The 144179-nt window shown below is 40.1% G+C and overlaps 4 protein-coding genes across 9 annotated transcripts; 1 reads left to right on the top strand and 3 right to left on the bottom strand.

The window, feature by feature from the left end:
• The first annotated feature begins 18677 nt into the window (after positions 1–18677).
• CLDN14 (claudin 14) lies at positions 18678–19388 on the top strand. The gene has a single exon (XM_035545939.1). The coding sequence runs from the start codon at positions 18678–18680 to the stop codon at positions 19386–19388; it is 711 nt and encodes a 236-aa protein (XP_035401832.1).
• A 23996-nt stretch (positions 19389–43384) lies between these two features.
• CHAF1B (chromatin assembly factor 1 subunit B) lies at positions 43385–59311 on the bottom strand. Its single transcript, XM_035545945.2, has 13 exons — positions 59024–59311; positions 57546–57678; positions 56711–56828; positions 55103–55206; positions 52757–52853; positions 51358–51442; positions 50251–50344; positions 49558–49627; positions 49382–49473; positions 47567–47729; positions 46017–46421; positions 44907–44998; positions 43385–44412 (listed from the first exon to the last, which is right to left on the bottom strand). Exons 1-13 carry the CDS (start codon positions 59147–59149, stop codon positions 44291–44293), a joined length of 1701 nt encoding a protein of 566 aa, XP_035401838.1. The 5' UTR covers positions 59150–59311; the 3' UTR covers positions 43385–44290.
• A 386-nt stretch (positions 59312–59697) lies between these two features.
• MORC3 (MORC family CW-type zinc finger 3) lies at positions 59698–89657 on the bottom strand. Of its 3 annotated transcripts, none has more exons than XM_050708131.1 (18): positions 89510–89606; positions 85353–85427; positions 85113–85185; positions 81308–81440; positions 79971–80183; positions 79545–79694; positions 77545–77692; positions 76344–76475; positions 75085–75204; positions 74583–74680; positions 70045–70149; positions 69807–69929; positions 69620–69694; positions 68812–68854; positions 67188–67375; positions 65797–66622; positions 65223–65386; positions 59707–62061 (listed from the first exon to the last, which is right to left on the bottom strand). In XM_050708131.1, exons 4-18 carry the CDS (start codon positions 81337–81339, stop codon positions 61908–61910), a joined length of 2571 nt encoding a protein of 856 aa, XP_050564088.1. In that variant the 5' UTR covers positions 81340–81440; positions 85113–85185; positions 85353–85427; positions 89510–89606; the 3' UTR covers positions 59707–61907. The 3 variants fall into 3 exon arrangements, with proteins under 3 accessions (XP_050564077.1, XP_050564088.1, XP_050564080.1); XM_050708123.1 differs by lacking the exon at positions 85353–85427 and having other exon boundaries at positions 59710–60981; positions 61986–62061; positions 89510–89657; XM_050708120.1 differs by lacking the exon at positions 85353–85427 and having other exon boundaries at positions 59698–62061; positions 89510–89657.
• A 2693-nt stretch (positions 89658–92350) lies between these two features.
• On the bottom strand, positions 92351–138258 carry DOP1B (DOP1 leucine zipper like protein B). Of its 4 annotated transcripts, none has more exons than XM_050708115.1 (37): positions 138182–138258; positions 135838–136012; positions 129527–129708; positions 129271–129441; positions 127102–127291; positions 126181–126279; positions 125320–125443; positions 124724–124824; positions 124151–124265; positions 121596–121716; positions 121043–121162; positions 120308–120413; positions 119630–119821; positions 118094–118784; positions 116371–116642; positions 115426–115578; positions 114301–114401; positions 113460–113650; positions 110157–111771; positions 109432–109543; positions 108639–108824; positions 107768–107893; positions 106203–106337; positions 105560–105615; positions 104637–104741; positions 104484–104550; positions 102996–103137; positions 102514–102596; positions 102179–102288; positions 100279–100425; positions 99801–99862; positions 98718–98846; positions 98108–98244; positions 97701–97756; positions 97063–97212; positions 96455–96584; positions 92351–95769 (listed from the first exon to the last, which is right to left on the bottom strand). In XM_050708115.1, exons 2-37 carry the CDS (start codon positions 135973–135975, stop codon positions 95509–95511), a joined length of 6876 nt encoding a protein of 2291 aa, XP_050564072.1. In that variant the 5' UTR covers positions 135976–136012; positions 138182–138258; the 3' UTR covers positions 92351–95508. The 4 variants fall into 4 exon arrangements, with proteins under 4 accessions (XP_050564072.1, XP_050564074.1, XP_035401556.1 ...); XM_050708117.1 differs by having other exon boundaries at positions 116371–116639; positions 138182–138253; XM_035545663.2 differs by lacking the exon at positions 138182–138258 and adding an exon at positions 136111–136241.
• Positions 138259–144179: the final 5921 nt, after the last annotated feature.

Below are 144179 nucleotides of genomic sequence, written 5' to 3'. Positions count from 1 at the left end.
CAAATCTAAGGGGCACAATTTCCTGGCTGGTTTCAGAAGAAATTAGGTGTTCTTGTTGTTATTTTGGTTTCCTGAAACAGAAAGAACAATGGGAACCTTAGGACCACATCCATCTTAGCCACGGGAGGGCTAGTCCTTCCAGCAGAGATGAGACCACAACTCCAACAACCCTCTTGGTCTCTCCCAGTCAAGTGTTTTCTCCAAGTCATTGCCCAGAAGAGATTTCCTTATATCTGGTTTTCAACTTTCTTCAGACTACAAACACCTAGAAAAAGTCTTGCTAGGATGTGGAAGAGAAGGGGGACTAAGGCTGCTGGGACATTGGTGGCCCATAACTCATGGTGGTACGGTTCTCCCAGCTCATGGTTTGACACGGCCAACAAAACAGGAGGAGAGCACTGGGGCTCTGCAGAATTTCACAGCTAAAGGTCCTTGTGAGACAAGATCAAGAGGCACAGGAAATCCTTTGAGTCCCTTTATTGCAAGACCTCTGGGATGGTTTATATGGTCAGCAGCTCAGGTCAGATTGCCCCATAGTGGAAAGGACATCTGTTCCTCTGGGTTGTGTCACTCCTGTCGGCCAGCTTCCTTCTGGTACCAATGTAGACTTCCCACTTGTGGCTAAGGTCCTACCAGCTCTGATATAGGCTGCATGTCACGATTCCTTGGTAATGCATCACATTTAAGCAGCTTTTCACATTGCTGATTGCAAATTGCTGTTGGCAGTTTTTCTCCAAAATGAGCCTTATATGGTTTTTGACACTTATGGGAACAGTCATGACTCAGACAGCTAAGAGCTGCTGCAAGGCAGTACTAATGGATTTGAAATCTGGCCTGTTTCTAGCACCCTTCCCATTGCACACAGGGTTCAGAGTACTTTGTAAGGCCTTTTGCTCAGACCATACTAAATATGGAATATCTCATCATCAACACGCTGATGATCAACAGCTGAGCGCTTGTGCTGGCAGAGGAAGATTCAAACCACATCCTTTGCTGGGTTCAGAAGACCTGCTGCGTTGAAAATACAGATGATGTAGAGTAAATGCAAATGAGTGTTGTGCGTATTAGAAGAGAATGAAATTTGAAGGTGTTAGTTAAGTATTATTGACTTGGTTATTTTTGATTCTGAGCTCTTGGTGGAAAGACATACATTAAAGATGTCACAAGAGTAGTTTTGTTTTCCTTTTATATATATATATATCTGTAAAATTTGCTTATGCTGTATGCACCCTTATTGACTTTGCAGTCATTCCAGTCATCCTGTAAGAGCAATGCATGCTGTCTTGGCCACATTTTTCTGTTACTGCAATTCTTTTTCGGTAGGCTTTCCACATAGTGAAAGATGCAGCTATGAGTTCTCAAAATGCACTGGGCAGCCTCTCTCACAGTACAAAGACTTGCTGTCACCTAACTTTGCTGATGTTTGAGACCACATCACAGGAACCTGTCCCGCAGATTTATCGGTAGGGTGCGTCTAAGGAGATCTGGGATTAAATACATGTTCCCAGAAGGGATCTAAGCTCAGTCTGGAGAAATTGTCTCAGAAGGAAATGGGAAATGTGGGAATCTGCTACACACACTGTTTCTAAACCATTGTGTGGCCAAACATTTCTGTACCTCAGTTTATCCTTTTACTTAGAAAGGGTCATACTACGTACCTTCTGCAAATCTCTTTGAGATCAAGAACTGGCTGTAGGCATGTAGCAAGTAAATATTATTGTGTTGTCTGAGGTGAACACAAAAGGATCCCCCTACAGAAAATATGCATCAATTCCTGTTGGCCTGGAGGAGCAGATCCATACCCTGTAGCTCACTCACCCTGTGTGCCCAGCCTGACTTACACAGGCTCTACCTTTTTATCATGGGGCAGAGAGCCCCCCCCGACGTCAGGTATCATACATTTAGTATGCTGCTTTCCACACGGCAGCTATTGAAACCTATTTCTACTCATCTGACAATATCATTTTAAAATGAAGAAGATTAAAGATTTTATATTCCAAAACAAACAACGGTAAAAGCTTTTGCTGACCTATTGCCACTTGCCTGAGGACTTGGAAGCAAGCTACAAATTGCATGTCACTCAGCGAGCGATTATAAATTCAATGTGCTACTCCTTTCCAAATCAAGGTGTTGATACAAGTTCCATGCTCTGACAGAGCCCGCTTGCTGCACCTGAGAAGGAAAAGGCCCAACAAGGTATGACCAGCATGGTGGGGGACCACTCTCACTTGCAGGCTTGTGGGACCATGGAGCTTCCTGGAGTTTTGCAATTGTTCCTATCTGTGCAGAGAGGGAAAGAGAATGGTCTCTTCTTGAGGACCAGGAACCCACGAAGTGCCAAGTGCCCTGTGGTCCCATCAAGCTCAGCAGGTGGTCAACAGCTTAGGAGTGATGGTGCCTGTTAGGCAGTGAGCCTGAGCCTTGCTTCCAGTTTAGCTGGAAAAAAAAATGGCACCATATTGTTGACCTATTGTGATTTACAGTGGCAGAGAGTATAACACTTTTTCCGTTGGACTCTCTTTGGGTTTGTGACAGATATCTGTGTCCTGAAGACATCCAGGGGCAAGAAGTTTGTTTTACCCTCTCACAGATGTGCCTCTCTCTACAGCTCCTCTCTGAGAATGAGCTCCATGGTAATGAAAACCCACTCAAGTAAAGTCCTCCTTGGGTTTTGCTTTTAGCATATTTTTGGTGTTTTTTTTTTGTTTGTTTGTTTGTTTTCCTAAAGTGATTTCTGCATCTGGTACTCCCAGGGCCAAAATGGATTGTTCTATGAATGAAATAGAGCAATATAGTAGCAGAGCTCTGAAATACAGATTATTTTTGTGGTGTGTCCAGAAGCAAGCCTTACAACCATAATTAATGTCAGATCATTTTTTTCATTTTATTGATTTAATTTTTTCCCAGTATCACTGATTGTCAATAAGGACTTTTTTTTTTTTTCCTCCAGACTCTTGGGTGTAAGAGAAAATAACTTGCAGTTTAGCAGAACAGTAATAATTCAATGGTGATATATACAGATGTGCCCAGTGAGGTTTCGGTGGAAGTACCACAATTCCAGAAGTCTGAATTTGTCATTTACCTTTTGTTTCAGAAGCTGCAGTATCCAGTCTAAGAATACATAGTTTTTACAAACAGTATGTAATAGAAATAGCATACGTCTTTTTTAAAACAATGTTTGGTAATAAACCCAGACCTCCAGTATTTTAAAGATGTATGTAAAGTCCTGGTGCCAGCTACTCAAAAATCACTTAGAGACCAGCAACACAGGATCAGATTCTGCTGCTGTTCTACAGCATGAGTTGTATTTTGCTTTGACTCAAGTCTTTTGAGGCTAATTTGCAATCAGATAAAACTCAGTATGAGAAAGAGCAGCAGAGCTGGACCCCGAGTCACCTGGTACTTAGCAAAAATTGAAAAATACCAGAGGCACCTGAAATTTTCACTGAAGACTGGTGGTCACCAGCAAATATTTATTATTACAGTGGTAACAGCAAGTCTTGGCTTCACTGGCCTTTTACTACTTTGAGTAAACAGTTACTTGCCAGATTATTATTATCTTGGCACTTGATGCAAAAAACTGTAGTTTCCATGTTTCTTAAAGCTGAGTATACATTTATTGAATGAAAGCATTTATTAAACATACGGGGACAGATTCTCAACAGGCATTAAATAACTTGCCTCCACTTGCCAAGAAGCCTTGCTTGTTTTTTTTATTATGCTGAGAACTGCAGGTTGCATGGGTGGAAAATGGTAGAAAATGGAAATAGGTGGAAATGTGGCTTTACTATGAAGAATCAGGCCATTTTATATCTTCTGGTATCATGTAGATCTGAACTGTGTGGATTTGGATTGCCCTCACAGTTGCATTTATGTTACAAAATCATGACTGGCATGGAGAAGTTAAATAGGGAATAACTGTTCTAATATAGGAAGAAAGGGACATTCAACAAAACAAGGATATAGCAGGTTTAAAACTTTAAAATTAAAAAATAAAAAATAATAAAAGAATATTCTTTATCCTCTGCCACGGGACACTTAATATTAAACCTCTGCACACATTGAAAAAGTAATTGGATGAAACAGTGAAAGAAAAAGTCATTAAGGTGAAACACTAAGATAATATTTCAGGGTCAAGAGATCTGTGATCATCAGCTTGTTGGAGACAGGGAGAGTATTCTGGAAAATAAATGTTACATGCTTTTCCTGTTTTTACTCTCCTTCCTAAACCTCAGCTATTTGCACTTTGGGGATAGTCTACAGGATTGGATGAATCTTTGATCTAACTTGATGCAATTTTTTCTATATTGATATGTAAAATACATTTTGTGAGTCAAAGAATGAGAAAAACTTGCACAAACAGGCTTCTGTATATTGAGATACACACTTAAGCTGTAACCTGGATTTAAACCATAGCCAAATTCTCCCAAATTAGAATGGTTCAGACATAGTATGACCATAGATTTGGTGTGATCTTGTCACTGGACATGTTGATGGCACACAGAATTACTAGGTGAAGGGATACCTTGATTTCAAAATCCAGGTTGATTAAAATTAAGTAGTGTTTTTACAGTTTTCTAAGTTTGCTAAAACTTTATCCATCTCACAGATATCTCTTTTGATCTTTGGGAGAATGAGGCAAATCCTGTAGTCCTCCTCGGTTTTCCTTACCATGGCTGAACTTCCACTGAAGCAAGCCAGACTTTCACCCACATCACTAGGGCTTTCTCCAGCGATGATAAAGACCAGCAGATAGACTATCCTCCTGGCTGAATATAGGGTATTGTAAAGGGGAAAAACTAAGATGGTGCAATGACTCTGTGACAGGTGTTCAGAAGCATGAGTTATGTGCACTGCTGGAGTCTGGCATACATTTCTCTGCTCAGGTAGACATCACCAAACAAAAAAAAAGGCTGCAAATAAATGTTGCTTAACAGTAAGTTGAATTAAAATCATCTGTTAACCCAATTTTTGTCTTTCACTTGTTACTCTCTGAGTTGATCACCAGCTGAGTGATCACCCGGTTTATCACCCTTGCAGTCATATCCTCTGAAAGCTTATTGTTGTGAACAGTGACAAGGAGATAATTTCCCAGCATCCAGAACTAAAATCTTGGTCCAGGACTCATTCAAGTGAATGGTAACTTCAATGGGTGCTGAATACAGTACTCAGAGTTTTCTACCTCCATCCATTTGTCCCATTTGTACAGTGGAAAACAAACAAAACCCAACAAAAACAGGTAGGTAAGTCAGAAAACATCTAGGGACAACTTGTGATGTTAGTCACAGAGAAGCTACCCAGATGTCACCGAGAGGCCTGCAGGCTTTAATTTCCTCTTCTTTTGCAGTAAGTGTTTTGCAAAATGATTCATCAGCCATACAGCACAACACGCTGCACTGCTTTATCTATCATTGTTCAGATGAACTATTGCTACTGGCCAAATCCAGGGGATGATTATTCCACAGCATGCATTAAGCCTCAGGAAAAGGAAGACAGTTTGGTGCATGTGGAAACGGGCTCATATCCGTATCCTCAAAAAGGCTTTAAAGCAGTTCTAGAGAGCAAGAGTTCTCATAGAGAATCTGATACATAACATAAAGAGAGTTTGACCCCGTCACCGTACCTTGAGTCCCGGGACCAAGCAGCTGTTGTGATCTTCACAGGATGCATGATATTCCAGTGATATGTGATAGAACGGAGGACAAATAAAACAGAAAGGGTATGGATTAGATAGTTTAGATCCAAAAAGCATTAAACAGCCCTTGGTAACTCCTGGGAACTATTTATTGATTCCTTCTATGCACTGCACATTCCCATTAAGTGATGTCATTTCCTTATTTTTCCTAATCACATTGCTTGGTTTAGCAGCCTTTTGCTCTCTGAAACCTGGGGGTACATAGATAAGTTCATTTTCTCATGTGGCTGTACTTTTTATTACACGTGAAAAGTTGATACAGTAAAAGTAACTCCTTGGAGCCAGCAGGTCTGGAGCTTTCATCATCATGAACCACCGCATCAAGGAAGCACCGGTGGGTTAATTGCTGTGTTAGGCTCTGGCAGACTATCGTGTGGCTTTTCCCATCTCTGTAGCGGGCACTGACAAAGACCTTGGAAGATGTGGCTGCCTCTGAAAAGCATATTGGAAATATGCGACATGGGAAATGGTAGTAAGAGACCAGAAATAATAATAGTAAGGCAATATTAGTGCCATTGCTGTAATGGTCAAATCCTTCAGTCGTTATGCAAGGATTCGGTTTGCCATTATAATAGCAGTAGTAATAGCAGGGCAACCACATTGTAATAGCCCCAGGCATGTGGCTAGCCAGCCCCAGGGCACCTGGAGCACCATGGCAGGTTTCCCTTCCTCCCTTGGGACCAGATTCCTGAAGTAAGGCCAGCTGTGAGGGAGAGCAGGGACAGGACAATCCTGGACACCGCCATTCCCCTTGCAGATTTTGCAGTTGGCTAAGGGCAGGGCTCACTCAGCCTGGCTGCTTGGCAGCACTTACCTCTAAGCCAGGAAGAAAAATCCACGGCTACACTGGAACAAGAAAGAAATGAAAACAGAGATCCAGGACATTGGGTATGTTTCTATTGGCTCTGGCTGCTGGGTGCAGTGTATCAGTAGCTGCTAGTTCCCGAAAGGTCCCTCCTTTGCAGATATTTACAAAGGCATCTGCAGCGGGCAACCGGACGGCACCTAAATGAATGAAAAATAAACCCACAAAACCATATTTCCCATTCTTTGGAACATAGTAAAAGTGTCTCCTGTTCCTTTCAGCACCTAAATTCGATACATTCATCAGCTCATGAAAAGACACTGGCACATGATCCAGGGAGACACGCATTCAAAGGAAACAAACCTGCGCCACCCAGTACTTTCCAAATTAAATAAATACCCCCGTCATTGTGCCTAGTTTTGAAAACCCAGCTACTAGTAGCGTGAATCATTTTTTCCTGTGTGATGCTGAGCCCTTTGGAAGACCTTTGCTTCCACAAGGTTTAGTGCTCCTTGTAGCACAAATGATTTGCCCTTGCTTAAAAAGTAATTGGTTTTCCTTTGCAACTCTCGGTTGTATTCATTTGGTGACGTTCAACATTAAACACGTGCTCTAGGCAGAGAGTCATGCGCCATTTAGTGTTAGCAATAAAACAGTTCATTGAAGATGGGCGTAGGGTGTCCGTTCCTGTCCTGCTGCACAGGGAAGAGGATGACGTGCTCTTGGCAAAGCCTGAACCTCCCAGCACTGCGCCGTAGTACTGACCCTCGGAGCTGGGCTGACGGGCATCGCCCTCCCTTCGCTTACAGCGTTCATGTTCATCCCGTGAGGGGTGTGGAGAGCCAGCACCAGACTTAAGACAACATTTAATCCTGTTTAAGGGGTTTTAAATATTGCTTGTGTCTGCTACTCCCCCAGAAGAAGAGCTACTCCCCCAGAGAAGAGCTCCTGACATCTGCTCACCCCCAGAAAAAGAGCCAGCTTTGGGCCCAGAAACAAATCTGTAACATGAGTTGCAAAACAGTCTGGACACAAACCCAGAACGACCTGTGCTGTGTTTTACATGAGCACAGTTTCTCTTACTTATTACGCTGCTTTATGATTCCACATAGACAGAAAGAATTAATTTCCCATTCATGTCCAGGGACTACACACACTAGCAGCCATTAGACGTAATTCGTCACCTGTTCAAATCCCACATGCATTGATAGGAAAATTAAATTCAATTAAATTAAATTCAATTAAATTCAATTTCCTTTCAAGTTTAAATATCTCTATAGATATTCCCCAATACAGGAAAGCACTTAAGCTAGTGCTTCATCCTGAGCATGAGAGCGGTTCAAGCGATGTCAAGTGCTTTCCTGGACAGGGCTGTGATCAGTCGCAGACGTACACCTGCACCTGAGCGCGAACACCCAGCAAACGCTGAGAAGTTAAGGCACCAGGGTATTAGAAACACACTTGATTATTGTTGAGGTCCTGTGATTTTGCTCCTGTCTGCAAGATTTTCAGTTAAAAAAAAAACAACACACAAAACCAGGGAAATTAGCTATAGAAAGGCAACATTTCAAAAGCACATAGTTCTCTTAGTCTCACGGGGAAAATTTTACACAATCCTAGTTTCAAAATAATGTTAAGGTTGCAAAATTGAGCAATCATAAAAGTCAGGAAATTTAAAAAGTTAGTATGTGTCTTTCAATGTTAGCTCAGCAATAGCAAATATATGTAGTGGGAGAAGTTTATACTTGCAATTTCTGTGTTAAATATAAAGTTTAAAGTATTCTTGTTGACCATTAATAAGCAACATAAACTATATCGGGCATTTAATGTCTGTAAAAGGCATCTTAATTATAAGAATTTCCTGGCTTTGGAATTCAGAGGACTTGATTTTGAAATATAAATTGTCACTGCTGGGTTTCTGACTTATTTTGGCTCTTTTCGCACTTATGGGTGAAAGTCATCACTGGGGAAGAATGGGAATTTCACCTGTGTTATAACACAATTCTCACATCAGAATAGTTTTGTGATGTTTATGAAAGGCCGTGATTTATAAAGTTGGTGAGGACTGGCTTAATTTTGGGGGGTTTTGTGCGCGGTAAGAACTTCTGTGGTAAAGAGACCACAGTGCTTCCCCCTTGCTGGCAAGAGAACTAAACCTCCCAAAACAAATGTGCTCTACCTGAATTAATAATATGGAGCTGTTCCACAAAATGTTTAAAATACAGAATGATCTTTCCAGGCCAGATGTATGACTTTCTCAAATCTACGTGTCGTGGTTTAACTTACCGTGAAAACCTAAATACAGTGTGGTGGTACTGTTTAGATAAGACAGATGTAGAGTGCAGCGCAAGCTTGGTCTTGCAGAAACGCCGATCCTTATAAATGAGCTGTATTGCGCTGTGGGGTTTTCCTGGCTGACTCTTTCAAAACCCAGGCTAGATTAAATCATCACAGCTGGGGAGAAAATATCAAGAGTTAAACAACTACTTTATGAGAGTTGTAAGAGTGTGAAAGTTTTAAGAAGTTAAATAATTACAGCACTCTCTGAGAGCTACAGCAAAGACAAATGAGTTTGTGGCTGATGGTCTTATTTATTCTGGTCATGTAGTGAAAGACAAATGAAAGTGTCAAAGACATGGGGAGAATTTCACGCAGGGCCACAGATATAGCTATCAGAGCAAATAGAGGGCAACACACAGCAGTGAAGAGTCCCAGGTGTGCTCAGCTCAAAGGGAGGATGATGCCCTGAGCACAGTGCTCCCACCAATTTGCATGTTGCAGGTGGTGCCACGGTATGTGCATCCTGAGCACTCTGTTACTTGGCTGCCAGTTCGTTTGTTAATGGGGTTAAGTTGGCCTAGGAATAAAATATGGCTCCCATGTAGGTACAGAAGTCTGAGGATCTACAGCTTTGTGTAAAACCTCCATGACTGTGTTGCAAATCCAAAGTTAAGGCAAACACTGAAGGGCAAGGAAGATCTCTTTGTCAGGTCTGATTCCGATGTATCAGATCTTTAATAGGATGGGCTTGAGCAGCTGCTCTCCATTTACACCAACACAAATGAGCCCAAGCTCACTGAGGTATGCAGGGCATGCCAGCTCGCTGCTCCAGCTTTAGCAATGACATTTATCTTCTTGTGCAGTTCTTACAATGCCCACCACCATAACAGCCCCTAGGCACATTAACCAGGTTAGGACATATCTGGATTTTCTCAGATGGATCTTCAACACACCCAGATCAGTAGGGAAGAATGGGGAAGGTTGGCCATTGATCTGGGGCTGCCAAATATCTGTCCTGAAGACCACTCACAGCAGCATTGCCCGCCAGCCTGCTGGGATCTGCCAAGCGTGGGCAGTGGCACTGAGAGCATGTGTCCCCCCCTAGGCAGCCCAGGTGCCACCAGTGCCTCATACTGGCCATCCATGCGGGCCAGGCTCAGTTTGTGCAGCACAGCCAGGAATATAGAATATACTGCTCAGGGGCTCAGCCCACATTTCTGCCTGGGCAGAAATCTTTCTTCCTAGGCTCCATGGAACCAAAAAAAACCACATGGGAACCAAAAATTACAAAAAAAAAAAAATCAACAAAAAAAAGGTGAGTGGCCTCTGTGGATGGCTGGGATGAAGGCTTACTGGTGCAGAAAGGAGAGGCAAAGGATTGATCCACATACTTTTTTTGCACAGAGGCTAGCTGCTGCCAGTAGGCAGCTTAGCTCAGAGCAAGCAAATGGCACCCCTTTCCCCCTCCCCTCTTCGTTCTGTGGCTGCTGAGTGAAACACGGCAGCCCAGATCTTGTTTCAGGTTTTGCCAGGGTGCATATTTCCTCCCTTAGATCTTTTGACAAGAGGGCACTGGCCCCTCCACGCAGGCTCATGCCCAGGATGGAGCTCAGAGCCGCAAGCAGTCCCAAGAAGGAGAGGAAAGCTGCAAAGGTGCAGTCACCCAGCAGGCTATGCACTGCAGTGTAAACCCTGCAAATCTAATTTCAGTCTTCAACAAAGCAATGGTTCACATAGTAGGGGAAGTTTCTGGAAGCACCTGTATCAAAGGATAACACAGGCTGGGAACATGATCCCTTTCTGAGGTCAGTTTGAGCAGTGGCTGAAGGAAAACTCTGTCCTGCAGCAAAGACAACCTAAATTGCAATATATCACACGACCTTACAACAAAGATGAAGCTAAATCGGGATGAAAACTATTTTAAGCATTATTGAGCAATGTCAATAGCATGAGAGTGGGGGGACAAGAGGAAGAAGGAGAGAGCCTAGGTGGGACACGGGTAACAAAAAAGGTATGATACCTTTCAATAGGTATTTCCAGGGCATATGCATCACCGAGGTAATTTGTTTAGGCTGATTCAAGGAAATATGGCTGGGAGAAGGAGCATGAGAATTTAGCTTGGCACTCAGGATGTATTTCTGAATGGTGAAGTGTACCAGACTGCAGAGCAGCCCGCCACAGGAAATGTTAGAAACTCCAGGGCTTGAGTCATTTAAAATCTGACTGGGCAAAATCACCCAGGAGTAACCTGAAGGCAGTGTTCACGCAGGCTGCGCAGGCATTGCAGACGCTGGTCGTAAATTATAATAACTCGGATACAATAGGTAGCCAGCCAGCCGCACGCTTGCAGACTGGGGGACGCAGCTCAAAGCCTCCATCTCCCAAACACTGGGTTGGTGCCACCCCATCCCCACAGCTGAGTGGCACCGTGTGGATTTATGCTAGCGGACAACCTGGCCCAAAGGCTCTTGACATCCGGGCTGAAACAGCTCCAAGATATCTAAGTGCTCCAGGGCAATAAGTGCTCTGTTTTAGCTGTTAGACTTTTGTAATCTGCCTGGGCAGCGATTAATTTACCAGCTCACGCTTGCCGACAGGAATCCTCCAGGGCACGGAGCCCCCCGTAAGTTCTGCGTCATTCAGGCTGCAACCCTTTCTGCAGATGTGGTGGCCTTTTAATCTGAGGGCCTGATAAAAGCCCAGCCTACGCACAAAATTTCCCTGCTTCCAGCAGATCGTGTTCCAAAAAGGGATATGGTTGTTTCAAATGCCAGGCTACAAGGAGACTTTCTGATGTTGATTTGGCTACATTTATTCTGGAAGGAAAGGGTCCACAAAGACACTGGTAGGCAAACAATTGGAGTTTCAGTTCCCATGCCTCCTTGTTTTGCACATTTTTTTTTGCATACTGACACTGTGTATAAACACTGTGAATTATCTCACCCCCCAAAATGCTAACTGTTATCTTGCCTTCTCCTTGTATACTAGCTTTCCAATGAAATGCTCCATTGAGTTTAAAGCAGTGTCTTGGTGGTCTTATTGTAATACAACAGTGTTTCAAACAACAATTAATTTACCCTCAGTTGAAATTATTTCCACTTTGCATGTGGAGAAGAAAAGCCCAAACTATCAGAAATGCGACCCAATGTTTAGTGTTCAGCAAGTGGAGCCACATACCTGATTTTCGTAGTACTGAGTATTTCATAGCACATTACCTTGTCCCGTTTCCCACTGAATTTCTTAATAGTCAAGCTTGTTGTGTTTGGTACACCCGGAAAATGAAATCTGGCATTTGTGATTTGCCCAATACTCCCTCAGAATTTTGTGGAATAACATAGATAAACCCCCAAGACAGCAGCCTCGTTTGTCTCACTTCCCTGAATAAAATCCATTACTCTAGAACAAGAGAGGCTCTAAAGGAAAAAAAGGCTGCTTTATCATGTACATATACAGTACCTCATAATGTTTGTGTGTATGCAGATGGATCCAAATTAAGATTAACCAAACAAGTACTAATAACTCCAGAAGAGTTTCTTCCAAAGCCACAGTCAACATTTAAGAAAAGAGTCCATTATTTCCAGCATGTTAAGCTTACTCATCTAGCAGCGTCCCATAGGCAAACAAACATGTCCTAGATTCAGTAAACCAATTTTAGTGAAAGGATTGACTTTCTGAAAGAAAATGAAGGTTTATAGTGTATATTTGCTACAATGCTCATTTAAGACATTAATATTATAAATATAAGACAGAACTATGTAGCCAAGTTGTATGTAATGCATTTTATAAATGCACTATTCATCATCTCCTCCTCTATGTTACACTATATGGAGGAACCTCTACCATATTGTGGATGTTTATTATCTTTCAAAACTATTAACCTTGGCTACATTCAGTAAAAAATGAGATCATGTGAGCTGCAAGTGGTCCAAGCACAAGAGCTTTTGTTCATGCGCCAACCATATAATTGTATGCATATATACCTCTGTCTGAAGACATCAATCATTTTCATATAATCAAAGTTTAGCTTTCAGATAATTTTGTCCTTCAATTCTTGTTTCCATATCACAGTTTTTTTGGGTGGACCTTGAGACCCTGCTATAGGTATGACAAATGACTTCAAGTTTCCCAGTTCTTAGAGCTTAGATCTGGCTCCCCATACGGCAGATTTGAGCACTTCATGGTTTCTCAAACTAAGCATCCAAAAACTAAGCTGCTCAAAATCTCTGGACTCTTTGGAAAGCTTTGATCCAGATGAGCAGTTCTGGGGACTATCCTGGAGACTATTCTTTCATCCCTTAACCTTGTTGTCTGTTCATACCATAACAATAGCTTCATGTTGTGGTCTTTCTCCCTGAGGCCTGGGATAAGGCCCTGCATGGAGCACTTCAGCAAGGAGACCCATTCCTCTCAGTTGCCTCTATCTTCCCCAAAAAGCAGATGGCAGCCTGAATGGCAACTCATCCCAGCAAAGATCTAAACCACCCCCTGAGCTACCTACCTCACCACTGGCTATCCAGAGGACAGAGATGACAAGAGTCCCGAATATGTGGGGGTAAAATTATGTGGGATCAAATTGTGGACCTGATACTTTTCAGGTTGTGTGGTTTCTACTTTTTCCGGGTCTTTTGACATTTAAGCAAGTTCAAGGTGAAAATTAATCTTTTGGTTTGTGCCCCTGAACAAAACCAACCAAACAAACAAAACCCAAAATGTGAAATACTTCTGTAACAGAAAAAAAAATAATGGAGTCCACTCAAGAATATTTCAAAGCAAGAGCATTTTAAAGACAAGAGCATTTGGTGCAGAGATAATGTATGGCTGGTCTCAGGCAGAAACAAACCACAAAATGAATGGAGGTACCCCTGGCAGCACCCATGGCCAACACATAGACCCGAAAAAGCAGCAGGGGCAGATGGCACTGGTGTTGGTGTGAAGGAGCCCGGCTGTGCAGGAGGAAACAACGAGGCAGCACCAGGCTGGTTAAAACCCAGCAGCTCTGCACGGGGGAAGTCCTGCGGGCTTTGGGGTCTGAAGAGGGGTTCATGCTCCTCACGCACATCTGGCAGCGCCACAGCTGTGCTGCAGTGATCAACGTCAGACTTTGCTGCTAGGCCTTGCTTCTCAGAGAGGGGTTAGAGTGGGTGTTGGGTCAGGGCTGGTTACAATGTGCCTTTCAAACTTTTATTGATTTCCTAATCTCTTCTTAAGGAAAAAAAGGGGAAAAATGAAGAATTTTGCTGCAAGCCCTACAGGCCTTATTTCCCGGAGATCTACTCACCCACGCCCACATACAGGGAGGGATTTCTTCTTAGAGAGTGAAAAGTGCCAGCCAATTTTTTTCCCCTAAAACATTTCAGAAGGAGTTAGCAATTAAAGGGCCTGGCGATGGGGAGACAGCCAAACCCGAAGCATTGGAGCAGGTAACCTTGCCCACCCTCCCAGCTAAAGCACAGCTTGTTCATGCCTTAAGCTCTGATTCAGCTGGCACTTAAACATGTGCCCAACCTTAATAATTCAGGCTGTGTGAGATTAAAAAAGCAAGTAAAATGAGTGCATACTTCAGGGCCTGGCTGAACTGAAGTCCCCAACGGGGAGCACGTCAGGCCTGACTCTGCTGGTTGTCTACAAAGGACTCCACTGCATCTCAACACTTTGCACTTCCCCTGCACAGGCTGAGATTGCCAGATTTCCAGAGTTTTTGAGAGAAATGGTGAAGAATTTGAGGGGCTGAAGTGAAAGCACAGGTAAGTAAGGGTACACTGATAAATACCAAAATGACTGAATAAAAATCCATCAGCAGAACATTCTGCAGCCCCGGGGGGGAGAGTCAACACAGCCAAAGTCTGCATGCATGAGAAGAAGCAGTTCAAGGGTCTGGCTCGGAAAGAACAGAAACATAAAGGATAAGACTGATATGGGTAGGGAAATAGTAAAATGAGAAACAATGAAAGAGGCAGCAGTAAAACATGCATCTGTCATTTAATCCAGGATAAATACCCAGATTAGTGACATTGGTTTCTGCTGTTTATTTGGAGCTTACTTTGGAGACATGTCTCCCAAAGCTAATGCAGCTGTGATACAGCCCAGTGGAAAGTACAGCCCAGGATTTATCCCAGCTATAGCTGTTCTTGTACAACAGAGGCAACAGACAAAACAGCAGTTTATATGGAAAGGCAGTTGTCTTTCCAACCCGTGTGCTCTTAAAGAAGTTGGCATAAACTGGCAGAACAAGGAAATGAAAAGTTTCACAGTTCACCATTTTTCAAAGTATTTTACAAACACTCAGTGCTTAGATGGGCTACCCTAAACATGCATGCTACCCTGCTCTTGGTCCAATAATGGGCCTTGACATTAGGATCCATCACCCAGCAAAATAGCAGCACTCATCAAACCAGGTCTGCTGCAAGGGTTTAGTTCAGCTGTCTCAAAGCTTCATGCTGGCACAGGCCAAACTGCACCAAGAGGATGAAAAAAAAATGATTTATTTGAGATGATGGGATGGGATGGGACAAGAGACCGGGATGCTACCGGTGTTATTGCTGGAGGGGATGCAAATAGACACCACCGTGACTAAAAGGGGCTTCCTCCAAGAGAAAAAGCTTGCGCTTCATATCCTGGGAACCTGACTGGGAAAGGCAAAAGAAGAAACAAGCCACTTCAGTAAGGTACTTGGTTTGAGAAAGCCATTCCTGCCTTTTCTAGCAGTTGTGCATGGGGCAGTATCTCTACTGGCTCCCCTCAGATAAGCAGCCATTTTACCAACATGCGTAGGTTTTTACCCTATACAGATATTGTCTTTGCTTCCTCACAAAAGCTGGCTCTGGTTCTCTCATTTTTCAAGCACATTAACAAACCCAATCCATGCAGAAAAATGACATGCTTCTGTTCTTGCATTTAACTAGGCCAGCCCAGGAGAAATATTCAACCAGCCATTCACCTGATCCCTCTGTGGTGGTCATGTTCCTCACCTAACCGGTTAGGAACAAGGCTGTAAGGTGAGACATTTTAACAGGGCCATTGATGTTCTTAGAGATAAAGGCATTCAGTTTCTGCTGGCTTTGCCACTTTCAGGTAGGGAGCGGTGGAAGCTCCGCAGTGGTTTTATTCAACATTATTCAACAGTGGCATTATTCATTCAGTGGCATTATTCAACACCAGGGGCAGCTGGCTAAAGAAGGCACATGGAAAACCTGAACCAAGCAAGTGGGCTAATTAACACCAGTTTCTTAAATTAGAAGGCTCTTAATGGCTAATGTTTAAAAACAACACCCTAATACTATCTAAAAATAGCTGCTGCCAAGCCCCAGGGTATTCTGACCTCCATTAAATTGGAAGTCCATTTCACGTGACTGGCGGTGTAAATCACATTTACCTTTTATATCCTGTTCTCTCTGGGATTAGCTGCAAAGCCTAATGCCTGACCTTGAAAGCCTATTTGCAAACATGCAGGAGTAACCTTTAGCACTCTCCAGAGAGGTGCGCAATATATGGGTATAACCTGTGGACTAAGCAATCGGACAGAGAGCAACCTGGGCTTCCACTTACCTGCAGATGTGTGCATGGAAGAAAACCAAGGGAGTGGGGGACAGTCAGACCAGGCAGGGACATGAAAGTTGGTGCTGGGGTTAGGGTCTGGGACTGGGGTGGGGTGGGGGACACCCCAGCTTCATCTCCAGTTCAGTGACAGATTTCCCATGCGACCTGGGCATGTTCCCATCCTTGTGCCGTGCCCCAAAGCCAAGTCTAGCTCTCCCTGATCTAGAAGGAATATTGCCAGGATGATTTCTCTAACATGTGGCATGCTTAGATATAGCGATATGCCTCACAAGAAACAAAGCGTAATGTAAAAACAAAACAAAACAAACAAACAAAAAAAACCCAGCAGTTCAGTTTTCCTTTTGCTTAATATATGAAACCAAATAATCTGGAAAACAATCATAGTTTGAGAATTTCTAGAGCTCTCAGCCAAGCAAGTGGCAGGAACAGAAACCAAATGTTCAGTACTGATGGAGACAACCACTTGCTTACTTTTGCTGTGCTCCTCTGCTGTGCTTGGCCTTAATGTTTGTCCCGTGATATTGCAGTACTCTGTGATAGCTGTTACAAAGAGAGCAATATGAAACACAATCTTCCCTGGCAGAATGCAGACAGATCCTGCGACCAGCACCTACCTAAAACAAGGATTTCTGAGAGAAACCCTCTGATTTTTTCTCACTATTTGCCAATCGGGCAAATTATTTCAACAACCACAGAAAGCAGCTTGTTTTTGTTTAAGCATTAGTTACAGAGCACCTGAAGGGCCAAAAAATCCTAAAATGAGCCCTGCTCAAGCAAAGCTGGCCTTTGGTTTTGCTCTTCCCTTTTAGTCTGAGGGCCTGGTACTTCTTGGCAGACTCTCCATCCGACACCGCAATTTTCCCCACCCCACGTCTGCGCCTAGAAGACACGCTCCAAACAAAAGAAAAGGAGCGTGTCTAAGCACAAGGCTCTCAGTCTGTGTGGTTGCCCTGCCTAACCCATGCAATCCCCATGCTTTTCAATTTTTTTTTACTTTCCTTTGGCACAAGGTCTAAGGTGGATTCTGGGTTGTTCTGGGAAGAGACACTCCATATTTCTGTTATGCAGAGATCAGTGCATGCCACGGCATTGTCTGGAGACAAAAATCAGCACTGGTGCACACCTCAAGCAATCCTGCCTCATTAGTGAGATAAGGTGAATGTAAACCAGCTTTCGCTTTCCTCGACCTGTGTTATTTTGTTGTTCTAATGGTCTTCATTAGTTTCACCAGATGGTTTTCCTCCCTTTGCCTGCTAAGGCCCAATCCTGCAAACACTTACGCTTTCTGCCATAAACATGCGTTCAGCACATGCATAGATCTTTGCAGGATTGGAGCCTAAATTTGTTTCTGTTTCAGAATTCCAAGTTGGATTTTGATGCAACAGTTATTTTATATATTAAAATATCAGGTTTCTGCCCACACACATAATGCATGATGTATAACAGACCTTGCAAGGCAGCCATTGGAAAAGACCACTTAATCTGCGATTTATACAGAAGGAAGAGTTTCTGTTCCTTGTTTTCCAGCTAGAATTTATACACGACGAAACTGTGAAGGTGTTGCTCCTCAGAAGCTCCATGATGTACATCTGGCTTCACATGCTGTCATTTAGACCACAGCCTAAAATCATAAGCTGAGACTCCACAGAGGCTAATGAAAATTATTCCCCTTTGAGTTGCTTTATTAAAATGCAACCTCAAGAAATACTGGCAAGTCAGGAAAGTGACTTTAATCCAATACTTGTTATCCTCTTCCACAGGTTTTAAATCACTCTCGTTGCTCCCTAGTTTGAGCAAATACACCCTTATTGTTTTTGTAGTCCTGCTATGACCTTCTGGGAATGTTTTCATCGTGTAAAGCAAACTGCAGTTCCCTACTTTATAAATCTCATTCATTCCAAGTGTTAACACTAGCTAATTCTCTGCTTTAGAAAGAAATCATGTTTGTTTTTTTGAAGAGTCTGCTGGGAAGAATATTTGAATTTAAAATATTTTTTTCCATTTCATAAATTGTCTTGAATTTTCTTCCCAGTGGGCAACAGAAGACTGTTTATATAAGGAAGAGGGAAGCTTACTTTCCTATTACTTCCACAAAAATACGATTAACAGCGATAACTATGCTAATTATTGCACTAACTGGACTTGGAATGCACCTTACTGGCTGGAGAGGTAATGCATTTGGGTAATAATTAACTCCTTTTTTCCTCAATTACCTTTTATTAGGAGAGCAGAAGGTGTCAAAGTAAAACAGCTGCATATCTTCCAAGAAAAGCCCGTGTTTTCTGAAGGAATTCGAGTGGAGGTGCTTTATTAAGGGAACCAGTCAGGACAAACATTAGCATGGCAAGCACAGCTGTTCAGTTACTTGGCTTCTCTCTAAGCCTGCTCGGTCTAATTGGGACACTAATTGCTACTATTCTGCCACACTGGTGGCGAACGGCGCATGTAGGCACCAATATTATAACAGCTGTGGCGTATATGAAAGGGCTGTGGATGGAGTGTGTCTGGCACAGCACCGGCATCTACCAGTGCCAAGTCCACCGCTCCCAGCTCGCACTGCCTCGTGACCTCCAAGCAGCCCGTGCCATGATGGTGATTTCCTGCGTCCTTTCCGCGCTGGCATGCGTGATTGCTGTCGTCGGAATGAAGTGCACCCGCTGTGCCAAGGGGACTTCTGCCAAAGCCTCCATCGCAGTCTCCGGGGGGATCGTCTTCATCCTGGCCGGTCTCGTTTGCCTGGTACCTGTTTCCTGGACCACTAACGATGTAGTTACAGATTTCTACAACCCCCTGCTTCCTCACGGGATGAAGTACGAGATAGGTCAAGCCCTGTACCTTGGCTTTGTCTCTGCATCTTTGACGATCCTCGGAGGCGCTCTGCTGTGCACGTCGGGCCAGTGCAATGGGAACGAGGCACCCTACCAGCCGCAGCCCAGAGGCACGAGGAGGACTGCTCCCTCCTGTAGACCACCAACTGTCTACAAGGGAAACCATGCTTCTTCCCTGACATCTGCTTCCCATAGCGGCTACAGATTAAATGACTATGTGTGAGTTCCCTAAGATTTGCCTGCGGGACACAGCTGCTTTATAATTTCTGTGCATGGCATAAAACAAAGCTAGGATGATTTTTAATTTATAAGGGTTATGATACAAAGTTTACCATTGTTCATTTCTTCCTTCCCTTTCTTTCCATAGAAAGAAAGAATGTGAACACAAAACTGCTCCCTTCAGTGCATGGAGAATAAATACAAAGGAAACTGGGATATTCTGGGGACTGCACATACCTGCCTACTTTAAATTAGGGATTTGGGTATAGGCAGTCCAAGGGCAGTTTTACTGCAAGTAATGTTTTGGTTTGTAGTTTCTGCCCTGCGACAAGCACAAAGTAGAACTGGCCACGACTTGTTATTTGAACAGTGTCCCAACAGAAGATGCAGTTTTGCATAAAATAGAGAACTTCATGGCAAGACACGGTGATTTCCTGTTAAGTTTCTTATCTCCATAATGCATGAATGTTTCCTTATAACCAGGTAGTATTTTGACTTAATTTTTTGTTTGCTTTGTTTGTTTGTTTTTGTAGTGCCTAGAAATACAAATTTTAATAGTATTACAACACATGTGTTTGATAGCATTTCATAGCTGATATTTTAAAATGATACTGCAATGTTTTGACCAACAAAACAAAATGTTAGGACTTTTTTGAAACAGCATGATTCATCATAATGGAAACAAATCATTCTGTGGAATAGAAGTGGGTTTTAGAAATGTCAGCCATAAAAAAAATAAAAATCTATTTGATGTTAAACTTCTATTAAAAGTGGAGAAAAAATAATTATTAGAATTTGCCACAGAATGGACATTTACCTCTTTAGCAAATGTAGCATTTTGTATAATCCATGAATGTTACACAGCAGTAAAACAGTTTCTAGAATCCTATCCCCCAAATACCATGTGAGCATAATAATTTCTTAGACTCAATCCTGATGTTTTTTTTCCCTGGGGTCCTGACTGAAGGGGCATTAAGGTAAATAATCATATTTTCATATACTTCAGCAGAATTTTGGGAAATTTCATTCTGCCAGACTTTGGCACAAAAAGCGGTCTCTGTGCTGGAAGAGCTTACACACATGGATCGTAATCATTGCCTCTCAGGAGCAATATAATATGAAGGTACTTCTAAATTTCTGATAAAATGTAATCATTACTCAATGTATTCAAACAATTAAAAAAAAAGAAAAGCCCATGTCATTTTACATGAAGTTCCTTACAACATGTACTACAAGACCTTAGTATCAAACCAGCAAAAAAAAGGGAAGCCCTGGATTACTATTAACCCCAGAGAGCTGTATGTCCCTGTGGAGCAACATATGGACCAACACATTGACATTTAATAGGGTTAATAAAAAAGTACTTCCAACAACTGCGAGGGAACTACATGTGGTGTAATTCATTTGGCCAAAAGCCTGTTTGCAATTACGTTATCACCAGGTAGCACCTCCAGAGCTGGGAGTCTTTCAACACTTCCCCAGTTTCCACTCTGAACCTCCCTTTCTGTGGCTGATCACCTACTTTTTTTTTTTTTTAAAGATGATTTGAATTGTGACAGAGTATTTTTCAGCATTAATACAAGTTATCATCATCACCACTTCTAATAAAATAAAATGACATTTCCATGCAATTTCCTGAGAGCAACAATCACAGAAAGGATCTGGGGCCAGGCTCTGGCACTTGAGTGGTAAAAACCTATCATGTTTTATTAACTGTAGATATTACATATGATGTGAAAAAAAGATTGTACAGGAACTTCATTAACACTGCAAACATCTTAATAACAGACTCGGAGATGCAAGGAATGGACAGAAACTGCTTTAGACAATGGCCTCTTAGTCACGATGGAGCAAAACTGTTTGGAGATCATTACACATTTTCTCGGATGTCTTTCTAGGGGGAAAGGTAGCCTAATAAAGGTGGTCAGTTACACAGTTGTTTTTTTTCTGTGTTTACATTACAATAGATCTAGCCAAGTGATTATGATATCAACTTTGAACAAGGGTTTTGGACAGCCATGAATACTGGCACACAAGTCCGAGTCCAGGAAATGGGCTTGTGTGTCATTAGGTAGTATGTTTGCTATATACTGATAAATTATTTCACTTGCCAAGATGTTTGTGCAGTGGGAATATGTATGTGTAGTGCTATTCTTACTGCACAAATTCCCAGCCAAATAGGATACGTGACAGTAGTAAGAACAGTTTATAAAGTCCTGGCAAAAATACCTGGAAGTGCTCTGATGTCAGTGAAGAGAGTGAAATGGTTTATTTCACAGGATGCTGTGAACCAGTGGATCCCATCCCATGCTGGAATCAACATATGTTTCTGCTCTTTTTTATTTTTATTTTTAAGCTGCCATTTGGAGCGAAAAAAATATCCATTCTCACAGCGTTAAAGGTCTGGCAGCCAGCAGGCATGTCTCTGAGACATCAGCCAAGGAATTAATCCTCACCACCCTCCCCTTGCTGAGTAATCCCTGGTCATCATTGGCATCTAAGGGCAAAAGAGTGTCAAGGACAGGGGATGAGCTGCCTGGGCCACAGAGCTGTCACATGGGAATGTACTCTTTGGGCAGTTGTAAGGATGGGATTTGGCAGCAAGGGGCTGTTGTGGTCAGCGCTGCAGCATCAGGGAGAGAGCGGGGCTCTTTCAAAGACACCTCTAACCAGGACCCCCACGTGGGGATGGGATGAGGGCAAGACTGCTGCTTCCCACCTTGGTATCTTCCCTGCAGGCTGTTGTACTAGCTGTTCTCCAGTCACCCTGAATTTTGCCGTCTAAAATATAGAAGGCCTTGATATTATCTCACCAAATACGCCAAATCTGTAACTCTGATTCAGCACATCACATACCATTAAACATAAATCAAAGGAACTGAAGAGAGGAAAACTTTTACTTGCTGCTAGAAATTGGATAATAGTCCAAAGGAAAAAAATGTGCTAGTCTGTTTCTACTGAGCCTGAGGGATTACAACCATGAGCACCCTTGCTAAATAGCATCCCACCAGTATCCTAACTGCATCTGCAGGAAAGGGATCTGACCAGCCGGCTGCAAGAAGAGACTGGTCTAAGAACATGAAACTGAGGCGGTGGGTGGCCACAGAGGTAGACCAAGGCCTTCCTGAGGTGCAAGGCAGGGTGGAGAAAAAAAAAAAAAAAAAAAAGTAATTTACTTTTTGGTTCAAAGTATGGGAATACATTGATATTAAGCCCTGAAGAAACTGTTATGTCCAAGCCTGTCCTTCTGCACAGCGGGGGCCAAAAGACTGTGTTGTTGGAGGGATGCATGATCCAGTGCCTGAGACAGCTGTGCTGCTCATTGTCACAAAACCAGACAGAGCTGGGGGGCAGACAGAAGCTCTTTGGGTTGCAAATTGGTATGTTTGCTCCAGTTTTTCCACAATGCCTAGTGCAAGTATTGAGTAAGGTAAATGATACACTGTAGTAAGCACTAACTCATTTCCAGAAGAAACGTGTCTGAGTTAACTAATAAGATGAGGAAATGAACTACAATCAGTAACTAGAAGTTCTGCTTATCTAAGACAGAATTCATCAGACCATTTCCACAATTAGCTGTTAATTAAGGTCTTTCAAGTCAGTGCATTAAGATTGATGGAAATTCTGGGTCCACCTGTAAATACCTACTGCTGTTTTGCTGTTTACTTTGCTCTATATCCAACAAGATGGTTTGTGGACAAATACGTATGAAAGATAGGCAAGGGTAAAGTGTTTCAAGAGGCCCAGGAGCTGCTTAAAGAAGAGCTCAAAGCTCAATATATTCCCTTCCCTAGGTGATCTACTAAAATATATTATCTTTTCCTGCATGCCTTATTTAGGTATGCAGCATAAGAGATTTTTTTTCTTTTTTACTTGTTTTCTTAAGAAATTATTTATACAGCTTAGCCCATGTGTTCTACATTTCCTTATTCTCACTGCTACATGGGTACCTGGTCAGGCTGATTCCCAGGTTAATTCCTATCCTTTCCTGTTCTTCTGCCCTGACATCAGAAGATACGTCTGAACCTAGCGAGGCTTGATCCTGAAAAAAACATAAATCAGAAGATCTCCCTTGAAGTTACATTATCCCACTTTCCCTACTGCTCCCCCTTACCCAGGCAGGAGAGCTAGATTCGGTGTTCCCTTCGCTGAGAAACCTGCCAGTTTTGTAAGGCAGTTTTCCATCAACCCCAGCATCTGAAAATGCTCCACAAAGAAGACAGGAAGATATACTGACTTCCCTCATTTTTTCTTAGATGAAGGCCTCCTGGGGGAAAATGTTAATTTTATTCTCTGCTTTAAGCACGAGGAAGATCCATTCATTTTATTAGCTTGCATCTAAAATATCTTTGGTAAGCAAACTGCTCCAAAGTAGAGTGAATAAAAAGAGTGAATCAATGTGCAGATTTGATCTGTTAAGAGCATATGTATACACTTTATATGTGTGTGTGGATATATAAAATGGTGAAATTCTGGCTGCATTGACTTTACAGAGGTCAGAATTTCACCCATAAGCTTATTATTATTGTCAATACTTCCAAGTCTATTATAGAGCTTTTAACTAAAAGGCCTCCAGAGCAAAGAAAATCAAAGTCAAGGGAGCTTTGCCCCTGTAAGAAAGACAGCGAGGTGGGACTTGCCATGGCCATTTCACAAAGTGTTTTGTACCGAGCAGAGCAGTTGTATCCAGTGGCATGTATGAATGAATCTCCCTTCCACTTGAGTCAAGGACAATCAATTTTATTTTTAAAATGTCATAATCAGTGATATTGATCAACACTCCCTAATGGGGTTGCTCTCGAATCCATACTGGCTTGGGTTATTGCTACTTCCCTTGCAATTCATGCTCAATTAGGCTGCCTTGCTAATGCATGTCAGCTTCATTTAATCGCTCTCAGGCCTGCACTGTGAGAAAAGGGCAAGCTGACAGAGAAATCCTGCACTTTCACTTTGCAGTGAGCTGCCTATTTGTTTTATTTGTTCAAATTTTAAAGGGCTAAGCGCTTGTTACATGGAAAATACAGAAGAGCAAAAGTCAAGAAGTACTAATAAGCCTTGGAAAACAGAGCTAGAATTCAATTGCTTGTGCAAAGAATGTCTAATGTGTTCGGTATTTTGAAAGCAAGGTGGATTTTGTAGCTGGGGTGCTGATGAGTAGTGCTTGTCCATGGAAACTGAAAAAAAAAAAAAAAAAGGGTGGAAGCAAATGTCTTCTGCCAGCTACATCCTTGGAAGAACAATGTCTATTCACTGGTTGGCTGAGGGTAATGTGGCAGAAGCAACCTCTAAAGGAAGCTGGCAAACAGCTGGAGATCATAGACTTACAGTTGCTTCCATAATATATAATATTAACGTTAAAAAATGTTAATTAATTAGGAGAAAGTTGGGGAAGAGAGGGATGGCAGCACGCCAGCAGAAGGGAAGTAGCTATTAAACACCTAAGATCTCCAGCCTGTGCAAGAAGTGTTTGCATTTCCCCCAGCACACAGGTTGTGAGCTGAAACAAAGAAATCACCTGTGACCACCGAAGTGCCTAGCTGCAGACAGAGGCAGACTCTCGGGGCGTTTGCATCTAGACCTGAAACTAAATACCAGAGGAAGAAAAATGCAGGTATGAGAAAAGTAAAGGAAAAGAACCTCGAGGGGGGCCCTCTGGAGTGTGGTACCCCCTTTATAGCTGGGCTGTATGTCCCTGGTCGCCATCCCACCTCCTGGCTAAAGGTTAGGTTTGCTGAGGGAACAAAGAAGTCAGAGAAACACTTGGAGGCTACAGCACTGCTGCGAGTCCCGGATTTCCAGCCCCCAAACCTGATGCGTTTCTTGGGAATTGGACCCGTATCTGACCACGAGGGGCAGACTAAGGCCGCATTGTATTTTCTGCTTCTTTCTAATTTTGGTAGTGCAAGCGGTGGGTGTTGCTACTCAAATGTGTCCCTGATACTTGGGGGAGGAGAAACAATCCCACAAATTTTGGGTGCTTTGTCTCCTTTGAGATTACGGCTCTGCCATCAGTGACAGTGCAGTCTGCCTGGTGGGACCTGTGCCCCTGACCCCTGCAGGATGCAGCCAAGCAGATGCCGTCTTTCTGCAGGCAAGCAGCACACAGCTGGCTTTAGGGAAAACATCACCCTCAGCAGCGTGTCTGTAAACCCCACCTCATCTCTGTACCTCTGCAGAGCCATGCCTGGGGCCCTATCTAACAGAATTATAGCAGGAGTGTGTTAAAAAGACAATATGAAAATAAGCTCAGTCCAATACCGCAGAAAGGGTTACTTGCTCTTTCTGTTTTTTTCATTGATTTCTTCAGTTTTTCTTTTTCTAGCCATGACAGGCCTCCTTCTTGTTCCCCGTTTCCTCAGCTCCAGCCTCTCCAGGTTACTTGGCTTTAGAGTGTGCTTCTAGTTTTAGACTTGCTGAGGGTTGTTACACATGATGGCAATTATAGCAAAGAAAACTGAAACCAACAAAGACAGGCAGGGGGAAAGAAAGCTGTAGGCTTCAGCCTGAGATTTTAGTTTAAGAGGGCTGAAAAAATTCCGGTACCCTTACAAAGACATACAATTGTTAGTACATGAAATCTGTCAGATGGTAACAATGCTTACAGAGGCCACCTAGAAGTGCTCTATGATTCATTACTATTGTCTTTGAATGAAACGTTACTTGAACTCTACACTAGGTAATAGATTTATTTATTACAGCTAGCTCTTTCCCATATTTCTCTTTCTACAAGAAATTTTATGAGAACTAACTTGTGTAGCATTGGTAAGAAGGCAAGAACAGTACTATTTATTTATTTGTATATTTCAACTGTGATGTCCTTGCTCAGCCAGCCTGGGGATCTTGCACGCATTCAGGGCCTAATTCTGCAACATTTTGGCCAACAGAGTTTTGGCCACAGGCAAACAGAAAACACCAAAGCTATTAATTTTTGCTTTTTACACCCAGTTGTTCTGGGTGTTAACTGCCTAATGTATTAATCCGTTGTGTCCATCTGCTTTTTATTCTTGTTTTATCTGCCAATAACCAAGCATTTTTCATTTATATAAATAAATAAATAAAGCTGTATTATGCCTGTGGATTCTTCATAAAATGTCCTTAAATTAGTCACTTTTATATTTGTACTATGTACTCTTATATACCAGTTTATGAAATGAATATGTTACGAGTATGGATTACAAACTATTTTCGTGTTCCAGGTAACTAAAGACAGGCCCCTTTAGATGTTTAGATGTAGTCAATGCAAACCCAGATGCTGCACCAGCTTTTCTTCACCCATGCTTGTTTTGAGCATATTTGAGTTTTTAAAGTTATCTTATGCAGCTACTTCAATATAAGTGTAAAGACAAAATTCATAACTCAAGTAACATGGTCACTGATGGTGATGGGCCGTATGCTAGAAACACTATCACCAGTAACACACAATTTAAACTACCATCGGTTGTTACCATAATAAGTACACACGTGTACCTGGTGAGATCCTCCTGAAATTAGGAGTGGCACTGTAAATGCCGTCCGCTTGTAAAAGCACTTTGTTCTACGCTAAGCACCAGCACAGTGCAGGGCAGAAAAGAAAAAAACTCTTCCGGAGTGAAAGCCATCTTCACCATTGCACCTATAAGCTGCAGTGTGCTCCTGAAGGGTCTCAGTTCACTGCAGTGGGATGACTGCCACCAAAGCCATGGTAATCTCCTCGGTACTTGCCACAGTAATGGCAGGGAAAGACAGTCTGCCTGTTGTTTGGGTTTCCTGGGGTCTTGAAAGAAATCATTTTAAACGAAAAACAAAAGCTCCATATGTTTCTGGCAATGCATGTATGGAGCACTGCATTCCCCTTAAAGTAACTGTCTGTGATTTGATGCACTAGACTTCGTAATGCATATTCCTGTTTATTTGATTATTATTATTTAATTTTTTTAATGTGTGTTTATAAAAGCAGACTTTCTGGGCATCGGTAGGTTGGATTTAATCTTTTTGCTGTATTTTCTCACAAATCCTTCATGTATGAAAGGAGATAAAATGGGTCATTTTGTATCAAGGTTGTAAAATCTTCAAAATCTTCTACAGCAACCTTGTCCCTCCATATCACAGCCAGTGTAAATGTGATTTGGTACAAAATCACAGCTGTTATATTTTATTGGGTTTCTGTTGGAAGATTATGGACTTAAGTTTGTGTTTGTTTGTTTTTTTCTTCTCAGTTTTTGAATGGCTCTATCATTCTTAATTATTTGCACAAACAAAACAAGTATTTATTTATTTATTATATTGGAAGATCGAGAAATAATGTTAGGTGAGGCTTTCCTTATAAGAACATAGAAAGAGAACGTTTTCAGAAGAACAAACCAGCCAAAGAGAAATACTGTTTAAAATTAAAATGTTTCCTTCTATCAGGGAATGAATATCTGGACTAGTCTTTTCATAAGGCTACTGGAGGCAAGCAACCAAACAGATATAAAAGTAGAGTGTGGTCACTTAATGAAAGGTATAAAGGTATGTCACTTCCTTGGACAAAGGGAGTTGGGTTAGATAAACCAGAAGAGTCCTTTTATCCATTTTTTTATCTGACAATGAAAGTTTTCAGTACAAAACTTGAAACACTATCAAAAACCTTTTTAAATAAGGCAGAAAAGGTCTTAGTTTTTCTTAGGGAATGGATAGTGTCTGGACAACTAGACAGGAGCACTCAAAGCATCAATACAGTCATCAATATAGAATAGGTAATTTAACTTTAAAATTGTGTTCCAAAATAGCTTAAATAATAAAATCCACAGAAGCGGAGAGCCCCCCCCTCAATTAGTATACTAGTTATTGAGTGCTACCAATATATATCTGCAAATAAAGTGGGAAGAAAAAAAAAATCTCTAATATGTCAGTGAAAAGGGAGAGAAATAGAATGAATAGAATGCAATTAAATCTTTTTGAATTGCTCAAAACTGGGAAAATAAAATGAAAAACTGAAAGAACTAGTCAAACACATCATTCTAAACATCCTTTAGAAAGATATAACATCATACCAAAATACATGATTTTCAGTCCTCTAGTCTTAACATAAGCAGAGCAGCTCAGATAATTTCTTGTAACCTCTGCTGACTAGCTGACATCACATTTGCATCCAAGTACTCTAAGTAAGTTGAAATGCTTACTGAGCAGGGACGGGACTTGCCATAAACACAGCATACATTTGCACAGTAAGAAATTCAACAAAGAAAATTTCACAGAAGGAAGTTGGGAGTTATTTAGCAGGTTATTGGTCAAAGACTTTGCCACAGTTTTGCTGAGGATTTGGCTTCATCTAGTTAATAAAAGAGAAATGAGACCACACAAGAACAAAAGGTAAAAGAAATATTCAAACAGCCATTTACTTAGCCATGGCTGAACTCAACTATGAAGAACCTGAGTACAGAAAGACAGAAGAGACCAAAAAGTTGCTGGAACATAATCTCAAGTGCCTTTCCTTTTCTCAAACTTGCATGAGGTAAATTCCAAGTTCTTACACCAAATATGTGTTTGTGAAAGAAACATTACCAGTCTTTGCCTCACCGCAGCCAAGAGTACTTCACAAAAAAAGGTATGGGCCCTCCTTTGGGGTCTCGGCACATCGCTGAGATGCCGATCCTGTATCACATGGGAATATGCCTCACAACTACCAGTGTCTGGGCTCCAGCAATGACACCTCAGGTTTCTCCCATGGTTTAAACTCATCATCTCCCAGAATCCCAAAGAAATTAGGAGCCTTTTGGCTTTTAGTTTGGTACTTCATCTCAGAAGTGACACAGCAGACATAAAAACAAGCTGACACATTACATTAGAAATGGGGGGCTTTGCACATGATTTCTGAATGTCTTGTTGCTTCAAAGGTCAAAACAGGTTAATACTGGCCATTAGAAAAGCTCACACTTCATGAACACAAAAAGAAAACTACTAATTTTACCATCCAAACTTATAATCAAGTAATGCAAAGGAAATGCCAAAGACAGGTCATCAAGGACAAGCACAAGAAAACAGATTTTAAAAGTCAGTTTTGTAATTGGTTCCCTTCTGATTTCTCTAGCTCCTCTACATATACTTTCACTGATTTGGCATGCTGGAGAGGTATAACCACTCATTTAAAAGAGATCTGTGCTGTTGTAGAGCCTTTTAATATACTGGCTGAAAACCCATTTCACATATTGATTATTATTATTTTTGATCCATCCTTAGCAATCAGACATCAGTCACATGCGGGACTTACACACTCCATCCAAATATACCAATCTATGGAAAGTCACAGAAAAACTTCCTGCAAACTCGAAGAGAAGAAATATCTATCACCCCAGGAATCTCCAGAAATAAAAGATTTCTCATGGTGTAGTGGCAATTTAAAAAAAAAAAAATCATCTTGAACGGAAAAGTTATGCAAGCTGATCCAGGGTTAATACTTATATTTGTTACTTTATTTATGCTTAACACTCAGATATCAAACTGTGAAATTCAAAAATGTAAGGCCTAAATGAAATAGTGGTTGATTGACTTCCATAGTTGGTACTGCATTTTAAAACATTGCCAAATAACAGACAATTCTATGGAAAAATATACTATGAAGCTCCACTGTCATTCTCTATCTTGATTCTTCCATTCCCTAAATGATTTGTTGGTCTTCCCATGTAATGGTTCATTATTGTTATTGAGTCAGGAACTAGATAATAAACTCCTTAAAGGCAAAAACTTATGGATTTATTAGCTTTTGTGCATTAACATTTTATTCTTTGCCAGCAAAGCACTTATTCTACTTTCACATTATTCACTAAAGGTGTAACTTTCCTTTTCCTGTCATCAACAGCCAATGTACTTTTCACAGTGTCAGCTGGGTTAAAAGAAGTTTGAAAGAAGCAACGTTTCAGGTCAGACACTAAGGGTGCTCCTGCTCAGAAAACATTATTAAAGAATTATGGATTAATCAGCACTGCATTTTGACAGAATTTCCCACTTGTCCTTTCCACTTTGGAAAACAGCGCTACGCTTTCCTTCTAGCGGAGATTTGCTGCTGACTTCTCCAACTTCTTTTCCTTCACATTAGTAAACCATGCAGTTAACCACTGAGAGAGGAGAAGGAAAGTCATCATGGCCATTAAACTATTAATATGTGGTAGACATCTATGAAGGGCTGGCCTTGCCAGAGGGTTTGGTCCTGCTGGTGGGTGGCTAATGGAGATTGATGCAGTTAGTGTTTTAAACCATTTCTGCTGCGTGATTCAGTAGATGTAAAATTAATGCCATCTGCAAATTGGCAGTGACCACTCTGAAGATTTAATTCAGTGGCTGAAGAGTGAAGCAGAGCTATCATAGCTTTTCTTTAGGAACAAAACCCTTCAGATAAGCAGATGTGAAATTTCTAAAGGGTAAAAAGATTCTGTTTTCAAATATCCTCTCTTCTGATGGTTCAAGACATCAAAGAGGGCTGATCTAATAATCATAGTGTTTTAACCCCACAGATAGCTCTCTCTCTTTATTTAAAAGTTTGCAAAATACAGAACATATCCTAAACTTCTTGCTAATATGTCTTAAATTCACTGTCAGCACACCCTCACATCTAGATTTGTTTGTGGGCTTTGAAACAATTCTGGGCATCCACAGACCTAAACCTTTGCCAAACTCATTTAGCCCACATCTCTGACAGTTACAGCTGTTCTATTCTACTATTATAATGAATGGGTGAGGAATAAAAAATCTTGCTGATTGGGCCTGATAGAGCAGAAACAAAATAATGAGCTCCCGTGGTAAGAACTGAACAATGATCTCAGATTAGATAAGCCCCTAAGAAGCCCAGCTGAAGGGACTGTCACATCAGCAGCAAATAACTCCAGTGTCCTACCCAGCAAGAGGTTTAGCCTCCAAGCCCAGATGCCTATGGCATTATGTTAATGCCCAATACCTGCTACATCTGTGCACAAGGCTTGCACTGTCAGCGTTTAACTCATTACCCCCAGGAAATCCTACGAGATGTTTGGAATATAGAAAGTATTATCCTGTCCTGTGGTACCTACTGGGATATTTATGTGGCCTGCGTCACTGGCAGTCTCACAGGCACTGATGGATTTAGCTTCAGAGTATCCTGAGGAGGCATGCAAGGATTGCTGTCCCTGCTTTTTCATGATGAGTGCTGAGCAATAGGGAGAGTTAGACAAATGTTGGCAACTTCACTAGCGAGGTTTTAAAAAGTGACCAGCTTGCTGGTCCTCAGCAATCCTCAGACACCAGTGGCAGCAGAGCAACACAACACAGATTTCCAAGACTGAGTAACACACCCTGTGTCTGGGACAGAAGCAGCGGTCAAAGCTGTATCCCATCTTGATGCCATCTACACCTGGCCTGTCCTCCATATCCAAGGGAAAGGAATATTTCGGTGGAGGATGAGCTGAATTATCTACTACATTGGATTTAAACTTCAGGATATTCAATGGCAGCCGACTCCAACCTGCGTTTCATCTGCATGCATGTGGAAAAAGCCACCTACAGCTCCCTGTAGGTTAATCACAGAATCCCAGAGGACGTAGCCAATAGCTCCTTTCCTATTTCAATGCAGTCTGAATTGGGTATTAACTACCTGCTGTGTTTGGCAGATCTCTTATTCCTAAAATAAATAACTGTATGAAAAGTCATAAACTCTATATTGGACTTTTTCATTAAAAAAAAATATCAAAGTAATGTCAGGTTTTTAGCAGCCTCACTTATTGCAGTAAATCTGGCTTCTACAGCTGTTCATGTTGTACTGTGTGCTTCAGCCAAGTGTAGCTGCAGTCCAACATTTCCTTCTTAAGGTATCCCTTACCCAGAGCAAAGCCAAGTGAATTTTGGACAGGACTAGCGTGCTAGAAATTATGAATGTGCTCTTATTAGAGCAGGTTGCATGTTTTACATTAAATATTCATTCAAATAACAATCCAGCAAAATGTTTGTCAAGATGATAGTTACTTTGGCTAAAAGAACACATTTTTCCTCCAGTCTCCACCAAAACTGGCCCATATTTATCACATCAAAAATCTAAGGACATTACCAAAGATCTTGCTTAAACTCGGCTGAGCTCCTGCATTGGTGCCAGATCCTGGTCTCCTGTTTTATAGCTGTACCATTTCAGAAATTACTTGGTTCTCACTAGGGACAACCCTTTTACAGGTTCCACTGCAGCTCATAAATGGGAAAAAAAGGAAGAAGAAAAAAAAAAAAAAGTAGCATTTTCTGCTCCTGCCTGTTAATGTCCTGCTTGCGTTGAGCTGAAACCCACAGAATGCCTCATAAAGGGATTTGATTTCGGTGTCATGGTTTTCCATGAAGAACCAAGTTTACCTCCACTTCACACATCCCTGCTGCTTTCACCCCACTGCCACCACTGCTCCTTCATTGCGACTTTCTCTATCCCCCTTTGCTCAGTTACCAGCTCTTTGTGCTGCTATGTTCTCGTGGGCATTTTTCTTGTCATGGAAGAACCTTTCTTTGCCTGGCCACAGGTGTCTTCTCCTGCTTTTTTTCCCAATCCACCTCTGAAGCCTGTCATAAGCCTTCCCACATTATTCTCCTTTGTGCTGGGGCTTCCAAAGGCATGTTTGGTGGTTATTTGGTGGATGGTCTAACGTGGGCCCTGATCCTGCAGTGGGCTACACAGGGCCCTGGGCCAGGTCATTGATGGGGCATGCACCAAGCTTTGTGCATTGTTTAATGCAGAGAACAAGAATATGTCTGTGACATAGTTCATAAAGGTATTTGAACCATGGCTTATTAGAAATACTGGACTAAAGAAATTCTGAGCCCTCAGTTACCTAGAAAACAAGTTTCATACTTTCATACTTCCTTTCGTCTTTTTGTTATTTTCCACTTTTACAGCTAATGCATGTTTCCAAAGCCTCAGAGTCAACCACTTGTATGGTAAGGCACATTTAGGACTACGTGTTGTTACAGCTCAAGTGGTATCACCATTCTCTCTTTTCCCCCTCAAATCGGGGTTGTAAATATGGGCCAAATATACAACAGGTATCACAAACAAAGTCAAATCATGAAAGATTTCCTCTAAAAGACAGAGAACTTCAGTATTCTATTAGAATTACATACCTTATTCTAAATCAAAAGATCTAGCAAGGTGGTTAAACTAATAAAGTTAAAGATTAGCAATATTGCCATCATGTGGCTACTATAAGTAAATGCTCAGGCATGACCCTGAATTATATTAACTATCAGAAAGCAAACTGCATCCTCTGAATTCTGCTCTTAAAACTAAGAGGCAATATTTAAAGTTGCTTGTTACTATTATAAAATATGATTATCTCTTTGTTACAGTAGTGATTTATGTAGCAAGAAGGTGTGTAAAATAAAGTTATATTACCTCTTCCACTGTGACCCTTATTCTCATGGATTTGCAGCTCATATTTAAGAATTCACTCCAAAACTAATCTTGAGTTACCACCCAGAAGAGACATAATAGAAAATCACCTTTTACTGCAGAAAGAAATAGGGAAGGACAAATAGTCATTTTAGATGCCCTTCATATTCACAAGGACTTATAAGTAAAGTTTTATAGTTCAAACGTCTAAATTACTTAATCTTATGACTGTTAGGAACATTCATTATTTTCAGTAATTTTATTCTCTCTCTCTCTGCTTGTCTCTCCATCTCTCCATTTACTGCACTATCACAAGACACTCATCTATACTGACTAAAAAATGTACACGGAAGAGATTTCCATAACCTATATCAGAAGGGTTCAATTTTGCCTAGTTAGTTAGAAAAATAAAATTCTTTATATTACAACTACCAAAAATGAGGACACACTCTGTCACATGCTAAGATAGTTCAGCTTCTGGCAGGAATTAATATAAAAAACATGACTTAGATTTGCAATTAAAAAAAGAAAGAAAGAAAGAAAGAAAGAAAGAAAGAAAGCATGAATACACTTGACTATATTACAAAGTTATTGCAAACTTACAAGCCATTTTGAAAACTGCCTCTCTATTTCTGGGATTCTGATGAATGAAATAGAAACAAGAGCTTATTTACTACCAGCACTTACTCTAGCAACTATTACATAACAGGCATTTGCAAGGTGTACTCCAATTGTTTTGGAGTACAAACAATCTATGTACATACAATTTTCTCAGTATAGAGTGTTCACTGTTCTACAAGATACATTGCAATGACCAATAATTCATCTTTGTTACTGTACTGTCTGCTCTAACTTACACATACTTGCACATAGGCAAAATATTGCAGCAAGACTGTTCTGTGTTATTACTATCTATGCATGCAAGAAACTCTGATTTAGCTTGTTGCTGGTTCCAGACATTGCCTTTGTGCAGTAAATTATCATACAGCAGAGATGCAGCTTTTTCATAGCGTCAAAATAGGAGTTTAAAATGCTGGAGCACACAGCCAACATATCTCTTTTCTGCTTGCAGACTAAATCCATACCTTCTTTCCCACCCCACTATTTGTAAGTATATCCAGCTGGTGCAACCTCACTGGTGCCAGAAGAAGGCAAAACAAAAACATCCATGAGACTCCCGCAGCTTCCAGTATGTAGGAGGCAGCATTCATTTAGTCCAAAGTATGATTTTAAACCCGTTCAATTAAGCTAAGATTATGCAGATATCCATTTCCATTTCAATCTGGCCCATTTTCCTTAGCAAACAAAGTTTAAGAATACCTTATTTCAACTTATTTCAAATAAATACGCCAGCGTGGCTTATTTATTTGTTTTTGCCGCTTAAGTACACAGGAGAATTTTATACCTAGACAAAACCTGACATTATTTATAATCATCATTGTTGCGCCTACGAATCACATCATGGGAATGTCAGAGAAATAAGGCCCTTCAAAATTAAGTTTTTCTGGTTAATGTAACTCATAGCAAGAAAAATATTTTTAATGGAAAATATTAAAAAAGGACACCAATATATGCAAGAGCACACATATGTGCGTATATGTTCTTGAAGCATCGAATGAATCCAACAGCCCTGCAGACAGCCGATTTTAAATAATTGGAGGGTACAAAGAGACTCCAAATACCGAAGCTTCGGGGAGTTAGGACAAACACCCATCAGTCCATACAGAAAAGATACCAATGGCTCCTGTTAAAAGACAAAAACAGGTTCTTCTCCTTTCAAGAGCACCAGGATCAGGTTTTCACAGTCCCTGGACAAGCCCAGATTTATGAGCTGTTTCCAGACAGAAAGAAATTTGTGAACCTTTTTAATTATTCATGCTCTCAGAGGCAAACCCTCTCAGGTTGCAGGCCAAGAGGCCTCAGGGCCATGGCTTTTTTGGTGTTTTTCAGTTGAGGGAATAAGCAGCCGGATTCTCAGCAATATCGCTTGGATGAAAGTGGCTGACAGGCTCAAGAAAAACAGCACCATACGCTGCTTTGGCACACATGAAAGGGAACTGGCAGGGGAACAGCTTAGCTGCTCCCTGCTTGCAAATTCCAGCTATTCTGCTGGTGTTTGAGCACCTGCGGCCCAGGCAGCCCGGCACTCAGTCAGAAAGGCAGGCTGGGTCAGGCCGTGTTGGTGGAAGGGAGGAGGGCTGGGCGGATCGCCGCAAGGTTATTAGACCACAGCAGAGAAGCAAGGACTTGTTCCTTCTCTCATGCTTCCTTTGGAAGAAGGACAGAAGGAGCAGCGGCTAAGCAAAGGCCACTTGGAGCACGCCTGAGCTGCCAGGACAGGGGAACCTTGGCACCCACAGCCTGATTCTCTGCAGCAGGCCGCTCTGCCAGCTCCCTAAAGAAACGGCATTGAGAAAATGGCAGCGCCCCAAAACCCCACACATGAAGAAGAACAGACCTGCTGTACGGGGCTCTGGGCTCGTCAGAGAGAATGATAATTTGTACCAAATGTGGGGATTTTGCTTCGGAGCTTATTGGCAGCATAAGCGCTGCCAAAGAAGGGCTGACAGATCTCCAGATCTCCTGCTCCTATCTGGAATGAGGTGGGGAAGGGACAAAAATACCAGGTTAATGATGTACTGTCTTGCATCTCGAATGCTCTTTGACTGATAGACTTCCCTCAATGCCAAAATTCACAACAGCCTTCCCATTAAGACTGTCAGGACCTCTGACCGGTTGCTCTCTAATCCAGAGGTTCTGTTGAACCTCTGTGCAGCCAGCCTTTCATGCTGCTGCAGCTTGGGGCTGTCTGTCACCTCAGCCCAGGACACCGACTAATCAAAGGTCAATTGATTGGAAAGCCTGCAGTGTCAACTCCTGCTGGAAAAGCCTTCAGATTTGTCTGAGACACTGCTGATGAGTAGAGTAGGAGAGGCTGTGCTCTGTTTCACAGCTGGCACCACTGAGGAGACTTTTTGATTGAAGTCAGCCTGTGGTATTTTCCTCTTCAAAGAACCATTTCCTGCTGAAGCCTATTCGCAAAATTTCTTGTTCATCAGGTGGAAAGGAACCAAAAATAATCACTTTTTAGAAAAGTCAATATAAAGATATAAAGATGATGAGAAATGTCTTTAAGAAAAAAACTGCTTTCTGGAGCAGAGTTGTGTTTCTGCTCAGTTTGATAAGCAGCTAATTCCCTGAATGCTGTCACCTGCTGGCAGGAAACCACAAAACTGAGAGGTTAGTGGCAAGAAAAGAGCCTTCGTGTTCCAGAGGAAAGAAAGCAATAATACAACTGTCGCCCATCTTGGAAAACGAGGTGTTCCTGAGTAAGAAGGATCATTGCAGAGCTGAGAGTTCTGTACAGGAACTCCCAATGACACCAAACTCTCTCACTGCCACCTCCCACTGATAAGGCTTTCTGCACTCTCAGCTTCCCGTTTATTTCTCTTTTTCCAAATGCTATTTTCTTCTGCTTCGGTTCCCAACTCTCAAATATATCTCTGCATCCCAGCTCAAAAAACATAATCCACACCTGTGACTTTTCCTTTCCTAGCCACCTCCATTTCTACGCCCTCTTCTCATCAACAATTATGGCCCTTTCCAATTTCTTGCACAGCAAAGGGGTACCACTAGGTAGGAGCATTGTCTCATGTCTGCCTAACCATGATTTCTATTTTGGACTGGACAGAGGAAAAATAAAACTTCAATAGCACAGACAGCATGATGTCTAGCAGTCTAAAAATTAACCATTATTACACACCAGAATGTCTTTCCAGGAGCAAGACAGCTGTGAATCCACCCCCATCTAAAATGTTGCAAATCTATTTAAAAACACTAGAGCAATTAGCTATATGCCTATATGAAACAAGGCCTCACTAGTTCAGTGGCTCACAGAAGTATTTGGTTTTTAAGGTGGTAAGTTTGCATATGCTATTGTTGAGAAGTAAGCACTCCTCATGATTTTAACTGCTAGTAACTCAGTGATGGAAAAGACATCTCATTGACAGGGTAGCACTACCCTGACACATGGTGGAAGCAGCAAAAAGTATGTTTCCAGGCAGGAATACAAAATGGCAAATAAGTAAGGAGTTGTCATTTTGCTCTTGCAGTCAGAACATATTTCATGTGTGGGGATTGCTTGCATACTGCCCTTACACCCATGGTCACTCTCTCCTAGATGCCAGTGGCTTTGTGTGATGGCCCTCATCTTCTTCATTTCCTTTTATTAGGCTGGATGCTAATAAGATGGCAGTGCAATGTTTTAAAACGGATTAGAACAGATAAGCTGGTGCTGCTATACCACCATATATATATATATATATTAAAAAATAATCAGATATATATGATTGTTTTTTGACTAATGGGTGGGGCATGCAAATGCATAGTGCTATGTGTATCACAGCTTGGGATCTCTTGGCAAAATAATCCCAAACTGGCTGAAGCTGGAGTGTGTACTAACCAGATGGTTCATACACATTCCAGATCCTTTCCATTCCCTCTTCAAAGATCTTTTCAAAAGAAATGATGCTTAAGACTTTCTTGGAAAGTTCAGGGCTGCATGTGGCATTTCAGGTTTATTAATTCATATCTCCCAACAGAGAAAGGGTATCGTGGTACAGACTTACTTTCCTCAAACGATTAGAAAATACCATAAACAAAAAAAAAAAAAAAAAAAGTCTATCTTCCTAGAAGGAAGCTTGTCAAAACAATAAAACCAGTTTATTTGGTGATAATGTACATTTGTTATATAGAGTCAATTACAACTTGTTATTAAAAAGAAAACTTTTCTTTCTCTTCCCTGCTCCCAGTAGCGTTTTTCCTGACTCAGGAGGAGGAATCCTGTTAGAACAGTGACATCCAGTGGTCACTCCGAGATTTCTCTTTACACAGAAGTCTCATGCTTTGTGCTTATGCCACCTAGGCTTTTTGAACCATTCGCTGAACTTTGTACAACTGAGTACAAATTCACCAACAAATTGAACAAAGGCACATAGAGTAAATTATTATTTTTTTTTCTGACACAGGTAAATGATTACACATACAAACAGAAACACACTTAAAATAAAAAGGTATGCAGAATTGGGACATAAAGATGGCCTTTTAAGAGATCTATTATCAAGACATAAGTAAAGTACAGAGAATCATAGAATCACAGAATGGTTTGGTTTGGAAAGGACCTTAAGGACCATCCGGTTCCAACCCCCCTGCCATGGGCAGGGACACCTCCCACCAGACCAGGCTGCCCAAAGCCCCATCCAGCCTGGCCTTGAACACGTCCAGGGATGGCTCATCCACAGCTTCTCTGGGCAACCTGTGCCAGTGCCTCACCACCCTCACAGGGAAGAATTTCTTCCTTATATCTAATCTAAAGCTACCCTCTTTTAGTTTAAAACCATTACTCCTTATCCTATCACTGCACTCCCCAACAGTCCCTCCCCAGCTTTCCTTTAGGTACTGGAAGGCTGCTCTGAGGTCTCTCCAGAGCCTTCTTTCTCTTCTCCAGGCTGAACAACCCCAACTCCCTCAGCCTGTCTTCACAGGAGAGGTGCTCCAGCCCTTTGATCATCCTCATGGCCCTCCACTGGACTTATTCTAATAGGTCCACGTCCTTCTTGTGCTCGGGGCCCCAGAGCTGAGCACAGTGCTCCAGGTGGGGTCTCACGAGAGTGGAGAGGAGGGGGACAATCACCTCCCTCGGCCTGCTGGCCATGCTGCTTTTGATGCAGCCAAGATGTGCTTGGCTTTCTGGGCTGCCAGCACACATTGCCAGCTCATGTAGAGCTTCTCGCCAACCAACACCCCAGGGTCCTTCTCCTCAGGGCTGCTCTCAATCCATTCTCCACCCAGCCTGTGTTTGTGCTTGGGAGTGCCCCAGCCCAGGTGCAGGACCTTGCACTTGGCCTTGTTAAACCTCATGAGGCCCACCTCTCAGCCTGCCCAGGTCCCTCTGGATGGCATCCCTTCTCTCCAGCGTGTCAACTGCACCACTCAGACTGGTGTCATCGGCAAACTTGCTGCGGGTGCACTCGATCCCACTGTCCATGTCACCAATAAAGATGTTAAACAGTGCTGGTCCCAGCACTGACCCCTGAGGAACACCACTCATCCACTGGTCTCCACCTGGACACAGAGCCGTTGACCACAACTCTTTGAGTGCAACCATCCAGCCAATTCCTTACCCACTGAGCGGTCCGTCTGTCAAATCCGTGTCTCTCCAATTTAGAGATGAGGATCTCATGGGGGACAGCGTCAAATGCTTTGCACAAGTCCAAGTAGATGATGTCAGCTGCAAGTCCAGGCAGATGATGTTAGTTTTACATGCAGGAAAATCATCTGAGAAAGGGAAAGTTACACTTGCCTCCAACTTGAACTCTTTGATATATACAGTTCACATACATATTTACACCATCAGTCAATGCAGAAGACTTTATTTGTGTGATAGCTGTAGTGGATGTGTTCACTCCCCACCTTTCATTATGTTTTTCATTACGGGTACTTTCATTATGCATCTGTGTAAAATTCAAGTAATTCTGAGGATGAATTCTGAGAAATGTTTCATGATAATCACATATCTCAGTGAACTTCCACAGCTGGTAATTAGCTTATCAATCTTAATTGTTAAATCACTTGCTCATTTAACCTGAAATGGCTGTATTCACTGAATTACAGAATGGCTGAGGTTGGAAGGGACCTCTGGAGGTCATCAGGTACAACCGCTGCTCAAACAGGGTGTGGTAGTTTCACACTGAGCAGGTTGTCCAGGATCGTGTTCAGACTACTTCTGATGACCTCCACGGAGGGAGACTCCACAACCTCTCTGGGCAACCTGTGCCAGTGCTCTGTCACTCTCACAGCACAGAAGTGCTGCCTGATGTTCAGACAGAACCTCCTGTGCTCCAGTTTGTGCCCATTGCCTCTTGTCCTTGCACTCAGCACCACTGAGGTGAGCGTTGTCATGGGCCTGACACTATCAAGGGTCTTTGTCCTTATTGTTTCACTCTGAGCCACAGCCATCATCTGTGGGACTGGAAAAAGAAACTTAGGTTCAGTGATCCACATATCATCGTGGTCCAACAGGTACAGAAGACCATGCTACTTTCACCTCAGAAAACGTAAACTGAGATCAAAACCCTGTTTATTTGGTCTTTCAGGGAATTTGTCTGTGGGATATTGACATACACAGGTAAAAAAAAAATACTTTGACTAGATGCAGGGTCTGGACACCCAGTGAAGAGTTCTGCAGTTCCCAGGGTTCAAAAGCGATTTGGTGCCTCTTGCAGGAGAGACTTTTTATGTGTTTAGCTCCTTCTTACTGCTGCAAGATTGAAAGGAGATACTGACAGGTCATCTTTTCCTTTATCTTGATGCAACCTCATCAAGATAGTACAAGAATGGTAAATGCCCTTAGAGTAGATAAGATTCTCACAAAATACACTGAGCAAAATGTCACCTAGAAGACCTATGCCATGTTCACTGCTGGAATATGAATTCAGGGTCCATTTGAAGCATGAAAAAAAAAATAACACAAGTCAGATCTGAACAAAAGACCGTGTTTAAAAGAATTACAGCTACGCAATACATCAACTCGCCAGACAGTCAAGAAAGAACTGAAATAGCACAGGGTGTATTCTGTCTTGGAACAGTCTAACGCATGACTGAGAAAAGAACCATAACCTACTTCTTACTAACATGATGTTGTGGTTTAGACCCAGCAGGCAGCTCAGCACTACAGAGCCATTCGCTCATTCTCCCCAGGTGGGATGGGGGAGAGAATCAGAGAGGTAAAAGTACAAGAATTCATGGGTTGAGATAAAGACAGTTTACTGGGTAAAGCAAAAGCTGCACAAGAAAACAAAGCGAGATGGAATTCATTCGCTACTTCCCATTGGCAGACAGACATTCAGCCACCTCCATGAAAGCAGGGCCCATCACACGTAACAGTTTCTTGGGAAGACAAAGGCCATCACTCTGAATGCCCCCCCCCCCTCCTTCTTTCTCCCAGTTTTATTACTGAGCCTGACAGCTGTGGTACAGGACATTGCTTTGGTCAGTCTGGGCCAGCTGTCCTGGCTGTGTCCCCCCCCCAGCTCCCGGTGCACCCCCAGCCTCCTTGCTGGCAGGGCAGCACGAGAAGCAGGTAAGTCCTTGGCTCTGTGCAAGTGCTGCTCTGCAACGACTAAATCATTGGTGTGTTATCACCACAGGTTGAATAACTAGCTACATATAAATTTAACTAAGCAGCATGTAACTAACAGAGAATATAAAGAAAAGAGAAATAAGAAATCCTAGTGGCAAGAGACAGCTGGAACTAATGAAAAAAGTCCTATTGGGGAAGAAAAAATACAAAGTAGAGCATTATGAAAGAGATGATAATGTGGAAATAATCTCCTAAAAGGAAGCAGTGCAAGCCGCAATACATTTATCATTCCAATTATGTTTTAAAGCAGAGGGAAAATAAGCTAAGCAACCATATAAACCGATATGGATATCACCTGAATGGGTTTGGTATGAAATAAAGATGAATCCTCTGGTAATTAATTGCACCTGAAGACCACAAAGGCCAGGTATGCCATTAACACTAAAATAATATATCTAACCAACTAGCTTTCAACAGAAAGAATAGTTTATGATGAAATGCACTTTGTGTAAAAAAAAACAATTAGGATAATTTTACAATTAGTATTTCAAAGTGTAAGTTTGAATTCAATGAATCCTTTGCAGTGCAACAGAACGAACCACTGCAGTATTAAGTGGGTCACCGTCCCACAGAAAGATGAAATGCCAGCTTTCTTACAGCTCATGGTGAAGAAAACATCCGTTGCTGGTCATGCTATTTTGTGTTAGCTACAAATATCTGCTTTAGATATCAATTCAGATTTCTCTACAAATTTTTGTTCTATAAACTTTTGGGAAGACAAAAAACATTTCAGATGTACCTTTGCTTGGCAATAGTCTTCATATTCCTCATTATAAGAAAAAAACAGGTTTGGCCAAGTCTAATGAAGTTCCATCCTCATCTCACTAGTTTAAACCAAAGATACAGTTAGTTTCCTACAACTTTTTACTAATTAATTTCCACTGAAATATGATTTACACATATGATTACATACAATTTGTTTCAAGCTCTCTTTCTGGAACAGGTGTTTGTTAGTATTTCCTCCTTGTGACATTTTTGTGAATCACTTCTGAAACATTTCTATTTCTGCTTCTCTCATGTATTTGTCCAATTTCTTAGAAACTGTCAGAAAATAAGCACTAATTACACAGCTTAAAATCAACCAAATCCAGGGAAGAATGAAAGTCAAAGAGCTTTAGTATCAATTGCAGCTTTCCCTTCCCATGTATTTCAGAACTTCACATGATATGTGTGGGCTAAATCACAAGAGAAAATTCTATTCAAAAATTTCTACATGTTATCATAAACTAGAACAACCATTCACATTTTAAGTATTATCTTCTTAAAAATAAGTACCTGATATTAAACAAAAGTAATGAAGTAGATAAGCTCAGAATACTGTGGCTGAGCATTCATTCTACTTCTGGAGTCTTAGTCTGCACACCAGAGAAAAGTGAGTGTAGTGGTTTTCGAAGATTTGGGTCTCATTTTCAATTTGCAGGTCTCTGTTTAATAATAAAGCAAGTATTAAATAAATGAACTTTAAAAAGTTTATTATACACTGGATTTATATTATATTTTATTGGACAAATGAGTTAGATTTGGAAAAATGAAAAGGGGAAACCTTTTCATGCAATTTTAATGTATACACTCAAATCCTGCTGCCTCAGGAAAATCTCATGTCTGCCTTTTCGTAAACATACGCGCTGAATAACTGCGAACTTTCTTCCACTGTTTAATGCTTTTAACAGGTCTTCAGAGGGTTTCTTCCTTTTGCTTTCTTGTTTCTTGCAGTTCTAGGTTCTGATTTGTTTCAGTCATATTGCATGCTGCTGCATTCAGAGCATTTGAACATCTGCTTCCATTTCACATGTACTGTAGAGTGTTAATTATTTTGCACATTGCTACAATGTATAAGCCAAGCTGCCTGAATGAAAGTTTCAGGGTTTTTTTATGTCTTTTTTTTTTTTTCTTAAGACACATCCAATCATCATGAACTCATTTAATTCCTTAGAAATTCTACTCATTTGCCAGACAGGTTGCTGGAAGACATAATACTTTATAAATGTCAGCTTAAGGACTTCTTATGGAAACTCTTAGGTTACTGTACAGCTTTTCAATAACCAGATTTTCATGATTTCCTTTAGCTGCTGCATTTCTTAAATAATGTTGTCTTCAAGAAGTAGAACTACACTTAGAAGTCACTTCACAACTATTTCCTCTTCTGCAAAGCCCGAAACCTGTGTCATCTACTGCCAGTAGAAATTTTATTCCTGTAACCTGTGTCTTCTACTGCCAGTTTCCTTCTTCACAGCACTATGTCAAATGTGCATATGGTACTTTAATCAGGAATTGAGGATTTAACATTTGCAAAAAGAAATGTGCTCTCAGATATGGCTGCATCACCTTCAAACTGAAGGGTCTACTAAAAGATTAGCTGTTATTTGTTTGTTTTGCAGCTGATTTGATCTTCAGCAGATGTAGAAAGGGGCATTTCCTCTGTTCTAGGACGTTTAGATGCTGGGGGATTTTGAAGACTGTCATCAGATGGTAGTGGCCTCTCTGAAACAGGCAGATATGAAAGTCATTTAAGCTCAGTGAAGTCAGATTAAGGAAGTGAACTGGCTTGCTAAATTCACTAACAATTAAGCACTCATGAAAGAAAGTGGTTTGAGAGAGACCAGCATCTGAAACAATTACATGCTCAAAGTACAAGGGCAGAAAGTCTCCTTAAAACCTACCTGTGTCACCTGGAGGACATCATGTCTAAGCAAGTTTACTCTTTAGTGTTTCAACTGTCAGCTAATGTTCCCATTACTATTAAACTGTAGTGATATACAAGCAGCTACCTGAGACAACTGTAGTGAAAACACCACACTTCATACTGTCATAAGAACCTTTCAAACACACACAGACAATGAAGAAGCTTTAAAATCTACAACTAGTTTTAGGTTTGTGCATGATTTGAGTTTTATAGCTTATAAGAGAAACCCATGATGGAAAAAAAAATGATTGGCAAAAATCTTTTCTGGATACTAATAGCCACAAAAGCTTACCATGTTCCTGTTCTGAGGAAGGAGGTAAAGGAACTGTATCTGTACATGCCAAGGTTGGTGTATCTGGCTTCAGCGATATCAAGTTTATTCTCCTTTAAAAGAGCAGAAATAGTTCAAGTACTTAAAGCTTCCACATCCACTTTATTTGAACATATACTATACATAGAATCCTTTAAATTTAATGTTGTTTAGATGTATGTTACTATGTGTTTTTTTTTTCTTATTATATGCTGAGCAGGGCATTTTTAGAAGTACTTTAATACAGCCATTCATCTTTTTCACTAGAAAGTACTTTTGCATGTTATGTGAAACAGGCCTTCAGAAGATACTGTTTTGGTGAAATATTTTCAAGTTAAGACTGTCTGCAAAGGTAAGAATTTTAGCCTGTTTCTTGACACCTGTTAAGGCTTTTAGTTTGGCTACAACAGCTTACCATTCCTCTGCTAGTCTTGTCCAGGTTAACACTTTAAGACTGTTAAAACTCTAGGGAATTCTTTTGCCCTATAAAGTCCACTAACAATTCTAGTGGAGGAAAAAAAGAAGTCCTTCTTTACATCACACTCATCAGATTTTGTATTTTCTTCTGCTAAATGTCTTCCGGATAGCACTTAAAAATAAGCATAAGAGTGACAGAAGATTAACTGGACTATAAAAAAAAAAACCACTGGCAGCACCACGCATATTCCTACAAGATAACACTCATAACATAATTAGCTAATATGATAAAATATAGCTTCTCTCTCAAAAACCCAGGAAAATTAATTTGTGCTGTCACCCTGCCCTCCGGACAACAGTAACTTTTAACTACTTAAAACCTTTTCACTTGTTAGTTCCCATACAGATGAGACGGACAAGGTGTAACGGTCAGGTTAACTTTGCTACTTCTTCAAGTTTTAGATAGAAAGGCAAGAACTGTACGTTTCGGATTTGAGAGACATTTTGACCTTTTTGCTGCAGTACAGCTGGAACAAGACGTTCCATGTCAAGACAGCTACCACCAAGACACAAGGCTAGGAGTTTATGTCTAAACCTCAAACCTTTAAATGCAGCACAAGCACAGCTTGTCTTGGCCTTCGGATTTATGACTGCAAATGGCAATATAAATCTCACCTTGGAGTCTTGCTCCATGCTTGTAAAGTGTTGAGAGTAATCCTCCTGGGCTGGTTTACTTTAGTACTCTGGCTGGCTGGCTGGCTCATTTTCCTCTCGTCTGAAGATGAGACTGGAACATTTTTTACGCCAACAGGTGTGGAAGGCAAGTCCTTACTGGCACCTGCGAGTGTCTTAGGTTGGAGTGTGGGAGTGCTGGGAGGAGTCCCCTCTGTCAGCCTAGAGCCTGGGGAAATGGCTTTGTGACACTGACTCTTCTTCACTTTCTTCTCTGTTGCACCAGGAGCCTTGACATTTATCTGAGGCTTCTCCTTCAGTGGTATTCCCAGCTCATCTTTCTCAAAGGTAACAAATGAACAGTATCCATCCGTGGAAGAAATTGCAAGAAAGGCTCCATCACTGGACCTATTTGGATTTTTTTTTTTCCATTAGGAGCAAATGTTAAAACTTTTTTCTTCAACTCCCAATCCCCCCATCTGTAACACACATCTGTTCCTCTTCCCTTCCCCCGAGTACATGCATACATCTAAATAAAACTGCATTCAAGTGAAAGACATGCAATTCAAATGATCTTCAAGTCTGGCCTTCACATCTGATTTAATCTCTCTGGCCTTGTCTGTGATCAGTGGTATTATGTTGCTGCTAGCACCTGCATTCATCTCAGCAGGGGTTTTGTACCCTTCAGGCACAGTTTCTGAAATATTGCTGAAGTCTGCCCATTTAGACTAGCAGAGCAGCTTAAGCTCTTTAGCTATGATCCCCGTGCTAGGTAGAGATCTCTGTGCTCAAAATCACCGCGGTGCTCATATGGGCAGGCCCATGGTACTTATTTCACCAAGTAAATCAATCACTGATAAAAAACATATGATTTCCTATTCTCTTCTGCTCCCCTCCTCCTGACACACAATGATTTTCAGTTTCTGAGCATCAGTTATAACTTCTGATAGAGGCTTCCACGTTGTCCTCAGCTTAGGAATACTGGCTAGAAAGGCGTAACAAGCCCAGTCCAGCAGAGGGATTATCCTGATTGCAAGACTCGGCTTCAATTTTCAGCTCCAGTTCAGACTTCCCGCATCAGGCCAGATAAACTACTTAGTCTCATACATGAAGAACCATCAAGCAGAGCTACACAGCTAAAGCTTACTTTGGCCAGGATACAGATACCTGAACGCAGAGGTGACCTTTGAAACCTCTGAATAACATCGTTAGTACCAGTAACACTGCCTGGACAATGAGTACTTTTCAAAGGCACCCAAGTACATTAGCATTTGTACAAATTTTCTATTTGTCTGTACAATGCTATCTACTTGTCCTTTGGCTGCTTGCACCTTGTTTCCCAACCAAAGAACTGTAATTCTTCAGTTTACAGGGCAAACGAGATGACTTGTTGTTTGGATATCACAATGACAGTGACCAAGGACATGTCATAAATGAAACACAAAAATAAAGGAAGACACAGGAAGTTGTGCAGAGCCTCACTGTATAAGAAGGACAACCTCTCCTCTCCCCCTCCCATCACAACAACTTTTAAGAATCTAACCATTACATACCATGAAATGTCACTGAGGGTGTGATAATGTATGTTAGAAACATAGCCAAAGGGGAAAGACTGCTCAGTGTCATAAAAAAGCACAGAATCTTCTGATGCAACAGCAAACACCAATCGATAGGGCAAATTCAACAGACCAGGAGATGATTTCTGACTAATTTCATCTAGAATGCAAAGAAATGAAAACACTGAGAATTCTCTCTTGTATTCATTGCAGGGTAGTAAACACACTAGTCAGTCATGAACCCAAACAAAGATTTAATTATTCATCAAGATAACGGCTGAGAAGATGGCACTTCTATAAAACAAACCTTAATGTCAAGCACTAACATTTCTATTGCCTACAGGTTGCCCCCCTTGTCTTAAGAGAGAGAAATCAGCAGAAGTTTAGTTCATCCAAGTTGTTAATATTTTGTTTTGTCTGTCATATTTTCCAGTTTAAATTCTTCAACATATTTATATGCACTTTAATACTGAAGTCAAAACAAACAAACCTTAGGAAATACTTTAAATTAAAGTCACCATAAATTTATACCATCACATTATATTCACAGAACCACAGAATGGTTTGGGTTGGAAGGCACCTTAAAGACCATCCGGTTCCAACCCCCTGCCATGGGCAGGGACACCTCCCACCAGACCAGGTTGCCCAAAGCCCCATCCAGCCTGGCCTTGAACACTTCCAGGGATGGGGCATTCTGAATGACTCATTCAAAATAATGTATTTAGCTCCATGCGTGGTATCTTGGCTTCAGCTCCTAACTAATCTTTGGCTTCCAACATTAGTTCTTTGTAAAGACAGGTTATTCAGACTTGACCAGAAGCTGTGCGCTAGCTAGCTATTTTCAGAAATCCCTAGTATACAGACCTCCTGTTCACTTCCACAATTATGGAAGCAATGCACTGAAAAAAACAAGACATAATGTTAATGTAACATAATGTTAATGTAAGGTGCTTACGTTCACAGATTTGTGGACTACCACAGATTCTCACTTTTCAGGGACTGTACAGCAGAAACTAACCAGTGCATTTCGGAGAGCTACAGAGACTGACTGCAGACACTCGTCTCCTTACCTTGCACCACAGAACTACAATAGATCTAAAGATTATGATGGAAATACAGAACACAAGAAAAGGTACTTTCTAAATCCTCCAAGGAATACTACAAATTGACTCTCTAAAGAAAGAGGTTTTATTGCACTCCTTGAGATGAGCAAAGCTCTGCTTTTTCACCAGAATAAGAGTGGTCTTGTTAAAATGTAAACACTCCTGGCCCCACAGGGCTTCTGATAAGGCTATATTTCAATCTCCAGGTAAGTTCTCATGCAACTTCATACCATTCTTCCCCTCCTCAGAACTCCCGTTCTGGCCAGTAACACCAGCATTGCTTCAAGTTTGGCTTCCTTGAATAAACATCAATGGTTGTTGCAAACTACACCAACTCTGTGGCATTACTGTGATGTGGGTAGTTGGGACTAAAAATATTTCACTGGGTTTCTCCTTTAGTGCTAAGCCAAGTTATTTACTTTTATTCACAGAAAATGATTAAAGTTAAAGGAAAATACTAAGCAGTATTTCTGTAGCGTACAAGGCCAAGTAAGAAGTTTATTCGCTATATCAAAAGCTATTCACACGGTACTTGAGGTGAATTCAGGGTCTTAGAATCAGGAAACAGTTTCTAAGATGTGGTACAACACTATCTTAAGGAATGTTAAAAGGCTAGGGAATAAAATCTTACGGCCTGCAAATAAACAGCCACACTGGCCTTTTCACATGTTTGCTATAAAAATCATAATCCCCGATGGATTTACAGTACCTTTATTAAGTGCTTGTCTCAACTCAAAGTAGACTGGGCAGCAGCGAACAGCAAGAGTTGCCTTTCCAGGACAGGGCAGATGACCCATAGGCCTTTTACGAAGAATAAGTATTTCAGAAAACAGCACTTGATTTTTTTTTTTAATAAAATGATATTTTGATCTTATTAAACTCTACCTTTTAAGATTGTTTCTGGAGAAAACATATGTGGTATTTGTTACATTTTCTCCTGATTCAACACAGCCAGCTGCAAAAACAGGTAGAAACATTACTCATCAAGTCAAAAAGGTACTGAGTACATACTTTCTGCCTATAAACATTTTACTTCTCAGGAGTTAGACTTGTCAGTTGGGCAAGAGCTGTGCAACCTGAATACAACTTAAAAAGGCATCCCAAATATTTATTTAATGCTGTTTGTGTTTCCCTTATATATTTCCCGCTCAAAGCTTCTTTTAAATGATGCCAGACATCTATAAAAGCAGTGCTTATATGGGCAAACTGATCCCCTCCTTGCAATGTTATTTCTACTATGACTGCAGAATGTTTTTTTAAAAAGGATAAAAATGATGGGAGACCTGACAGTCAAAATAAACCACTCATTATTCTTCATTTCTATTTAAACAGCGCTGTATTGTTGCAATGTACGTGTTTCAGTTAAGAAATGCCACAAGTATAACTTTTATCACCAGAGAAGGTTGAGGTTCTGGATTGCTAATGAACGAGTATTGTGGAGTGTCTATTTCCTTCAACGGGAAGATGATTAAGGAGGAATGGCACAATTCAAATAAATAAGCATCCCCTAGCAGTTTGAAAGCAATCCTAACGCACATTCAAAGAAAAGTATAATAAACATTACACCTTCTTACATACCTGGAGTGAGTAATAAGGAGCCATCAGGAGTAAAACTGAGTCTGCGGAAAAATGACTTCATGCTGTCATCATGAAACATCCGATAGCTCCTAGCCTGTAACATTGAAAATATGATTGCAAGAAGTGCCATGAATACGTCAGCTGGAATCCAGGTGCGAAAAGTCATCTAGTTGTACAGTCCAACCTCACAGAGCTTTTAAAATAAAAGATAAATATTTTAAAAACCATGATTCCTTCAAACTCATTTTCCCCCTTTGCAATAAATTCTTCACAGCTAAGAAAAATAACCCTGATCCCTCTTCAGATAATCAAAACACTCTTAAGAACGGTCACATTAGACCAGTAATCACAAAGTAGTAATAACCTGGAGAACAACATTATGTAACAGTCGGTGTGAAAACCTGTTCGTTAGGCATTTAGTTTTAACTCTAGGAGTAGAGGTTTAAAGAAAGCTTCTGTAACGGCAGAGAGACTTCTCTCAGGCCTGTTCTTTAGTCTCCATAAAACTGTTACAAATATTTCACAAAAAAAATAAAAAGGAATAAAAGGAATTAAAAAGGTTATAGCTGGCTTAGAAGTGTTATTTTACTTTGAATTATTTTGGGGAAAAAAAAGTTCTTTGGTTTTTCTCTTTAAAAGTAGTGAAAATTTAGGAAATTCTAATCCTATTTTTTTTAAAAATCAGACCCCCTTTTTGTAAAAAAGTCTGTTGAATTTAAAAGATTAATGCTATGTCATATCCATTCATAAATGTACAGCTACACTCTGACAGACATGTTTTAAGTCTACTAAAAATTCATCACACACACTATTTTTTCCATGCCATTTTTAACATTTACAGCCAAAGATGCTGTGTTACTACTTCACTCAGCTGAACTTTCAAGAGATCAGCAGCAGCAGGCAATGTTCTTTGTTAGTCACTTCTACTATGACAGAGGAAACCTGAAGAGGTCTCTACTCATAAAATGTTAGATACAGATGAAAGTATTTGATATGTGGATTATTTGAATGGAAAATATCTGTCCCTTTAGTTTCGGAGAACAGACTAACTCATACAGAATAGCACCCAGCATATTCTCCAGTACCATCAGCAGCAGAACAACATACCTCTCCTTCAGCTCCCGACCCAGATGGCATCTTGGTAACGTTGAATGCTACACGCCTGGTTTGCGTGTTGTATACTCGCAGGACCCTACACGGTGGAGAGCACAGTTAGCTGTAGCCAGCTTCCCTTCACCTCAAGTTTCACATAGCATTACAACATCTCACTTTTCAGTCAGGACTGCCAAAAACAAATGACAATCACACAATAATTATAACTCTGTTCATGAGACAACGCCGGGGAGGACACGTCTTTATGGCTAAGCAAGCAGTTAATCACTGACAACTATTTGACTCAATGAGGTTTGTAAGGTACAAGCATATATATTCATAGAGGAATAAGGGAATTAATGGACAGTGAACAGCCACGCCATTCCTACCTGCGCTGTAGTAGCTAATAAGTTCCTGTGGAATAGGAACTCTCCTCAAAGACAATTAGTTACATTTCTAGGCTTTAATTCAGTTTCCTTTGGAAGACATGAAAACCAGAGTATAACTCCACAGAGAAGGTTTGAGCTCCACTGACTTCATCTCAGTAAACAGCAGGTAGCCAAAGCAAATCCAACTGCTGGTCCCACCATCCCGTCCTTTCTGCCAGCTCAGACACCCACTGAAGCCTTCACTGGGTTACGTTGGTTTGTGTTTCACTGCTGTTCGTTTTAATAGAAGCACACAAATTTCACATAACTGATTATCAGAAAACAGAGGCTCATAATGACCTAGCAGCCATTAACTCATCATTTTTCTGAGCCTATTGCAAATCTTAAATCAAAACTACTTTTCCACTACTACAGTAATTTTCCTTGCAACTGGTGCCAAATAACACACATTTATTAGCCAGCTGCGACCCCTCCTGAGCAGCACACATGCCCTAGACAGCTTAAGCTCAACTGCAAAGTTCTGACAAAGGCCAAGTTTATGAAGTGTGTGTTTGCTTTCCCAATGACATCACTTACAAAACTGCTTGGGATGGAGGGAGCAAGAGGGCTAAAGAAATATATCAGTGAAAAAAAATATTTTTAACTGATTTCTTAACCTGTTTATACCTTTCTCTAAAAAGCATTGACAAGGATGGACTGATTAGCTCACTGACAACCAGAGAATGCAGCAATCTCTTAAGATGTATCTGGTATCTCTAATGACTAATATCATGAAAGCCTATTTCCTGAAGACAATTTTCTAAAAAAGGTTATATAAGCTTACTTGCCATTTAGAAAAGACACTCAGACCTCAGGAATCATTTACCACAGGCAAAAAGTTTACTGAATTATGTTGCTTTCACATCAACCTTCTTAGACAACAGTCTGAACATAGATAAAAGTCACATTTATCTCATACACATGCTTTTAACTCATCCTCAAGTAAAAAAGAACATTAAGGCAAAACACTTAGACCATCAGCTCACCTATCACAACTCAGAGTTGCAATGTACTGGCCTAGAGGATCCCAGGTTATTCCTTGGACATAACTCTTGTGTTCGTTTAATATTGAAACCTTCTGCCCTGAAATTACAAACAGTTTCCAAATTCTGAATTCAAATGTGTTTTAAAAACATTTCTTCATTTCAGAAATAAAACAAGGCAAGACGTTTTAAAATACAAACAATTTTTTAAACAAACTTATCCTGATGGCACCTGACACGAATGTTGGAAACAGAAATATTCTAGACATACAACAGACTCTAGACATAAATGCAGCCAATTGGTAGACGCTAATTTAAGGCTTGTTCCCTACAAACTAACTCTGACAAGCAGCTTGGTTCAGGCATCAAATGTGCAAGATGAGTATATTTCAAAACCTTTCTGATTTAGAAAAAAAAAATCATGGGAGTCTAGAGCCTCCACAATTAACTGACTTTGGCTGAATACAAAGCCAGAAATTCCAGCACTAAAACACAACTGTCAGCTGGGGCTAGATAGCCAGGCGCTGCTCTCTGGAGCTGTGGAAACTCACCTACTCTGCTGAGCAGGCACTGAACAAACATACTGCATGCATGCTGACTGATGGCTTCCACACGCACAGCTTTCAGAAATACCTCTACAGCAGTGCTAACTCGTGCTCTTCCACAGCTCACCGTATCACGAAGATCTTTCAAAGGCTTGAACTCTCTGACCTAACATGAATGGCACAAATCTAAAGCATTGTGATGAGGTAAATTTACAGAAAATTCTCATGAAATACTATGTTTTAAATACCAGTGACAGACTTTCTTCTAGTATCATAGCGTCGCTTTGTTTCAAAGGAACAGCTCTTTGAAAAGATTACACAAAGAGCTGAGGCCATGCTGCGTAATTCCCGAAGTCCTTCTGGCCCCCTTGTTCTCAGACAGTGACCAACAACACATGCCTAAGAGCCTAAGAAGAAAGCGAGCACGTAATGATATTTCTCCAGGATGCCCTGAGAGCTGCCAACAGTTTGTGCCTGTAGGATTTCTAAAGCCAGTGATCTGGTCTTTGTACTAAACAGCCCTATGGATTTTTATTAATTTTCTTCCTGCCATTTTTTGTTGTTTTTTTAAACCATGCAAGCTTTTAGCCTGGATATTATAAGAAGCTCTCCTTGAAGCTCTTTATTTCATGTACCTCCAACTTCAACCACAAAGCCTACACTTTCCATTAATGGCTTCTTACTTCCAACTTATTAGTTGCGTCTCCACTTAGAAGACACAAAACTCCTCTGCAGCAATAATTTAATGCTAAAAGAAAGCAGCAAGAGTGGAAGACATTACACATATATTATGTAAGTAACATAAAAGGACATCCAGCTTTTTTTAGTAAAAATTTGAATAGATATGTCCATTTAAAGTTGTTACAAGCAGTCCAAAATGCAGGACATTTCATCACTATCTGCCTGCACATACTTAAGCTCTGAGCACATACACACTTAGTTGAACATTCTTGTATTTATGGTAAAGGAGTGTGTGTGAACACAGTTAGGATGGGAGAGAGATTAAGCATCCAAACCAAGAACATGAAAAAACGTCAGCAGCAGAACATTTATACTTTGATGGGTGCACGCACTGAGAAATTCAGCTGGATGCTATTTTTTTTTTTTAAACTAGATACTAAGTATAAGAAATGCAAGATTAAAGTTTAACTCTAGTGAAAGTCAAGTATTTCCACATTAGATTAGAATTCAAAGTAATGATTTCACTGCTAATAAGAAAACACCAAACCACTGTCAAGCAACCAAACCTAATTGGTTACTACCAACCATACATACATGGCTGGACACTGCAGAGTGCTAAGTATTCTGGGTTGGTCCAACAGAACTTCTACAGTTGGGCTTGGAGAATATGAGCAATCCCATGGCAGTGGGATGAAAATGAACAAAAGTTTTTTGCTGAACAGAGCCTAAAAAAGTGTCACATCTTGCCAAAAGAAACGGCCTACATCCTACATGTTCTTTCTGGATTTGACCGAGGTAGTTAGTTACTTGATACCAGTCAACTTTTATGTGTTTGTTGGGGTGGGGGGAGGTGAACGAGTAATACACAGGACACTTGTATAGGAGCTTGGGGAAAGAAAAAGGGTGCGGTTTGCTTTCTCAGCGAAGATATGAAGAGATGACTTAGTACGCTTTGCTGGCCTGAGGGTATCCTTATGTGCTGGGCTATCTGCCTCACAATTCCAGAAGTTTAGCAACTAAGTGGACTGCTCTCTCACAAACAGAAAATATTTTTAACCATTTTGATAAATACCCTAAGACGCTTCCGTCAGTACTGGAGCCACAAATAAGAAAAAGCATTTACCTTTATTGACATCCCACATTATTGCTGTGTTATCTACAGAAGCAGATGCCATGTAATTTCCATCAGAAGTCCAACAAATATCGTACACGTCTTCTAGGTGGCCTCTAGAAGCCGGAAGAGAAGATACCAATTATTAAGGTGAACAGATACATGTAAATGTTAATAGTTTTGCACAATTTCAGGTTAAAAAGAAAATCAGAGATCCAAATTAAAAAACCACGGAAGTAAAATGAACAGCATGATTTTCAGCTTCTAAAAAACTTCCATATTCAGGAGGTGGTAGAACGTTCTTAAAAGCACATCCTACTTCTACTCAAAATAAGCCTGCCTTTTCAACGTTCCTTTTTTTCCACAGACAATAAAAACTTTGCATTTGAAATTGCTTTTGAATTTATATCTAAAGAGCTACAAATGAATAGTTCTAGGATACGTACAAACAGAACACTACACCAAAGAAGTCAAGAAGTGATACAATTCAAGACAACTTTACTGCATATTTATGGGTTTTATAAAAGCAGTAAACAAACATGCACGCTCAGCAGAACCACATGAAACACAGAAAATTAAGGTTGATTTAGATGCAACTGAACAAACTTTGTAAGATATTCAGAACCACCTAAAAGGACTTCACCAAAACCAATTTGTATTGCCTGTAGTTTAAAGATTTGCCATACAGTGTCATAGCTTTAATAATTAATATTTGCAATGCTAAATTTAGGGAAGGGGGTTTGGCTTTGTTTGTTTGCTTTAAGAGCTTGATGCTCCTAAGGATCCTGCCGGTACTTCATGCAATTTCACTAGCATGTTTGAAACTTTGCACATAAACTTCAACAGTTGCAAGGAATCTAACAGTTATGTACAGCACAGTTATTTTTTTTGTAAAATAGTGTAAACTCTTAATAATTTTATCAGTATAGACAGAGACCTAAACTTTTAACATGTACTACACAGAAAATGGAGCAGGTATAAATACTGCTCATTTGAAGTACTGCAGAACCACTTATTTCTTTCGATCTTCTGCCGAGTGAGAACAGAACATATTCCAACTGCCAGCATTGGTTTAATGCCTTAGTCACTGTCAGCTAATACTGACCTAGACTTACCAGGCACAGTGTGTATATTGTATTAATCACTGTATAGTTTGAAACTATTAAAAAGAACCAGTTGTAAAAGACTGGTCTAGCTTCACAGCTACTGTCTGGCAAACTTCAATGAACCATTTCAACTACTGACATTTTTTTGCTTTAATAATGATCAAAATTTCCACTATAAAGCTAATAAATAAAACTTCACATTTTCTTTAAATATGTATATACACACACACACACACACGTGTTAAAGTGCCTGCAAATCTCAGGAACCAGTTTCAGAGCACATCAGTTATGTCACGTAAATTAAGTCATGTAAATGCCTTAACTAAGAGGATGCAGGTTGGCACTGTATCAAAAGAAAAAATAAAAGATGATAAAAGGATGAACATTGGAGTAAGCAAATCTTAGAGAATACTGAAGTTCTAAATACACTGAGCAGAAGACTGTACTATATGACAAAAGCCACTGCAGAATCAAAAACCCAGAACAGGAAGCAAGCTAAAAAATATTGAGCTACCTTAAAGTTTTAACAACTGTCCAGTTTTCCTTGTTGAGCTGTGCTTCATCTTCATCCTGAAAAGCTAGTGGTTCCAGTTCTTTGCTATCATTCAGCTTCCACAACAAAATAACAGCATCTGGAGAAGAAATACTATGAAGCCTTCTTTTCCACTCATTGTTTTGTTAATATATTACATTTAGTTTAACATTACAGTTATCTCACGTATGACACATGAAAAACAAGCCTTAATTTGTGATGAGGAAGAAGAGACTGCTTTACCCTCCAGCGTGAGCTACTGATTTTAATCTAAGTATTTTTTACGTAATGCTAATAAAAAGAATAGAGAGACTCCCAGCAGTAAAATGAGAGTTAAGTGCTTGATTTTCAATTTATTTTTGATTAGAGCTGGCTATGGTTCTGCACTTCAGGCTTTTGAAAATCTTCCATTAAGGTAGGTAACACTCAGCTCTGTCTCACAGAGCACCCCCCCACCTAACGCTGTCCCTGCTGCAAATGAAGAACCCACACGGCCCTGGAGGGACAGGGCTAAATTTACAGATTCTGCCACAGCGTCTCAGTATGATGCTAGGCAATACACTCAGTCTCCCCACCTCTGAAACACAGACAGCAATTATTTTATATCTGGAATACATCCTCTCAGACACACAGACAGTGAGAAGTTATTTAAGAACTGCATGGCAAGTATTTGCCAACTACAATCAGAGGGCACACAGCAGTCCATAGCTAGAAGTGCGAGAGACAGGTATGAACAAACCCCCATGTTCATTTTCTCCCCTCCACTCACCAGATGCACAGCTTCTTTATGTTAGCTTCTTTAGGCATTATCACTCACCATCTCCACCAGACGCTAGGATCTCACCGCTGGGAGAGAAGCGCACAACATTTACTGCTTTGGTATGGCGGGCGAGGTTGGACAAGAATTCCACAATAGCTTTTCCATCCGGTCCTTTTTCCACTTTCCATATCTACTTACAAAAGCATTACAGGTAGTTTTCAGAAGCAAGATGTAAACTGTGTTCATCACTACAAGAATTCACAATTTACTCCTTGCGCAGTCATTCTGAACTTATTATCTGAAACTCTTGACAGCTCAAGCTGCAATAACACAACATTTTTCTCTCTACAAACTACAACTGTAATTATATTGCAGTATTATTTTAGTCTGATGAAATGTATTACCAAATATTTCCCATAAATTTAAAAAACAACCACCAAACACATGACATCATTCTCTTACCTTTCATCAGCAACCTCCACCTTCAAGTGAATTTGACACGTCTGTAGATAGCGATTTTAATATTATGGGTTTACAATAACTCCAACAACCACAAATAGTAACAATCCAAAAAAAACCACCCAAACACCCTTATCTCTACAGGAAAAAAAAAGTGTGGATGCAATCCAAACAATCCAGATTGAAAGGACAGGTCTGATCTTTGCATCTCAGATCCTCTGGTAAACCAGAATATTTCTCCATTAAGAAAATGCAGCAGTAATAATAAGAAAAAGAAAGCCTTCTTATTTCTCTCTTCCTGCTTGCTGCACATGTAGTGAGACCCCATCACAATACTTTATTTATTTTTCAAATACATCAGATGTGTGAAGACTGACAAAACATAAGCAGGCTCAAAAGATATTTAAAACGTAAAATTATCCAAGACTGATAGATGGATACATACTCACGTAGCAGAAAACCTGCATGGATTCTTTGTGTGGGAGTTTGTTACCAAGGAGCACAGGGAGGCTCCTGGTTGGAATCCTTCTTTATGGCAAGACAAGTTTGAGGAAAATTGAAGGGTTAGCAGTAGACTTTTTAGCAAGCAAGCCAATTTTTTCCTTCTTTTTTTTTTAAATGGCAAACCACCATGCCTAGATATTGAAGGGACACACAGGGAAACAAACAGCCCAGCAGGATGGGAACCTACTCTGTTTCAGTTTTAGTTCCAAAAAAAACAGGGGGGGCAAAAAGAAAACTGTGCCTCACTAGCCCATTAACTTTATTTAAGCAGATGACTAAGATGCATTTAAAAAGAACGTCGCTCTCTCAGTGCATTCGTTTTCCCAAAGCTTTCCAATCAGGCCTTACTTTTAAGAGAAAAAAATAGCGATTACTGACTGACTAACAGGAACAATATGTATCAGGAATTTTTATGACAGAAAACAACTGCTTGTTTTTGCAGTGGTGCATCTCACAGACACATCTCTTGGGGCTTACGCTCCTCGGCCACCTGATACTCTCAGAGGCGACTCTCAGGAGGCTGAGGACGAGACTCCCAACGCCTGCCGACACCGACCCGGGGCGCTACTCACGCGGACGGCCGTGTCGACGCCGGCCGAGGCCAGCCGGTTGATCTTCCCGTCGGCTCCGCGCTGGAAGTCCAAGCTGTACACGGGCTCCTTGTTATGCCACGCTATTTCGCACGTGATCACCTTCATGGCTGCTCGAAGAGAACGCAGCGAGGCGCCGCTCCATTCGCCTCACGGCCCAACCGCCGCTAACGGCCGCCGCGCGCCCCCCACCCCTACCTGCGGCGCCGCGCGGCCTGGCCCCGCTCCCGCCCGCGAGCGCGTTTCCCGCTCCTGCTCGCCCCGCCCCTGCCGCCGCCGCGGCGCCTGCGCAGTCGGACCCCCCCCCGGAGGGCAACGCCTGAGGTGGGGCAGCGCCCCCCGGCGGGGCGGCGCCATGACGGCGGGCAGCGATAACAGAGCCCGAAACGTTTGGCATTTTATTTTGGCTATGTTTTCAAGAAAAGGACACCTGAATAAAGGGCAGGGGGGGCCTGCCTAAGCCTTCCCCCATCCAGGGTCGCCCCGCTTTCTGACGAGCTTTCTGCTTGAAATAAGGCAGCACTGCCAGCCGTACTGCAGAACATTTATTTATAAACAAGAACATCCTCTTGGGGCACAGGTTTTGATCTAGCAAACCCAAATTTATTTTCTTTTTTTATTTGATTTTTTAATTTATTATTTTTTTTTTTTTTTTTACAAAAAATACATTTTAACAGGTAAATAAAAACCATTTCCATTAGTCCACTGTTCAAAGTGTAAATGTACATTGTAAATTTTCAATTTTTAATATAGACATATGCTATATTTTGACAGTCACCTACAATAAACTCAACTACGGAATCCGATGAAACGTAATAAATAAAGAAATGGAAAACTACACACCAATAAATGGAAAATATAAACTTTTTAAAAGTCATACAAAGTTATATTACAGCCACCTCTTCAAAAATCAAACATTCAATTTAGCCATTATAAAGTACAACAGAATCACGTTATCCTTATTGGCATACAAGAACAGACAGCATCTCCAAATTGAAATGCTATCCCTTACAAGAAATTGAGATACAACTTACTTGGATCATGTTCCTTTTTAATCAGGACAGTTAGCAGTGCAAAAGCCAAAATCATTGGCTTGACAAAAAGTACAATTCCTAGGTATGAAAACACTGGATGCAGTTTCATGATTTCTATTTTAAAGCAAGAACCATTTTTCTTGATCACTTTTTGGATGATGAATAATACCAGACGTAGAAGGTAGATGTGCTGTCTTTGCCACCTCTTCTCATTCATGAAGACTTGAAAGGAAAAGCATGCAACAGGCTGAGGAGAATACTGTCACCACTGTAATAATGTTTTGTCTCAGCACCATTTCTTCCAGGAAGTTTCTGCGTGAGCATTAGAGCATAGAACTAGTGGCTTAATAGTTGCTGTGAAACATTTAAGGAGGTTAGAAAAAAGCGTGACTCTAAAGGATGTCTAAACTTTAAGACAGCATAAAAAATTGTATTTGAACACTTTCAGCTTTAGCTTACTGTGTAGTTTAACACCACAGATAAGACATGCCTCCATTTTCGAAGTTATTTCTATTTCAACCAGATAATCAAAGATTTAGTAGTCTGACCCATTTATACACAGCATGGCACATGGATAGGAAAGTAAGTTCTGGAAATGAGTCTCAGCACCTTCACCATGCCAGCCTGAAAGACTCCAGGGCAGAATACATGTTTAATGCTACAGCAATTCCCCCCCACCCCCCAAGATAACATATACGAGCATTTGTATACATCACAGAACCTGTATGTCAATCCTTTTCAGCACTGGGCTGCCCTGAAAAAACACCTTCAAGTCTCAAGAGGTGATGTTACAGCTGAGATCCTCCAGGAGTCCAACCCTAGCTTTTCATACGTTCTCTCCAGTGGGCCACCAGAACGATTCCCATTCCATCAGATACCTCTGACTTGGAAAGAAGTGGGCAAGAGCTGCAAGTTGAAAACCAACTACTCAAACCTGTGTACTGGTACGTACTGGACTTGGGAACCAGCACTGTTGCGTTCAGATGGTACCTATAGATGTTCAGTTGGAACTACAGATAGTAGAACTGAACATCCCTCCCACTGCACTCAAACAGAGAAACAAACCCTAGGAAACAACAATCAAGTAGCAAGGGCAGGACACACATAGGTATGTGGTCTCCAAGACTGAAAAGGATGAAATATCCCATGGCTTTGTTTATGCTGGAAGATTACGTACACAATGTTCATAAGAGGCACCAAAAAAATCCAAAAGGAAGTCAAAGATCACCCACTTTAAGGATGAGACCCTTAAGGAATTTTTTCCTCTTTTGGTAGTAAAACACAAATATTGCCAATATGGGCAAAAATGTTATCTATTAGACACATTTCTAGAACATTAATGCAACATACAACATTTTTGATAGTAATGAAAATACTGTAGCTTACAATAACATCACCGAGGTTTGTTCTTAGAAGGAAATCAAGGAAGGCTCTTTTTGCATTTTTAATATATTCTACTGCTTCGATTTCAGAAGAGGAAAAAATTGCAAGTATCAACGCTTATATAAGACCAAAAGTCAACCAAAACTTCTGTAGAAAAGTATTAAGATTCCTAATCATAAAAATATTTGCAAATTTAATTACAAATACATTTTAAAAGCAAAATCCTTAATTAAGTACATTGGGGTTGGTCAATATTGACAGTGTTCCTTTACGAGGAAGTTAAGATAACCCCCACTGTATCCGTGGGAACATCTAAATGCATAGAGTATATACACTTATCGATCAAACTATGTCAAATATATAAAGTGAAGAAGCAGTATTTACACTTTTGAGCCTATACAAAGGTTATAATGGAAGAACAAATAAGAGACTGCTAAAATCTTAAGATATTAAGTACTACTGATTTCATGCATTTGTTCTACAACTTGTCCTAAAATTTCATCTACCACATCAATATCGTAATTTACTTGCTGCAAGTCTAGATCAGGCATGATCGTAGCCAAAAGTTGTCCAACATTCACTCGAAGGGAGCGTAGTTTCAGGCTGTGAAGAAATAATTTGATATGTTTAGATATAGATAAGTTTCATGTTAAAATACACACAACTTTAATTAATAAAGCTGGACTAAGGTTCAATAATGCAAAGGCTCTGTGCATGACTTCCGTAAACCAAAAGGAAACTGAAACTGCAACAAGATAATTTCAAGATCTGATTTTTCAAAGCTGATTCTCAAGTTTTTAATTTTAAAGGTGTACATTTCCTTAGCTTCAAAGGAATACTAAGAATTCTGCCTTTCTGAAAAGAAGTTTAATACTTCCATTTAAGTTAGCAAATAAGCACTTGCACAATCCTCTACCCCACAATACCTCTTTATTTCTCAAAACAGTATTAAAAAAACACAATTTTTATACATCTAGAATCACAAACTACTACCACCAATAGGAACAAAAGAAGAGAAAAAGACAAGAAAAAAAAAAAAGGCAAGAAAGAGTAGCATGTCCAAAGGCTTGAAATTATAAAGAGGAATTAAGGTAGGAGTTACAGTACAAGGAAAATACCATTCCTCCTCTTTTTGCTTTCTTTCATGGTTCAACTGCTCTATCGTCCTCCTGCCCAAATTGCTTCCATATCATTCATTCCTTCTCTTGAGCATTTCCTTCTACCATCATTTCCTTTATTATCTCGAGTAGCCAGTCTTCATAGTGCCATCAAATCCCAATAGTAATTGTAACTGCCACCACAAGCAATGCATGTATTCGCTAATTCTTCCAGTCAGATGCAGTAAGCAGAAAATGAAATGCTAGCAGGTGAAGGGGAAATTGAACCCCAGAAAAACTTGGACTGAAAGGGGTCTCTAGAGGTCATCCAGTCCCTTCCCTCCACTCCCTTCAACACGTATTGAAAGAAGGGCTAACTCAAATCAAGTTGCTTTGGACCTTCTTGTGTTTGGAACATCTCCACAGACGGAGATTCCACAGATTCCCTGGATCCCTTTTCCAGAGTTTGACTGCCCTCACTGTGGATATAAGAAAAAAAAAGTTTAAACAGAATCTTTTCTTGCAGCTTGTTTCTATTGCCTCTCATCCCATCACTGTGCTCGCCAGAAGCCAGGCTTCATCTTTTCTACACCCACATCCAGCTGCAGAAGAAAGCACTGAGATACCAGATCTCAAGGCAGCTTCTTCTTCCTAAGGCTATTTCCCTCAGCATCCCCCTGTACATCAGACGCTCCAAGCCCTTCATCATCTTGGTGGCCCTCCAGTGGCCGGTATCTTTCATACACCAGGGAGCCCCAAACACTCCCTGTCTGGTCTCACAGTGCCCAGCAGAGGGCAAGAATCACTTCCCTCAAACTGCTGGCTGAACTCTTGCCAAGAGCCCAGCAGGCACCGGGCCCTCCCACCACAAGAGCGCACTGTTGACTCACATTCAAACTTCTAATCCCCCCCACCGGCCCAGGAGAAGCCTCCAGCTTGTTCAACTGCATGGGTTGTTCCCAGTGCACCTGAAAAACGTCACTGCTGCTCTGTTGAACTTCTGTGAGGCATCCTGCAGCCCATTTCTCCAACTTGTTGAGGTCCCTCAACAACATCCCTACCTTCCAGCGTATCAGTGGTCCCCCTCCGATCTGGTGTCACTGAGAACTTACCAAATTCATTTTGCTGTCATCTAGGCCATTAATGAAGGCATTAACAACAATTGGCCTTGATATTGATCCCCAAACTTATCAGACTGGCTAGTTTTACAACCCACCTCCTAGTCTACCTATCCAAATCATAACTCACAAGTTTTGGTTATAAAATTATGGCAGCCCACATGGAAAGCTTTCCTAAAATGAAGGCCCATTTTTCCCTTATCCATAGAGCCAGTCATCTCATTGTAAGAGGTAATCAGGCTGGAGAGGCACTGTTTGCCCTCAGTCAATCCACGCTGGCTGTTTCTAATCACGTTGACTATTGTGAGGCTGCATGTGGCATCCAGGCAGATTTGCACCACGGTCTTCCTGAGGACTGAGGTTACACTGACCAGTCTGTAGTTCAGATCCTCTTACTTGCCTGTCCTGAATACGGGCATGACAACTGCCTTTTTCCAGGCATCAGGAAGCTTAATTGACTGCCACGAACTTCTGGAGATGTCATCACAAGGCCAACTCCATCAGTTGATCAGCTCCCACTGATGCTTGTCACCTGGTTCCACAGACTTGCTTGCGTATGTTGAATTCACTGAAGTGGTCCCATAATTCAGTCACCTTTTACTCCAGGCAATGCTTCAATTAACAATTAGGCTCATGGACCTTGGGGGCCAGAGGACAGACCTCACCAGTGAAAATGAAGGTAAAGGAGGTACTGAGTACCTCAGTAATGTGTCTCAGGTACCTCACATCCTTTGTCCACAAGGCTTCTGCCCCACAGAGCAGCAGGCCCATAATTTTCTGTTTTCCTGTTGCTGCTGCTGTGCTTACAGAAGCCCTTCTTGCTTGTCCTTCACAGACCTTACTAGTTTTAACTCCAGCTGAGCTCTGGCTTTCAATTCCATCTGACATGCTCAGGCAGTGTGTCTATATTCCTGCTGGACTAATCATCCTTCCTTCCACCTTGTACATGTGCTTCTTTTGTGTGTTTATTTCTACTAACGGAGAGCAGCAAAATCTCGACTTGAAAGCATAAACTCTTGTTTAGCGCGAAGATATACCCTGGACATGACCTAGTTCCGCAGGACTGCTCTGCAGCAAGTTGCTATATGGGAGAACAAATCAGTTCCAAAATTGAAAACAAACTCTTTCCAGCAGGGTACAGCTGATTCAAGAAAGAAAAATAGCATGCAAAAGCGAAGTTCATCTATATAGCACATGCTAATAATCACCCTCTTTCTTGCCTTCTTTCTCCCTCCCCTTGTTCTATAAATTGTGTCTAGAAATTATCTTACAACATTTTCAATATTTAAAGAAGTGTCAGTAGGGAATTATATTGTGCAATGGTCAATGCTGCTCAAACAAATACCTAGATCATTAAAAAAAAATACTTGATGAAGACATGAAGCATGAATGTTACTGAGTTGGGAGTCACAAAAGGCAGTAGAAAAGAATTCCAAGCACCAAGTTTTATTATATGATTATCAGACATGACCTTCAATCAAGGTCTTTCAGATACAGTCAGCCAGCCAAAATCTTGTTTGATATAGTCTAAAAAGAACAAAATTGATACCTTTCTCCATCAGAAAAATTTACAGTCTCTTCTACATTACTGGTTGTAGAATCATTTGCTTGTGCTACCGCTTGCGGAATTGAAGCTTTTAACTGTGCGATTTCTCCTTTGAGTTCTTCACATTGACAGGCAATTTTGTTTTTTTCCACTTGCAGCATTTCAATCTGGCAAGTAAATCAAAATAAACAACTTTATACATCACATCAATTTGTGGTGGTTAAAATAAATATAACCAAAACAAACTATTTGTTGACTGCTTTCAATTAACTTTTCAGGGAAATTTTATGATATGGCAAATTAGACAAACTGCTTTTGAGCAGCCAGCTGAACACACCGCACTCTAAACCTACTTTGTCAGACTCTCAGGTTTGCTTTTTTCTATCAATGGAAGCAAAAAAAACGTAAGATTCTAGACTAAGTTAGCCCATTTTAGGTGGCTTGATTAGTTAATAGACTGAATTTAACTAAACAACATGTTAGGTACTAGAACTGCTATGAAACATCCCTTCAAGAAGATGGAAATTTACGTTCTTAATTGTCATTTTGAAGCATATCACCGTTTTAACAAACATACCTCACTTTTGTAACTGTCTCTCTCAATGCTGCATTTGTCCAGTTGCCTGAAAACATCATCCAGCTGCACAGCAATTTCGTCGACCTCACTCTTACTTTCCCCGTCAGCACACTTGCTGCATTCAGTCTTTAAGTTCTGCAGAGTACTGCATTGTTCTTTTAGTTTTGCTATTTCTTCTAAGGCCTGTTCATATAGCACGCTTACTTCTGCCAAACTTCTTTCATGAATGTTTTCTTCTGCAAATGAAGAAATTGTCTCAGTTGACTGATGGCACATTTCTTTTTTCACATACTTATTATTCATTTCTAGTATCCTCTGTTCCAGTGTTTCTACTTGCTTGGTTAATACCTCACATTTGTTTTGATACATTTCTTTTTCTTTGTTTACTAATTGCAGCAGATTTCTCAGTTCATTTCCAAGATCTGCAGATGTCTCAGAACGATTATTCACATCGTGATGCTTAATTTCCACTTCTGCACCGGGAATTGGAATTTCAGTCTCATCTTCCATCTCCTCCTTTTTAACCACTAAATTTGGGACATCTGTCTGTGTTGCAGAGGTCAACTGTTCGCTTTTTGAATCTGAAGCAGTCACACTGCAAGGTTCTCTGACATCACTGTTTTCTATCTGCTTCTCCTCCTGGTCCACATTAACACATTCAGTTTTTACCACTGGAACATCAGAATCTGCTGAAGGCTTTGGAGTGCTGCTCTCCTCTAAAATAATGACATCATCGTCATCATCATGGTTACTGAATGTTCTTTCATTTAATCGAGGTGTTTTTAAAGACACAGGTGTAACACAGCCAGGTGTCTTCCGTTTCAGACTGAGGAAGAAAATATTAAATTGATTATTGTATTGTTCAAATACTGCAAAAGTCATTTGTTTTAAACTATGTTTAGTGTTTCGATAAGCACAATTCAAAACTGCTACTCAACAGAAAGACATGTCTCCCTGCAGCACATCTTAAGGTCAGTAGTCACAATAAATACCTTTCCTGTAAAAACAATGGCTGACATTCACACTAGGTTATTACTTTCATACATTATTTTGAGACAGACTCACCATTTAGGGATAGAGAAGACCTGTAACAGAGGTTAAGTAAAACATACTGTAGAGGGAGCTTAACACAATACAGCCTTTTCCTAAAGTGAGACAAATCACTAAGCAATTTTCCTTGCCAGTACACAGTGTTTTTTTGCTGCTTTCCTTTTTCTTCTTCGTAAGGTTTCTAGGTATCTTTAATTAACGCGGTTCTTCCTATAGTACCAGAAGTGACATACAAACTTTGGCAGCTATGACCCGAAGATGGGTCTATACCCAACACCATCACTTTCATTACAAAAATTATTCGGGATAAATAGGAATCTTTTTTGTATAGGTTCACTAACCTGTTGTCAGAATCAGAATGAGGTGAAGATACTGATCTATTTGAAACAAGCAGAGGTCTTTTGACAGAAGCATTTGATGTTTCTGGTAAAAGTGCTCTTGGAACAGCTTCCTTTCCACTCACAGCTGAGAATGTTTTAAAGTCTTTACTTGAGGAAACAGGTGTTTTTAAAAACATTTCATTATTGATCTATAAGATAATGTTAGTTAAGAATAGAAAGAGAGATTAGTAGATTCTTCAGAATAGGTTTAAGTAGTTCTATTAACTATCTGAAAACATATAGAATTATGAGACATTTCTTCTGTGTACTGCAAGGATACAGAAGCAATATATATATTGCAATATGTCTCTCCATATAGCAATCTCCTTGACCCTGGCTCAATAGTTTGCAATAAGAAAGGTGAACTAGACTCCTTTTTAAAACCTCAGTTTTCTCAGCTTAATAATCACATACGCAAAGAACAAAAAAAAAAAAAAACCCACAACTAAACTCTACTGATCTGTATCAACTACCGTTTCCTTTGTGTCTCTCCAATGCTTAATTTTACTTTTTAGTGCATGTCTTAAATATAGAAATATTAGAAAGCAGCAAGGTTTTTTTATATCTTAATTACAAATTTCTGCTGGATTTCTCAGAGGACTCCAGCTGCACAGTCCTCCCCATGCACAGCTGCTTTCTGACAATAAATCTTTCTGATCTTACAAGTCTTTCTATAGAAGAACAGAAATAGAAATAGCTATTTTTAAGTACGACGTAGAATCCTGGGGAAGAGATTTTTCCAAGCAGCTTTGTAGCTGGGTTTGAAGTCTGACCGTCATACACAAAATATAGGATAGATGTTTCTGTTAAGTTGCTCATAATTAATTCAGTTTGTCCAAAATGAACAAACCGTTTTACTTTTAGAAATTACTTTTCTACTTGGATAAAACTAACTGCAGGAAAATGAATACAATGAAGTAGATGGATTAAAATAACACATGCAAAATCTCTTCTCCAGAAGTTGAGTGATCTGAGGTTAACAGTTAGAGAACAACCTAAATCTCACTTTGTAATTCAGAATCAAATTTCCTATCTGCACACTCCCATTACTAAATCATTTTGATTTGCATCTGCATTCCATTTGAATACGAGTTCCTCCTTGCAACACAAGCTTTCAAAAATACAGCTACTACGAATTCTACACTTACCCCAGCCCCCCCAACTTTTTTTCAATAAAACCTTTGTTTTTATCTCATCACATTTCCCTCTACAACAAATCCACTTTCAAGAATATATTCAAGAATATATCATGTCATAAAAATAGCTATCCATGACTGATGTCTTTTCTAGTACTATTTCGTGAGGCAGCTTTGACCCCTTCAAACCCTTTGTTCAGCACTGCATAGAACTCAATGCTGCATTTCCTATCATTAGACAGCAAAGATGGGGGATTTTTGGTTTACTAAGAGTGAATATAGCCTATACAACCATCAAAACAAAACAGGCTGTTGATCCAATCAGCTGACCACGAGTTAAGGCAACCTAAATCAAAGCCTGGCCTACTGGATCAAACTGCAGAGTATTGTTGCCAGCAAGAATAACTCCGTTACCAACGTCAGTTTCCTACTGACTTCAGGAGAGTTACCTGGTGGCAGTAGTCCAGCCGTTTCTTCAGTTTTTCCCTGTCTCTGCACAGGAGCAAGGAAAAAAAAGAGCTTAGATTCAAAGCGTTAATTCATTGTGAAACCAAATCAACTTACATCTAAGACTAAACACAATACACCTTATTTGGCTAGGTACATTTCTAACAAACACATTCTACTTTACTGAATGAAAATATTCTGCATGAACTTAGAAACTATTGTAGTTTAAATTTAGCTTAACTTCAAACAAATTCTCCCTCAGAGTAAGCTTTATTTAAAAAAATGTTTAAAACAATTAAAAAAAGCCTTCTAGAATGCAAACCAGAAATTCATTAAAATTGCTCAAGTCTTTTTTCTTTCCATATACCTTAGCTAAGAATCCTCTCATTCTTAAATAAATGCATTGAGGTATTCAGCTGCTTCAACGTGGGCCTTGAAAACAGTTTACCTAGACAAGGGCTCCTAACAGATATAAGGGACTGTTTCTCTCTAACATCCCAAACTATCCTCATACTGCTCATACTGGGACCTCTTCTGCTATGACTTTTCTAGTTTTTACTTAAGATGGAAAACAAGCATTAGTCAAAGAGAGAAATTTGAAGGTCCTGTCAACATGCTAACAATGGAGAAAAGAAAAATGCTATTCAGCTAGTCATTACTATGATCAGGTCTTGATTGTAGGGCGCTATCTTCTGATGGGTATATTCCCAGAAGGATTGCAATCGTATCACAGGTGAAAGAAAACAGTGTTTAGCTTTCACATTATTTTTCTAGCGTGGACACACTTACAAGAAAGTCTCTAGTACTCACTTTTTCTTATAAGTTTTCTCATATGTGGGATGTATTAAGTCATCATCTTCTGGTTCTTCTGGCACATTACAATCCCTGAGTTAAGAGAAAAAAGGCCAACAAAAAGAGCTTAACATACGTACTTACATTAGGTGATATAATGAAAAGTAAAAGCAATAGTTTGGTATTTTTCTAAATCAAATTTTACCGGAATTGTGGATCAGGGTTCAGTGAGCAGTACCACTTTTCCGGCAAGTGCTCTATTCCATCTGGAAGCTTCCGCCACTTCAGACATGCATCACATTGTACCCATGTCTGATCAGGCTGCTTTCTGGAATGAAAAAAAAAAAAACACAGAACTTTCACAATAAAAGGTTATTTTCATGATTGAGCATAATGTAGTAATAATAGTACATAAAGTTGTTTTATTTAAAAGTGATACTCACTGGATCTCCTCAACTGGCAAAGCTAATGGATATTCTTCATTTTTCTTTGCTTTCATTTCATTCCAGTAATCATTAAGCTTTTCTCCTAGAGCCGCTATTGTGAGTCTAAAATCGAAAGTTTTTTTTTTTAAAAAAACACCTTAATAAAATTTTAGAACAGAAATAACATTTTTTAAACTCCGCTGAAATAATAAGCATATGAGCGTGTGAGTATTTCCATTTGCACAACAGTGAGCTTTCTGCTTTTAGCAAACCTTAGAAGTTCAGAATTGTGCGAAGCCATGTTTGTCAGCTAGGAAATCACAAGAAATTTTACTTGGGACACAAAGACAGTTTTAAACTGAAAGAGAGAGTCCTTGATTCAGAAGCACTGTGCACATACAGTGCAAACCCTGAAGCCAAATCATCAGCTAGGCTTCAATCCTAGAAGAATCATGGTACAAAACTGCCTCTGTCAACCTGGCACTGAGGTGGGTATTTGGCTGTGTGTGTCTATAGGTTCATGACCACTCTAAACTGACCTACAGCAATACTACACTGAGATTGTAAACATATATTCACATTAGTGTAGTATATACTCTACATGCTGCTAAAAGAAGCAGGCCAGTTTTCCCCTATATTCATTTTTAGCTGGATTAGTTTCCTGATCAGGACTTATCATGCAGTGGCACGACTGCTAGAGTTGGCACACAGCAAGGAGTGGTGTAGAAGAGGAACAACAAGTCCCACAGGTGAGGTAAGGGTAAGACCGCCTATTATCAGCATGCTGATTTATGTCAGAGTTAAGTGACTGGAAAACCAGAGCCTGTGAGCCAGTCCCTCCCCTCCCAGCTTATTCCAATACCTACACAACCCCATGCTTTGAACTAACACAAATGTCTCGGCAGTGACCTAGTCTGGCCTAGAAAGTTTCCAACTGGATAACCTCCAAACCCAAGTCATGAATTCTTGTGCCAGAAAAAGGAAGTAGCACAAGGGCAGAAATGAGCAGCAATGCTTGAACTGAATCGTGTCTCTTTTGGTGAGGGGAGAGAGACAAGTCAGCTTACATTGATCGTGAAATTACAGCATCAGCTTTTCATTTCTGTTCTGGGCTGCTTCTGAAAACCTGTACCAGCAATCTTTGTAGAAAGACCTTAACACAAAGATCTTTAAGTACCTCTATGTCCATATTACAAGTACAAAAAAAAAGCCAACAAAAAAACAAGTAAAACGTTCAATGCTCACTGTGCCAGCCTGTGGGAATGTAGTGTAAAATTTGGTTAACACATATGACTATCCTGTGGCATATCCTCTGCCAAAGGAACTGTTAGTGCAACCACAAAGGAAATGGTTCAGGGAACAGTTGTACTTAAAAATGAGCACAAGAGCTATGTTATCATTAGAACGATTCCCTAGTCTGCTTTAACATGCGTTCTCATTAATAGCTCTGCTAGTATAATTGTGGCAGACACAGGGACTGCTTAAAGCTGGCAGTATCACTGCAAAGAAGAGTGCAAACAGTGTGCTGTGAGTACTACTTAAAAATATAGGCAGATTAACTGTAGTGGCTGCAACAGTCATCTTCCCAACTATCAGACTTGCTCCTCCGCTAAAAGCCGCTGTTTCAACAGCATGAATGACCAGGAGCTATAGCAGGCGAAGTCTGAACTGCTACAATTAACAGCTTAGTTTGTGACAGCACTCTGATGAGGTTTCTGGGTTACCTCTCTAAGCAGAGCTGCATATAAATCAGCAAATCGGGAAAAGCTCCATGGACAGTTCAGCTGTCCTTGTCAGGGGAACACCAACAACTGGTTGAAGGGCAAAACACACAGCTTGAAAAAGCTAATGACTTCTCCTACCAAAAAGTCCACCCCCACCTATGTTTGCAAGCCAATACCCCCAAATTAAGTCCACATTAAAACCAAGTGTTAGGATAGGTAGAAGGGAAAGCTGCTCCTTTAAGCATGTCTGGTCTGGTCAAAGGAGCCATAAACAAGTACAGAGACAGACCTGACTGACACATGATAAGGGAGACAGTGATAAGAACAAACCTGGTCAGTCACACTAATTGTTAAAGACATGTGGAGTGTGAGAATGTTTATTTTTTCAGTTGGGAGGATGAGGAAAAGGAAGAAGATAAACACAGAGAACCATAAAACCCGACCAACTAGTATTAACAGAAACAACCAGAAACAAACCTGGACAGTCACACTAATTGACAGGCTTATCAAGAAACCGATAACGATGCAAACCTGAAGGCCCACGTAGTCGGAGGGAGGTCAGTGGAACTATGCCAACTGATGAGGCAACGTGCAGGGGAAGAGGGAGCAAAAATGGGGGAGTTAAACAGAAAAGGGTATAAAAGGAGTATAGATTGCACATAAAACAGGGACTATCAGCATGCTTGGCTGACAGATCCCTGCGCCTGATGCCTGAAGTATTTCCTATCCCCTTATTAAATCTTAACTATCTCTTTGTTGCATTCAGTCTGCATTGTGTATGTGCCCTGCAAGGACTAAATGCCAGATGCTGGTGAGATCCACACATGCAAGTGGAAATTGGTGCCAGCTACTGGAGTAAGACTTGGGGTGCGGGCACCTCAGCCTGCAGTGTTGGCTGCTGGAGTAAGCGAAGGTCCTCAGTAGTTGGAGGGGCCACAGTTCCTTGGATCACAGGAGGGTGCTACAGACTTTGGGAACGAAATGCCAGCACTGGGGGCACCACTGTGAATGGATCTGGTGCCAGCTACTGAAGTCAGACTGGGTGTGTGGTCACCCCTGCCCTGTAGAGTCAGTTACTGGAGTGAGCGTTGGGGTCTTCAACGTCCAGTTACTGGGGTGGGAACAGCATCTATCAAAAAAAGCAGCTAGTGTGGAACCAGTCAGAGTGCAGGGCTCCGTGCCAGATGTTGGAGCAGGACTACAGGTCACAGCCCAAGTGCCTGGTGCCAGTTGTTGGGGGTGTGTGGAGGGAGGTAAGTGTCTGTACCTTCCTCAGACTTGGAGTGCACAGGGATATGCATGTGTATTCACCAACAAACTTCAAGCTGGATTTGCCAGTGAGTAGGAAGCCCCAGATCCAGGCCAGGGTATCAAGTGAGCAAGGGTCTATGCTGGTACATTCAGGGGCACTTGTGAACGTGGTGTGTCTGTGGGACAAGCATGCAAATTCTGCCTGTTTGCCAGTGAGCATCGCGCTAGACCAGCTAGCAAGCAGTAGGCCTGTGGGGTGGATAAGGCGGCCTGGGACTTGGTCAGAGGGGCTGTGACAGTGCTCAAGGGATCTGTGAATTTGTGTCTGCTTACGAATATAAAGTGTCACGGGTGTGCCCTCACTAGGGACCTTCAATCTCTACAAGTTGAGGAGACAGGAGGGTACTTGGCTGTCTATGTCCATGTTTTTCGTGAGTGCTGTATGCAGGTACTATTGAAGGCAGCACCTTGCCTGTAGAAGTGTGTGTAACCAGCCACGTCAGCGTTTTGTCTGTCTGTATCTCTGGGATACGTGCTCAGCTTCCCTACCAGTTCAACCCGCCAATGGGAGAGTGGCAGCTTGTGCAGAAAGTGTGGGTCCCCAGGCTGGGCAGGAGGGAGGCCTGGGACAGGGCTGCTGGAGGAGGTGGTTGCTCCTCATATATCCCTTAATACAAAGCAGCACAGAAAACAGAAAATAGCCTTGTCATCATGAAAGGAAAGAAATTAGAGTAGAAAAACTCACAAGGTTTGCATCTAGAACATTTTCCCTGGACAGCTTTTCTGCTTAGATAACTCACCCCCTCCATACCTTCCATAATGCCAGCGCAACCAAGTCACAGCAAAGCAGTGTAAACACACTAGGAAATTCACCTGGATTAAAAACATTTCTGATTTTTATTTTTCTTTCAAATCAAACTAGATTTCCAATCAGGTTCACAGAGCAACTGTAAGAAATACCACAGTAGATACCGACTGATGGGGTGGGTGCAGATGTGAGAAGTGGCAACCCTGAGCTAGAAATAACAACAGGAACGAAGCTACGTTCCAGATCACAGCTGCATTTAGGGTATTTTGTATTTTAAATGCTCTCTCTGTCAGGTAGACAAGAACCTCAGGACATTCAAATCCACGCTTAGGAAAGAAATTGAAAAGAACAGCTGAAAAATGTCCAGAGAACTGTCTAAGAAATCGTCATAAAGAGTTAATAATATGGGATTCATACCTCACAATTTTAGTCATCTACTACACAAGTAGCCTGAAGCTAGTGATTCTGGGCTCATCCTACAACCAGCAAAGGGCAGAGTTGCATCCAACCACTTTTGAAGGCACACTTTAAAGGCACGCACTTTAAAATGTCACGTATCATACACACCCTTGATTTCACTGACTGCACAATGAATGCAGCATGACCAGCATAGATGTAAACACCCTACCCCTACTGTTTGGAACAGTCATGCAGTTTAATGGTGGAACATAATCATTTATTCTTATTAAGAAGGTTAAGAAACCTTTTACGGTCAAGTACCTCACGGTGAATGACAGTAGTCAATAAAAAGTTTATATAAAATACACATTTACCTGTATTCATTTGTGTAATCAAAATCTTGTTTGTTATGAGTTGGTTTTAGGAAGTTGCACTCAATAATTCCAACTACACCAACACCCATGTTATTTGCCTGAAAGACATTAAGATCTATCAGGAGAAAAAAAAACATACCAAATTCCATGCTAAAACCATAAGACTTTGTCAAAGGTAATCATAACTTATATACACAAGTAAAAAAAACTTTCTGCGTATCACCTGTCTCCAAGAAACCACCACCCCCTCCACCCCCCCCAACCACAACTCTCCTGACAAAACACCTCCCCTGGCCAAAAACAACTGCAAACAATTTAATGCAATTTTTAATGGCTGTGCAAAGTAAAAAATTAAAATTTTTATTATTTAATTAAAAAATTAAATGAAAATTAAAAAAGCTACATCAATATACTAGTTTCTATCTGTACTCTTAAAAAAATCAGCATTTGAGTCAGAATTATTTCTAATGATGTTAAAATATTTTTCAGCTTAAATCCCTACCTTTAGCTGACAGCCAACTCTTTCATAAGCTTTGATGAGTCTGTTTTTATGGTACATCATTATTCCATAATGATCTTTGTTTCTGCAGTTAAATCCAAAAGTAATTCTTACAGTTTTAGCCTTTTACCAGATATTAAGGAAAAGTCTGGTTAATGTCATGTAACACAAAACTGTATCTACTTTGAGTGCTCATTCTAAACTGGGTCCTGGAACTTCTTTTTATTTTTAAACATATTGAGACAATTAAAAACAACAACAACAAAAAGCTGCAACGTTCCCAGCAGAATTGAGACAGCTTACGTACAAAGTATGTATTATATCATTATATCATATAGTGGCTTTTGTTGGAAGGGAACTTAAAGATCATCTAACTCCACCCCCCCGCCATGGGCAGGGACACCACCCACTAGATCAGGTTGCCCAGGGCCCCATCCAGCCTGGCCTTGAACACCTCCAGGGATGGGGCATCCACAGCTTCTCTGGGCAACCTGTGCCAGTGCCTCACCGCCCTCACAGTGAAGAATTTCCCTAACGTCTAGTCTAAATGTCCTCTTTCAGTTTAAGACCACTCCCCCTTGTTCTATCATTATCTACCCAAGTAAAGTGTCCTTCTCCATCTTTTTTATAAGACCCCTTTAAGTACTGAAAGGCAGTAATGAGATGTCCCCAGAGCCTTCTCTTCTCCAGGCTGAACATCCCCAGCTCTCTCAGTCTGTCTTCATAGGAGAGGTGCTCCAGCCCTCTGTGCATCTTTCTAGCCCTCCTCTAGACTCACTCTAACAGGTCAAGATCCTTCTTGTGCTGGGGGCCCCGGACCTGGAGGCAGTACTCCAGGTGGGGCCTCACAAGGGCAGAGCAGAGGGGCACAATCACCTCCCTTGACCTGCTGGCCACCCCTCTGTTGATGTGGACCAGGATGCAGTTGGCCTTCTGGGCTGCCAGCACACTGCTGGCTCATGTCGAGCCTTTCATCCACCAGAACCCCCAAGTCCTTCTCCGCAGGGCTGCTCCCAATGAGTTCTTCTCCCAGACTGTACTCATGCCTGGGAGTGCCCTGACCCAGGTGCAGCACCTTGCACTTGGACTTGTTGAACCTCATTAGGTTCATGTGGGCCCACTTCTACAGCCTGTCTAGGTCCCTTTGGGTGGCATCCCTTCCATCCCTTCCTTCTTTGGTATCAAACACACCACTCAGCTTGGTGTCATCTGCAAACTTGCTGAGGGTGCACTCAATCCCACTGTGAATTACCAAAGGATACATTCAAAAATTTTGGCCTATATATATCACGTTCAATGAAAGCAAGGCTTTTGGAAACCAGCTGTGTTTTTACTTTTTGTCCTCGCAGAATGATCTGCATTCTTGGCTTCAGATACAAAATACTGCAGTAAGCCTGCAAAACACACAGTAATTCCTGTTACTCAAAAAGACAACAAGACCACCTTCCCTATCCCCCCCCCCAAAAAACCCACACCAATCAAAAACCATCAAGATATGAATACTTTACAATACACATTACGTTGGAAAGACAATCCCAGGTTTTAATTAAAATCTTACGAACTCATTTGTGTCAAGTCTCCCCACATGCACACACTTGAATCCACAAAACCCAGGAAATGCAAGTGTGCATAAAATACGTATCCCATGAATAGCAACTGAAGGAGAACTTTTATGAACATGACAAGTTAATCAGGTGTCTGAAGATGCACTTTTATCATTAAGAGCTCTCAATCATGCTCAAATGCACAAGCCTGTATTCTTATTCCCTACTGAGATCTTTAAGATTCTATTACAAGCTTAAAAAGAAAAAAAAAGCAATTGTTAACTTTGTTCCAAATGACTGCCTTATCAAACTACACAGCTTTCTCATAGGTGTGTCAATCCATGAATTTTAGTCTGCCTTTCATTCACCGTATTTACACCTTCAGTATTTGAAGTGGATTAATGACTTCAATGAGTCTTGGGATAATTGAACGTTGCATTTCAACTGGAACAATACTACTGAATATTATTCAGAAGTACCCAGAACACCTAGTAATTCCAGGTGCACTTTCTTACAAAAAGAAAAATCACCTTCAAAGACTATCAGAACAATAGCATAAACAGTGGCTGTAACAATTAGCCTGCAGACATGGTCTTCTAATGGAACTGCTTCCCAGTTCCTTGATCTCTTTTGAAACCCAGAATGGACGCTTCACCAGCTGAAAACTAGCAAAAATTTATTTGAGAGACTTCATAAAAAACAGTAATTTTCTTCTGAAAAAACAGCGTTTACACAAGTCCACAAACACATTTCATGTTTTTCAAATAGTGTCGACATGTTGCCTTAACATTTATATTCTGACATTTGTCTTTCTTTTTGTTTCTAATCACCACCTCTGAAGCATGGTATATAATGTTAAAACAAAAGCACACATCTTTCAGTTTCCACAAAACAAATAAATGAAAAAAAGCATACATACTCGTAGTGAGTAGTCACTTTCTGGAACAATCTGGTCTAGCCTCTCTTGTTTTTTATATCCTCTTTTCCCTGTTTCATCTAAGTCTTCTGGAATCCTGATGTCATATTTATCCTTGTCGAAGTCAAACTCTGTTTTTTCATTTTTATCTCTAAGAAATAAGATAAAAATATACTAATTATGAAAAGGAAAAAAAAAAAAGAGATATTGAGGTGAACCCAGAGGATATCACAAAGATGAAAGAAGCAGAATTCCTTTAGTGTTTTTCTTCACAGACTTGCTAAAATTCACAAATTCACCAGCTCCTTTTTGAAACCTCAAGAATATGAGAGAAGTGACAACAAATGAAACTTTCATAAGTTCTAATTGTATTCTAAATAGGTTACACTTCATTAATAAAAATAGACAGTATAAACTGTAAATAATGGATGAGCCAAGATGCATGCATTCTTTCTAAATGAAAAATTTTTTTAACGCTGAAAATTGCCTTCCTAAGGTTTTTATTGCTGCAGAAGTGACACACTACAACTTTCTAACTCAATAATACTTCATTGTGATTTCTTATTGCAGTGCTCAACAGATGGTTTCCTTTATTTAGTTGCAACTGACAGAAGTTTTGCATAACACTGATATATCATAGTTCACAAAAAATACTCCAGCAATAAAGTATTAATATTGAAACAGCTCTGTTGGGTTTGTGAAAGTAGATTTAGTTGCAGCACATTAGAAACAACAAGAAAAAAATTCCTCAAGTGTTCTCTTCCACAACTTCCAATGAAGACTCTCAAATTCAGAGCACGAAGGTTACCCTGCATAGTTATTTGACTTTATTTCTTGAACAAAAGAAAATACAAAAAAGTGATGCACATTTCTAAAAATAAATTAAAGTTTATCTGGATAATGCAACTTAGTTTTTGAACTGTACAGGAGGTAAAGTTTTTCTTATGGAGTACGTGGCAAGAGGAAACAATCAAAATTAGTAATACCAGACCTTGTTACCTCCAGCTTTCTTGCATTAAAATTTACTATACTAGAAGTGCCTTAAGATCCCTAAAATACAGAAGTTAATGAAATAAGAAGAAAAGCGCCTTTTATCTGCTATAATTCACTGAGATTTTGTTCTGTCCTATAACATTTTATCTGTAGTTATCCCAGTCTGGGTTTCCTCCCTATACTTTTTTTTTTTTTCCTCTGATGGGGTAGAATAAACTGAAAAACAAGCTATTTTCCTGCCAAATCCACTGAACCGTAAAACAGTTCAAAATTGCTTCTGATGGATACCTCGTTATTTTTGGTATTTAAAACTCCAGTAAGCTGAACACTTAAGAACACAATACAAGGAAATACATTCCCAACCAATTAGCTCTATCACTGTTAAAGGAGTGATAAAGCTTTTCCAGACAGGCCATCAGACAGGTTCCCCGCTAGTAAGACAGCAGCAACCATGCAAGAAAGAGAGGACTGGGAAAGATGGGAAATGATGACATCCAGCTGCCACTGCTGCAACAACAGGATTTAAAAAGAAAAAAAAAAGGAAAAAAAGCAGTAAGCCCAAGCTAGAAAAGGCTGAAAATCCATACTGCTGCGAACAATCCCACATACTTAAGTAGATGAAAATAAACAACTATTTACTTGGAATTCTGTTTACATTACAATAAACAGTTAATAAGTTTAGGAAGGTCCAGGTCTTGCCATATCAGTTTGAGGTAACACATTTATAATTCATCTATTTCATTTTTTCTTCTGGCAAAATCAACAGTATTTTATCAAGGGGAAATATGAAGCCCTTTACATTCTCCTTCCTCCTTTGCTACTTAAGGTTAGCAACAGTTCTCATGGAACACTATCACCCTTCAGATATGAGTTTGAGTCTAGTTTTCCTAACTGCAGCTAACTCTCCAGTCTTTTGGAGTTACTCTACAAAAAAAACAACCCTTGTATATTTGCATACTAAGAATAAATAACAACGAAATGAGAGATAAAGAGACTGGACTTCATCTTACCTTCTAAGATTCCAAATTATAATTCTTGTTCCTTTCTTCCCCATGATAGCATCTAGCTCTGCCAGTAACTTCTCCTCAGTAGGAAATAAAGAATGCGTTAAGATAGCCTTCAGGCTGTTTTTGGATTCTGTTGGATCACTTATCTGTCGTAAGCATTACGTTAATGAGAATAACTTTGAATTAAAAAGAAGAAAACTTTCAAAAGATGAGCAAACTTCGGCAACAGAATCCTCTACTTCTCACAGGCTCTCATTCCATATCTCAGATCTCCTACAATTGTAAAGATTTTAACACATTAGTCTAAATAAATTGTAAGATGGGTAGAAGGTTATCTGTAAAGATAAGGAGATTTCCTTCAATGATGTCATCACCCAAGTTTTGCATATACACACAACTTTTTGCTCAGAAATTGTCGAAAGGATATGTTGGTTGTTGAATGTCACTATAGGAACCATGACATGCTCTGCTTTTGTGACCTCAAGGAAAGTCTGAGATAATAGGCCAACACTCATGGTTTCTCCATTCTTGGTGAAGACTATTGCATCTTTTCCCAGGCGCATGGACCCTGATTTAAACCCATTTCCATACAGTCCCACCGGAACACGGCCATTCATAACAGATTTCTCACTGAAGCCAAAGCTGAAATGTAAAAACACATTGGAAGAGTGTAAAAAGCCCCACAGCACTTGAAAACCCGAAAGATGCATTCAAAACACATTAACTTAGACTTAAACACATTGAGTTCATCTCTTGTTTTAGAGATCAGGTACTGCCATGCAATTAAACAACGAACAGTTAATGTAAATCCAGAGAAATACAACCTATATAAAATTACTAAAATCACAGTGCAAGAATTCAGAGAAAGGTACATTCACCTTTTAAGTATCGATAAGAAATATCATATGGCTGGAATTATCTGCATTCACACAGGTTTCTAATAGTTACCCCATGGCTTCACAATAAGTTGTGAGAAAAGCCCCTTTGGGTTATGTTTTTTTTTTTCTTCCTCCACTTGCTTAAAAATGCAATCTACAAAATTTTCCATTGGTAACTTCTCATTACATTTAAAGTAGAATGCAGTAAAATGCGTAACTGTGTATGGAGCACGGGATTTCACAAGTAAGCTATTAATTATGGTATCTTATAGAAAAAGGAAATAATTTGAATTCAAACTTCCTCAAGTTTAAACCCAGAGATTTATCTGGAGGCAGAAGAATATATTTTATACTAAAAAAGCTCGAACAGCAACCTCTTTGCTAACTGTAGAAACAGGAACTGCAGAAAGAACAGTTCAACCCTTTACAATATTAAAAGGTAAAATGACAATCCACACCAATTTAACTCCCACTCCCTTAGTTTTTCCAGAATAACTTCTATTTTCTATACTCCAAAGGGTTTGAATCGAATATTCCTTTGTCTCTTGGTCACTAATTTAGTCTAAAGCAAGCTTGAAGGGGGAAATGATTCTCCTTAGCTCCACTGAAGGACACTACAGTTTACCTGGCACATAAAGTTAAGTGGGAATGTTTACAGAAAGGATAAAAGGAAATTAGAAGATAAAATGCATCTCCAAAGCTATATGAAAGCTATACTAGCATCTGTCTCTTCTAGAACCTCATTTGGATAATCACTCACCTTCAGAAGTGCTAAATTTAAAAACGAGCTTAGTAGATTACATGTGATAGAAGGGAATGAACTGAGCAATAACAGGACTAGAAATTGGAATCTTTACAAGAAAAGAAATTGCAAAGGAGGTTATCTACCTTAGCATTTTGTGCAGCTTCTCTGTGTTCATACCATTTCCATTATCAGTGAACGTCAAGCATATATTGTCATTTATCACTGTTTTGTCTATCCATATCTGCTTAGCGCTCACATCTGGATCGTAAGCATTATCTGAAGATTGCAAAAAAAAGCAAACAAGAACAGAATACTGAAAAAACAAACGAATTTAACACTTTAAAATAGGTTCACACTTAAAGTGCTTAATTCCAGTGAAGATGTCAGGTAGCAACTCTTCCAAAGTTATTTAAATGCTTACGTGGCATGCAACAGTGCTGTATACGGTAGGTATTCCCCCACAAAAAATCCACCAAATGCTAGTCTTGCAACACTGACAAACAATGATAAGGAACTGCTGTCCCTAACTTTATTATGATGCTGTGCTCACACAAACTTGTATTTGGTGAATATGGCATCATGGGCTCTCAGTTCTGCATTTGTGCAGATCCTAACAGAGCTCTAAAACTGCAGCAACTCTTCAGCTCCGCGGTTAGATACGTAATAGTTGCAGAAGTTATGTGCTGGCACAGAGATGGATTTCTCAGAAAAGTCACTGAATATTAGCCAAGCTTTACACAGAAGTATTTTTTTTTATTAGAAGCTTTTAAATAAGTAAACGTGCTAAAAATTGTCTCCTAAAGTATTAACCTCTTTATAGTTGACAACACTAGATCAAAACATTACAATGAAACAGCTGCATCAAAAGCCAGCAAACCATGCCTGAAAACAAGACAAAGTTTTCCAGCCATCCCAGACAACAGTACTATACAGCTAAAAACTTAGTCTGAGACAAGTGGTTGAAACAGAATGAAATGAGTGGTTGAAATTGAAAACAAAACCCAGACAAGTTTTCTAGTTTCGTTTCCTGTTTCCCAAGCAGCTGTTGCAACATTCACTTTTCTCCCAGCCACCCAAACACCTCCTCTGACTGACTTCCAGGTATTGAGGTTATTGCGCGCAATGCAGACAATGGCTCATCACTAATATACCTGGCAGCAAAAATCTTACCTGCAGCGGGCTTTTTAATTGGGAAATCAGATTTGAAATACTATCACAACTTCAGATAATGAACTTTGAGACATTAAAAAAAGCAAACAAAAACTTGAAGCCACCCCCCCTTCCCCCCACATCTCAGATAGTTCTGTGAAACCTAAAACTTTGACTCCACAGGTGCAGGAAATTAGGTGAAAAAAATTATTGCTGCTCTACTACCATATAGATTCTTTATCAGCAGAGTTGACAGTCACAAATATATATCTCTTGCTACCGCAAGTTTTTCAGATCTAAGAAGGTATGACTTTCACAGAAGAGAACTATAAAATGCTATACCCTAACCTTCCTACTCACTGGATTTGAAAGAGCCTGCAGCATTTCTACTGCAAGTGCAACTGAAATCATGGTACCACAGGCATTTCTTGGACGCAAAGCTGGTTTAAATCTCATCTGCACTAGAAACACTGTTTGGCTTCTCTTCCCACCACCTCTGTGCTACTCATGGAATTTGGAGGTTGGGGGAGCTGGGATGTGATGGCACAGTAGGAAGCAGTGTCCCTGCCTGCTTTGCAGGTTCAACTGCGGGGCAAAACCCAACAGCTCAAGCCAACGCTGCAGGCTGTAAAAGGAATTACAGCTTGGCAGCTTTCTTTCTATGAGCATAAACTGCAAACTCCATCCACAGTGAAAAAAATCATAAAAGCATTTCAGCACCAACAGAAGAGAACATTTCAAGTACATTTAGTTTGAAAGTATTCAAGACCGTACTCGGTGCAAGCTTTCTGATTTGTTAGCTCACCACCTCTCTCTATTTAACCTCTTTGATGCAAGCATCACCAAGAGTTCACTTTAATTTAAGTGAAGGACTGTCAGGAGATGCCAGCAATATAACCAGGAAAAAATTGACAGAAGGGAGCTTAAAAAGCTTATTTTAACCTATAGACTATTAGGGTAAACTAAAACTCAGGCCTCTATAAAGTAGCCCTATTACTACTGCTTGATATTTGGCTTATAGTACAGCCTCACATAGCATGAGGAAGACAGATTACAAAATCAACTAACTAGAAGCCTTTACACCCAGCATGTTGCTACTATGCTTCTGAACTTTTGTTAAAGCAAAACAAATGACAAAAGAGGCAAAGGAAGGAAGAAGGCAAACTCACAAGCCTTGCACAGCACAAATGTGTTAATTCCAGCCAGGTATGGCATGGCATAAAACAGATGAAATGACTTAACATGTCAGTCATGACTTACCACCAAAACAGCTTGTCCTTTCCATAGTCATGTGGTTCTTGTTTCCTTGTGACAACTCTCTCTCCCTTTATCTAGCAGAAAATTTCTTTCTTTCTTTTGTTAGGTTACTTTTCTTCTGGCTTATGAACTGACAAAACTAGAGCATAGGAAGCTAAAGAATGTGACCAGAAGAGCTGCTCCCTTTGGCAAAAGCAAACTGCTTGATAAGCCAAGCAAGTCTTCCCATACCACGCCTTTATTTCAAGGAACTAGTTAGAGAAAGTAAGCTAATCATTCCCCAACTCAGGAAACATGCAACTCCGAGAATATCCAGTTAGTGGCTATTCAAAATAAAAAGCAAGACGATAAACAGGAGTTAATAAATCAAACACACTCAAACCCCAACAAACAGCAGACAGAGACAATTACAAAAACCAGGATTCTTAGGACATCGATGGACCAACCATTCAAAGGAACCACTCAAGTATAACCCTGAAGATGTTCAACCAGAAATTTTGTAATCCAAAAGAATAAAATAAGGATGTTTGAGGAATACTGTGTCAATGTGCAGAAATTGCCGTTGGATATTTTCAGGAAGCACTGAAGTGAAGGAAAGGGAAAGGTCCAAATGGATGGAAAAAATGCACAGGATAACGGAGGTGAGGGAAGAGTGGGAATAACACAGGCTGACTGCATGAAAGCTGTTCGATACACTTCTGTGGTTGGAACCTTTGCCACTCTGTTGTACATTCTTACTAAACTTTATTTCTATTTCCTACATGAGTGTGCTCTCTAATCTGAATGTGTGCCTGTACGCATTTGTTCTGCTAGCAAACCTGAAGATGGACAAGTCAAAAAAGCTGGAAGAAACCAGAAACTGCAGAGATCCAAGGTCTAAACCAGAGACTGGTAAAAAGCCCAGGGTCTGGACACAGTAACTGGAAGGACTCCAGGTCTTGGCAAAATACCCAGAAATGTGGGTAAATATGAGAGCTAAGTGACCAAGAATAACGCGCATGTGCCACTAAAAATTTAAACGTGGTTAACCACCAAACAGGAACAGAATAAGGCCATTTGGTCAGTTCACATTTTGTGTTTATGTGGGTTCTTGCAGAGCTATCATCCTTCGGTCTGTGCTAATCTGCCTGTCGCCAGCACTGTTTGTACAGCACATAAGTGTGCAGGCACATCCTTGGAATTTGTGCTCAATCTTACTGCTGGTTGGGCCTGGGAACAGCAAAGAGCAATAGGCCTGCATTTGGTGGACTAGAAAAGAAAGGATTCTCTTGGCCCCACTGTCCTCTGCATTTGGCAAGCTTCAATAAACTAGGAAGGAAGAAAATACCAAGTCCTAGAAGGCCCCCACAACAGATGTCAGGTAGTACACATACTGTCGAGAAAGAATGAAGTCAATCTGTCTGACTGTATGCAAACAAGATTTTGATAAGATTCTGAATGATAACAACAGGGTTTCCTTACCTGAAGGAAAAAAAAAAAAGTTTTACAACAAGAAGAAGAGGTATTACAATCGAGTACTCAGGCAACTAGTGATCCACTTACCTATAAGTTCTGCAACTGCACTGAAAGGCCAGGTGTGACTGGTGGAGTTGGTATGCAAGAACTTTGGACAAAGCTGAAATAAAACAGAAACAATGGCATTAGTTTGTGTTCTCCAACAAGTTACAAAAAACATCAAAGCCTTAGTCCAAAACTAGCAACAGAAACACAAGCGCTCACGTATTAAAAATGTAAACCTTAAACCAGGAGTATGGATCTGGGAAAGGGAACAGCACCAAATACCCTCAGTGACTTGCTAGATGATCTTGGAGGTCTCTTCCAACCTAGACGATTCTGCTATCTCATTGCTCCTTTTGCCTGTGTTGATCAGAATCACCTGTTAGTGGGACCCATCAGACTTTCTCAACCTAGCAGTTTATACTGTTGGCAATTCAAGCTCAGACATTTTAGCCTCACTTATGATCAGATGCAACCACAGGAATGCAGCCACTACTCGGATTAGACGACAACATGCAAAATAAATATACATGCTTATTGGACACATCTTACAGATGTCAGTGACAAAAGTATTCTCAAGTAATTCACGAGAGCGTGGGTTTGTACACATTCACCTAGATCAAAAGAACATGAAAACCAGAAGTAGATATCCATATAACTTCAGGATTTGTTGATGCAATGTTTGGGGGAAGTATAACTGCTGAAAGTGATAGCTGTATTTGCATTACCACTTAGAATATCTGTAATTATACTTTTACAAGGCCTTTAACACAAACCTGGTGCATATATATGCTTAAGCCTTACTGGCACAGTTATATTCATAAAAAGCAGTACCTATGAATACATAACACTGGAAATAGCCCTTGTACAGTGCAGCCGCATCAGAAAATATAATCCATATTTTAAAATATTTTCTGTTTTTATATACAAAGTGCATCCACATCCTCACTTATTACATTTTACAGAACTACTACACTGACAATCACTTTCATGTAATTAGTACGGTCTAAATAAAAGCAAGCAATCACTTCAAGTCTCCAAGTTCACTTATCGGTGAGAAGAATAATGCTAAGAGCAAGTTCCAGAGCAGTGAGCCAAGTGCCACAGTGGGAACGCAGCAGCAGCCCTGGATCGGATCAACATAAATTGCCAAGAAATCTCACCTTGATTCAAAGGTCACAAAGAGCGCAGAGTACACTTTCAGACCGCAGCTTAACCCCTGTATTTCTCCACCGAGCTAGGCTGCAAGTACGAGTGGGCTCTACATTCTTCACTGCCATCTGTGTTTTAAAATCCCACTTTTATAAACTCCGGTAAATTGAACCAGCCCCAGTCACTGTGCTCCTTTGAAGTTCATTAACAGATGCTTACAAACAATTCAGAATCTAACACGAAGATGACATCAAGCCAAGCACTGGGAGCCTCACGTATACCACTGCAAGTGCTCAAACAGACCTTTCAGTTTCGTTCTGTACCATACCATGGGTCAGCAGATCTAAAGATCTGTGCTGTTCTCTTCACTTCAACCTTTCACAGTGCTGGCAGCATTTGTTCCTTTGCTTTCTAAGATGATGATGATAATTAAAATACACCAGGAACAACAGGATTCCCCCCCCCAACCCCAAATCCCTCCTTGTCGAAACATGATACTAACACAAAACAAACAAAAAAAATCAAACAAAACCACCCCCACACAGGTACACATTCAAATATTTAGCATCTGCTCAGCTGATTGCTAAAATATTTCTTTGCTGCTAGCCAGTGAGAGACTCCTGTCATGCAGAAGGTAGACTGGGACCCCCGCAGTAACTGCTGGCACTGTAACCTCAGCAATATGGAGGACTTGGAAAAAAGTCCTGACTGTAGTTTCAAAAGGTGTGAATTCAAAGTTGTGGCCCTCCCCTGGTCAAGTAACACTGATGAAAGAAAGAGCCTCGGCACCACTAAAACTGACCCTCACAGCCAAATGTCCTTTTTTCCACAAAGCAAAGTGTATGTGGGCACAGCAAGAAAATCTCTTCATGCAGTGCCTGAGGAATGCAGCGCTTCTCCATCCTGCATTTCACTGCTGTGTACTAGCAACTGACATTGAGAAGAATAGCATCGTTAGGAAACCCCATCTCTTATAAACAAACATATGCCGGTCTCCTGGGACACTATTTCATTTGGTAAGGTTTTGAAAAAGGCTGAAATGTGATATACAATGGCGGGAATGTGAACAGTTATGGGAAACTAGAAGATACGGATGTGGCCATGGGAACCATCAGAAATTGGTTCTTGGCTCTAAAGCTCCACCAGCAAAAGGCAAACATCCCCCAGGGTGGTTAGTGGGAACATCTGCCTCCCAGCAGACAGCACCGTTTGCTAATGCAGGGCTGCGAAACACCGATACGCAACATAAACAGCTTTAAAAAAAAATGGAGACAAGCGCTGTAAGGCCATTAGCTCCCTAGCTTGCTTCAGAGCACATCCAGCTGGCTGCCAGCACAACTGAGGGAGAGCTCGGCAAGAACTACTGGAGCCCATTTTGTCCCCAACACTTCATTTCATCAAATCGCTACTTTAATTAGCTTTATGAATAATTGCATTTCCAACGAATACACTAAGAAAGTTACTCCCCAGGTGAACGCTCACTTTGGGCTATTTTAGTATGACTGCAGCTGAGGTGATCCAGCTGCGCTGAATGCTGGGCCCAATAGATTTTGTTAGCAAGTGGGTTTTGGTTAGCTGCTTCATTTTTTATCCTGAAAGCAAGTGCAGCAAAATCCCTTCAGAACATAGAGCTAAACCTCCACCTCCTTCAAACTGCATGTACAGTTCATGTACATTACGATGAGCAAATATTAAAGAACAAGGCAGCTTACCTTTGAAAATGACATGCAGCTTTGGAAATTTTAGCATCCCAAGAAAAATGGAACTATTCCATCTCTTAAAGAGTATAAGTCACGCACAAATAACATAACTACTGAACAAACAGCCTTGTATTTTAGAAGTACTTTGCAACTCCGGGGGGAACAATCCCACTACCGTTCTCTTCCTACTACTTTTCTTCCACCTGGTTGCTTCTTTCTTTCCTGTTACATGCCTTCCTCCTCCCTGCCAGTTATGCTAGCGCAGTTGCATGATAACATAGCGAACCACATCATGGCATCACTCCAAAATAAAACTAATTTTTTAAATCTTATTTTTAATCTGGATCACTTCCTGATCTGTCTCATCGCGCAACTGAGAAAAAAAAACGTTACCAGAGCAACAGCAAGAGATAAATGCCAGGGTGGGAACGAGCTGCCAGGCTTGCTCGCACTACCTGCGCAGTTCATGCACACTTCTGAAACCAATGGAAATATTTTGATGAAACCCAATGTATTTCTAAAGCGCAGCTGCTGACAGAAGAGATTGTGACTGTCAGTTTTGTGTTGTTCTTTGCTGGAAAACAGTGCCCAACTGTATAAAAGGCTCTGTTAAAAATAAGCAAACCGGAAAGGGTATCAGCTGCTTCATTTCTTTACTGAAAATCTAAGGAGAAATCACAGCTTTCACTGAAAATGCACTGAATGCACATTTAAAGTCATGACTATTGATGGAAAAAAAAAAAGAAAAGCAAACAGCACCCTAAATATAACTCTGAAAGTTATCTATTGCACCAATTCTAGCAGAGACTTCTCATCTCTAAAGTTTGCCAAAGTAAGATCAGTTTTAAACTGCAGCCTGGCCTGTATCGTGTAGTTTTTGCGAGAACAGGTATTAATGCTGGTGCATTTCCCCCCCCTTAAGAAAACGACTAAAAAAAGGGGACACCTAATTTTTTTATTTTTCCAAACCAAGAAAAGCTGAAAAGCTAGGTGAGCCCTTCCCTAACAAAACATCTCAGACAAGCTGTGGAGTTCAAAACACTCGCAACGATTAGAGGGCCAAAACGAAAGTGCCGTTCCTGAGCTTCAGGCAGATGACATTTGCAGATAACCTCTGTAGCCACGGCAGTTAAGGCAACTTAAGGTGCGCTACGAGCACCGATGTCTGATTTTCCTGACGTTTGAAGAGTTCCTTAGCGTACGATTCCTCCTTAGCGTACGATTCCACCCCAAATTCGATGGCAAGGCTCTGAATTAGCGGTATTTACGATTCGGAGGGTAACTCACAACACACACACCGAAAGCCACAAACACCCCGTTTCACCCCCAAGGCGTTAAGGAGTCGAGCGCGGGGCCTCGCCCCTGCCCCACACACGGCCCCGGCCCCCGCCGCCATCTCCTGGCCCCGGCCGGGCCCTGCCGAGCGCGACAACCCGGGGGGGCTCCGTTCTTTCGGCCTCCCCGCTCCCATTCCCCTCCTCCCCTCTTCCGCCGCCGCCCTCCCCCAGTGCCCCCCGGCTCCCCTCATAGCCCCCCCAGGCCCTGCACGGCCGCTCGGAGGCGGCCCGGTGCCGCCCGCCCGCCGCTCACCGCGCTCAGGCGGATGCCGCCCTGCGTCTTCGCCGCCATCTTGGGGGCCGCAGCGAGCGCCGGGCCGGGCGAGGAGGGGGCGGCGGGGAGCGCCCAGCGCGCGCACTTCCGGCTCCTCCGAGCCGAACCGCTCCTGGGCAGGGGCGGGGCGGCCGTTGGGCTCCGCCCCACGCTCCGCCTGAGGGACAGGGCGGGACGGGGGATTCTTCGCTTTTTTTTTTTTTCTTTTTTATTCTTTTTTTTTTTCCTCCCTGTTTTTGGGCAGAGCTGCCCCAAACGTTTCGTGCCCTGGTTTCCAAACCAGCCCCAGCCGCCCCTGCCTGTGTTAAATGCCCGTTTCTGAGGCTGGGGGCTGACACTGCCCCCCTTTTTCCTCCGAGTAAAATAGCTAACTTCGTGAGCCTTTTCTGGCCCTGCTAGTTAAGAAACACACGCCCACATCATCTAAAGACCTCACCGAGTTAGCAAAACGTAATTAATAGAGGTGTCAATTATTGTAAAAGAAAGGTGCTGCCTCGAGCTTCCTTATCTGTCAGAACCCCCCCATATGTGAAGTAACCCAGGTGTTGCCTCTCCTTGGTGTGGTTTGCTGGGCTCCTGCTTACCTGACACAGCCTGGGGAGGAACGAGTCCTATAAAACCCCAAGGTAAAGGCTGCAAGTGCGGAGTTCATAGTAGCAGAGGCTGCCAGGCTGCTGCTCCACACTCTCTCCTGCAGCTGTAGCATTGGATCGCAGCTGTTCTGATCTGATCAGAAGTGTAATTCTGGTTAGTTGGTGAGCACACCCTTTAAATGCATAATTGAGATGGAGTAATGCATAATGGCGAATGCTGTGTGCTGGTACCTGCAACTGTTTGCTTTTGTCCAGCAGAACAAGCTCAGCTGCAAGCCCCAGAATGCAAGATAAGAACCAAAAGTTTGATCAGATGGCTTTGATTGCCCTTGCTCACCACGGCTGGTCTGTCAGATACACTTGCATAACAAAGATTGCACAGTTCCCTTCCCCCTTTTCCACTGGGTCTGGCCCGTGTTTGTCAAAAACAGCACTGAGGTCAAATTCCAGTGCCTTTATTTATGAAGTAAGACAATTAAGAAAGACTGCGTAAAGGAGTACACTCAGCACGAGCCTCCCTGACTGAAGGTTTAGCACCACCTGTATTCTATCAAGTTGCATACAGGTAACATCTGCAAAATGCAAGAGGACTAGAGGCCAAGAATTCATACTTCACACAGTATTTACCCACAGAAAATTCCTCAAGTGTTTCATAAAAGTTACTCTATTTCAGCTATTTGCAGGTATTTTGAGCAGTGCATGGCTACTTACCTTGAGTCCAGACTATTAATTTTCTTCCTGGAGAACTTTAAATAACCAATAATTTTACATGCATTTATAGTTGGGAAGCTCCCTGGTGGCTATTGTAATCAAGCTGTGTGTTGCTCTCCAGCTCCTTTTGTCATCTTCCCAGGTTTTCATTCTATAATCTCAAATTTCTGCTGTTAGAAAGTAGCTATTATTTTGGTTGCAGAGAAAAACAAACACACACCCACAGATATGGGTACACATCACATGAGAAAAGGTTCAAAATAAAAGCCTGAGATACAGTAATTCCTGGTGACTAAAACCTGACAGGCCACTCACCCTTAGCTGAGGAAAAGCCTTCAACAGACCTTGAAATGCTTTCCCCTGCTTTCTTCAACAAAAGCCTATAATTCGTGATTTATTTATTTTTGAGGTGGGGCCTAGCAAGCTTTCCCATAAACATAAAGGAGATTACTGGCAGCCCTGGGCTTGCAGTGAAGGCCCCTGCTCTGGGAGTTACCATGGAAAACATACCTCAGGCACCTCTACCTGGAAGTGCCATCAGTTTTGAACAAACATTTTTCTCCATCAGCCTGCTCCTGCCACTCCTTTGCTCTGTTTGCAGGACTGGAACCGAGAGACCTGGTCTGTTGGGCAGTCATGGCTGCCATTAGCTCCTGCTGAATTTTTGGAAACGGAGCATCAGGAGACAGCCATCATTTAATAAGTGGGTAAGCTGCCCTGGGATAGTAATTGCAAAAGATGGAGGTGTGTTGTTACTGCCAAACCTAAATGGCCAGCCCTGCTGATTTTTATTTGATTAAACAGGTACTTAGGAGGCATTCAGTGCCTCAGTATTACTAAATTAGCCTACACTACAGCATTTCTCAGCAAACATGCAACATACTGCAATGATTTTCTACATACCCAGTATAACCAAACATTAGCAGCTTTTCAGGTGCAAGATACATGCTCTACCTTACGAAAGATGTGCAAAGACTCAGGAGAAAGGGTGAAATCTGAAAAGCAGCTTATACATCAAAGTCATTGAAACCATACTTCTCTAGCCTTAGGCCTTCTCAAGCTCAGTTGTACGGAAGAGTTCTCTTCCTTCCAAATGAAGAGGCAGTACCTTCAGGGTATTTAACCTGAATATACGAAAGCATAGAGCCTGAAACTCTGAAATCTCTGGTGCACAGAGAATGAATGCACTGTGCAGCAGCAGCCCCTAACTCCCTGGGGAGAGGCACTTCCTCCAAACAGGCGGCCAGTGCCTGTCAGCCGCTTGGTCAGCAATCCTCTGATGCTGCAACAGCAACTTCCTTCATCAGCTAGCTCCACTTGCTTCTTCAGGGCGCAGAAATCCTGGAAACTTGTCAAACCTGGAAACAGCACAGGACTGGGATCCCAGGGTGGAAAGATCAGGAATGTGAATGATGGGGACTTTGGAGGGGCTTGTGATGAGAAGACTGGGGAGGTGGTAGTGCAGTCCTTCCCTGTGGGAATGTGCATGGGCCAGCCCAGAGACACTACTGCAGGGATCCAGACTAAGCCATCATGCACTGAGTGCAGATTTGAGAGCTTTTACAGAGTCAGAGAAAAAATAGAGATGGTCTGTGAGCAGTAAAGGTAGTCTAAAAATGAGAACTGCATTTGAAGAGGTATTTCAAAATAACATTTAATATTATTAGAAGAATTACATTCAAATGTAGTATAGAACACACTTAACCATTATTCAATGCTCCGTATTTAAAGTTCTGCTATTCTTTGGCAGTTATCTTGGTTGCACCAACTGTATTTTTCTTCCCTTCAGGAAAAGGAAACTCTTGTGAATATTTAAATACTTTTCCCTCTACGTATCATGCACTGTTGCTATGCTATCCCAAAGCTGAAGTATCCAAGAGGGAAAGCTAAGCTTAGTTATTCTGAAAACAAGCAAAAACTACACAACACAGAAGAGGCGTTTTCTCTCCAACTCTTGGTACTGAGTTTGAGGCTAAAGTTTTTCAGATGTGTCCACAGTTAACCCAAACAGCTTTGGTAGTACCAGTTTTAGAGTAGTACAACCTCCTCCTTCCTGTGGATTTAACAGCAGTAGTGTAAAAATTAAAATCCCACAGTCAGTCCCATATAGAAAAGGAATAAAGTTAAAGTATTAGAGATACCTTTAGACCTATTTAGCTGCAAGCTTCTGCCACCCAAGTAGGACTGTTTTAGTTAGAGTCCTTTCCTCCTTGTCCATATCCCTTTTATGACACAAGATCTGCTTATTTACTAAGTTTAAAAGACTTTTTCCTCTGACGAATTAGACTCTGATTCAGTAGAATGCTTCTGCAAGCCAAATATCCGAGGCCATTTAAAGCAGCAATCTGCAGAACCACAGAACAAAGGCAAAAGTGTGCACAGAAGGCACGAGAGAAGAAGCAGGTGGTATTTTTATAGAAGGTAACATCATCTTAGAAGTCAGAGAGCTCTATGCTCCTAGGTCACAGATTCTAGTTTTAATGCTCACCACCACTGCCTGGGTGGTGGGGCAGAGGAGTAACTGATGTTTGATCCCCTGCACGTCCCAAGTACATGCAGCCAGAATGGGACATTCCCTTTCAAAGGGAAGGATGACAAAACCCTCCGTCTAAGTTACTGCTTCACCACCTTTAGTTAGTGAGGAAATTAAGTGAAGACACAGGTTTATACATTATAGGAGAACGCAAAGCAAAAGGTTCAGTGGCAAAAAGTTGTATTAGATTTTTAACAGCAGATTTGGCAGCAGATCATCAGAATTTTAAAAGAAGTCCCTAAGTATGGAATGCAACCAATAGAAAGCTGCAAGTAAAACTACCAAGTCATCCTGAGTATCAGCAATATTCTTTTTTAAAAAATCACTGTATTTATGAAAGTAATGAACAAAATTATTTTAAAAATATCCTGCTCCAATTTTCAAGTGATGCTTAAAAACAATTTTTTTTGCACTTGTGCTTATTCCAACAGCAGCAGATTGTTAATAAATTACATGAATACAAGTAATTCACATTCCTAGTCTAGTGACTACACAATATTACACTCGTCTGTTACTTTCCTTACCGTAAAAATTCACAGAAACTAAGTTTAGCATAAGCCTGTTATAATGTTACCTTCATACAGCATTACAGTATTATCACAGCAAAGCATGTTGTTCAGCATTTCATAGTTTTAGTTTATAATCCAAAGATGGACTCATACATCCATAGGTAAAAAACACTGCAGAATAACGTTGTCTTTCTTGTGTGAGTTTTGCAAAAATCCCTGACCTCATGACCCAGTGACATTAAACCATTCATTTGGCATGTTCTTCTTTTTTTTTTTTTTAAATAAGAAAAAAAGAAAACAATGATGAAGTCCAATACCAAGTACATTTACCTCAGTTGTGGTATTCCAAATAACACAAGAAGCACGTACCAGTCTGCAGGCATATCTAACAAACCCATTTCTCTAGAAACAAAGGTGTTTAAATAAAAGAGCAGACAAAACTTTTCACCACAAAAACTATGACGAACTTCCCTCTCAGACAAATCAGCATTGCAAATTCATTCAGAAAACCCACTAAATATGAAAATTCAGTGGAGTCCACCTCCTCACTGTTTGGTGGCAGAACTAATCTCTCTCTTCCATGTCCTGGATGGTGGAAGCAGTGCAGCACCGGAAGAAGCTGCACATGGAACATTACTGTAGTCATGGCACTGAGAATGACCTCCCGACCTCTGTTAACACCTAGGAACAGCCAAATACATCTGTTTGTATAAAAAGTGTCCTTTAAAAAATGAATTTTCTTTTCACTTTAATTAGGCTGTCAGTCTACAGTAATTTATATTTTTACAGGATTATCTTCATTTAACTGCATTTCACAAGTTGCAAAGTGATCTTAAGCGCTGAAAGAACAAAAGTTCTTTCACTTAAAAACTGAATTAGAATATTCTTAATAAACAAATTAAAATCAAAAGCCCTCAAAGTAGTGCAAATTATAAAATGTTACTGCATAGGTTTGCCTTTTATGCATGTGTTTGCTTTTTATTTAGGAATCACTAATCCTGAAGAATGCTATTATAATACAAAGCTGAAATTACAAACACGATAAGTTTGCAGTTATTTGCACAATGCAAAGACTTATAAAATACATCTGTTTGAAATTTAAATGATTTGTTTAGAAGTTGGTAAGCATCGGGACAAGTTAAAGAAGGGAGTAATAGAAGGGGGCTTTAGCATCATGAAATGGCTCTTCTGCAAACTGATTGTACGCTGACATGCAATATTATTTTTTTTCCTCAAATTTACTTTCAGAACACAGTTCCAAAAGTAGTTTAAAGTACTTACTTGAGAAGTTGCTGGATAAACGGTAGAGTTGCTACCTTCACCAACTCAAAAATATTCTTCCATTATTTACGATATCTTTTTAATCCTTCACATTGAAAACAAGTAAAAAGAATACAGTAACTATGGTAAATTACTACTACACTGCACTTCCTCCTTCCCGCCTCCCCAGAAACTGAAGAATCCTGCTTTTTAACACCAACTGGAAAGAAGTACACTGCAGAAAAGCAGGAAGAAACCCCAAATGTAGTTTCAAAACTGGCGAAAAAAAGAGAAGAATTGCAGTATATATATATATATATATATATCTTTTTTGCTATTTATCCACCACGAGTGAAGCATCTGACATGCAGCTTAACTTTCCATGTTTTCAAGGAAGTCACATTCAACGCTCTCTTCAAGCTGTTGCAAGATCTTTATGCCATTACTGCCAACGTAGTCCACAGAGAGAGATGCAGAAGTACGTGAATGCTGGGATTCACTCCCATTTGTTGTAAATGCACAACACAGAGTCTTGAAGAAGGGCATAAGCTGGGTGATGCTTGATATAGTGCGGAAGTTCAAAAGAGGAAATTTGTGCCTCTTGGAAATTCCCTCGTTAGTGTTGTTTGTTTCCTGTAAGCATGCAAACCAAGGTTTACCAACATTTCTGTACTGACACAATGTTCTACTAAATATGGCTTATTTGAAGCCTGTACTATACACTTGGTTTTATACTGAGAGATCCACAGCCTGCAGCTCTATCACAATATAAATTGTATAGATGCTATACTGAGTTATTTTTACATTCAGGTTTGAGCTGCCATTAAATGAAAGTCTTACACTTTCAGAATACTGCCAATCTAGACTAGCCTTTAGAAACACATATCAAACAGCTGCAGAATATAGAGTTAACTCATAAATACCAAGTAATGCCTCTATTCCTTTTTTCTGTAAGTATCACTCCTAAACCTTAATGGTAATTTAAAATGCTATTATGGTAAGCATTTTTATTTTTGCCAAAGAACAGCATGCTGTTTTCATAAATACCAGTCCTGTCTGTCTGAGACAAATTGTTTAAACCTGTGGGCAGATTTAAGGGAACAACAAGGAAAATTGCCACTCCACACTCAAAAGAAATCTGACATCTTCAGGATCTATTTATGAAAGCAAGCAGATGCATTTTTAAAAGCCCCAGGAATATTATTATAATATCTAAAAACCTCTTGCCTAACTTATAATCTTACCACTTATTTAGAAAAGTAAGTTAACAGCTTCAAAAGAAAAAAAAAAGGACTCAAATAAAGCATTTTTTCTTTACCCCATATTTCTTCTTTAGCAGATCCATGATTCTTACTATATGTGGTCTGCATTCTTGATGATTTTCTACAAAATGAGAAGTCACATCAGATGACTCTGTGTCCACCTCTGGGACAAATGCCCATTTGTACCTGAAACAAATGGAATACATTGATAAGAAGACAGGTAGAAAAATTCCATTTGAATCACATGTAGTTTAGCAGAGCACTGGTTTGTTCACAGAATGAGCTGTCATACGTATAATGTTGTGCTATCACCAGAGCCAAACTTAATGAACAAGGAAGTTACTATCATGTCAGTACTTAAATGCAACCGGCTCCAAAAAATCCCCAAGTGTATGCAAAGGAAAAACAAAGAGCAATCTCTGTTTTTCCCTTCTCTACATTTTCCTGTGTGAGGGAATCTTCAAATGAAGTAAAATCCTCTTACACTGACAAGACCAAAGTGTTTTTCTAAATACCCCAAATTACTATTATTCTTGCATCAATGTTTGCACTTGTAAAAAGAACAAATGAAAAAATTAACTCTAGAAAAAAATATATCTGAAACTACTTTAAATGACAAGAACAGATATGACTTGGAGAACACTTAAGCAATTAGAAGACTTACATTTGAAACAAATGCATCCTGTCGGGTGGAAATGAAAGTGCTGTGTCCAAAAACTTACAAGCTGATAAGTACAAGGACAGCTCATTCTGCTGGATGTCAGATCCACTGCCATCACCTGAGACTTTCTGTTTGCTTATTTTGCTGTTGCTTCTGTGTTAGTCACAATTGAGAAATGCACAATTAAAACACAAATCCAACATTTTTCATTAAGCTAAAGGAAAACATCTACGTTTACACAAATGTGCACCTGTATCTGTGCGCAACAAAAGCCTTATTTTTTTGTCTGTATTAACACTGGGATTAATATAAGAAGAGGGTGTAAGCAGAAAACTGGTATCTAAAATATTCAGAAGAAAATGTCAAAATGTTAAATATCCAAAACACTTACTTTGCATCTCTTCTGTTTTTGTATGCAACTATTAAGTACCATTTTTTGCATCTAGAACTATTTTAGCTGCTGAAAAAAAATCCTAAACTGATTCACCAGTGCCAGAAATACACGACTGCAATTACAAAACGTCCTGCTGTCTCTTTCCTATCCCTGAGGAAAAATGTAAAAAAAAGTAGACACAGAGCAAGCACAATTGCTACCAGCTTTCACAAGTTTCACAAGCTTTCAAAGAAATGGTAGTTCTTACTTTGATGGTTCATCTTCCTCAGTTAAATCTTCTTCCAGTTGTAGAAATGTCTGAATCTTTAAATAAATAAATAATTTATGGGGATGCCGAAATGTTCATACAACTCAACCATTAAAAGATATGCTTCACATAGTAGTGTACGTAAAATAAGGAATAGCAAGGTCTTGGTTTACTTTCATGACTTGAAACAAGTTATTAACTCATGGAAGACACTACATTAGCAACAACAGCAACATCAGTCAAAAAGGTATTTCCTAAAGGCAATGTTAATTATTTTCCCAAATTATCAAACTAATGTAGAACTCTGAAAACATTTCCTTTTTCAAACAATGGGTATATCTCAGAAGAAGAAAAAGACAAAATGCAAACAAAGACAAACTAGTTTCAAGTTACTACTTATTCCTTACCAATTCAGTCACCATAATTGGCCATAATGAGGTTAGATGCTGAGGAGAAATCCTTAACAAAAGAACTCTGAAGAAGAGGAACATCTGTGCGGCAACTAGAGAAGTCTGTCCAACCCGGAGGTTCTCAGACAGTCGCTCTGAAATAAACATTCAAAAAGTGAAGAAAAGTATTATTTTCTTGAACATGTGTTGTTTCAGGAAATCAAAAATATAGAAGGTGACAGGATAAAAGTTTTGCTTTCAGGTTCAGTCCCTTGCACTCTATTAACAAGTATGTCATTCAGAAGAAGTCTGAAAACATAGGGGTTTTTATATTGGACAAAATTATGTCAAAACTGACATTTGAGGGGAGCAATAACCCAAGAGTGGCTGGTAGACTGCCACAAAATAATCCTGTTTCCATTTATATTTCTAGGCCAAAGGCTTTGGTTATGCAGATTCCTGTCTCTCTCTTAATGAGATTGTTTTTGGTAGAATTCAGAGATTCATAGTATCATAAATTTTAAGAACTCTTTTTAAAAAAATGGAAGTATGACATTGCTTTCTAACACAATTTATGTATGTATCACAGCTGAATAAAAAAGGCAGATGAAAAGACCACAAATTTTACCTTGTATTAAAGGAAGATACAGATGATACTGATCGGTTTCTCCACTGAAGACAGCGAAAGCTTGCCGCTTTAACAACATTGCTTTTTGCTCAAAACTTGGGTAGAGTTTTAAGGCGCTGCTCTGCATATCTAGAACATACAAGAATTACTTCTTATCTACCATATAAAGACTTCTTGTGATTTGGGATTAAAATAATTTCAATGTCCTGAGATATTTTAAAAATATAAACTCTCTTTAGGTCTACGGATTGGAATAATGTATTGGTGTTGATCCAGATCTACTCACACTAGTGGGAAAATTACATGAAGCAAACACTGCAGCTCAAATGAGGCTGCCCAGTATTTTCAGGCCATCTCAGTCCTAACATGCATGAATCTCCTTCTCTTTTCAGCCTCTTAAATCCATAGAGGAGTGCTCTCAAGACTTACTGAGCGAAAACTGAGATGGTAAGATAAAAAATATATATTGTTTAAAAAGTGCATTAAAGAATTGACAGTTCTGTATTGTAACCCTTCAGCTACTCTCTTAAAAGGTCTGAAAAAGGGACAAAAGCTGCTGCTGCTTTCAAAGCTCCAGGCAAATTCAAGGGGTCCAAACCTGCCTCTTCCCCAAGGACTTGTTCTTCTGCACTGTCCTCAAGCTTGAATTAGAGATCAAAGCATGTTGCTCAAAGGTTTTCTGCACAGGTGCACCACATTCCTGCAGCTCTATGCAGTACACAGACGCATGCAGAGTTAGCCCAAGTCTCCTCACTTTCTAACAGGCAACAGTTGCTACAGTCACACTTCAAGAACTTAAAATTACCGTCAAATGTGCTTGCAGGAGTCCAATATTAATGTTTATTGAACAAAAATACTTCTAAACATTGTTTGGCATGTTTTAAACATTACCAAAATACAGAGTCAATTTAGGAAACTTGTTCAATTTAGTTTTTAGCAGAGAATAAAGTTGGTAACGATCAATTATGCAGATGCAGCATTCTCTGCATTTTATCAATACATTATTAAAAATACAACTAATAGCTGAAAAGCAAATACAATTCAAATTAATGTAGAAATAAGTCAGCAGTAGCTAGTACTTACTCATCAAATCTTTAAACATAGTTTTCTCGTGTGTTAGAAGATGATCAATAACGGATCTCCAACTGGATAAGATATAGAAGGAATTAGACAACCAGAGAAAGCTTTGGTGTAGATTCACCTCAAAAGATTTTGTCAAATATTTCATACTGGGAAAGAGTTTCCAAAGTGTATTCAGAATGCAGAATCTTACGTATTTTAACGCATACTACACTATAGGTCCTTCAGCTCTATTATATGCAGTTCTCAAATCACTAAGGGGAGTTATCAGCATGAGACACATTCATTCTTCTGCACCATAAAGAAAATTTAAGTGTTTATAATCCATTTAGCATAATAAGTTATTGAGCCCCATTTTTAACGTTATTAGATTCTGTAAGAATGCACTAAAGAGAATTTCCAATTTTAGCCCATTCTCCTTTAAACCTTTCTTTGCAAATCATAGAATAGAATCTTGGAGCGCTACAGTCTCACGTCTTACTGATTGCATGAAGTGTCCATTTGGAAAAAAGCTGGATCCATATACAGCTCGAGAACTTCTTTTTTCCAGGCTCGCTTGGTATAGGCGTATCCACTCAATGAGCCGAGCAACTGAGAACCAGCACGAAAACTAGGAATGTTGTAGGTACTGGGGGAAGAAAACAATAATAATAAATATCAATCTTTAAAAAGTTACATTTATGTACTCAGAAAATTAACTGGGTTCCCCAGAACTTCTAACCAAATTATCTCAGTAACAGGTAGGCTATGTCTACATTATCTCATAGCTCATAGCAGTAGGAGATCTGTTGATCAAAGCAGTTTGTGCAGAAGCTCCTCACATTTCCAGTGTACCTTTTTTTAGGGAGATGTTTTTGGACTAGACATTTCACAGCACTGCCTGTCTCCACTACAGGTGTAGTTCAAAACTCCCCAAAAGAAAATTTCCAAACTGGTCAACAGGCTCGGCAAGGCACAGCAGTGAATGAGTGCTGGGCCCAAGCATAAACTGGTAGGAGGACGGAGAAGGGACCCTCCATGAACTGACGCTTGTCCTCTGGCACCTTCGTTCTGCTGAGGACACAGACACCAAACAGCTTCCTGGGAATCCTGGCTACAGCAGCTGCTCTGACCATGGCTGAACTCAGGTTTCAGGCTGGAGAGGTGACACTCAGACTAACAGGAGTACGACTTTTAGTTGAGAAGGGATGCAGTCAAGGTCCTCCAAATGAAGGCAAATCACAGCATTCACTTCAAAACTAAACTACTGCTCAAAATTGCTAACGTAAACATAGTCATCATTACCCTGAATTCTGTTTGTCCATTACAGCAAAGAGAATGGTCAAGAAAATCATTCTAAAAGCACAGAATCATAACTCAATGCAAAACCCAGCAATGTCTGCTATTGCTGCATGAGTTTGGTAGGGCAGAGTGTACACTTACTGGATATACAAGATATGCTCCCAAAAGGGAAGTTTTGTATTACCCTGTTGTAGAGGATGGCTCATCATTCAAATTGTAGAACCACAGAATGGTTTGGGTTGGAAGGGACCTCAAAGACCATCCGGTTCTAACCACCCCTGCCATGGGCAGGGACACCTCCCACCAGAGCAGGTTGCCCAAAGCCCCATCCAGCCTGGCCTTGAACACGTCCAGGGATGGGGCATCCACAGCTTCTCTGGGCAACCTGTGCCAGTGCCTCAACACCCTCATGGTAAAGAATTTTCTCCTTATATCTAATCTAAACCTACCCTCTTTTAGTTTAAAGCCATTATCCCTTGTCCTGTAACTACAAGATTATCAGAAAACTAAGGCACAGAGAACTTAAGAATAGCTGACAGGCTCACTGATTCTACATCTGAGCAGCTTTGCACAGTAATGGTTGCAAAATCTACCTAGTAGTCATGCTCATTACCTGTGCTCTTCCGTTCGGGAGGCACGTGTGTGTCAACAGCAGAAAGAGGGTGGTGAAAAGTAGTCTCAGAGGTTTATTTTAACTGACTGTGCCTCATTCCCTAGATTTTCCACAGTGAGCAGAGAAAGAAGTTCTTCTGGGGTGTCATTCAGGACAAAAGTCTCTGAGCGCAGTTTTACAGGACTATGGCTCATAAAGGAAGTTTCCCTTTGTTGGGGAAACCTTCACTTGGGAGACTACAGATAATTTTCTAGATCAAAAGATCATGGTACAGGAAGGTAAAGGAAGGGGAGAACATGTTTGTCTGTTCCTTACAGCTGATGACCAAATTAGAAAATTATTTGTATGAGACTTTGTACTTCAGATCTCCAACTCTTACAGTTCCCCTTCACTATTAGGCACTCCTGAGAAGAAGGAAAAGCAAAAGTCTTACAGCGTGGTCAAAATCAGACCTAATAAAAATCAGACGTGCTGAGAGAGAAGTCACCTGTGGTTGCGTAGATAAGGAAATACATAATATAGCAGACGGGAAATCAATGGCACAGCTTTCTCCTTCTCATCACTCCGGTAAACCATGTCCAAAAGAGAAGCAAGAACCTTAAAAATGAAAAGAATGTCTCATTAAACCTATAGTAGGTGTTTCTCACATAGGGGAGAAACATGCTGTGTTTAGAGATAGGATGTGTGTGCTCATGGGATGCCTCATTAAATATTTAAGCTCCCATTTAGTTTATCAGAAAAACCTAATGTATTCCTCTGCTCAATAATATCAATAAATAACCATGGATGAGAACAGCAACTGGAACACTGGATCCTACTTACTTCTGCAAGGAGTGAAAGAGCTTGGACACTGTATATTGAAGGAGCAGAGGCAGAAACCATTGACGATGGTGCCACTGAAGTATCTACGAGAGGCAAAATCAATCGTTCAGTTTTGACTTCAGACATGACATGGTTAAATTTTGCTGTTTGCTAATTTTCTTCCCAAACAGAACTGTTTCTTGCATGCTGGTATTACAATGAAATGCTCCTGGGCATCTTGCCACAATGACATACTTCATGCCTCGTGCTGTTCTGTCCCATGTATTGCATGCACCTGTGATAACTTCTCCTCTGTATTACATACAGTATGTAGATATTTAGTAAACCCACTTAAGTTGGCACTGTTAGTGGAGGGCAATGAATATTTTTACTTTCATCTGTATTACTTGCTTCTCACACAAACAGCACACTGACACATTGTACTCTTTACTGACTTAAGCAGAAGAGAGAAAGCAATGGAAAGTCAGATGAAATCACATTACCATTCATATCTTCAATGTTGAACTCATCTGGTAAAATCTGAGGCTGAGCTTTCACCTCCAAGTTCCGACTCAGCCAACTAGTCTGTTCCAGAGAAGAACCAGCAACAGTCCCTACAGCCTCCAAAATCTTTTGGGTCACCTCCTGTAAAATAACCAGACAATACATCATCAGATGAAGCCTACTGTTACTTGAGCAATACAGTGAAGTCCTTTTTTACATGGAACTTGTTAGGAAGATCAAAAATAGGTGCTTTTATATCTTAGAAACATAAATACTTCTCTGATCTATTTACTTATCTGTGCTCAAGATAAGCTACTGCTCACTTCAAATAAAGCAAGGCATGAAAATGGGAAGCAGGAAAAAAAATCAAGTTAGACTAGCATGGAAGTTTTGGTAATAATTTTCCATGCAAGTCATTACTACTAATACAGTATCTGTTCAGCATCAGTCCTGACACACTTTCTGCATTAGATGTCATCCATCACAGACATATCTGAATTGTTCAGCCCCTCATAAATGGCATACAGATGCCTGTATTGTTTTGAAACCTCCTAGTTCCTTTTTCTTCCTTCCATATTTAGAGAGCATTAAGTGAGGCTGAGTTCTGTCTTATGGAAATTCATCTGTCCATATTCAATTCTTTATGTTAGGGGTAAGACAGACAGCCCATCAAACCATATTCATAGTCACGTTTTAGCACATTTTATTCCAAGTGAAATGAAAAGCCAGTCACTCTAGGGAAGCCAAATCCCAAGTACCCAAATTAAAGCAGAGGTCATGTGAAGAAGCTAAAAGATAAGATGGCAAAACAGTCCATTTTATAACGACTGCCATTTCGCTGGCCAGTCTCTGAAGCAGAAGTACCATAGCCATAACATTGTCTCACCTCATAAGAAGCGTTAGGTTGGCTCAGAGCCAAAATTGCACCTACATGGGTAGTGCTTAAATTGTTCTAGTGAAACCACAGTTGGTAGAGGAAGAGAATCCTGCTCTGCCCCACCCCTTCTTTAAATAAACACGAGCCGATAGTCATTTACGTTGGCAAATCCAGCTATGAGCTTCAAGGATAAATTATGCTACTAATTTTCCTACATAGTTTTGAGATTTCAATACTTACCCACATGACATGAACTCATGACCAACAGATTTGTGTTATGATTGAACTCTGAGAAAAATCGTATAATCATCCAGGGATAACCGTATAATTGTATAATCATCCAGCTTTGAACAGTCCACAGTTGCCACTGTGTTTTCATGCATTTTTGACAACATTTTGTTAGAGACATCCCATGCATCATGTCTCCCATATTTCAGTCTCCCCATATTTACTGGGTGTAAGTTATAACACGTGAATGCACATTCAAACATTCTAAAAAGACAGGTGAACTCAGACACAAAGTACACATCAGGCCATCTCCACTTTTACTTAGATAAATAGTGCCAGATGTATGAACTAGAAGAAAAAGTTATACACATATAGACTATACCTGCAAGTCTTTTTGGTCTTTTTTGTTTTCTAGCGTAGGTGTCCTAGTCACAAAGTCATTCAGAGTACTGTGGGAAAATCAATTCAATCTGAGTTAGCAGTTGGATAGGTCTACTCGATACATCCATAAGCCTTCTTCTCTCTCATGCAGTACCTGAGAAGCAGAAAGTGTCCAGGAGGAGCCAAGTTCAACTGCACAGACTCCTTCAGAAGTCCTAATAAGGACTGGAAGTTCTCCTGCAAGGCTGAGACAGGCAGTCTACCAAAAAAAGAACACCAAACACACCCAAGTCAGAAGTTAAGAGTTAAGGCAAAAAACTACATACATGTGTAACTTGGTGGCCCAAAAGCTTCCATCAATATCAGCCCTTCAGATCCTGCGCCTTCCTAACTGATCCAGCAGTATGGTCTAAGTATCTGGTGCCACACGCTGTATGTGTGTGCTAGCATCAGTAAATGCTAGCAGCACGTGCAGTATGCCAGCACTGTAAAAGTGGTGGTTCTCCAGGGAAAAGAAAAAGCATAAAGTTTATCTAACTCCACTGCCTGCCAGCTTACTTCATCTCCATTGCTTATTGCATACAGTATATTGTATGGTCTAATAAATCCATATGAGAAAAGGCAAGTATATGAGGAAAAGTTTGATTAAAGGAATATTTCCAATCAGCTGTCTGACCCACTAAATGTCCAGCACAGACCGCAGCCATAGCAATTTTATTGTGCCTTTCTGAAAAGGAATTCTCTATTGATTCCTCTGGAAACACAGACCAAATAAGGTGAAAGGTCATAAGAACACATACAAGTGTCTTGCTAATTAGATGTCTGAAGTATATTGCTCTAGTAGTATGAAATGAGACTTTCGGACTGGCATTATCAACAGATCAATGGAAAAAAATGTCATAGCCCAGTTATTTTGTCTATCTGTCACTTAACAATGAAGTGGCAACAACCATTTCCTACGCAAAGGTGTTCTGTGACATTGTGACACGAAGATCAAAGTAAAGCAAAAATAGCAATGCTAGCTGTTATCCTAACACTTTGAGTAAAACAGAAAATGATCTTATATGACTAAATTACCTTTGAATGAAAGCATAACTGAACTGCAGCATTGGAATATCTACAAGAGAGGATTTCTGAAAAATAAAAGCAAAAACGCAGTTATTTGCTCTCAGGAGAACAGAAAGCCCAAGCTGCTGGAAAACACAACACTTCTAAGAAGCCACTGGTACTCCAGCAGGTGACCAGCCACGATACAACTATCTATACAACAGTACAAGGCAATTCTGAGCTTTAATAGAGGACCCCTGTTTAAAAGTAGTCACATTACTTCTAATATCCACTACAGTTTTTCAGAGCTGTAGGAGCTCCCATGATGGCTAGCAGTACAGGCTTCCTCGAAAGCCAAATGGAAAATAGAGTCAGCATAAAGTACTTCTAACTGTTCAGATAAGGGTAAAGGAATAGAAACATGTCACTGAGTCATCATCTCTAATATCAAGAGGACCCTCCACCTTTTCATTACCAGCAACTTCTCTAGCAAAAATATTCTAAAGAATCTGCTTACACTGATTGACTACAGAAACCCACATTCTGGAAAATATAACAGGAACAAAAGAAAATTTCACACTTAAAAAGTAACTTTCCTTCTAACAACATCTAACATATGCTACTCTAGGTCTATTCCAATGTATTAAGAAAACAAAATTATCTTCCTGGTTACCTCTTCACCCTTGATTTGTGATGGTTTCTTGACTACTTCTTTGACTAGATGTAATATGGTATCAGTTTTCAATGTGTTAAGTGCACATATTAAGTCCACAAGAATAAGCTGCGATGCACTAGCTGCTGGAAGAATCTGATGAAACAAAACAAAAAACACATCTGTCAGATCACTGTACCATGCAAACCACAAACCTGAAAAGCAGCCTTCCGTGTAACAACTCAAATATCATTACTTAAACAAAACTTAAATGATAGAAGTTAAATCAACCATGCAAAAATTCCCCACAGACAGATTTCTCCCAACACCTTTATGACGACAGTTAAGTGCTGGGTCCTGCAACTGGGTCTTAACAACCTGATGCAGTGGTATAGGCTCGGCAAAGAGTGGCTGGGAAGTTGCCCAGCAGAAAAGGACCTGGGGGTGCTGGTTGACAGCCAGCTGAACGTGAGCCAGCAGCGTGCTCAGGTGGCCAAGAAAGCCAACAGCATCCTGACCTGTATCAGAAATTGCATGGCCAGCAGGACCAGGGAAGCGATCATCCCCTCATATGCAGCACCAGTGAGACCGCATCTCGAGTACTGTGGTCAGTTTGAGGCCCTCACTAAAGGAAGGATATTGAGGTGCTTGAGCGTGTGCAGAGAAGAGCAAGAAAGCTGGTGAAGGGACTAGACTGGTGAAGGGACTATAAAGACTTATTAGGAGCGATTGAGGGAACTGGGTTAGTTTGGAGAAGAGTAGGCTTAGGGGAGACTTCATTGCTCTCTACAGATACTTGAAAGAAGGTTGCAGCAAAGAAAGTGTCGGTCTTTTTTCTCAGGTGACAAGTCATAGGACATGAGGAAATAGACTCAAGTTGCACCAGGGGAGGCTTAGACTGGATATTAGGAAGAATTTCTTCCCTGAAATGGTGGTCAACAATGGAGCAGGCTGCCCAGGGAAGTGGTGGATTCCCCATCCCTAGAGGTATTTAAGAGATGGGTGGACGTGGCTCTAAGGGAGACGTGGTTTAATGATAGGACTTGGTAGGTCAGGTTGATGGTTGGACTTAATGATCTTGAAGGTCTTTTTCAACCTAGATGATTCTATGATTGTATGAATTTCAGCATGCCCAAACAGAAGCAGAAAAGAAAGATCTTCTGCTCAGAATACATGCTTAGTTACAGAGAATATTACATCTCTAAACTTTCTCTGGAAATGGAGCTGATCCAAGATATTTAAAGTAAAATTGGCAAGTTGTAATCCTAAAATTACAACCCAGTACTGAATAAAAAATGGTTATTACTGTCAGACAAACTGCTAGATTGTCATTTTTATCTGATTATTTACTTAGGTTTAATTGTAGCCCTGATGTTCTGTGGAATTACATACAAACAAAAGCATTTTAGATTTGCCTTTGTCACTTGTAAAAAACAAATAAACAAACAACAACAAAAAAAACCACCACCACTGAAAAAACAACCATCAAGCAACCTATAAACAAGTCCAGAGTTTAAAACTGATTGCATGAATGCAACATTTGCCTCTACATTGGAAACCTAAGGGTTCCTTCTCTTTAGTTTCACCTTCATTTTACTTTGATTCCTATGAGGTTTCTTGCTATTCCACACTGCTGCAATTGCTGCCATCAACTGGATTCCAAGTTGTGCTGTCAATGGATTCATGAAGTCCAGTATTTTAGTTCTTAATGTCTATGGAGGGGGGAAAAAGAAAATATTCCTTTTAACTTCGGAAGGTAAAGGCTAACTTGCAGTCTAAAATATTCTTCCTTTTCCAAAGATGTTCAGAAAATACACAGTAACAACAGAATCTCTTTGTATATTTGGCAGTCAGGCCAGTTTTGCTAATTCGCTTATGAGTTACATGTATCCTTCTTGGAGAAGGGAAGCACCTATGTTAGAAAACAGACAACAAAATATAAAAACTTACTGTGTTGTTTTTTCCCCTACACATACTTTTCACTACTATAGTTTACCAATATCTACAGAAAAAGGGAAAAGCCTAGTATTTGTATTCCCTCAGGTACATGCTCTACTGCCTGCAGAAGGTGCAGACAATTGTTTAGCTCTACAGCAATAAGTAACAGAAGCTCATAGAAAAAAAAGCAAACATATATATATATATATATACACACACACACACACACATTTATATATATTATTTATATATATATAAATATAAATATAAATAAATAAAAAGGTCAGGTGAGGGACCGGAATAGGCAGAAGGAATATGTAAAAATCTACTTTTGTAGGAAGATACTGTAGATACTGTGCAAGTCAGGAGCTCATAAGAGTTCTTCAAAAATTCTTTATGCCCCAGTATCATTCTGGAACTGACAAAGCTATTCCCACGAACTCTACATAAAATACACTGGGGAGGGGGAAGGAGACAACAGGGATGATGAGATATGCAGCAGTTTAAAAGAACTCCTACTTTGGTTGCTTTAAAGTATGCTGAGGAAGAGCCTTTAGTTATTCCAAAGAAGTCAGTTGGTCTCTTCTGAGAGTCTTCCCTCTTTATAATGCTCCAAAGAAGGGACATGGTATTAATAATACGAGGCAATTCTTCCAAAATGGCGTTCCTAGCATTTCTCAGGTTTGCGGGCTCGGCTAATGACGACTGGGAAAGCAAAAATATGAATATTAAAATATATTGTATTATGCACCACGGAGTGCTCTCGTTCTGTAATTAGGAGACTTTTGTAATGACAACTTTAAAAATAATTCAGCTGTTCTATTTCTGAACTATACTGCTGCTGTTAAAGTCTACTGAGTTTGCTGTTGACCATTTTGGGACACAGAGAATCCATCTGTCTTGAAAATTGTTAAGATGCCATTGCTCTTATGCCAGACATTATGAGAACAAAAATGTAGGGAACACATCAGAAAGCATGTTATCAACTCAAACAAAACCAGAACATTTTGTTAATGACAAAGCAACTATAGACAAGCTGCACACCACTAGTATTTGTGTGACTATAATCATCATGAACAATTTACTTAAAACTAACTTTCCCTTCTTCAAATAAGAAGGAACTAAGTTCAGTCCCCCTCCCTTACACTTTTACTTAGTTCACTTCCTTGATGTATTATCAGGCTTCTTTAAGGCTATCTTTCTTGTTCAAGCTCCCCTTTACGACTTATAGTCACCTCTGAGTAAGAAGGGATGCATGCTTTGATGAACTGGTGCCAAGATGTCAAGCAAGTGGTAGACATTAAGCAGTTACCTTTTTAGTTTGATTAGGGTGATCCAGAAGGCAGAAGTGACCAATAGTTGTCAGACCTTCCAGAAGGGTTAGTGGGTAATCAGGCGTAACATTCTCTCTTTTAGTGGTTAAGCTTTGGAGGAAAAAACAAAAATAAAAGAGCTTAGCAGGCCAAGCAGTATTTCCATGAGTAAAAATTCCAACAGAGATCTATTTCTACTCAATAGTTAAGGAATACTGGAATATCAGAACAAATGATACACAAACTGTGCTTGGACAACCCCAATTCCTTGTCTAGATCTTTAAGAACAGAATTCCCCACCTCACCATAAATCTTTAATGTTCAATTATTTTTCCTTACTCCTTTCACTTACTGACTGTTCTCAACAGTATCACTATTTTTCTTCTGCAGGGTCTCTATCCCCAGCTAGTCCTCCAACATCCCGAGTCTTGTCAGAACTGGACACTTCTTTGTACTTGGATGGCAAGCAGCATCACAGCTGCTGGTCATTCTTGCTGCTGGTCCCCTTTCCTCTCTTCATCCAACTGCATTGAATCCTACTGCGACAGTACTGCATCCACCTCATCTGGGCTCAAGGGACAGATGCCTGCATATGCAGCAGGGTTTGAGAATCAAACTCTGGGAGCTACAGTGCTAAATGAGTAAGTTAGTATGCACTACTCTGTAGTAAGGGGAACTTAAAAACAAGTTTCAGCATAATAAATCCCACACTGCGGACTCTTACCTTGCAGATGTTTTCACGGATGTCTTCACAGCTTCATTTTCATATTGTTTGACAAGCTCATCCAGGTTTTTACATATCTGTACAACAAATGGTGCCACAGTCCAGCCTAAAGACTTTCCAAAATAGGGCAGGGAAGATGTGACTAAGCCTACCCAAGTGGGATGCATCCCATAGCCATACTCTGGTTGCAAACCTCTAACAACAGCAGAGACGAATAATCCCTGTGAAGTTATCGGGTGCGGATAGACATACTGCATCGCACCGATAGCCTGCTGGAAATTAAGAGCCTGCTGCCATTCCTTGGAGAGGTCTGGCTGATTCTCCTGCTCCTCATGAGTCTGTCCAAGATGGTGCTCCAAAATAATCAGTACCTGCAAAAGCTTCAGCAACTCAATCTGGAGAGGGTGTTCACTCCATATTTGATCGTGTCCAAAATTGATTAGGCTCTCTTCAAAAAGATCTTCTTCAGGAACATTATGAACTCCACCTGCCATAAGCAGTTCGTACCGCTTCTGACTTGTGTACATAGATGCAGACAAAGAAAGAAGAACAAACTCCTGAATTTTGCATCTTCCAAGCAAGTTGCGTATGAACTCTACATTCTTACTCTCTGCTGCCTTTGCCATGGTAGCCAGCTGGGTCATCATTCTAATCAAGACTTCCACGCTTTTTACCTGAACGTCTCTGTTGCCAAGCAGATCTCTGTGCGTAACCTTCAAGTAGCACGGATAATATGAGCGCAGAAAACTGAGACAGAGGTAAGTGAGCAATTCTATTAGAAGAGAATGGGGACACATGGTTGGGGACTGAGTCTGAAGTTTGCCATAAAAACTCTGCCCTACAAGAGCCTCCTGATGGCGAGCTAAGAGATTGTAAATAAGATTCAAATGTGCAGTGGAACTGGTATCCATGCTAGTACTAGCTACAGCTTCAATAAATTCTTTAGGGTTTGTTTTAAGCACTGCCTCCAGAACAGAAAAAGCATATAATACCCTCTTGGAATCATAAGGTTGCAAATATAACAGCATATGTTTGAACAGAGCCTCAATCATCTCTTGTTTTTCCTTCTGCTGCTTGAGCAACTTAGAGCTGGTAATTTCCTGGAGCTCCAAGTCCAGCTCTTCATCACTTGACAGAGATTCGGATGCTTGAGTCCTCTCGGAGTCAGCACGCACAAGGTTTAGCGCTACACTAGACTTGGAGCTTTCAGGAAGCGATGCATGGAAGGAACCTGCATGGTTTGTGTTCTCTCTGCCATCAGCTGCAGCACTGTCATTGTCCTCATTGCTCACTTCCTGCAGCTCCAGAGAAGGAGAAAAAGAAGATGTATTTTCACTGTCATGGCCTGTGCTGGTGTCTGCTGATTCCGTGTGCTCACTATTATCTTGGTCACCGTCTACCTCATGTGAAGTTACTGGATTGCAAGAGGCATCACTTTCAAACTGTTCAGTTTTTAACTCTGGCTTCTCTGGATCTTTTTCCACTTCTGCCCAAATTGCTTCTCTATCCACGGTGGTAAACTGGCTCAATGGAAGGTTTTCCTCAGAATTGCTCTCAGAGACACCAGATTCTTTCAACGAGGCCTTTTTCTTGTGAAGCCAAAGATGTATATCCTCTGGGAAAAAAAAAAATCAAGAAGAGTATGTAATGGGCATTATACAAACATCCTCTATATGGAATAAATCATTGTAAGAAAAAAAAAGATTAAAAATAGTCTATTAATTGCAAAAATGAGAAAAAATAAATATATTTTTTGAGGTAATATTTTTTTAAAGTGGTAGACCAGTACTAACCTACTCTAAGTGCAAGAGAAGAGGATCAAAACCCTAAGCATGTATTGTTTCTCTTATGCTATGATTCTCTAGATGTGATAATCTTCATGCTTTCTGAGCATATAATGTTTGTTGAGATCAAGGAAATTAGAAGGTTAAGAACTGAAGTTATTGTTATTATTATCTTTTAAGAGCTAATATTTTCCTTGTTTACATGCTGTGGAACAAGGAAGGAATATATTAGCTCCGTGTTTGTATAGCATCTGTTAAACAGGTCCTTTTGGATGCTATAAGTGTCTGCCATCTAATTACTTACCAATCAAGACAGAAAAACAATTATGCAAGCAGACAGCTAGGTTAACAGTAATGAAAGAGACAGATGACACAGAAGTTTCGTTTCAAAGAAAATACTGGACACTTCTATGCTATCTTCCTGATCTGCTCCAGGAAAGAACCTTGACTTTTTGGGCCATATAATGCAGGACATCTCATATCCATACTGCTCCCAGCAATCCCACAGCTGAATAGACTGCCAGCCTTCACAGGACTCCATGCTTGGAGCAATCCCTGAGTCTGTACTTACATCTCAGTGTTCTCCAGCTACTCCCCAGAGGTTTCTGTAACGCTAGTTGTCTGTTCCACATTTGCCACGTGATCATATGTGGTTCATAACAGTTCTCATCATAGATCTTAAGATGAACATTTCCTAACTGTCAAATTTAGTCACTCAAGGTAAAGACTCCCTGCCGTATCCCTAAATTTGGGTGGCTGGAGGTGATCCTCAACTGCAAATCCCTCTCTCTGCATTCTAGCTATGGGATACCTCAAGCTGTATGCCACAAGGGGTGAGCTCTCCTCTTGAATCAACATGGATGATCTTTGGGCAAAGACAGTTTAATCTTCAGAAGCTGGCAGAATTAGGGTTGTGTGTGTGCACCCAAAACAGCAAGGTGTGCTTCACAACCTGTCTGATTATTTTACCATGATGCTAGGGGAATCACTAACAAGAGATGTATTCTGAATAAAGAAAGTTGGTATGAGGGTGCATGGTCTGCTAGGGTAAGACTGGGCAGAAAGTAAGATTTGCCTGTCCATCCTGCCTACTGGAACAGTTCCTGGACTGACACAATCACCAAATTGCTCCTGAATTCCATTTGGTTGCAGACTTAGTTTTGCTTGAGAAGGGATCCTGCGAACAGTGAATACACATGCAGTGTGGGTCATCTGGGAATGGCAACGAGAAGTGTGGGACAAGATCCCAGAGCAAAGCAAGAAGCAATCCAAACCAACAGTGTAGGTGCAGCCACTGTAACAGAAATTGTCATTAGGCCTTGAACTAGCATGACTTACTCATGAACTCTGCGTTAGGCATCCCCAAAGGTACTTGGATGAGGAGGAATCTACAGAACTGAGGCCAGACAACCCGCTGTAAATAGGATGCCTTCACAGTTCAGAGACCACCTTTAGCAGGTGTTCAGGAGTATGTAATGCTATGCCAACACTTACAGTTTCAGCCCAAGAACAGTGTTACCTGCTGAATTTTTCTGTTTGATGTAGTGGATGGACGTGCGTTGTGTCTTTGGATGAAGCAGCAGCAGCAGGACTGGTTCAAGAATCCGTGCAACATCATTAAGTGAGAGAGCACGGATCAGCCAGCCCTGTGCTGCAGCACCAATTGCGCCATCTGAACAATTGAGACTGTCCAGTACCACAAACAGAGACCTGAACAGAGAAACCAGAACGAATAAGAACAATTGAAATCCCTAAAAAAATTAATGCAAACAACAAAGTAGTGGCAGGGAACAGATTTAGCGCATGTTCAAGCAAGCATCAGCCAATAGCTCATCTCTGCTACCAACAGCTTGATCATGCACATTTTTTCTGCTACTTCACATGCAGTTGTAGGAGCAAGGCCATACATATTTTCACACTGTAGAAGAAAAGCATGCTTTAAAGTTCTTTCACATATATACTGAGAAAGACTTTTAGTACTTTTGTCTCCATTTTTGTATAAAAGTTATGATCTCATAAATATGAAGTCACTCAAAACCAAAATAAGATTTTTTCCTTTGCGTTGGTTCTATTTTGTTTGGAAAAAGTCTAACCCGCTCCAAAAGAAAAGTGTCTGCTAAGCAGGAACTTGTCTGCCTGAAGTTACTCTTCATACATGAAGCTCTTTCTATTTTTACAAAAACTTCCTTCATACAAGAATGTAAAAGCAGTCTTCAGTGCACCATGCATATTGAGCACAAGTAATAGTGCAAGTGAAGATCTTCCTTTTGCTTGCATGTCTCTACAGCAAATGTTTTTTCCAGCCCAGAAAAAAAGAACAGAACAAAGCATAAGTCCAAACCAGTGAAAATGGAAAATACCTATCGAAGGACCGATTGTGAGAAGTTACTCTGCTGCCTTGGATCTCTCTGGTCAGATGCCACATGACAGAAAATCTGAACAGTGCTTCCAGCCTTGTCCCCTTTGCAAGGAAACAAAACAGATATGTTATTTTTCGCAGCATTTATCTCTGAGTAAAGTTTTAGTGATTTTTCAACTTCTAGCAAAACAATATGTTGTGTAGACAAACACTAATCCTTCTCAGGTAGTTTGAGAGCACTTGTTCATTTTGCAATAGGCTTAAATAAAATGCCAAATACCCACAAATGCACAACCAAAACTTAACAGCCACAGTGCTTGCAGAAGAAAAAAAACATATGCCAATACACCAAAAACGTATTTCAGGACTCTAATGTGTAAACATTTAGACTATGTTTGGTGTTAGGGAGGTTTGAAAGTTAGATGACAAATAAGAATGCATTGCTATATCAGTTAGTGTTTAGAACTGGCAATTTTGTTTAAAAGGTTTTAAAAAGATTTCCAAACTTAAGTTTCAAAATTGCAAGTGAGAAAGTACGAAAACAACACTGAAGAACGTTGTTGTAAGTTTTGTTGTGCAAGACACTTCTCACAAATGAACTCTACGTTATTAAAGAACTGTTTTGTCATTAGACTAGATGAGTAAAGTAATTAAGAACTGGCTTAGTTTAAACACAGCTTACTTAATATAAGAACTAAATACTAAAGGGTCAACATTATGCTGGCATATACCTACACATTAAAAAAAATGTTTGGTTCAAATATGAAGTTTAGAAAAAATCAACACAAGACGAAATGATTTGAGACTTAGTCATGGGGCTGGGGCATTTTGGAAATAATGACAAAAAATGCGAGCTTTTAGATGCTACGTTATTTGGGCCAAAACAAAAAATGCTCCAGCACTGACTGATACAGCTTGCATCTGGGGTTTAAATTTAGCAGTAGTCTCATGATGAATCAGCCCCAGGGAATCGCAGTGGAGTGGACAGGGAGTCTGTTGGACTTCTGAGAGAGAGGGACCATGGAAGCGAAGAGCTGGGATGGAAGGGACCAGATATAGTCTAGGAAGCATTGGAACAACTCTATCTCAAGTGATGATGGGTCTTCACAGTGAGTACAGAACCTACCTTATCATGATCCAAAAGCGCATGGCATATAATGTCTTCGCAGATATTTGCTGATGGTGCCAAGCAATGCAGCCTGTAGAACAGTTCCACACAGGCAATATGATGTTCCCGGGTCTCTTTGTTCAGCTGATTCCAGAGCACACAGGCTACTCTCTAGAGTATAGTAACAATAATAAATAATATTAACAACAACATCATTTCTTCACTGACTTAAAAGCTTTCTATTGCATAAAAGTACTCCATTACTGAAAGGGATTTCCAAATCTTAGTTTGACAAAGAGCAAGAATTCAGGTCACACACTCGAACCTAAAGGAATGCAACATTCCTAACCTGGTATTACAGGATAGGTAATTCAAAGGGATGTGCACCACAAGTTGAGGAAAGCACTTCTGCTTCTATTTTCTGGGTCAAAACATTACAGATTATACATGTGTCAGGCACAGCAGCTGTAAGCACAGTAATTAACAGTAAGAATCTGGAACCAACCCTCATATCAATAAAAGGTCAGGATAAGGAAAGCATCTTTGATATACTAAAAACAAGGAGGAGGACATATTCTTGTTATCATTTACCTACTAATATTGCCTCTTATCTGAAAACTTCTCTGAGTGGCATCAAAGTTCTCCAGAGCATAGTGTTTAGGCTAAGAAAACCTAGCACTTCAAATCAGAAATCAACTGCCTCCACCCCATAGAATCTGGGCACAGAAACCAAAAAGCAATTCAAAAATAACCTGTCACTTTTGAACAACCTATTGTGAAGTAAATGAATAAGACTAAAGTTGCTTTAAAATGCTTGTGGAAGCAAAAACAAAACAAAAAAACAGCAGTGTCATTGTAACATGAATATAGTGCCCCAAACATTCCTATTAATGTTTCCTTCTCCACCCCATCCCTGGATGTAGAGTGCAGATGGGCAGGGAAAAAGAAAAAGAGTATTGATACCTGGTAGAAATCTGTTTTCTCTGAGATGATCTTCAGAACTCCAGGAGCAATGGGAGGAAGTGTGACCATCTGCAGCTTTCCAAGGAAGGGGTTGTGCCCAGAGACTTTGTATCGCTTCATTCTGTCTTCTATCACAAGTGCCAGTGACTGGGAATGGTTGATCACCTCCAGCAGCGTGAAGATGGACACATTCTGAACATAGCAGTCATTCACACAGCAGCATACTGTCATTAAGGACTTCAGCCACAGAGGGAAGCTGGCATCACAACCTCCTCAGAAGATAAGCAAGGAAAAAAAAAGTTTGAATACTCTAAAGCTCCTGGTCATATTTCCAAGAATTCTTCAATCAAGCTCACAGGACCCAGAGACAAAGACGACCGCTCAAATCCGACTGCGAAGAGCTCGCTTCAAAGCAAACTATACTTTTTCCCCTGCTTCTTCCAGCAGAAAGCTCTTACAGGACCTCTGTGACCCACTAACCAATGGATTTCTGCTTTCTAGTTTGTTTACTCCCAAATAGTTTTACAGCTGCTGTTTTTTCAGCTGTCATTTTCAAAACTAACAACAGAAGCCTGCTGATCCAAGGATGCTCTCTGGAGTAGCATTGAGGCTTAACATCTCAGCAACCATAAAGCACACGAGGAACTGATACGGCTAACAGCAAGTCAAGCCACTTTTGCCCTTCCTAAGTGAATAATCAGATAAAGTTTTATTAGGACTTGACTGGAGACAGTCTCAAGTATGAACTCCTACCTCTGGATACAAAGCCAAATATTTTAACTGTTTTACCACCACGAAAAATGGACACCTGTCCTGTATTGCATTCAACCCAGACCTTCATTATTATAGGTTCTCTCCTTTTGCCTTTAAATCTTACTCTGTTCTCCAGGCTGTGCAGCTGAAAATTACTTCAAAAATAATTGATAATCCTACTACAATATTCCAAAGAAACATAATTATGAAAGCAAATCTTCTAAGTACATTGCTGACCACGTGGAAGGCACTGAAAATATGCAGAAGTGTCCATGTCAAGCAGGCAGCTCACCCATGCAGATGATAAGCATATCACTACTTTGACAAGGAAGACAGCAGAAATTTGTATTGAGGTAGAGAATCCAAAGTTCCAGTTTCCTATCTCTCCATTCACTACAAGCCCATCTCGTCAACAAGCCTTCAGGCCAGTAACTGCTGCTACTAAAAATAATGAAAACTCCCAGCACAAACAGGCCCTCCAATTATACAAGACTATTCTTATACGTTAGCTTGGATCAAATTCCTTTGAACTTTGAGAGTAAGGGAAAGGGCTGTTCTGCTTCTGTTATGGTTTGGAGCTCCAGTTTTCCATTTACTCTGCTTGCTTTTAACACTTCTTTTTGTGTTTTTTTTTTTTTTTTTGGGGGGGGGGTGAGGGTGTTTGTGTGGTGTTGAAACTCCTGAACCCTGCCACAAACTCTCCAGGCCACAAAAACTTTTCAGCCCTTCAGCTACAAGTTTGGTAGTGAAAGCTTTCAAAAGAATATGCATTTAAAAAGCTTGAGAAAAACTGTCCCTCAGCTCCAAGACACAGAACACGTACTGATGTGGTAACTCTCAAATTCACAAGCAACTTGCATTCAGCCCAGTCAGAAGGCATTACTACTGGTCACAACTCTTGCAAGTAAGTGAGCTCACACTGTTGTGTTCTCAAATGCACAAGTCATCCAGCAAAGGAATCTTTTCTTACCAGGAATCTGAAACAAAGAGAGATACAGCTGTTCCATCTCCTCCTCTGAAAGGTAGACTGGGAATGTGGTACAATCCAACAACAGGTGACAAGCCGCAGCGAAAGCTTCCTTGCAGTCACCTCTAAGGGGTCCCAAGACAAGCATCACTTGTTCTAAGTCCCACTCTTCTTCCTTTTCTTTTTTATTACCAGAGTTGCGTTCAGAAGAAAGAAGATGGGAACTCTTGTTCTTGAACGGTGATCCTCGAACTGAGAACAAGTCTGAAAGTATTTGTTTAAACTGAGGTACAGTCATTTGCTTTGCTTCCCATGCACTCTTTTTCTTGCCAGCACTTTCAGGTAATCTGTAGCCATTTTCTTTTTTCTCTTTTCCCTCCAGACTCATTGCTGAGATGCTTTCATTACTTGCTTCTTGAAACTGCACCCCAAAAATGTATTTACTGGCAAACTTGGCAACCAGCTCTTGGATGCAGTGCAAAGTCTTCTGCATGCTCCCCCCTTTTTTCCAGACATCATCTCTCTCAAGGGTCACAGCTGGCACCCCTAAGTGCTGAGAGAGCTCTGGGGAGGAAGTGCTTAGACCAATGCCACTGTCTTCTGACTTCAGGGGAGGGAATGGAGTCTCATCCTCTTCCTGAAGCACAGACTTGGTCTCCAAGGTTACATCCCCACTGTCCTTTTTCACTGGGCTCTAAAACAGAAACAGTAACGTGGTTAATGTGGCACTACATAGATCATTTTGAAGTATGTGGAACTGTGGTAAGCAGTGGGACACTGGGAAACACCAATGGAAGAGAAAAAAACAGTAACTGCAATTTCTTGATGCAGATTACTTTCGTAAAATCAGTTATTGATAAGCAGTCCAATTCAATAGCATTTAAAACATAACAAATGTTTATGTAGTCCTCGCAATCCTTGACTCATCAAACATCAACAGATCCGTGTCTACAGATACTTGGCAAATGGAAACGTTTCCTTAAAAACAATTCATCACTGGAACAGTATTACTTGTATCTGATTATTTCCAGCCAGATGCATTTATTTGTTCTACTGCAAAACTTTGCCAAGCTGTGCTTGTGTGACTGCTTCATGCCATCTATTCCTCGTTCGCTGTCATGGTCTCCTGCACCCAAATAATACCACATTGTGTTAAACCAAAATATCAATTTAAAGCCTTACGGACCCAACCAGCTGTAATGCTGGGCTTGACCTGGCAACTCTTATCTTTAAGAACTGCATGACGCTGTGTGCCTTTTCAAACTGTTAAGATCACGTTCTTCTCAAGAGGTAGGATTATAGCCCCAGTTTCAGACAAGACTCCTTCATCCTCACAAATAATTCAAACAAGTCAGAAATGGATGCCCAATATATTCATATAGGACACTGAATAGCTCTTAAAGGGACAAAAGGAGATAAGTTTTGAAAATCTTTATTGCTGCATTTATCGTTGACATTTAAGTTTAGAGAATTAACATTTAAAAATAAGGTTTGTCACTATTAACTATAAATATCTGTAAGTACTGGAGAAATACCTACCCCATTTCCACTGCCTGTCTCAATGTCCAAATAGGAAGGGGGCATTTGTACTTTGCTAAGCACCTTAAAACAGGTCCTTAAGGCATGAGTGAGTTCAGGTAAACCTAATACTTCCACGTTTTCCAGGAGAGATTGCACCATATAACTGAGCATCTGGGGAAGATATTGAGTCTGCACTTCAGAGTAGAGTTCCTAAAATAAATAAGAATTATTTAAAACAGTTACCAGATATTATTATTCAGCTGTATAGCAGCACTAGTTAATCATTAATAACATTGGTTCATGAATAGTTAAACTAAAAATCTGATTCAGTTCTATTCTTTCTTCTTTTATTCTGTATGATAAAAACCAAATCATTCCCCAAATGTTTTAGGATAGTCAGTAAGCTACTAAGAGACAATAAAGTCCTAGCAAATGATTTACCCAAGAACAAAAAAAATACACATTTTCATTCCTTTCGTAGAATCACCATATTTGAAAAGGAAAACAACTTTCCTTTTGCTAGGCAATAGCAAGGATAGCCATATAAAAGCACGTGCAACTATACTTTGCAGGACATGTCATACATACACACATGCCTGCTCATTTGCTTATTTCCATTTTATGTAGTCATAATACAAATTATTTGTTTTTAAGTATCTAAAGATGTTTAAGTAGTTAACTGCAAGGTTGCCTTACCAAAGGAATCACGTCAAGAAGAAACACCAATAGTGTACAGAGCTCTGAAATTGTAGGAGGAGTGCTAACATTTTCAAGAGGATATCTCATCTTTGTGGATTTGTTTCTGGCATGGAGAGAAACTTCATTTTGTAAACTCTTTTCATGTCAAAATTCTTGTTACAGTAAAATAGCTTCAGCAAAATAAGTACAAAATACTGAGCTAGGCCTTCTAAGGCAAAAGTAAGATGGGACTTCTTATACAGCAGCGTAAAACATTCTGTTAAAACCACCTAAACTGCAGCTTGTATGTGAGATGCTAAAGTGCTTCTAATTTTCAGATCAAATCTCTATAGACTATCTTACTAATTTAAGTATAACTTCCTGTCTTACATTTAAAAAGCAACAAAATGATATTTTTCCTCAAACACACTTGTTCTTCCAATGAAGACAAAGAAACTATCTTCCCTGTCCACCTCCCCTCTTAAGCCTTTCCCACCCTCAGCTGCCATTTTTAAACACCATTTCTTTTGTTGTTATTTTCTTCCAGGTTATTTTTTCATTCAATTGATTACTTGATTGAACTTCTGAATTCTTTTAGAATGAGACAGATATTTATTTTGCATGCTAACATATATTAAGGCCCTACCAAAATTTAAATGTTTTGATAAACTTTCTTTATGATCTTATATAGATATCTGTTAAGCAGCATTTTTGGGGGATGGAGAGGGAGCACTATTGTTTGATAACAAACACCTGAAACAATCTTCAAAACATTTGGTCATGTAATCCCAAAGGAAATCCGTGCTTAAGGATGTGATCAGTAAATTGACTGTTTTGACAATTTCCGAAGCATTTTTGTTCTCTTTGATTGCACTGTGTAAAAGAAGAAAATGGAAAAAAAAGAAAAAGAAAAGATGTCAGTGAGGATTTTAAGAGCATGCATGTTATATAGTAGCTGATGCGTTCTAAAAACTTTTTTCCTCCTTCCTCTGCAAGCTACAAAAAAATGATTGCTTTAAATCAAGAACTACATCATACTGGAATGGCTAAATTTTGAGTATCTTTCTCCAAGATGAAATAAATCAAACCTTATTTCATCAACACCAATGACATGCAGTGTACTTCATTTTTTTCTGTGCTAATCAAAGAGAAATCACGTGTGTGTGTAAAACGCTTGGAAAGTCATAAGAAATCTGGTCTTTTATACAAAAATATTAACTTATTATTAATATTAACTTATTTAAAGAAAGTTGGCTTAGTATATATGATATGATTTCAGTTCATAATTGCAAACTTGTAGTTGTACCTTGCAAGTATGTTGCCACTTTGATTGTAGCTGAGTTTGAGATCAGAACCAAGTGCATCTTTGCAGTAGGAATAAAAGGCTCTAATAACTTCAAGGAACAGATCCCCAACAACCTGTGGCCCTATAATTGAAGGAAAAAAGTATCCCATAATTGTACCAAAGTGATTGCCAGGCAGTTTAGTTAAAAGTTTATTTAAACTTAAATTAGAGGTTACTAGACCAAAAAAACCAAACCAAACCAAAACATTAACAACAACAAAAAACACCAAGATTTCTAAGTATGAGGAAAATGTTTATGTGGCTTTTTAAAATGTCAGAGTTTTTGAAACATCTCAGTTAAAATGAACTTAACTACTTAGTTTTTTGTTGTTGGCAGGGGTCTTTGTTTCTAAACTTCAGTTAATACCGCTCTGTTTCATTTTTAGGAACTTTTAAAGTAATATCTGGGAAGAAATAGCGCTGATGCCGCATTACACTTGAGACAGTTCAGTAAGACACCTACACTGCAGTCATTTGTAAGTGGGCATAATCACACCATAAACCTGCAATTCACAAACCAAGAATAATCACCATGCCTGTATCTATGAGAAAATAGCAGATTTCCCAATACACATTTATCCTAGTAGCCTTGATTAAATTTTGAGGAACAAAATCTGAAAAAAAAAGATATGTAATTGAGGAAGTTCAAGTTAGATGTGTACTGTCAACCACACCTGATTTTCATGGTCAGTACTTCTTTGTTTTATCTGAAATTGTGTATAAACAATACACGTACAAAACCCCCAAAAACAGAATTAATATATATATATATATCTAAACCATTCCAATGAGTGTTTCTACAGGAAAAAAAAAAAGTTACAACACTAAGAGTAGCAGAAAAGGTCAAAGATTCTTGTTATATTTTCTATTGCTACCTTTAAAATATAAAGTTCTGTTGCTAAACCCATTTCAAAAGGAACTGAAAGTCATACTGGCTTAAGGTTCAGGAAGTTATCATTTGTGTGCTGATCAAAACAAAGAATAATGCTGTATAATGTAGTTCAGCAAAATAATCCATATTTGTGGTTCAGTTTAACACTGTCAGCAAAATAAAACGTATAATAGGATACTATCTGTCGTTTACTTTCTAAATTAGGATACAAATTACTCAACTAATCTAACAACCTTGGTCAATTGTCCCTCCTTCAACATTTTTCTCAGGAAATAAAAATGCTTTCTATAATATGTTTTAATCACAACTGCTTTTTAGATGTTCTTTAAAAAATGTAACAGCTGAAGGAGATATTGGTACCACTGTCTTATAAACAGACTAACAATTGCTTCTATTAAGGTAGTGTTCATTTGTTAGGTAAGTAATACAGAATTCTGATTTTCCCTGGCAATGCTTTGATAACACTTTACTATGAAATGTGCTTTCCCGACCCATGAAAAAGGGTAATCTTACCAGACACAGAAGCCTGTAAAACCAACTGCTACTCAAGAGTTCAGGCTCAGTACATGAGTTTTATTCATGATATAGACTACAGGCGTAGTGAATGGTAACATCTCTCCCCAGCCAGGATAACAGCTACAATACCGAGGGATACAGTCAGGCATTAAGACTCTGTTGGCTTTTAAAAACTATCCGCTTGTACCCATCAGATTCACATAATGTAATTGCAAAGATTTATCTGTACAAGGTTCTTACAAAATCCTATGAAACCCTAAAATCTGTCCAGTCCTTTTAAGATTTTATTTTTTGACACAGAAAAGAGAAGTTGCCCTTTAAAGGGCAGGCTAGCAGGGCCTCACCCTTAGGGAGCTTCTTGTACACAACAGCACCGACATGTGACAGTCAGGGAAGAGGAGGAAATGCTTCACAGCTCAGTCATGATGTCTCAGACCGTACCTCCCACAGCAGAGACACCCCCACCTCCCACACCCATAACAGGTTATTTCCAGGTGGAGCAGCTGCAGGTAAACGGCACTGCCCATTTTGGCAGCAGTAGCACCATGAAGTAGCAGCCTACAGTGTCTGGAAAAACAACATCATCACTAGAGTGATGCAAGTCTATAGCAAGGCCCACAAGCACAGCCAAGCACTGGAAACAAGTCCAGGAAAAAGCAGTATTGGTAGTTTTCCAAGTAGAAGCCTCCTTATAAGACGGGGAAAAAAATAAAAGATGCCTGATGGATCAAACTTGAAAGATTAAGCTCCAAGGAATGAATGGAGCAGAATATTGAGATAAGGGCAGACAGGGTTCTTTTAGACTGGACCCTCAGATTGCAGTTCTGGGCACAGGAGAAAGTTCTCGTTAAGATACATCCAGGCTACACAGTGCAGCGCTCTGCAGAAAAGCCAGAGATAACCTGAAGGGTGCTTGCTCCAGAGCACTGTTCTGAACCAGTTCTAAGGCAAGGAAGACAGTCCCCCTGCACAGTAATGCACAATGCGCACACACTCAGAATTCGGAAGAACTCTGCAGGGTGTTGTCCAGAGTCCTGCTTCCAAAGCTGATGAACACCAAGTCATAACAGATTTTAGCAGTCAGGACAGACGTGACAAGTAACATTACCTATTTCAGGTTTATCAAGGAGACTGATTAGAATGCGGAAAGGTTTCAAATAGGCTTGATGCTGTTCCTCTACATCAGACTCTGAGAATTTCTGATGTAAAATTTCAGCCAAACTCTAGGAAAAAGAAAACATCACAATGTTATATGTAGAAAAGAGACTGCCATTTTATTAAGAGCTGAAATCTTCCTTAGTTTGATTTTGTACAGTACCAACTACTACCGATTTTCAATTTTCCATATAGGGTAGACAAATCAGTGACATCTAATAATAATGAACACTCAAGAGCTGATCTTATTCAGGGAAGCATTTTTAAATAATTCAGGTAGTTCATCAAAGATGCTACCCTTTGGTTTCATTACATTCCATTTGTATTTGTAAGGACATATAATATTGGGACAAATAAAGCACAGCAAGCATTCAGATAGATGAAAATGTAACCACCACGAGGATGCTATATTTAGAGATAGAAAGCTTTGAAGGACAAACCAAGTGGCACAGCTAACAATTGTAAACACAGTTTGTGTTGAAATTTAAAAAGCTCAGAAAAATATCTGTATAGACTGACCACCAACCTCAACTAAAAGATCTTTAGAGTATTTTCCAAAAAAATAAATAGCATGGTCTTCAGAAGATGTTGAGTCTGGAGCAAAAGTACCCCCTTTAATATCAGAGCCTACAAGATAAACAGAGGAATCACAAGTACAGAGAAACACTGCATTACAGTAAACTACACACACCACAGAACACTACAGCCACATCGTCTATACAAGTACTGAAACTACACTGCATTTTTTACATTTGTAATTTTAACATTGTGCTTGAAAGCAATTCACGTGCTGCCCTAGGACAGCCCCCATAACAGAGTTTGAGGCATCCAGATGTACTATACTGAACTTTGAACTTAAAATCAAAACCCAAGTCAGGTCCAGACATGGAGTCATCAAGGGCAGCCTTCAAGCAACTACACAGCTACAACTCGTCCCAGAGAAAATCTGTTCAATAAAACCAAGCATTCATTTGGCAAACAGGTACTTCATAAATGGAAGCTAAACAACATCTTATTTTATCATCGTTCATTAACTGCTGAACATGCATGTTACATTTTAACCACCCAAACAGTTTTCTTATGTGTTCAGAACAGTAAATATTGCAGTATATTGTGCAGTACCTAGCAACCACGCGTATAATCTTCTATTCAGTGACATGTCTCTCCTCAGCAATGTCTGTGTAGCTGCTGACAGAATATGGACTAAATCAGACCTGCGCAGTAGAATAGCGCTTTCATTGCAGTCCTAGGATGAAAAACAAAGATAGCTTAGCTGTTCATGAATACTGAAACAAGTCAAAGTTGTAATGAGGTGTCGTTGTAGTTGCTGCTTTTGAAATTGGTAATATTAGTGGTTTTGGAAAAAAACATCAACACCACAGTATTTTGTATACTAAAAATTTCAGGAAAGGGAATCTGACAGTCGTGTGATCATTTTTGTATTTATAGCACAGAGCCATAGTTAAGCTAAAAATACTGAAGACTTCATTATGTTATGTCTTAAGACTTAAAATTACTTGGTACCTTCAAAATAGTGACTATACTACCAGGTAAGTTAGGAAACGATGGGGGAACAGCTAATGTTTTAAGCAGTATTTGTTTTTCTAGCCTTTCACAGAAGTATTTTAGTTTAGTACAGACAAATCCAAATGCTCTTCATATTTTCTCTGTGCAGCTTCTCAGGCCTGAATACTTCAAGCACCTTCCAGTTATCACAACATTCACCATCAAAGCACAGCTTCATCTGAAGCATTCTGATGATGTAAAACTGAGTTACCTGTAAGGGGTCTGAGTAACACAGGTCTCTCTGCTCCTCTTAAAATTGACAGAGGAAGAAAAAACTGCAAAATCTGTTTACTGGTTTTCAAAGTCAGACAAAATTCAGACATTTGGTAATAACAGAGGTGGAGGCTGGATTGGTTCCAAAGAAGATACTTTCCTGCTCAAAATACATACATGACAATACTAAAATAGTCTTCTTACCAAAGCTGTATAAAATGGGAAGAAGAAGAGAATCACTTCCAGAGTGTTTCTTTGCACAAGAACATTTGAATCCAGTACTGATACACACAAGGACTTTATCTGTAAAAGGAAAAGAAAGCACAACGGTGTTTTACTTCATGATAATATTTAACCCACGATCACTGCAAATAATCACAAGAAGATAAAGAAAGCAAAAACTTTTTTTTTTTAATATGCGAACAATATTATTTTAAATAAGAGGATAATTACACATTTATCTCCCATTCCCCAAAAAGAACCAAAAATGTTTTGTGGAATGCTGTCAAAATATTGTTAATATTTACAAAATACTTGTTTTTGTAACAATACAGAATGTCACAATGTGATATCACTAGCTACCAGTCTCCCAAAATGCAGATATTAATTACTTAAGGTATCATTACAGTAATTCTATCACTAATATAAATTACTACCTATTGAAGTTTTCTATTTTACTGAATAAAAAGATACTAAATTTCAGAATTGTCTTCTAGATTGTAAACACTTGGGAAATCCAGCTTATAAATTGTATATAAGGTATTCAGAATTATACCTAAGATATAATTCAGAACAAGTAGATGTTGTCATGTTTAACTTCTGATTTGAAACAGAATCAGTCTTTTAAGGCCTTATATAGTACTGATTATCAAAAAGTGCAGAAACTTCAGAAGATTTGCATTCTGCAGGGTAAACAAAATCTGTATTGGAGATTCTCTGGTACATTTCGGATACGATGTTCACATGAAGAAATATCAGGCAATTCTGAAGTGTAGACCTTTCAGCCTTTTCTTCCTCTGACTCTTAAGAGTTGTCATTCTAATATAACACAGAGAAGGCACAACATGCTAGCATGCTGGCATTATGGTAGATAAGACTGTTCCACAAGGAGCATGATGAACTTACTGTAAGCTTATAATCGGTGCCAAGCATGTACTTCTGCTGTTTTCCAGACAGCTCTCTGTTGATATGACTGACAACAAAAAGAGAAGCAGGCAGCCTGATGGACGGGCTGACCAGAACACTGCCCCAGAGTGCTCCATACAAAACTTCTTTGCCCATTAATAAGGAGAGCTTCACAAGCAAAGCATCTGTTCTGTACAGAAATATATTTGACATGAAGTAACAGATTTGTTAGTACAGTTTTATAGCATAAAAAGGCAATTCTACACAAAGCTAGTATTCTAGGTCACAACATTTATTTATTTTCATCCTCTTTGTATTATCAATATTGCCCTTTTGCCATGAAGATGTCCAGCATCTGATTGAACGAACGAAAAACAAACAAAAATGCTAGCCTCAATACTTTGTCACTGTGCTACTCACTGAAACAAAGTTTCTCTGCATACTTTGGAAACTTCTACAGTGATCATCTGCAAACACTAAGCTCTGAAGAAATTACGGCAGTAGCTCTGATTGCAAAATATTTAACATATGTAATGCTGAATTGGAAATACTTTAAGCTAATGGTAGACTTAGAAAGCCAATTTTATCAGCCTGGAAATTGGAAGATATCCCATATATTCATACTTACAAATCAATGGGCTCAACTTTTAAGTCTTGAATGAACAAAAGCATGAGATAAAGTGACACACTGTCAGTTATTGCACACAGAACTGGTACACTGAAATCAGTTTAATGGCAATCATGTCGGAGGTCCTATGACTAAAAGGCACATTCTCTGCTTCGGCAACTGTGTCAGCACTCTGGTGTCGAAATCTCACATGAGCAATGTAGAAGTGAAAAGGGGGAAGTCCGGTACAGAAGAGAAAAATAAGAAAAAAAAAAAAGACATCCCAAACCTTTACCCATTTCCTTAAAATGTAGCCTTCGAGCCATTTTTTCTTTTCCATGCATGTTTAAGCATTAGAAGGAAAGTGCCTAGGCTGAAGCACAACCTGAGCTAGTACTTCTGCCACTTTCAGGAACAGCAGATGTATTAGTATTAGTCCATAACGTCAGTTTCAAAATAAGCTGAAACTCCTTTAAAGGCTCAAGATGAATAGAAAATTTAGTTCCAGCAGATTCCCTTTCTTCCCAAGTCCCCAACAACCAGTGCTATTGGCACGAGGAAAACTATATATCATCACTGTGTCTCATAAGCCTGCCTGACAAAAAGCACATACTAAAATTTATCTTTCTACAGCAGATGTATAAGAGGTATACACGTGTCCACAGATCTGGAGTTGGCAACTGAATGCTATTCACCAAGCTGAGAACACACGCAATCTATTCTTAGCTGCTCCAGTGACTGATACAAGTCTTCAGTTTAACAATTGTTTTTAAGAGGAGGCATTAGATGTAGAACTGTTTTATCAACCGTAATGTATGTAGTTTACCATTCAAAAAGGGCAGAGAGCAGCCAACACATCCAGATTGGAAACACAGAAAGAACTACATTACAAATGCAATGTTTAGTGACTGTTTAAGCAAAGAAACATTTGAATGAAACCTACAGTGGTTGAGCTCCTATAAGATCTTACAAAACAGTTCCTGTAACTGAAATAAAACCATTACACAAATGGGTGCTCTTCTCAGCATGCTTCCTGACTTTATCATACCAAATGTCATTGTCATTACTGCCAGGGGCACCTGGGAATGAAATTCTTTTTTCCTCAATAGATGCTGGAAGGGTTGCCTCTCGCTTATGTTTTCAGAACCTGAAGGTAAGTATCTGGTATAGAAACACTGAAAAGAAGATACAATTCAGCTGCTCTCTCACGTTACAATATTTAAATAGAATTTCCCACAGAGCAGTGGTTTGGGGAGTCAGGTTAATTATTTAGCAGTTTGGAAGAGGTTTTAAAAATGTTTTTTCATTCTCTTCTCTCAACACATCTATTTTTAACCCTCCTTTTCCTCTTCTGTCCTTTCCTCCTCCTGAGATGAAAATAGAAGGGGAAAGGGTTTTCTACTTTAACGCTATTCATTGCATCTTTCAAGGACTCCTCATTCTTTGACACTTAGAAACCCTTTATCAAACCTCTTTACATAGATAGCCAACAGAAATTTCTTGAGAATTTCCTAAGAAAGCAAAACACTGTGTATTACTTTTAAATTAATGTTAGTTCTCACCTGTCATAAATTTCTGATCCTTCTTCCAGTCCAGGCAGCAGTCCAATTACAAAGGCTTGAAGACCAGGCAGAAGGGACTTTTGGAGAGGAAGAAAATATTTCTCATATAAACCAAGAAGAACAGGCCTCACTGACATTGCTGCATTTGCCAGAAGAGGAAACAAACCAGAGCTATTTAAAAAAAAAAAAAGGATAAAAAAAATTTAGTCAATTAAAAGAGGCTGTGAAATGCATAAGCCTTTGAAGAGAAATTTACCTGTACAAGAATAAGTCCTTGGCAAGCCATTTTGTCCCAATTATTTTAAAGATTATTTCATAGGTTTCTAGTGCCTTTAAATGTACCCCACTAGGTAGTGCTGGATGCAAACACTGAGATAATCTTTTACTGACGATCAGACGCCTTGGCAATAGAGAATACTTCAGGTTACTCTGAAGAGCCTGTGGAAGAGAGGAGATTAGAATGAATAGCTGTAACATAAAAGATGATATAAAACTGTATTTCAAAGGTTTTCTACTAGCAAACTGAGAACTAAATAACATATTCAAGAGTTTTCTCCCATAAACGCGGTTTGTTACACTTAACCAACAATTGAGTTTTCATAGAAATTAGCCATGAATAATCTAGAAAAGTCTGGTCTTGCTGTCCCTAGAAACTGGAAATGGAAGTCAAATGAGGAGACAGGGACAGTGTTCCCTTATCCTATCTCCAGTGGAAGTGGGGAAGTGACAAGAGGAGTCTGGCAATAACATAAGTATTAAATAACCATCTTTCCTCATAAATTAACATTTCACTTACAGCTGAAATAAACAACCCTCCCACCAATGCAGGCATGATTAGATGGGACAATAGCATCTTTGATGTTACTTATAATCCTGTGTGGCTATATTCGGTAAGCTTCAGTAACTATAGCCTCTGTACGGATGTATAAGTTAAAAAACCCTTCAAGATAGGAAATAACTAAGTATTGCAGACAGACCAGGTCTCTGGAAAAACAAGCTATATCACTTTTCTTTGGAAAGATTACACTTTTCCTTGAACCATGCATGCATTTCAGCAGGGCAATTAAATATGCTTCTGCAATTAAGAAAAAGATGATTAAATAAAGAGGTTGCAAGTAAATGCCACTCCAGCCTTTGATCACCATCTGCTAATGCAAACAAGTGTTTTACTGCAGGTTGACATTTGGGATGTTTTCAGGATTAGGCAAATTCTTAACTCTCCCAAAGGGTAAGCCACAGTTTTATTCTGTGAAACTGCTTTAAACTCGATGTTCGTCTACCATACCTGAAAAAAGGTTTTGAAAAAGCAACAGACAAATAAGCTAAACCATGCTCGCTCAATTACAAAAAAAATTAGTTCAGCAATGACCACAGCATTCATTTGAATGCTCAATCCTGAATACTCATATCAGCAGTAAGAGACAGAACCCATCACATTTAAAAGTGAGTGCAATGTATCATTTAAGACTTTGCCATGATGGCCATGAAAAGTTAGAAACCACTACACTACCATTGCATTTTGTCTCCCATTTGCTGCCCTGCCTATGCTGAGAAACCAGTTGTTAGGGAAGAGTTTCTAGTAAATACACTTCATTCAAGAAGAAAAAGGCTGTGAGTTTGTAACTACAGTACAACAGAAAGAAATGTCACATCACTCTGAAATACATACAGTACGAATGCCATTCAGAGCCAATTAATTTCCTTTCTTCCCCACAAGGAGATCTGCATTTTAATAGGTATTAAAAGCTAGAATTGAAGAATACAGCAAAATTTCACACATGAAATTAGAACAGGTTATATTTGTGGAATTATCCTCATATTTGAGAGGGAGAAGAAAATCTTTAATATGTCTTGCAGCAACTTCAAAACCAGGTTGAAAGCTGGACTTTGAAACATTCTGTTTATATTGGTTGGCATATATTTGCCCACACCCTCTGTATATATAAAAGAAGATCATTACAAAAAATGTGCTAGCAGTAAATATTTTCTCCTCAATCTTAAGATCGAACAAATACCATCTTAATATTCTATCAGGTAAAATTTTAATATTATCTAGGTAGAAAACAGCAGATGGACAACTCTCCGCATGGGCTTGGGAACTGACATGTATCATTCACCCATTCTTTTGATTCTCATGAGCTTAATTTGACAGTGTTCAGTTACATATGGGCTGAAGCCCACCCACTTTTTCTCCTTTTTTCCAACTGCCTTCCACATTAGCAGTTACGATGGCAGAAGCGTTAAATGTCACTGGCACTCCTAGTAAGAGTTGGCTGGAGAAGCCTGGACTGCCAGCAAGCACTCCACACGTAGTAAGATCATCACAGGGTTTGGTATTCACAGATCAGTGAGAAACCAACAATCCCAGAAAACCAAGAAATATTTGACCTCCCACTGGCTTTTAAAATAAGGATTTTTTCCTGGCTTACTGATTAAAATGAGACATACAAAACAATGACTTGTGTCCACGTGCATATCCAGATTGCAACTTTTTCAAGGTTCTTTTTCTTTATGGCTGACCAGAGAATATATTAGGCACACATAAGATTTTCTAATGCATAAGCATGCTTATAGTTTCTTTGAACATGAGATATAAAGGGTAGAAAGAAAGGACTATCTACTCTTTATAACAGCGTATACACATGGCCTAAAGCACTAAACAAACACAGGCACACATACACAAACAGGAGTATTTTTATTTCCACGTTTACTGTGTTAAGAAAACCTGAACCGCTTTACAGAACCACTAGAGATCTGTTTGATCAATTCATCTAGACATAAAATAAATAAGCAAATCAAGGAATTATTTTTATTCACATAACTAGAATTCCAGAAAAATGCAGCATGTACGTCAATTTGTACGATTATCTTCAACCAGGAGATACTCTTGTTTAAGTCAACATTGGTTGGGAGGGGATAAAGGGGAGCCTATGACTCCATTTTCCACTGATCCATTTTCCAAATAAGTATGAAAAACAAAATCTAAACAGAGCTCCAGCTTCTATTAAAATAGCAGTGTGAAGTTCAAAGACTGTAGTGAGGAAACTGTAAACTGGGAGCTGGATTATATCAAAAAGAAGAAAAAAAAAAAAAAGATGTATCCCCAGTCCTGTACACTGTGTTTGTGCACTGGGTGTGAAGTTTCATAAAGCTATTACAAGGCAAAGCTTCCTTTCTTGAAGATATAAGGCTTGTCTTCAACAGAAGGCAAGTGGTGCTCGTGTTTGTAACGCAGCCAACGGCTGTCATAAAGGCACGGCAGTCACATTTCTCATATGAAGTAACTGGCATAATTAATGGCTGTGCTCACAGGCTCTGCATTTCAGAAGAATCCTTTTCTTCCCTCCCCTCAAGAACAGACATGTTGTAGCATTAAATGTTACTACTGAAATAACACTTGTGTAGCAGCAACGGTTTTTGTAGTTTCTTCCCCCTTTCCCTCTAATCTGTTTGAATTCGGAATAGAGCTACAAGCATTTTGGATATATATAAAAAAAAAACATTAAAAGCGCCTATTTCACAGGCAGGCCTGCATATGTTGAACCACTACCTATTTCTAGGTTAGGGGGAAAAAAAAAAAAAAAACACTAGAAATTTCTTCTATCAAAGAGACTTTGCAGAGTTGTATACAGTTGTAGCCTATTACAACCTTGGAACAAGCCAGCAAAATCCACAACAGCACAATCCCACTTAGCACGAAGACAATTCTGGATGCAGCGATCTGTGCTGAAGATTTGAAAACCTTAACCACAAAACAGTGTTTTCCAAACACAGAACATATGCAAATTTGCAAAAATAATAAAAAAATAGTTTGAAGCTGTATCCATGAACAGTAATGAGAAGAGGATAACCCTACTCTTGAAGCACGAAGTAGCTTAGGCTGCAGCTACTAAAGGAGTTGTTTATGTAACTAGAGATAGGACTCGTCACCATGATGTGGGATAACGCACGCTATACAAATTTAAAACCAAAAATCTCTCCCCTACAAACTCGGAGCGTAGCATAAGCAAGCTAGCAACTTTCACCAATGCTAGCTTTTGTTAAAAGAAGTTTCTCTCCAACCTTCGTTAATGCTCACACTTGGTAGCTGCAATTCTGTTCAAACACTGCAGGGGAGATTCACCTGATATAACCTTAGAAGTCTAGGTCTAAAAAACACGGGCAAAACCGTAGTAACACACCTCGGGCTCCCTATAGAGTCAGTGAGGAACACAGGCAGTTTTAGGACAGGACTCATCTGGCCTAATTTAAAGAGCAAGAGGTGAGTCACAACTAACTAAAAACCTTTCTTTCTCTCCCTGCCTGACAGTGATTCAGAGTAAAGCTGTCCATAGCGGAGACAAAGTTAGATAAGGTTCATCTTTCTCAACTGGCAAAACACAATCTTTTGAGAGATCTAAACAGACCGGTCTGGCTGATCATTCAGACTGAAGTTGACTGGTTTCTCTTCTGCTTCCGTGGTTCTAAAAGTCACCATGAAACAGAATTTTGGTCAAGAGAAGCAACAGAGAAGCTGCGAAAAAGAACCTTTAGTTTAACCTTAGTAGACAAGGTTAAATAGGTAATAGAAAGAAGTACCACGGCTGTCTCTGTTCACCGTAAGTAACAGCATCAGGAGCTCCAAGATCACTTTTTTAGTCATGGCCAAAAGCGTCTGGATCTGCTCCCTCTGTTCTTTACCCTCATCTTTAAGTAGGAAGAGACCGCATTGATTCCTCCAGCCCCTGCACTGAAAGAGTAATTCTACTGAACTTCTATGGCAATAAGTGTGAGGATGTGGGTGTCAGCTTGTGAGACTCAATAGTACAAAGTACTGTTGAAGCCTACCTATAGGAGAAAAAGCCTCAGAAAATATTACAAGTACATAAGCAAAAACACCCACAATTAAAGTCAGCAATACAAAGATCCTTATAAAGCTTATGCTTATAAAAGCATGAAAAGTCTTTCCAGAACTCCTCGACTTACTCCTCTTCACTCTCTCTCCCTTTCTTAGCATTTTCATGTTTGCTTAGCAATAGGCATCACTGCTCTCCAGTTACTGACACCCAGGTTCACGTGAAATGTTAAAAAATGTTTTTAAAGACATTTTTATCACTAAAATGATGATAGTCTCCTTCCTACTCCCCACTCTCTCACTGCTCATTCATCTCTGGGTTATAAGAAACTGACTGCAGATGAAATTAGGCTCTTTATGTTAGAACCCTGCCACAAACAGAACTCACCAACGACATTTATGTTTTAGAGTATAATAGATCAAGCAATCACAGAATTTAAGAGAATAGCTATTGACATCTTATTTCACAATCTTCCTTCTGGTGGCACATTCCCCTGACTTATCTGTTGTCATCCCTATTTTCAGGTAACAGGCAGAAGCAGATGAACACTGGGGATGATTGCTCTACCAACTCTTACGCTCCTAAGACGATTAAGTCCACAAAATACCACAGCAGATGGACTGATGTAACAGCTAAAAGCCTTTTTGCTTGGTTTCTGCTGTGCTGCAATGTGTTTTGGCAATTCTGTACCTGCCTAAGAGTTTCAGATCAGTGTTAATCAGTTGCAGTGTATTTACCTAAGTCATGATAAAAGATCAAAGCCTAATTCTTGACATAGGTATGTAGTCTCTCACTCTAAGCCTGATTTTCCCTTTCCAGAGAAGCATTCTGAAGGCCTTTATCTCTCCTTATTGCCCTCAGCAGGAATCAGAGAGAAACACTGAAGGCAGAAATGTGTTACTCCTATTGACAGCAAATCCAGCTTCTCTCCACAAAGAGGAAAGAACTTGGCTGCCCTTTAAAAAACCTTCAATTTGGACTCTCCTCCCCTTTGAAAACTGTAAAATTAAGGTTTAGCAACAACAGCAAAATCATGTGGGACATCTATTCTAACAACAGATGTTGCCTTATGAATTCTGCAAGTTGTCTCCTCCCATCCCTGTTTACTTGATGATGCAACTACTCTTGCTCCATGTACACTAGTGACAAGCATTATGTTAAAATAGACCAAATGGGACACAAATAACAAACACCTCATTTCTTAGGCAAGAGAAGACACACTTCCTAGGTGTTTTCCTGTACAAGTCTTTTTCTGTCTCCCTGTATCCAGACATATTTTCCATGGTCACACAATATGCACCACCACCAGCAAATCAGTTATTTCCCCAAATACAAGGATGTGGTCAACTAAGTGTGATCTTTAAATATGAATTTTGACTCAGAAGCTATGCTAAAATCTTTGAGCTCTTGTCCTACATAAAGCATTACTTAGCTGCTCTAGACTGCTCTAATTTAACCAGCATCCTGAGGATTTTTTTAATGCAAAATCTAAATTAGACTTAAACAGTATAAAGGAAACAAACACCATTTGAAAGAAACCTCTGCTGGTTTTACCAGAATTTCTCATATTCACATAAAAGATTCTGATTTAGCAGCTTTCATTTCCCCTTCCTTTATGAACAAGTATTTCTTGTCTGACTTTTCAATTTTGCTAAGTATTGTAAGTTACAGAAAATTTAATAACAATACAAAGACAATAAACCAACGAAAAAAGATTCCTGTAACACCGTACCTTATTGAGTTTGCCAAGGGAAGATATAAGATCTGCCCATTCACTTGATGATTCAAAGTTTCTCAAAGCTTTCTCAATTGCTGAAGAATAATTTCTGTATCTATAATCGCCAAGTAACTCCTGCTCTTCTGGATCCATCTTCGGTTCTCATATCAAGGTGAAATTTCCTGGTAAACTAAAATATGTACACAGTTACAAAGAGGAAAAGGAAACTTAAGTTCTGTCAAACCTAAAACAATCATAAGATAACAATAGATAAATAGAAACACTGACAGATTGCAATGAACTGGTCATCTGATCAAGTTGCAACATGAAGCTGAAAGTCATTTTACAAGCATGACTTCAATTCTCCACTGCCTGTTTTTGTGGTTTTGCAGTCACATTTTTCTATTTATGAAACATATTTTTTTTTCCTTCCATGCACATGGATCTGTCACACAATAACAAAGGAAAGAAAAGTATAAAGTCTCATTGTAAACAGGCTGACAAGCGGTTAGGAAGACATACATAGCTTTCAGAATTATCTAGGCGGTATTTTGAAAGGTTAACTGTAGCAGTGGAATGTGAAACATTTCATATCTGAATATGAATTTTTAGGGGAATCCTGTTAAAGGGCCTCCTGGCTCATAGCAGAAGGATCCCTCAGAACTCAGCATCTCTACTTGTCAGCAGCCGATGTCGATGTAAAATTCAAGGTGTTGTGCAGAACTGTCAAGCCATACGTTCAGGTCTTCCTATAGTTCCCCAAAGTGTATTCACATGCTTTTACAGAGTGAAAAACGAGTTTTACAGGCCTGATTTCTTCATATTCTGTAATACATTTAAGTTAAAAAAATAAATAAAGCAAACAAAACCTGGTTTACAACAAAAGGAAACGGGCCTGGTTGCATTTTACATACTATAAATCATATCTGCACTCCTATGTTAGCTATGACAGCAGTTCTCCTGCCAGATAATATCACAATAATCTCTTAAACAAATGCTTAGGTTTAAGAATGCCAGGCTTGGTCCACCCGTGATATATCACTGACAGAAAAGTAAATGAAGTCCTATAAAAACATTTTATGTTTCTGAAAGATATCTTCATTCAGTTTCCTACTGTTAGGTCACAAAAATAACTCTAAGTAAATCTACATCCTTAAAAGAAACAACAAACAAACATAAAAAACAACAACACAAAAAAAAACGAGCAACTGTGTATTGTCCTTAAACTGTAATAAACAACAATAACTGCGTTGAGATAACATTTTGGTAGCAAACTCTCAGAAACAGAAAAATGCCAGCTGATGCACCCCAAAACAGAAAATGATTTTAAAGGCAGGTTTTGCCTTTGATAGTCCCCTGACAGTAGGGTTCCGTTATTGCTAATACAACCACTTCATGTTGTCCAGCCTAAAACCACCTCTATAAAAAAAAAAATATAGAGAGAGTGAGTTATGGCAATGCCATGAAGACCATGTGCTGCTTTTTTTTTTTTCTTTCCCCACCACGGTAGATTTTTAAAGCTTCTGTTTTCACCAGGATGTATGCAGTACTTCTCGCAGCAGGGAGATTACAAAAACAAACAAAACCTATTTCCGTCTGCTCCTGTAAGTACCTTAACCATTGGACTGCGTTCACACTGCCCAAAAGCAAGTAGGAGCTAGGAAGCATTGCAGAAGCTCTGTGCAAGCCAAGAGTACCTCCACCTTCATAAATAATGTATTTGTCGAGATCATTCAGAATCGTGCAGCCACTTTGCTGACAAAACACATCCAGTTTCTCCATTTCTTAATGGTAAATAAAGGCATGGATCGACTAACTGAAGAGGAATCAATCCCGTTATCAACAGCACTTAAAGATGTTCTAAATGTTCTGTGACAGTCGTGTCTTAAGCATTCTCAGACCATTAAAACCTGGTCTACTAAGTAAAGCCTATATAGAGTCTGAAGGTAAAACAGAAGGTACTGCTCAAGAGAGAAAAAAATAATAATAGTAAGACTTCAACTGGGGGGAAAAGAGTGTATTTGGACACTTTGCTCTGATAAAAGGGCTGCACGGCGGCAGGTTGCCATCCCCAGCAGCAGCGATGGGCTCAGTGACTGAACACACACCGACGCTCACGCACCTATGCTGCCAGCAAGCTTTGAAAAGCCAACCATTTTAATGCCCAACAGATGACATTTATGGAAGATTTATTTTTTAAAGCAGCACGTCGGTGACAGGTGGCGTCTCCCCAAACGCCGCTGACAAAACGACACCGCGCGAGGCCGGGCCGCCAACGGCCCCCGTCGCGTAAACGGCCGCCGCCGCCGGGCGACGCCCCAGCCGCCCCCCCCCCCAGCCGTTCCCGCCACGCCGCTACCTGGGGTCCCGCGGTCGGGCCGCGGTGCAGTCCTGGCGCGACGTGTCCCGGCCGGCCGGGGGGCGGGGCCACGCAGTCCCTATGGCAACACGGGGGGAACCACCCAGCCCCGCCCGCCTCGGCAGGCCGGGAGATACCATTGAATAGAGCGCGGGGGGGATGTGGTGGTAGATGGGTGTGGGAGGGCTCCGGGTGGCCGTCGCCCAACGGCGGCCGCGCTTGTCGCTGCTTGCCTTTAATTCGCCAGGGAAGGCTGCCTGCTTCATGGGTCGGTGAGCGATACAGCGGGTTATCTCCTCCCCTGTCCCCCCCCCCGGTGAGGGGAATGGTACATGCCAGCGGCTCCCCTTCTTCCAGCGCCCCGGGGGGAAACGCTCCCAAAATGGCGGCCGCTAGTGGTGTGAGGCAGGGAGAAGACATCTGGTTCCTCTGCCCGTTGCCTTTTCAAAAAGCTCGAAAGAGAGTCGATATGCTCGGCTTCTAGTACTCACGGTGAAAAAATAAACTACCAAAATACCCATGGAAAATAAAACACGTGATCCTGCCAGACAAGGATTTATATACTCTGTGTTACATGTGTGTGCATATACTATTCAACCTCCGTGCGTATGTGTGTCTAGGTAGAATGTAATCCTGGTAGTTAAAGTAGCTGAAAAATTCAAGGAACATCCACCCGCCTGCTCAGTTATTCCAGATAGAATAGCATTTGTGGCTTTTAAGATTATGATGGATATTGTTTCAGCAATAATCTCCTGTAAGTTTTATGTTAATACACTAAAATATTCTTCAGACCACCTGTCTTTCCCCTTCCTAGATTTTAGTAGTATAATTTGACAAGCAACATCTAAGGGCAGTTCATGAGACTGCTTCGTGCACGTGCTAGAAGAACGGAAGCAAGATGCGATGGCAGGAAAGCTTCCATGCGTGCTTTTAATCCTCGGTTGTGTACATCGCCATCTCTCCAAAGCTAAAACAGGTTTCAAAAAGCGCTACTGGCCATGCATTATCTCACTGTAAAAACTTGGCAATTATTCGCAAGCTTTGATACAGCCCATGTGGCAATTGCACATTCCATCCATTTGGGAAGTCAGCATCTGCTGACAGTGCTACAGTTGGTATGTATGCATGAAGCACTGCATAACCTCAGATAAAGGTGTGACTTGACAAAACACTAAAACATTTTGCAGTGATCTACAGCCTTATTACAGATCTGTCATAGTTTCAAAGGACATTATCAGAAAAGGGGTGGTAGTAGAGCGTATGCAAAAGCAAGTTCTAAACTCATTTGAGGCTCCCTCCTAGTACAATAAGCTAACTTGTTGGTTATTTGAATACAACGGTTTTCCTTGGGTATAGATGGAAGTAGATACATTCAGTACCGTGGGCATCAACATAGCTTGTCTTTCTAAATGACAACGCCATCAATTTAAACTTCATTTTCTCAATTTTAGGTTTTTGTAACTTTCAAATTTAGTGTAGCTTAGTTCTTAGAAATGAAATTCAGTGCTTCTGAATATATGCCTGACTGAGCAAAGAACTCATATTTTTGATGATGTTCTTAACACGACAAAATACAGCGTGTCACTTAGGATATTTTAAAATTAGCTTCTGAGAGTTTGCTATCATTTTAGAAGTTTTTTTTTCCCCTGCAAATTTGTCTTACTTGGCTGTACCAGTTGTGTGTGGCTAGGCAACTACATTAATTTCATTAAGATTTCCACCCAACTTTTGAACCCATTTACCATTTCTGCCACAAGACAGAGGTCTTCTGGAATTTAAAAGAAATGGGCAGGCAGAGGAGAGAGATCCTTCAGGGCTCCTGCTGTGGGAATAGCGGCTGTGTCAGATAAGCTACAGGCAGGCACGAGTCTCCTGATAAGGCCACAGAAGAGCTCAGCCTGGTGGAAAGTTTTGATCAGAGCATGCACCAAAACCAACCAGACTCCAGACCACCCCACCTCATTAGCTCTGGTGCTTACAAACCTGCTGGTTGCTTAAATCATTTAAAAAATAACTCTGAATGCTTTTTGTTTGTTTGTTTGTTTGTTTGATTAGAGGTTATGCAAATTCAAAGTATGCCTATCTTACTAACTATTCAGGACTTTTTATTGGGAAAGGCCATAAGTCAATTTGTTATATACACCATTGCAGAAATGACCATAATAACTCTTAACCCTTGGAACTGGATCAAGCAGTAGATTTACTGATGTAATCATCTCTGGAGATGGCCGGGATGCCTTTCAATCTAATGAACATTCACTTTAAACTTCATGTGATCTTGACATAATTCTCTTTGGTTCATACTGGAAAAGTCTACTCTAAGGGTATATCACCTATCAGATTTTATTTTTTATTTTTTAATAGAAATATTCCTCAAAATTTAAAATCTCAAATTTCTACAATGAAAATATACTGCTTTCTTATTATTTACTGAGGGAAGTTTAACAAGTTGCTTGTTTTCAGTATTTTATCTCCTTAGCAGAAAGTAAACAAATATGTTCAGAAATAAAACCAGAGGCACTATTGCCATTTGTCCTCTAAATACTGCATAACTCCAAACAAAACAGGCAATGCCCATCAGATCAGGGTGTCTGAGAGTGCGGGTGCATACTTGAAGATAGCAAGATTTTAAGAATACAGGGTAACTGTGACTCTACATGGTGAGCAGGGACCAAAGACAACAATCGTGACTGGAAAATGTGTAGTTGGATACCATTCATTCAGATCTAAGTGCTATGGGTAGCTAACTTTGTGAAGCAATCTACAGACAATGAAAACTGGCCTACAAGACCACAGTGTTGTCCGTCTGATGGTTTCTTTTGTTGTCAGCTCCAAATGAAATCTTTACACAATAAAAATGAAAACTGAAAAATTTAGACAATGTAAAACATCATTATTGTCCCTTTGCTTTTTTCATTATTTGAGGCAAAAAGCCACAAACATTTTGTACTAATGTTAGACTGGCATTTCAAGTATATTCTGCATTTAAAGGTTTTAAGTAATACTGAAGGGCATATACAATCTAAATTTTCTTCACACATTTTCAGTCTGAAAGGAACTCTGCAGCATTCAAAGTCAGGATGCTGCCTATATGTTGATTCATACTACTCTAAGTGTTGGGTTCAATTAAAATTATCTGTGGACATAAATTTTAGAGCTCTTCTCATCTTCATTTTTATATAGGAAAACACTTAATTGGAATTTTAAGGAAACAACTTGTTAAGCTAGGTATATTTCTTTATATTTTTATGTAAACTGACATCAAACTCTCTAGGCATGTGTGCAGTGCAGTTTTAAAAAACCAAACACACTGCACTGGAACCATAATGAATACAGAAGTCTGGCCCACACTACAGTCATCAGTGTCACAGAAGATCCAGAAAGAAATTATCTGGCTGTAATCCACTTCAGAGTCATAAAGGTTTAGAGCAGACCAGACCCCTAACTGGTTGCCCCCATACCTTTAAGGTCACTGGCTTTCCAAAGCAAAGCTCTGCTGAACAGCAAACCTTTGAAAGTGACAGCTGCGTTATTAACCAATCATACTTGGATGTCTGTAACTTCTCCTTCAGACAGTCCCAGGGGCCCTGCACATATATCCATATATCCTGTTTATATCCAGTTGATACGGAAGCAGGTAGAGCTTCCATTCCCAATTTTGCCACTGCTGCCTGACTGCATCCTGCACAAGCCATGGCATTACCAAGTAAATGCCCCCACTGAGTTCTCACAATTGTGAAACCAATTCCTCTATTGTCCCATGTCACTCCAGTTACTGCACTGCCAGGCATTTTCTTCGGCTAATAAATTCCAGAGTAAAAATGGTAGTGACGTGCTGTAAAAATAAAAACAGTAAATCACGTGTAAAGGGTTTATATAGTAGAACTGGTCATTATTTTATCCTTTTCCTAACCCTTAAACACTCAATAAGCGTGCCAGAATCCGAAAGCAACAAAACACTTCACACATAATGGACGTGGGAGAGAAGCAGGGAAGCAGCCTAAAAAAAGAAATAAAAAAATGAAATGATGGTTGAACAATGCAAGCCCTGTCCAAAGGCCCAGCCTGCCATGCATGTTGTACAGCCTGTCCTCTCCTTCTGCTCTTGGCAAACAGCCCTCCCCTGGAAGCCTGCCCTGCACAGTCCCAGCTCTGTTCTCAGGACACGGCCCTCACACCGTTACCACAGGGGGCTGTGCGTCTCCTGCCTTCCTGCTGCTGATCACTCCTGTGAACAAGCAGTATTTTCTGCCTCATTACTTCCATGACACACCTGTTTCCACCTCCCACCGCTGAGGTTGAGTCTGCACAGCTGCTTCTCCTTCCTTGAGTACTGCACCACTCAACCCAAAGGTTGTGGAAAGGTCTGTCCTCTGTTACTTCTTTCAGTCCGCCTTGGGAGAAGCCATATTATCAATTTCACCAGAAAAAAATGGCATTTCTGAAATTGACTACTACATCATCTTCCACTTTTCTTCCTTACCCAGAAACAGGGTAAGTAGATCTAACAAAGAAAAAGCACTGTGAAAGGGCTTAGTGTAAGAACTTGAAACATCTTCTATAAAACGTTCAAAGGTAATTTGCTTGACTTGAATGTAAAAATAAAGCAAAACAAAACAAGCAACAAAAAAGAAACAATGATGAATTAGACTTAAGGAGGAGATTTCTAGAATGTAGGGAGATACAGGAACTGATCTCTCTTTGATGATGGATACTATCCAGCTACATTAAACTTACCTGGGATTCTTACAGTCTCGTTTTTGCAGAAACCGTATGAAAGTGGGGGTTTGGGTAAAGCTTCATTTGAAAAATTTGTGCATGCCAACTGGAAGGGCACGCAACTTTTAATGACTCAAGTATGAAGAACTAGGTATGATTTTCCACTGCTGGATTATATCTCTTAAAGTTCTGCATAAGCTATTACTAAATCAGAACAGCCAAGTTTCATTTTGCTGAGGTACCAGTAACACAGCTAAAAGAGCATAAGAAAACCACGGTCCTTTCTGTTGCACATCAGAATGATAGTCAAGTTACTCTGTTAGCAGGATGACCTTTGGAGCTATGATACAGTAGGCAGCTTGTGGTTACTACATAAAACGCATTAAAAACTTTTTAAAGGGGTTTTGTAACTGACCTGCTGCCCTTAAACATCAGGCCTCAGAGATTTTTCTTCATGGAGAATAAATTAGCATGAGAACTCTTGGGGCAGCACTCATCCTCTTCAACTGACTCATGCCAACAGTTCCATCTTAATGAAAAACAATAGCTACTGCGTCCTTTAAAGACTAATAATCACACCTTTGTTCTGTGCTGTTAAGCAATCAATAAAGCCACACACATTGTGCCCAGTGCCTAAGGCTTCCCTGAACACAAACCGTACCATGGGAAGCCAGTGTAAAACCCAGTTAGCTAAGCCCCTTTGGCATCATCTTGCTGACTCCCGATTAACAGAATCATTACCAATTTTTCACAACTAATGAGGCTCATAGGCATTTTTTTCCTGCTCTTTCAGTTTCCCATAGCAAGAGGAAGAAGGTGGCACCCTCCTCCTGCACAGCAGTCCTGTGTGCATCTTGCCCTGCAGCAAAGATGGGGCAGGGCCTTGGAGCCCCCACCATGGCTTTTGTGCTGGACAAAACCAGATGTTATGGAGAAGGCTGCAGTTATTGCCTGAGTCAAAACCCACTTTGCTCCTACCTGCTGCAGCCAGCTACCTCACCCCACCCCACACCTCTGCTGTGACATGCCTGTACCTCACAGCTTAAAGTGCTGGGGCAACCCTTTCAAGGTTAAGCATGTGAAATACAATAACCAATGCTTAACCCCCCAAAAAAAAAAAATTAGTACTCTACATGTCACTGCTTCCCCTACTTGTGATTTTGCTTAGAGGACGTTTTTACTCTGATAATTACGTGTATTTTAGCCCTATCCTATAATAGTAACATAGGATTCATAGTTCTATTTCTCTACTACACAGAGTACACTTGATCTGGGCTTT

This window comes from Cygnus atratus, chromosome 1 (assembly GCF_013377495.2).
Source record: "Cygnus atratus isolate AKBS03 ecotype Queensland, Australia chromosome 1, CAtr_DNAZoo_HiC_assembly, whole genome shotgun sequence".
Classification (NCBI taxonomy): Eukaryota; Metazoa; Chordata; class Aves; order Anseriformes; family Anatidae; genus Cygnus; species Cygnus atratus.
Note: the sequence above shows the minus strand (reverse complement) of the source record. Positions and strands in the feature narration are given on the sequence as shown.

Bases quoted from the DNA above. Each gene is read 5' to 3' on its own strand.
- DOP1B (XM_050708115.1), bottom strand. From the start codon at position 135,975: ATGGATCCAGAAGAGCAGGAGTTACTTGGCGATTATAGATACAGAAAT. The intron at 126,280-127,101 runs GTAAGTTCATCA...TTCCTTTTACAG, and splicing joins GCACCGATTATAAGCTTACA to ATAAAGTCCTTGTGTGTATC. The intron at 98,245-98,717 runs GTAAAATTTGTG...TGTTTATTTCAG, and splicing joins GTATCTTCCTTTAATACAAG to AGCGACTGTCTGAGAACCTC.
- CHAF1B (XM_035545945.2), bottom strand. From the start codon at position 59,149: ATGAAGGTGATCACGTGCGAAATAGCGTGGCATAACAAGGAGCCCGTG. The intron at 47,730-49,381 runs GTACTGTAAATC...TTTGCATTCTAG, and splicing joins GAGACAAGCACTTAATAAAG to ATGAAATTAGTCAGAAATCA. The intron at 44,413-44,906 runs GTAAGCTTTTGT...TGCCTGTTTCAG, and splicing joins TTCCTCAGAACAGGAACATG to AGAGGCCACTACCATCTGAT.
- CLDN14 (XM_035545939.1), top strand. From the start codon at position 18,678: ATGGCAAGCACAGCTGTTCAGTTACTTGGCTTCTCTCTAAGCCTGCTC.
- MORC3 (XM_050708120.1), bottom strand. From the start codon at position 89,548: ATGGCGGCGAAGACGCAGGGCGGCATCCGCCTGAGCGCG. The intron at 75,205-76,343 runs GTATCCTTTGGT...ATCTGGTAAAAG, and splicing joins ATAGGCCAAAATTTTTGAAT to GCTAAAACTGTAAGAATTAC. The intron at 69,930-70,044 runs GTGAGTATCACT...TTTTCATTCCAG, and splicing joins TTGCCAGTTGAGGAGATCCA to AAAGCAGCCTGATCAGACAT.